Source organism: Electrona antarctica, assembly GCF_951216825.1.
Source record: "Electrona antarctica genome assembly, chromosome: 20".
In the NCBI taxonomy this organism is placed as follows: Eukaryota; Metazoa; Chordata; class Actinopteri; order Myctophiformes; family Myctophidae; genus Electrona; species Electrona antarctica.
In genome coordinates this window covers 17903977-18048155 of record NC_136801.1, presented here as the reverse complement: position 1 = coordinate 18048155, position 144179 = coordinate 17903977, and the positions used below count along the sequence as shown (strand labels likewise).

At 43.2% G+C, this 144179-nt stretch overlaps 1 long non-coding RNA gene across 1 annotated transcript; it reads right to left on the bottom strand.

The window, feature by feature from the left end:
• Window positions 1–30291: 30291 nt before the first annotated feature.
• On the bottom strand, window positions 30292–120438 carry LOC306913064. Its single transcript, XR_013788475.1, has 3 exons — window positions 120307–120438; window positions 118987–119221; window positions 30292–30370 (listed from the first exon to the last, which is right to left on the bottom strand). It is a non-coding gene; the product is annotated as an uncharacterized lncRNA (long non-coding RNA).
• Between the last annotated feature and the right edge of the window lie 23741 nt (window positions 120439–144179).

The following is a 144179-nucleotide window of genomic DNA, read 5'->3' as shown; positions in this document are numbered from 1 at the left end:
AGACACTGCGCACGCACGCACGCACGCACGCACGCACGCACGCACGCACGCACGCACACAGCATTTCTGCACATTTACTTTGACGCTTTTTTCCCAGATCAACTGAGCGTAACAGTTGAAAAAGCTTCCATCCCTGATGGTCAGCATTAGTAACAACAACATTAGCCTTTATGAAGCTGTCTCTCAGGAGTGGAAGTGCTCATTCCGTCCCTGAACCCGCCTCTCTCTCTGACACTTAATACCATCCTGTACACTGAAGCATGTTGTTGTGACAGGCTCCATTTTTCATAATTCTCCAGTTTGATTACATCCGAGCCATGATTGATGAAGCCCAGTGCTTGACTGTGACGCGTCAGGCAATGCAGGCATGCAGGGTGTGTAGATGGCACGGCAGGAAGTGGAAGTCCCAGGACTTTATTTCTACAGTCGCGCCAGCCGCCCTGTCTTACAGTAAACCCATCGAAACGGGGAAATCATCTGTGTCACGGTGAGTCAAAGGGTAGGACCCAAATGCAGGACAAGAGTTTTGATTGATTGAAGAATTTATTAACAGTTTGCAGAATTACAGTACATTTCAAGCACAAACTCAATACAAAGGCTGTTAACTGTGAGTGGACGACCCAATTAAGCATTACACTTGTTTCCAATAGGGTCCACCATGTTCAAATCATGGTGAGGCACCAAAGCAGAGCAGTCGATCCAAGTGCAGGAGGTTTGTTACCAAAATCCAAGAACAAGCACAAGGAACACGAGGAGAACAAGAACTAGAAATACAATGGGAGGTCTAGAGTCCACTAGGAGCAAAAACACTAATACACAAGGACGGACACAGGTGAGCTCAACTGATAATCAACACAAGGATTGGCTAAAAGGCTAACAAGACAAGGTGGAAACACTAGGCTAATCAGAGTACTGGTGAGACAACAGCATGCCATATTTCTCAGAGATATAGCCAAAGATTATTAATTTATGAAGATGGGCGAACTTCATTGGAGCCACTAGAGGCGAAATGGTACACAAAGCCTACAAATGGTCTCCTAAATAAAGTAGGCGTGGTTTGCTTCTCCCCCGACCTTTCATTTAATATGTCCATTCATTACACGTTATAATATTCACATATTCTCATCTTAAATGTGGGGCCATAGCCCCTACTGCAGGGGTATTGAACTAGATTTGGCCCGGGGGCCTGCACAACTGTAGAATCATTCTGCGTGGGGGGCCGCACAGCGTGCGCGCGGAGCGCGGAAATTTGTGCATTTTGTGTTCAAACACAATATGTAATACATTTGTGCACAGGGTGATATATGTCTATACAAGTATATGTTACCTTTAAATAGATGTAGACCTATTTGACAGTGCATAAACATAATTGCCTTGACATTAACTGACGAGCGTCAACGAGCACACACACACACACACACACACACACACACACACACACACACACACACACACACACACACACACACACACACACACACACACACACACACACACACATCTCTCCAAAAGCCCTTGAATATGATAGAATATACTGAAGGATTAGTGTCATTATGATAATCTCATACTTCATATCACACACACCATACCTGCAACTTTCATTAGCTTTATCTCTTTTCAAAATTGTTCTAAGGGCCCTAGGGGGCGCTCCACGGGCCGCCAGTTGAATACCCCTGTCCTACTGTATGTGTCGTCCGTCAAATTGCACATGGACATGGACCTGGAGTTTGTTGCTGGGATAAAGACAGGTCGATAACAAAGTAGATTTTCTCCTGATTTGTCTCGCTAAAAGAAGCCATTTTAGTATGAATATATTGGAAATATTGTGTGCCTTGTGATGATTGGGTCCAGTATTTAGTTCAGTGACCATGGAGTTAATATGGATCATAAGCTGTGTTCACATTCACTCTCCCATTGGAAGTGAATAGACTCCAACATTCTTCCCGTCTCCTAATAAAGTTGGACCCTCTTGCTATTTTCCTCTTGGATATAGCTATAGTATATATAGGCGCTGTGCCAGCGGTGGGAGTGCACAGACGATGGAGACCCACCAAGAGTTCCGTCGAGCCAGCGAATATAACACTTCCGGTTTACTTCCGGGTTGTGAGCTGGCGAATATAAGGGCATACATTTATTAAAAAAATGCATTTATTATATGTCTTTATAAATGGCGTATACTAGAGTACTTATATGTACCCTAAAAGGCTGTTACCGATTTAAAATGGTTATTGATTCCCATTAAATTGGGCACTTTGTACATGTTCCTACCATACGTGTGGCGAACTAAAGCAAAAGATGCCTCTCGGGCCTAATAGAGGTCCTCGATGCCTCCTCTCTGGTGGAGCTGTTGCCCCCGCGACCCGACTACGGATAAGCGGTTGAAGATGGATGGATGGAGCTTTGCATCTTTTTAAAACAGTGGTTCTCAAAATTGTAGATATGCAAGCTCACATCATGCCACGCAGAGAGCTTGTGCATCTGCATTTTTTCTTTTTACATTTTAAAAGAAATCTTGAAAGCGTTTGAGAAATGTTAATACTTTAAGTTTCTGTTTATTGGTGTTTTTACTTTGATTTTCAATATTAATTAAACTCCTAGCACTTTGTATTTGAGCTAGAGCCCACATATCAGGCCCATAAGTGGTAGCCTGGAAACCAAAGACTATACAAAAAACAACTACACAAGTGGGTCAAGGCCCACTGGTTGGGAATTGCTGCCCTACAGTACATACCATATGGAGTCACAATATGCTATTTTCCATTAAGTGGAAAAATCTGCTAGATATTGACATTATAGTTATACAGTGACAGATGAACAGCAGCAAAGATTTCAGTCCAAGTCAATTGACCTTGTATTCAGTCTCCATGAATGTAGAGAATGTAGAGTTAAGCACACACCCCATTTCTGTACGTCAACACTGCTGCACTGTAACACATGCCAATATTTTCAAATCAATTCACCTTACACAATGTGTGCGAAAACAATTTATCAGTCAAAACTCATGATGGTATTTTGAAATCGAATAGAACAAAGCAAGACAATATCTTAAAATAAAGCCTGCCTGTGGAAAATGGTCAACACCTGCAGAGATCCACCCACAAAGTAAAGTTTCAATCTGTGACCAGCTGCAGTGAACTGTCCTGTCCACGTACTGTCCTTGACTTGCCTTTTCCAGTGAAGCAGGCAGTGAGACAAATGAGAGGACGCAATCATCCAGACGTCTTCTGGTGGGGATTTATTCTAGGCTGGCAAAGGCACATATGTCACGACCTGTCTCTGTCTCTCCAGCCAAATCTGTCTCTGTCTCCTCTCTCTAGCCACATATCTCTCTGTCTCTCCTCCTCACATATCTCTCTCTGTCTCTCCTCCCCACCCTCATATCTCTCTCTGTCTCTCCTCCCCACCCACATATCTCTCTCTGTCTCTCCTCCCCACCCACATATCTCTCTGTCTCTCCTCCCCACCCTCATATCTCTCTGTCTCTCCTCCCCAGCCACCTCTCTCTCTGTCTCTCCTCCCCACCCACATATCTCTCTGTCTCTCCTCCCCACCCTCATATCTCTCTGTCTCTCCTCCTCACCCACATATCTCTCTGTCTCTCCTCCCCAGCCACCTCTCTCTCTGTCTCTCCTCCTCACCCACATATCTCTCTCTGTCTCTCCTCCTCACCCACATATCTCTCTCTGTCTCTCCTCCCCACCCTCATATCTCTCTGTCTCTCCTCCCCACCCACATATCTCTCTCTGTCTCTCCTCCCCAGCCACCTCTCTCTCTGTCTCTCCTCCCCAGCTACATATCTCTCTCTGTCTCTCCTCCCCAGCCACATCTCTCTCTGTCTCTCCTCCCCAGCCACATATCTCTCTCTGTCTCTCCTCCCCAGCCACATCTCTCTCTGTCTCTCCTCCCCACCCACACATCTATCTCTGTCTCTCCTCCTCACCCACATATCTCTCTGTCTCTCCTCCCCACCCACATATCTCTCTGTCTCTCCTCCCCAGCCACCTCTCTCTCTGTCTCTCCTCCCCAGCCACATATCTCTCTCTGTCTCTCCTCCCCAGCCACATCTCTCTCTGTCTCTCCTCCCCAGCCACATATCTCTCTCTGTCTCTCCTCCCCAGCCACATCTCTCTCTGTCTCTCCTCCCCACCCACACATCTATCTCTGTCTCTCCTCCTCACCCACATATCTATCTCTGTCTCTCCTCCCCACCCACATATCTCTCTGTCTCTCCTCCCCAGCCACCTCTCTCTCTGTCTCTCCTCCCCAGCCACATATCTCTCTCTGTCTCTCCTCCCCAGCCACATCTCTCTCTGTCTCTCCTCCCCACCCACATATCTCTCTCTGTCTCTCCTCCCCACCCACATATCTCTCTCTGTCTCTCCTCCTCACCCACATATATCTCTGTCTCTCCTCCCCACCCACATCTCTATCTCTGTCTCTCCTCCCCACCCACATATCTCTCTCTGTCTCTCCTCCTCACCCACATATCTCTCTGTCTCTCCTCCCCACCCACACATCTCTCTCTGTCTCTCTTCCCCAGCCACCTCTCTCTCCGTCTCTCCTCCCCACCCACATCTGTCTCTCTGTCTCTCCTCCCCAGCCACCTCTCTCTCTGTCTCTCCTCCCCAGCCACCTCTCTCTCTGTCTCTCCTCCTCACCCACGTATCTCTCTGTCTCTCCTCCTCACCCACATATCTCTCTGTCTCTCCTCCTCACCCACATATCTCTCTGTCTCTCCTCCTCACCCACATATCTCTCTGTCTCTCCTCCCCACCCACATATCTCTCTCTGTCTCTCCTCCCCACCCAAATATCTCTCTCTGTCTCTCCTCCTCACCCACATATCTCTCTGTCTCTCCTCCCCACCCAAATATCTCTCTCTGTCTCTCCTCCTCACCCACATATCTCTCTCTGGCTCTCCTCCCCACCCACATATCTCTCTCTGTCTCTCCTCCCCACCCACACATCTATCTCTGTCTCTCCTCCTCACCCACATATCTCTCTGTCTCTCCTCCCCACCCACATATCTCTCTCTGTCTCTCCTCCCCACCCACATATCTCTCTCTGTCTCTCCTCCCCAGCCACATCTCTCTCTGTCTCTCCTCCCCAGCCACATATCTCTCTCTGTCTCTCCTCCCCAGCCACATATCTCTCTCTGTCTCTCCTCCCCAGCCACATCTCTCTCTGTCTCTCCTCCCCACCCACATATCTCTCTGTCTCTCCTCCTCACCCACATATCTCTCTCTGTCTCTCCTCCCCAGCCACATCTCTCTCTGTCTCTCCTCCCCACCCACATATCTCTCTGTCTCTCCTCCTCACCCACATATCTCTCTCTGTCTCTCCTCCCCACCCAAATATCTCTCTCTGTCTCTCCTCCTCACCCACATATCTCTCTCTGTCTCTCCTCCCCACCCAAATATCTCTCTCTGTCTCTCCTCCCCACCCACATATCTCTCTCTGTCTCTCCTCCTCACCCACATATCTCTCTCTGTCTCTCCTCCCCACCCACATATCTCTCTCTGTCTCTCCTCCCCACCCACATATCTCTCTCTGTCCCTCCTCCCCAGCCACATCTCTCTCTGTCTCTCCTCCCCAGCCACATCTCTCTCTGTCTCTCCTCCCCAGCCACATCTCTCTCTGTCTCTCCTCCCCACCCACATATCTCTCTCTGTCTCTCCTCCCCACCCACATATCTCTCTCTGTCTCTCCTCCCCAGCCACATCTCTCTCTGTCTCTCCTCCCCAGCCACATCTGTCTCTTCTCTCCAGCCACACAATAGCCTGAAATGATTTTGAAACAAGAAATTATTACATAGTGATATTTGTCATGTGAAAGAAGCGCTGTCTCCATTGTGTTCTCCCCCCCCCCCGCCCCGCCCCCTCCCATATTAGTCTGATTATTATTTTAGTAACGTGTATGTTTGTGTGTCACAACCTCGCGCCTCGCGGCCGTTGTTTGCGTTCGTTTCCGACATTCTGCGTGGTTCAATGACTGTGTTTTGTTGCATTGGCTGGTTTCATCCGCGTTTGGTGTCAAAAAACTGTATAGTATGCCCCGTGTCGGGTTGAGCTCTTCCTTCACCGTCACCCCGTGAGTGTGACTGTGATCATGCTTCTCTGCTGTGTTGCTCTGCACTGTCTGTCTGCAGCTTGCGTGGCTGCCAGGGATATTTGCCCCTCCCCTTCCCATTGGCCAGAGGTAGCTTTGCCGTCGTCTAACTTTCATGAGTAGTCTACTAGTCACTAGTCAGGTTTCACCCGACAATAATATCGAATTCCAAAATGTTCTTGCTCCCGTTCCATTGACCGTTTAGCCTAGTGTCAATCGAATGTTTTGGCACTCGGGTCAGAGTCCACCGCCACCAGCGCAAGTCCCGCCCCCACCCACCCCCCAATCGCCCCCGCCCCGCAGGCCAATAGCATATGAGAGCATTGGCGATCTCATAAAGTGATTGATAGGATTTCCTCACTGTGGACAATTGGACAACATCGCTCGATTCTACCGTGTACCTCCTGCTTAGTGAACATGAATGTTGAATTTAAGCTGCTCAGCCTCAGCCGTCTGCATTGGGGTCTTTCCCCTGTATTCCTGCTATACCCCTGTGACAGCACAGGGTTTCACAGACAGGGGCCTTAACCACCAGCACTATCGACTGGACACAAACTAGGCTTGGTAGAACAGAGATAATGTGTGGCGTTCTGTGTAGTAGTGTACCTTATCCCCACAACAAGCCAGCATCATGTGAGAGGACAGTCGTGTGGAAAGAGGCGATGGAATTGAAAGAAGTAAATGACTATACTCCAAGCCTGGCCCTGTTGATACCACAACTATCAATCACTGACATTTTTAACTGACCCCCACCACACACACACACACACACACACACACACACACACACACACACACACACACACACACACACACACACACACACACACACACACACACACACACAATCATGCCTCCCTTTCATTCTGATGAGCTCAGCTTTTCCGTGTGAGCTGAAAGACCCCCCCCCCCCCTCCCCCACACTCCTCGCCCCAATGAAATTAGCAAGGCGTGATCGTATAGGCATAATGATTTTTCTAACCCACAAGACGGACATACAGGGACTGGCCAATTAAGTTCCACAACCTTCTTGTGATTAATTAGTTTAAACATTGAAGGTGATGGTAGCTTGTCTTAAGAGGCCGCTTATCCATCTTAATAATATTTTGTAATGCACTGGTGTTGCTGCACTGTAATAGAGAAGAAAACTGTGTATGCATGCACATTTGACAGAAAACAAAACAATTCAAATACCAGACCAACGTTGAAGACCCCTGGTCTACCTGTCTCTCCTAGCCCTGCAGGCAATCACTGACGTGGGAAGTGAAATTGGTGTCATTACATTGTAATCATGTTCAAATACTGGTAGGAGCGAGAACATAATTATTTCACCAACTTACTTTACAAGGGTTTCTTTTTATATATTTTTCCCTTACTTTTTAAAAACGTGTGAACAACATGTGGTAAATATTCTGCTACTCTCATGGTGTGTGTCTTTATGGGTTCGTCTTATTCTATTATGTCCATTCTCATTCTGCTCACACTATTATTATAATGAGCCTATACGATTCATATTCTATTCATGGTCTTGGTACAAACAGGTTTTATTTTATTTTTCATGTCGTACTCGTATATAATGTCTTTTTACCTACTGTAATTATCTAGACACTTGTTCAATATAGCATGGTAATGAGGTAGTTATATACGCCTTGTTTACTCCCCACTAATATTTAATCACCCTGCAGAAGGCTGTGTGTGTGTGCTGCAACATGTACAGGTGTGTTTTGTTGTTTCACTTTATTGCAATAGCTATAAAATGAATGCTTTTTATTCTCCACATGAGTTCCTTGGTCGCTAGTGTTGTTGTTTGACATCATCACCCTTATACCAAAGAGAACATTGTTTGAACTTTCAGAATTCTGCAACAATACACTCCTGTGTTTCCATGAATTAACAACGCACCTTTATTTTAGAGGCAAGGAGGCAACCAGGTGCTCAGGAGGTGTGTAGGTATAACAAAATGTAAAAATGGTAAAAAGGTGCTCCTGGGATCAATCGGGATAACACAAAGATATAGAGCAAAGAGGAGATCCGGGCACACTTAATGTTAAAAGGAGGAAATATTTTATTGAACAGACATGTTTTGACCTATACGGTCTTCATCAGGGCTAACAACACACAGAGCAACAAACTCATTAAATAGGGCTGGAACCAGGTGGGGACCAGTCCAGCAATTACAATTAACCACTTAGAAATAGATCACGTGGTTCAACTCATTACATCATTATTACATAGGAACAATCAGGCAATCATTAAGTAGAAAAGAGGAAAAAAAGGAAAAAAGAAACAAGTGAAAAAAGGACCAAACACATGAAAAAGTACACTTAAAGCTATATAAATACATTGGAAGGCTACACCATTAAAAACAGATATAAATGCTAAATAATCTATAGGATATAACATGTAAACCGGAGGACACAGACAATAGTAAAAGAAGCAAAGGTTAATATAGAGCCCAAATTAACCTATAAAAAACACATGAAGTCTATGTCCTCATTCAGGCCAGGCGGGGTAATTGCATCCAGGGTGTGAATCCAGAATGTTTCTCTCTGGTTCAGTCTCCTGATGCGATCACCCCCCCTGGTGAGAGGTTTGATGATGTATTCAATTCCCGTGATTTTCAACAAAGTATCATTATTGTCATGACAGTGACTAAAATGTCTGGCTATAGGGTAATTATCATTATTAATACGAATGGCATATTTATGCTCAGCCAGGCGGTCTCTTAGGCGACGCTTGGTTCTGCCTATATAAAACACATCAGGGCAAGGACATGTGAGACGATAGACCACATGTGTGGTACTACAATTAATGAAATCATTGATTTTATATATCTTCTGTGTTTTGAGGTCTGAAAAGGTTTTTGCCTGAAGTACATTTGAACAATGAGGACAATTCATACATTTATAAGTCCCTATGGGTTTGTGAAGCCAAGATGTCTTTTTGTCAGGAGGAAGGTAACTGTGAACCAATTTGTCCCTTATTGTGGGAGCTCTCCTAAAAGAAAAGATGGGAGGTTCAGGAAACACACTGCGGAGGGATGGGTCACTCTCTATAATAGACCAGTTAGATATGATGATATTTTGTATACGTGAGGCCACAGTGCTGTATTGGGAGACAAAAAAGGGGCGGGGTTGACTATGGTTAGTACGCTTCCTTTTTACCAGAAGCTCAGGACGGTTTATTTCAAGTGCCTTATTACGTGCACACGAAATATTAGTGGGTTTGTAGCCCCTCTCCCTAAAACGGTTGCCCATATCTGCTGCCTTAGTATCAAAATCACTGTCACAAATACGGCGCAATCTTTGAAATTGGCTATATTGGCGATATTTTTAATTAGGTGTGGCGGGTGGAATGAATCCGCTCTTAACAGTGTGTTCCTTGAAATCTCCTTCCTATAAATCGTTGTGTGAAGGTTCCCCAAGTCATCTTTGTAAATGGTCAAATCAAGGAAATTAATGGTCTGCTGCGAGTATTCTATAGTAAGTCTGATGTTTTCATTCAAAGAATTTAAATAAGTATGGAATTGTAAGAGTTGTGTCTCAGACCCATTAAACACCAGCAGCAAATCATCAATGTAACGACCGTACCAAGTAATATATTGAAACCAAGGATTCATAGGATTTAGCACAAACATCTCCTCCCAATGGCCCAGGTAAAGACAAGCATAATTAGGAGAGAAGCAGGAACCCATCGGTACACCGATAATTTGTTTGTACACTTCATCAGTAAACAAGAAAACATTATTATGAATAATCCATTCTGTTAACATAAGGATAAACTCAGTAGGAGGTGAAGTCTCTCTGTCGGAGAGAAAATGTTTCAAAGCATGTAAACCTTCCTTGTGATCGATGTTAGTGTACAATGACTCCACATCCATGGTGACTAGAAATTGTGACTTACAATTACCCAGGCTAGCAATTTTATTCAACACATCGGTTGTGTCCTCAATAAATGAAGGAAGCTTCTTAACAAAAGGCTTAATATAAAAGTCAATAAATTTAGAAGCAGGTTCACTCAAAGTACCGTTGCCTGATATAATCGGGCGGCCAGGAGGATTATCAAACGGTTGTTTGTGAATTTTAGGAAGTAAATAAAAAGAAGCGGTCATAGGACACTCAACCGAGAGGTATTTAAATTCTTGTTCAGAGATCCAAATTGACTCCCTGGCGTTAGTTAAGAGAGCCCGGAATTCTGACATCATGTTGCCTAGGGGGTTGTTAGGAAGTTTATTTTACTTATGAGGGTGGATTCTGCCAGAGCATTGAAATGGGAATGGAGCAGTTTGTTGCCATTCGCGGATTTCTGCAAAGAAACGCTCCAGTCCCAGTTGAAATGCAGAATCTGCTCTCATGGGTAGAATAAAAGTATGGTGTGACTGTGCCCTAATTATTTCTATTCTTCTTGTGATTTCTTTTGAAAGTGTTTGTGTCAGAGTAAACACACAGATGGAAAGATTAGATTAATCACAATGGCTATGCAGGAAATTGGCTTGGTAATTGGTGCAAAACATATCAGCACCACACATAGTGATATAATACATTGCACAGAGACAACAGCGCTAACAGAGATGTATTCCGGACCAGTTTGACCACATGCTGACATCATTTCTAGTCCAATAACTGCATCTCCAGTCCATTGCTATTTCACAAAATAAAACAAAACAAAGTTGTATCATATCATATCATATTCAAATGACTTTATTACTTCCCTCCACCCCAACCCATCTGCTCACAGAAAAGAGTAAGAAAACTATACAGATGATGCATATCGCATGGCGACCAATGTCAGGGCACCCACAGGGGCCACAGGAGCACTGTTGCTCCAATCCACACCAAACTTGGCGCAAACACTGTTCAAGGGTCTGCCATGAGAATAGTCACACCAGGGAACACAAATGGCCCCCAAGGACCATCGAGTCAAGTAAAGTCACAAATCATATGTAGGTATTAATGACCAAATCGAGTCTAAAGTCATCAAACATGTGACTTGAGTCCAAGCCTCTGCTTCTCAGCAGTCATCCACTCCATCCACTTCACTAGAAGAAAATACATTTTTCTCTTATCACCTGAGAGACATGGCTGTGATCCGACACACGAGTCATTTGTTCAATAAACATCTCCGCGGTGAATGATAACGTTCCAGATTTACATCTGCCGCAGAGGGGGTGTCGAAGTGAGTTGTGTCTCTGCGTGAACTTACACAACACCCAGAGGCGTGCATCTCAACATGGTGGTGAGGGAGCAGCATTTGAGCGGGGAAGGAAACGATTAAAGAGTCCTCCTCCTACTCTGTTGCATTCACCTGGACTTACATTGACCTGATTCTGAACTGCTGTCCGTCATTTTATGTTTCTGCGGTTTAGAGTCTCGGCTTGCCATTTTTGAGTGGTGCAACCACTCCCTTATACGGAGCTATGTGTGGGTGGCTGGGTGGGTGCCTGGGTGGGTCTGAGCACGAAAACAGCATGGTTGTTTTTTCACCACCTGTGCGCAACCTAACACATGCACCTATTAACTGTATATATATGATGATTTTGGGTGTGCCAGTACAGTACCATGACAGTACAGTACAGTACAGTACAGTACAGTACAGTACAGTACAGTACAGTACAGTACAGTACAGTACAGTACAGGGACCCCCACACGGTAACTGTGTCATTTATCAACCGTTTCGGACGCGGGGTGGCTCGCCGGAACTGGCCTGGCCCCATGGGCGCGTTCCTGGGGGTCTGGATGTTCCAGGTGTGATTTTCTTTCCGTTGTTACCCTACTGTATGTACTGATTTTTTGTATTGTGCGAGTAAATTAAACAAAAACCCACTTTTCATCTACATGATCAGAGTGAGTTCACAATGAAAAAAAGTCAGGTTATGTGTATTTTATATTTGTTCAATTTGGGATACCAATACATGAACCACAGCACTAACATGTCCTTCATTTTCTTGGCTGGTGCGGTTACCGCCACACTTTGGCTCGGCTCGGCTTGGGGCGACAGGGCTAACACTTGCCCATTAATGCTAATGCCTTGTGTCATCTTGCGTTTATACTGTTGTTTCCTGGCATTTGCATGCTGTCACATTGCATCTCTGTCAACCTGCCCTATGCGGTCTCCATGTCGATTAGCTGATTAACTTCAACTGGGAGCCCTCGGTTAGGCGGCAGGCATCTGGGCACCGACTCCGGACAGAGGGGGTGTCAGGCCTGCTCGGCTGTGAGGCAAGGTGGCGGGCTGGGCACGTACACACGCTCACTCTCACTCAGTGAAACAATTCAATGTACATAGACACATATTCACACTTGCTTTCACACAGCGACACAGGCCCGTGCACATACAGAAAGACTCACTCACACACACACACACACACACACACACACACACACACACACACACACACACACACACACACACACACACACACACACACACACACACACACACACACACAGGGTTCTAAGAGACTGGGAGTGAGGCCAGAGAGGCTTGGAGTGTTAGCGGACCAGCTGGTGTTTGGATGTGGGCACATAGTGAGAGCATGTGATTTCACCTGGCCACTTAGTAGGGGCGTTAAATCGGCCATGGCTCTCGGCTTAGTGGACCCTGCCTGCACCATGGCTTACAGACTGCTAGTCAAGTCCATTTTATTTATATAGCACATTTAAAAACAACAGCAGTTGTGCTTTCCAGAGAGCAGGTAGACCGTAGTCTATCCACAGTGCAATGGTAGAACATGTAATACAATCATAAAACAGGCCAAGCAAACAAAATAACAACAAAAACAATAACTTCACACTGTATTAAAAGCCAGACTAAAAAGGTGTGTTTTCAAGTTGGATTTAAAAATATCCAGGGTGGGGCTAGCCTTGATGTGGAGTGGGAGATCGTTCCAAAGTGTAGGTGCAGCTACAGAGAAAGCCCGGTCAACTTTTGTTTTCAGATTTGAAGGGGGGACTGCAACGAGTTTGAGAGTGGAAGATCTGAGTGTTCTGGTGGTAGGGGGAGCTGTTATTAGTTCAGAAATATAGGAAGGGGCAATGCCGTTTAGGGATTTAAATACAAAGAGGAGTGATTTGAATTGAATGCAGAATTTAACAGGTAACCAAAGTAGTTTTGCCAATGCAGGGGTGATATGATCTTGTTTTTTTGTTCCGGTTATCAGTCTAGCAGCAGCATTTTGGACCCTCTGTAGGCGGGAGATGGGTTTTAGTTTGGCTATGGTTCTGAGCTGGTAGAAACTGCCTTTTACAACATTACTGATTTGTTTATTAAAATTGTGTGCCGTGTCAAAAAAGACACGTCCTCATCATCCAAAATGCCACATTTGCATGGAAGCCACAGAAACACGACGGGTGGTACTTGCGGGAGACAACATTACAGTTAGAAGTAGGTATGAGTGACTGGCTTTAAGAGAGACTTTAGCCTGTAACTCAAAAGTCACGGGTCCGGATCCCTGCGCTCCAGGGCTATCAGCTTACATGTATGCGTATAAGATCATTTATTACAATATTACAAACAAAAAAAAAGTACATTGCTTTTGGCCATAATTGTGTAGTATAAAGTCCTTCTTATAGCTGCTTTCATACACAGAATACAGCTCAAAGCTACTTTCGCGAGCAGCACATGATCAGATGTAAAATATAAAGTGTATAAAATGTATGTGAATGCACCATTTGCATCCTACAATCAATACAAGACCCTCATAGAACATTGTAGACCACCAGAGACTAGTGATGATAATCGACCAAATCCTGGCCGCTATCAGAGTTAGTGTCTGCGTGCGTGTCTGCGTGTGTGCGTGTGTGTGTGTGTGTGTGTGTGTGTGTGTGTGTATGTGTGTGTGTGAGAGTGTGTGTGTGTGTGTGTGTGTGTGTGCGCATACATTAGGCCTCAGCATCCAGATCGTCTGGCACGGCTCAGTGTAGTTCAGTATGACACAGGGGAACACCAGCTGTGCCCCCCCATCTGCCGCTGAGATGGGGCGATGTTTAGAAAGAAAATAAACAGCACAAAAACAACAGCAGGCCAAGTAGCCTGTGTGTGTGTGTGTGTGTGTGTATGTGTATGTGTATGTGTATGTGTATGTGTATGTGTATGTGTATGTGTATGTGTGAGTGTGAGTGTGAGTGTGAGTGTGAGTGTGTGTGTGTGTGTGTGTGTGTGTGTGTGTGTGCGTGCGTGCGTGCGTGCGTGCGTGCGTGCGTGCGTGCGTGCGTGCGTGCGTGTGCCTGTGCGTGTGCCTGTGAGTATGTTTGTGCATGCGTGCGTGCGTGCGCCTGTGCGTGTATGTTTGTGCATGCGTGCGTGCGTGTATGTTTGTGCATGCATGCGTGCGTGCGTGTATGTTTGTGCGTGCGTGCGTGCGTGCGCAGTACCTCCAAAGATAAGAAGCTATGTACAGTATGTGTACAGTATATTTGCTTTCCTCCAGCTGACTTTGATCTCCATGGTGTTTTAATGAACAGCATAAGCATACAGAAGCACCGCAGGGCTAATGTAACTACCATACCGAATGGTGTATGCTCAGTGTGCTAACAGCACTGTGGTTCAATCAAAAATGAAAACAGATATGATCATAAAGTGTACTGTATTTGTTTGTGTCTGTCTATCTGCCTCTCTGCCTGCCTGTCCGTCTGTCCATGGCATATAGCATCGTATTTATTGTGTGGGTTGGCTGTACTCAAAACTCCCAAAATATAAATGATTTGGCAATGGCTGGCTGAAATTAAAGGAGAAAAATGTGTTATTATGCTACTGTATATGCAATGTAATGGTAACGTTTCAACACAACCAGGCTCAAAATGTTACCATTAAATAATTGCATATGGGCATTGGGAGCATAAGTTAACACTGGTTTACTCTTTTGAACTGTTCCAAGTTTTTGATCCCAGCCTAGCAGGTCTGTGTGTGTGTGTGTGTGTGTGTGTGTGTGTGTGTGTGTGTGTGTGTGTGTGTGTGTGTGTGTGTGTGTGTGTGTGTGTGTGTGTGTGTGTGTGTGTGTGTGTCGTTCATGTTTCTCGGCTTTTCCTCATTTTGCACAATCTAGCTCCATCATGTACAGTATTTCTGATAATCTCCCTGTCCCCCCTCGCCATCTACAAGACCAGAGAATTGAATTAAAACAAGCATCACCATAGGCTATACAAGGAACACCATGGCAATTGCACAATCAGCTGTGGAATAGACCATGAAGAGGCCTTCAGCTAATCCAATTAATTTGAACAAACAGGAAATGGATGGTATGCGTAGAACATCAACACAAAGACTACAAATAATGAATGCCACATGCCACGATAAAATGGAGCTGTCTAGTACAAGGACGCTGAAAATGCAAAAGACAGCTGACAACCTATAGAACAAAGTGGAGATCCGGGCACACTCAATGTTAAAAAGGAGGAAAACTTTATTCAACCATCATGTTTCGACCTATACGGTCTTCATCAGGGCTGATGAAACATGGAAACATGGTGGAAACTTTTTTTGGTTTAATTTAGTTTATATTTATTTGCAGCACTACTACATTCTACATACACAGAGGACTACACACAACACAACTGGTTGAATGACACACTGTTTATTGCAATTGTGTTGATGAAATTACAGACTGGAATACACATCCATTGTTATATTTTGTCAAATGCCAAGTTGTTTTATCAGAGTTTAAATGGCTGGTCACGGAAAGAAGGGCCAGCTGCTTCAGATTGGCTTATAAGGAGCTGCAATTGGACTGCACCATGTCCCCTTTGCATTGGGGTTGGGCAGGGATTTATGTTTGAATTTATAATGATTTTGAAGAAATGCATTTTGATATTTCAGTTTAATTATGTTTCTTTTGTTTATGATTTAGTGACGTGTTGTAGTGGATTATGTTGTAGTGATTTGTAGTACAGGTATGTTTAAATGTTATTATTTGTCTTCCCCTGTGTGTCAATAGTGGTTTGATCACACATATGTTCCCCTCATGCCTCATTTTAGTTAGCTCAGTCTTGATGTCTTGAAGTTCAGTTCTGTTTGTCTTTATTTTGGGCCTAGTAGAATTAATGTTTGTCATTCTGTCATGTTTTCATGTGGAAAATAAAAGACAAAAGACATTTTTAAGAAAACCACGCAAGAATCCTGGTGTCTCTCATTGCCGACCAACTCTGGTCCCTGACAGACACCAAATTGGCTGTTGATTTGCAAACAACACACCCGCTGCTGTAGCTCCCACACCGGTACATGGCATTTAAGTCCCAAAAATACCAAACACACACAGATGGTTAAAAACAACACTTAGCCTCCGGAAATTGTCAATTTGCATGTCTGCTGCAAGCCTCATGCCCATCCTCCTGCCCCAAAATAGAGTCCTCCACTTCTGTTTTTCCTAATAGTGTGAATTGTGAAATAAAAAGAGAAATGTGTTGCCCTAATTGAACTATTTGCACACATTCAAATGTAATATCAATGTTATTTTCCTGAAATAAATTTCAGGAAAATGTTCAGCATTAGAAATTATTATACAAAAAAGAGGAGCCACGGTCATTATAGCAGGTACTGCTAATGCTCTCTTTTGAGTCACTTGTAATGTGGCATGGCTCATTCAGGAAAATGTTCATTTGCTTTGCTTTGTCTGCTTTCTACTTTGTCCTCACTGAGGGCGCTAATTGCAAAAACGTGTCCCACTGTAAGAAGAAAATACAGACGTCACCCTGCTCAAGGCCCAGTGGCAAACAGCCAAAGTTATCCTTGAGCTTGTAGCTGGAGGAAGTTGTGAATGAGGACACGTGCAACGTGACAGCTCTCGCAAACTTCATCACATTGGTTGTGGCATGAATAATTAATTTAACACTACTTATTTGTAGAGATTATGTTTTCAGCCCCGTCTGTGTCTGTGTGTGCAGCTAATCCTGGAAACCGCTCGACCGATCAGTGTCAAGGGTTAGAATCCCTGTGTGACTTTTTATAACTAGAGCGGTGCCCGTTGGGCACTGGCCTACTTGAAATGCATGCCCACCCAGTGATTATGTCTGTATCGCTTTTTTGCCCATATATGGAGTTCTTTGTCAGGCATGCCCCAATATGTAGTCTATGCAGATGTCAGAGCAACCATTGTGATGTCAGAACAGGCCAGCTCCATATATGGAGTTATAGGGGTGACTGTAAAAGACAGGGGTACTTCAGATGTTCCTCCACGATTCCTTCGGTTTCGAGAAGAACCTAGGCGTGCCTCAAATCACAAATGGTGTCTGTGACCGTGGCGATTGTTCACGTGTGTCCTGAAAGAACCCCTTGGTGACACAGTTCCCAGCAGCTCTCAAACAAGTGTGTGAGTGAGCAGTCACTAAGCATTATTATACAACAGGTCGTTTCGAGGAAGCAATGTGATTGGTTGAACTTGAAACAGCCTTCTAGCCGTGCTTCAAACCAGCATCATGGAACACCTAATTAAAACAAATAATTCAGCCGTGTTGTTTTCCCAGAAGGCAAAGCTCTCTGTCTACCGAGCAATCTTCGTTCTCTCAGCTATGGTCATCAAGTGTGGGTCATGACCGAAAGAATAAGGTCGCGAATACAAGCGGCCAAAATGAGTTTTCTTCGACGGGTGGCTGGCATCCCTTAGAGATAGGGTGAGAACACTGAGAAGTTCAGTCACACGAGAGAGACTCGGAGTAGAACCGCTGCTCCTTCGCCTGGAAAGGAGCCAGCTTAGGTGGTTCGGGCATCTGGTTAGGATGCCTCTCGGGCGTCTCCCTAGGGAGGTCCTCTACGCACGTCCCACTGGGAGGAGACCCCGGGGCAGACCAGGGCGCAGTTGGAGGAAACACATCGACTCACTGGCCTTGGAATGTCTCGGAATCCCCCAGGAGGAAGTCACTAATGTTGCTCTGGAGAGGGAAGTCTGGAGCACTCTGGTGAAGCTGTTGCCCCCGCGACCCGACTACGGATAAGCGGTTGAAGATGGATGGATGGATGGATGGATGTTCTCTCAGAGCGCAGCAGACTCGGTGGCTAGGCTAGCTAGTTTATTGGGACATTTGTGGCTTCATCTGTCATTAAAAAATGATGATTTCTTTGGCGACTATCTTAGTTTTAAGAGTAACTGTTGTATAATCAATATTACACGAGAGGGTGTAGGTCCCGCTCTGTGTTTGAAACTGTTATGCATTTATGACATCCCTACTACATCGACTACTGTAATGCCCTGTATATTGGACTCAACCAGGTCTCCATCTCTCGCTTACAGTTAGTCCAGAACGCCGCCGCACGGTTGCTTGCAGGTACACGTAAGCGAGACCATATTAGTCCTGTACTAGCCTCCCTACACTGGCTTCCTGTGCGATACAGGATTGATTTCAAAGTCTTGCTCTTTGTTTTTAAGTGTTTAAATGGTTTGGCACCCATTTATCTCTCTGAATTGCTGAAACCTTATGTTCCCACAAGGACCCTTAGGTCCTCTGACCAGCTTCTCCTGGTGGTGCCTAAAACCAGGCTGTAGCTCAGAGGGAACGAGGCTTTTGCCGTGGCAGCTCCCAAGCTTTTGAATGAGCTGCCTCTGCACATAAGACTAGCCCCCACCCTTCAGGTGTTTAAATCACGCCTCAAGACGTAACTTTATTCTTTGGCATTTCCAACTCCAAGCATAGTATGAGTTGTTTTTTATGTTGAAAGTGACACTGTGTATGTTGTTTGTTTTTAAATGTAAAGCATGTTTTTTTTTTGTAAAGCACTTTGGTACAACTTTGTTGTTATTTAAATGTGCTATATAAATAAAGATGGTATGGTATGGTATGGTATGGTATGGTATGGTATGGTATGGTATGGTATGGTATGGTACTGTATGCGTTACTGTCATTAATGGCACTTCTGCGCTGCTTACATAACTTGCCTTTGGCTTGTTCTTCCAGCAACCCAGGCGTGTCATTAATGACAGTAACGCACACCCTCTCGTGTAATATTGCTTAAATCCAATGATGGGGAAGAACGTACTTGGGCCTTATAAGAAAAGCCCCAGTGCATATAGAGAATAGGGATGGGTACTAAACTGCTTTGATGTACCGGTCAGTACTGAAAAATACAGTGCCATTCAATACCACCTTTTAGATACTGCCTAATTTAATTATACCCTAATATGTCAGAGTTGTGCGTGCCAAAAAGACTGATCGACAAGCTAACAACACACCGCATCGCTAGGAATTGTTTTCTGGCAGGTGCCGTCCGAGCCCGTAGGAATACATGCAGTGACAATTTTCACTATCCTGTCCCGGGTTCCCTTTCCCGAAAACTGACCAATTGTGTTCATGTAGTAGACGGTCAACAAAGCTGGATACCCCACGGCCACGGGTGGATTTGAACCAAGGGGGCAGTGAGGCTATTCAACGTTGAAGCTCTGGGTCCTAGTGGTAGGAGGAGGGACTACAGGCGGACCCGTGGATTCATGACCGGGAAACCCCGTGCAGCTGGGCTTTAACGTTGAGCGCTCGGTTGCCCTACGTCACTCAGGACCTCAAAGTTGAGGTCCGGGGAGGGACTTCCGGCAGTCTTCCGGGTGCTTCAAAACGCCACTGAGCAACTTCCACTGACATGAATAGCTGGGGGGGCGGAGCTTCGCGCCAGTTCAGTCTCTATTATATATATACTCTATGATTTGAACCCACAACGTCCACGGTGGTGGACAGGTACGTGTGTTGTTGTATTGAGAGGCTCGGCTGTGGCTTCATTTTTTCAGGCTTGATGTCAACAGTACATGATGCAATCGCATTTCCTCCGTTACTTGCAGTTGAGACACATACACATATCCCACAACAACCCAGTCATCCTGTTTTAGATAGTTTCTTCAACATTGAGCCCTTTGAAAAAGGTGCAGTCTCTCAATTCCATGACACCTTGTGAGCCGTGAATAGCCCATCTTCACACATGTTTAAAGACAATAATGGGAAAGAGATTTGGGCATAGAAAGTATGGGAGGATATCAACAATATTCACCATAGCTCTATCTCAATGTTAGGCACTCTCTGATTCAATTTAAGATTGTTCATAGCAGGTTGCCCTATTCCCCAACTAAATTAAACAACATTTTTAAAGAATCTTTATTTCTTCTTCTTTTTATTTCCTGGCTAAAGCATATAAAAGAGACTTCCCTCCGGCACCTCTAACTGCACTCTTCGGCGTGGTGGAACCAGATCAGGTTCAAAATAAATATGAAGTCCAGGCCATTTCACCCTCTACACTGCTAGCTAGGAAGTTATTTCTACAGGCCAGGAAGGTGGAAAAACCTCCGACAGTTGATATGTGGCTAGGTGGAGTGCTGCACTTGGAGAGAATTACCCTATCAAAAAGGAAACACCTATTTAAAAAAATCTGGTCACCCATTATTGAAATGCTTGTTGGACTGAAGTGATCGTATTCAATATTGTGATGCCCCCTAATTTAATTTATGTATTTTTTGGTATATGTATATGTATGTGTATGTAGGTGTTTGTATACATATGTGCTTGGTTTTCCATATCAGAAATGTTAGTTATAAATCATAGTGATGTTGTTACTGTTGTCCTGAGAGTGCAGTACAGTCATCAGCCTTATGTTTTTGTCTTTTTATTTCATGTTATGATTTGTCTCTTTTTACTTTTTCTGGTTTGTCTGTTTGTTTGTATGTTTTTGCTATATTTTTCAAAAATCCTAATAAACAGATGTTTGTTTGTTTTTTAAGTACATGATGCAACACCATTGCTACCAAGAAGTTCCAAGAAGGGATTCTTGGAACTGAAAAAGAGATGTCACATCTTTACAGTGTTTAACCATTGAAGACCTACAGTAAGCGATATCTGCAATTTTTGTTGAAGGTGTGCCTATTATGACATCCCTTGGAATCAGAGAGACTCTATGGTTCATGTGGTTAAACTAATATGGGACCTTTATTTCTTTAGTCAATAATAATCTCTCCGTTTCATCCATGTCAATGTTTGTTTATGGAGTGCAGAAATGGATTGCCAAACTCTGACCCTACAATATATTATGACAAATATTGACAAATAAATAGTCATGATGCCATGGGGTGGCATATGCCTAGTATTTATTGTTTTCAGTAAAGCTTGGCCTTATGACACAAGCTCTCTATCCTTATTTTTGTATATAGCCAGGCTTTGATCCCTGCTTCTCCAGAGATCTACTTGACCACCGACCAGAGTGTTTAATGTACCTCTGTATGAGCTCATGTAATAAAATCTATCTCAATGTGTCTCAGACTTGTTTGCCGTAACAAACCCTGATCGATCCAGAGTTCCTGGACACCGGGGCCGCAGTGCTAAATCCCTCGTAGTCACGGTACAGTAGGTACAGACACAAGCAAGGAGAAAATTATGAGTAACTACTGAATAACTTTGTTCTGTGTCCTTAAGGGGCCATGCAGGCACCCACATGGGAACTGGCAAAACACGTCGATTAAGTATTACAATTAAATCAGAGGTACGTTATATTGAGAATTCTAGAAGACAACATTCACTTAACAAAATAATGTCTTAATTAATCAGTTAATGGTTCCTGGAGCATTTCCTACCTCAGTTACACAACCTTATGGGAGATTAAATTACAACTGAATGCTGTGGAGAGCCCACAATGTTTACAGTACCTACATACTGTATTATAAGAACTTAGGCTGAGAACAGATAGACAGCTGTTTAAATCAGCAACTGCATTCCAGTATGAAGATAATAACTTTGCACTTTGTTACAAGACGAGAGCAACATCATATAAATAAAGGTACTGGTCACACACAGTGGCAAGAATGAGTTTTATTTATTTATTTATTTATTCTACATTAAAATGACAAACCAAAATGAGAGCACGCACTGAGAAATGCACTTTCTTAGCTTGCAATCAATGAATGAGCATGACGGTGCCCACAGTATTCGGAAAGCATCACGCATTTACTGCCATACACAGTAGTTCTGAAGGGTCTTCATCCAAAATGATATGATATGATATGATATGATATGATATGATATGATATGATATGATATAGTACTTTATTGTCAGTTCACACTGAAATTTGTCTTGCGACCCAGCAGCCAAGTATGCAGAACACATTTTCTTTTACATAACACAAAGAACAAGACAATTTACATACATAAAGACATGAAGACAAGAGCAATATCCATTCGCCTAGATTACCCCGTGGCTACTACAACTCCTGATTAAGCCTCAAAGTCGACTGGTGGACAAAGGACTTCTGGGTAAAAATGGTCAAAACAAAACCTTGGGTAGAGGTCCCTCAACTGGAATTTGGAATATCAAAAGTTATCACATTGCATTAATCACATGACTCCAGACAATTTTTTATGACAAATCTTGTCTTTTCTCCAAACATTAGGCTGCTATGACAAGCCGAGAATAGGTATGCTAGGGTTCATGCGATTATCATTCTACTCCACTCGCCTATGCAGCAAGGATGGCTGCACAACAAACACTCTCAACTGATGGGATTGACATGATAAATTGCCTCAAATTGAGCAATCACTACACGTGTCATGCTGAGGAATTCTGCACTACAGCTTGAGGAAAACTGCTACAACTGATGAAATGTGCTGCTGAGCAAAATGAATTGTGGGTCCATATTAATGGGTAATGCTTGTGTATATACTGTATAGATCTTTCCAAGGTTTTCCAATTCTACTGTTTTGTTCTAAAGGGCTTTAAAAAGAGACTGTCATGACTAAACCATACCTTATTACACGGCCTGATCGAATGCTCAATTCTGAGCATTCTCCTCTTTCATTTTTTACCCCAACACATTTTTTCACTCGTATAAATACATTGTTTCAATCAATAAAATAGTTTTGTGTCATATTATTGATTATACTTTATTAAGTAGCAGTGTGACAATCGAGATAATGATTTGAACAGCGAGCTGTTCATTATTGAGAAATAAAGCCCTTCGCTTGACGTCGGGGTCTAATCATCCTGTCAAGAGTTTATTTCTCAATGACCAGTAAACGCCAATTATAGATAGCTCTGCATACCAGACGCACCAACGTGGATTCAAACCCCTAAATACTCAGTGGTGAGGGACAGGTACTTGCTCCTGTGCCACCCAAGCACTCACACAGTGGTTGCATTTAATTAGGGTTCATATCTAAAACTGTATGGCATATTAATTGCATGCTGTAAAGAAAATGCACTGAATCACTAATGCAGTGAAGTGGTCCTGATGAGCTCTGAAGAAAGTCCCACTCATATGAAACAATAAATGAACAATTATTTAAACCCCTCCATTCATATCCGTTTAAAAATGAACAGGCAATTAAAATAATACGCGAGTCATTAAAACTCTTCACAGCACCAATGCAGAGATTGTTTCCACCACAGCTGAAAAGAGACACCTAACAGTACCCAAGCACTTGTGTCCTCCTCCCCGTGGCTGAAAACAAATAAATTCAAAATGATAATGAGGCAAAGGCAGTTTACTTTCAGTAAATAAAGGATGTGTGGGATGGCTGAATGATGAATCTGGATCCTTACAATTAAGTAGGACAAATTATCCTATGTAAAATGTAAAAGGCTTACTCTCACCAGAGTACTGATATTATAATTCCTAGTATTATATATTCCCGCCTCCCTCTGGTTCAGATGCAACCACCGTGCCTGCGGTGAGTTGTAACACACCCCGGTGAGTTTCAACTCGTAACTCAACGTAATGTTCTAGTTTTCTAACTTTAGAAAGCTACACTGCGGTGAGTTGCTTATCACCTAAAACGGGAGTATGAATGGGCCTTTAGTCGAAGCATACTGTTACATGGAACTTAAATATGAGCACTATTGCAGCACATTGGTGATTATTGAACTTACATACAGTAAGCCAACGAGAAGTTTGTGCCTGTATCACATAACACAGTTCTTTGATCTATAGCGTCAGTCCAGTAGTCTCGTCCACATCCAGTTGGATGGAATGATAGTGACGACTTTTAACCACAATGCCCTCCCCCCCCCCAAACCATGTGACTCCCATTGGAAAAGCATTGTGGTGGCAAAAAAAAAAAAAAAAAACTACCAAACATTTGCTTGATTGGTGTTTGATATGTGTGAATGAGGCCTTAGATAATGATCTCAGGAGGCATGTGAACATTGTCTGAAACTGGCTTCCAAAATTTGTGGGGTGGCATATATTTTACAAAAAAGAAAAAAAATCAGATACTGCATTTCTTTTTTTGTGTAGTATCTATAATGTTGATTACGTGTCTTCACTTCTGACCATAGGGGACACCACAAATGTGAAGAGTTGAACTGTCCGTTGTAGAAATGCTGTTTCCCTCCACAGCTGCAAACCCACACAAAGCTGATCAGGGGCCAGACAGTGGAGTTCCGCCTGCGCTACTCTGAATCCCCTCTTCATTCATCCAGGTCCTGATGCTCTTCAATGGCATCGGGATGAGCAACAAACTGATCCCACTGGGGACGTGCAGAGAATGTTAGAGAGGCAGGGGCTGAAATTGTCTAAAAGGGCACATTTGCCCCCCCCAAAAGGCAGAAATCGCGGATCTATACAAGCTCACAACGTGTGGCCCTGCAACGCATTTAGAGCTTGTAGATCAGCTATTTTCGGGGCGTATACACTACACACTGCGGCGCACTACATGGATTTCTACACACGGGACAAATTATCCATCCATCCATCCATCCATCTTCAACCGCTTATCCATAGTCGGGTCGTGGGGGCAACAGGTCCACTAGAGAGCCCCAGACTTTCCTCTCCAGATTAGTAACTTCATTCTGGAGGATCCCGAGGTGTTCCCCAGCAGATATTGGAGATATAAACCCTCCAACTCTTCCTTGGTCAGCTCTCTTTTCGTCTCTCTTTCGTCACAACAGTCCGGTACAGCGACTGCAATACTGCCCCTGACGCTCCGAGAACAAGACCTGGGGTAATGTCTCATTCCCTACAAATTATTTCAACATAAAATGCTAAGTAGAGTTTGGAAAAAGGCAATTCTGCTAAATGCTGCCTTCGGGTATGGCATGGGGGGCATTTGCATTTCTTTCACCATAGTAAATGCTGCATTCATGGTCTGGACTAAGGCAGGATTTTTACAGACGGGTAAAGGGGCAGGGCTGAGCCCCCTATTATGTCTATGTGTGCACAATACATACCAGGGCTTTTCCTGATAAACCCCTTTCCCACTGGTCGCCTCTGCTCCTCCTACTTGCCGCAGGGCAAAAAACGAAGCCTTGATGGTGGCAAAAAATAATTGCTCTCTAGCATAATAGGAATCAAACAGTTATGGGTCTGTAACTCTGAGAGTGAACTCTGAGCTAAATTAACATTGATTTTACAATATAGATTGGGGGTCCCAGAGATATAAATGCCATTAAATGGGGGCTCCATAGACTAATGCATGACAAACTGGGGGTCCTTAAAATTAAACGGGTTCAGAATCTCTGCTAGAGCCGTACAAGTCTACTCTCATGGGGGTCCCTGGCATATTATCTTTTCAAATGGGATTCCACGGGCTAAATTGTGTCAATTTGGGGGTCCTTGACATGAAAAGGTTTGGGAACCTCTGTTCTCGGCAGCGTATTTCTGAGCTGCAGCAATGTGAGGTGCATTACTAAGAAGGTGTGTGAGATGAAGAAAATAAAAATAAAGAAAACTATAAATGTAATTCGCACATCACAGGCAAACATTCATGCCTTTCATTTCATTAGATGTACTTGTCTTTGTGTCATTCTTTCTTTTGCTGTAAAATGTGATCTAAGGAAGTGTAAAACAAGTTTTTCATCATCCGGCAAATCTTTGTGTTGTTGTTTTGTCTTAGCACGAAATAGCGAGATACATTTTCAAATATTTTTTTTCCTTTGATGTGACTTTTAATACGTTTTGTGTCAGAGATATCTAATACAGTTTATTTGGAAGATTATTGTGATTCTTTAACAGTTCAGCTTCCGTTTTTTTTTTTTACCTGACAGACCGAAATGTAACTTTAGTAGCCTAATAAACTACTAATATAAGTGAAGACAGCGTGCAGAACTTCAATTTTTCTGTTTTTTACAGATTTTTCGAGAGAACCAGGAAGGTACTAACTTCTTGCTTCAGACTATTAAATATGTCAACCCTGGGCCACCCAGTTGTCTATTCTACCTATGCAAAAACCAAGGCACTATATGAGCCATTACGTTTTCCATTATGCTCTTTTTCTCAAGAACAAAAGGAATATGAATTTAAGAAAGGTGTTGTGAATATGGGACCCTGCACTGTTTTGTGGCTGATGGAAGAAGCACTCCAATTCCACACAAACATCAAATAAAGGGGGATAGCAATCGCACCACGCATCCGTGATTGGTGTTTCAAGAGAAAGGAAGAGACAACAAATACACAGGTGGGCAACAATAGCAACAATAAGGCTATGTTGTACAATTTTCTGCTTTTGGCAGCCTGTGGTGCAGTGATATAAATAGGTTTTCAATGTAATGGGTCCCGGGACCCAGGGGTGGTCTTTTAGATGGGTCCCACCATGGACATTTTATGAGTCCCGCTTCAACAACGTTAGGAGTCATATTTTGTCACTTTTTTACAAATTGCAGCATTTAACTCCCAATTCATCTTATATGGTTATAATATGGTTATATTAGAAATCTGAAAGAAATAAACACAATTCTAAATCTGCAAATAGTTATGCAAACAACAGTGCAAACAAAGTAAATTAAATAGCACCAAATGACAGTACAGTGCTGAGTACAGTAGTGCGTCCATGGGACCCCCAGAAAGGTCCACGGATGGGCCCATTATCAATAATCTGCGTTTTGGGATGCAAAATGCACCCTATTAGCATCACTGGAAGTGTACATGCAGCGAGTTAAGCTACATCATCAATAATTGACACAGAAAGAAAAAAATCTCTCTGATCACATTAAACTCAACATGTGCAATTTAAATTCATCAATTTAGGGAGGGAGCGCTATACACACACGGTGGCAAAGTGCCTGCCCGTTACCCCGGAGGTTGTGGGTTCCAATCCACAGTGATGCATCAGGCTTCATCGAACATCTACGTACACAACTAGCCTGTGTTCAGGAGAAGGAAGTTGGGCGGGGAGGGTGATAGTTGTCGCTTCATGTATTTCTACGGGTTGGGGTGGCACCTGTCAGCAGGGAGAGTAGGATGGAAGCTCTACGTTATCCAGATGGGGCCTTCCGCACTGGCAGGTGAGTCAGTAGGATACAACAGCAGTGACAGCACACAAATGTGTTGGGAGAGGAACTAATTTGGCATAACTAAATTGGGGGAAATTGTCTGAAATGGGGGGGGGGGGAGGGGGACGACGACATTGAATGTAATAATAAACAAAGGATGACATGTCTATATCATGTGTCATATCAGCCGTTTGTGTGAACTTCTCATGTGCATTTAACACAGTGCAACCTCAACTTATGGGATAGAAATTCCTGCGGATGAATGTTAACCCCCACCTCATACTGCTCATTCTCTCTTTCCTCACAGATAGACACAGTTAGATTCAACGGCAACTACAGCTCCAACAGGACTGTGTCCACCGGGGCACCACAATGATCTGTCATCTCACCAGAACTGTTCACCCATGTACACAGATGACTGCAGCAGCCCAGACCCTGACATGCTATTCATCAAATACTCAGATGACACGGTTATTGTCGATACCACAAACTCCAAAAGCCACATCATTGGGTTAATGGACGGATTTGCTGAGTGGTGCAATAAACAACTTCCTGGACCTAAACTCCAGCAAAACTAAGGAGCTGCGGTTGGACTTTAGGCAGGACCCCCCCACTCCACCTCCGGCCCTAGAGATGAATTGCCAGGAAATAGAATGTGTCGATGAGTATATAAATAGCTCGGCACCACCATCGACCATAAGCTCACGTTCAAGACCAACGTGGAGAATATTCACTCCAAGTGTCAACAAAGACTGTTCTTCCTCAGTGTTGAGGATTCATACCGGGCACTGCACTCCCTGCGGGGGAGTGGAACACGTGTGTCGAATTTGAAGTCGGTGGGTTCTCGAGTTACGTACATTACAACCGTGCACACACGTACACATGCACACACACACGCACACAGAGACATGGCACATTTATAGTAGGATGTGCTTTTAAGCAGTAGTTTTTAGTCTTTTTTTATAAAATATCTGTGTACAGTATGTATACATGTATTGTGATTTCTTGTTGTCTTTTAACCACTGCACAAAAAAAGTTTCCAGAAGGAAAAATAAAGTTCTTTGAAGTTGTCAGAGTACAACAAGGTGCATCGTCCTCGGACAGCCTCTTGATTGGCGTTGTTTATATGTGTGCTGTGATTAAACAGTTCATGCATTTTGCATGTGTCTCTCCTCCTCTCTCTATGCTGAAATCACAGAGCAACCTAAGAGCATGTCTGTGCATCTCTTGCATCCATTATGATGGACGCACCAGATGGAGGATTTTTCATTCGAGATCTTGAACTCAATTCCAGGGAAAGGGGGCCAGACATGGTCATGTTTGTCATTCATGGCACGTTGTCCCGTCCGGCTCAGGTTTTCTTTTGACTGATGGAACGCCCTGTAGATGAATATCAGAACTGACTGATCTCTTCTCCTCTAAACAGCTCACACTCGCCATTGTTGCAGTGGTCAGCACAAACCCCAAAAAGCAGAATACAGATTCTGGAGATAATGGCTTTCAAAGGTATATTTGTACAGCGGAGGTCCAGGAGATGAGGAGCGATGGTGATTGGCGAGGGCAGGCTGTAACGGCAGGCAGACTGGCAGGCAAGCAGGTTGGTGGGCAAGGAATGATCCTGAGCACAAGGACAGACACTGACAGTACAATCTTGGAAACAAACACAAATAACTAATCACTAAAATGTGGTGGTCTGAAGCGTGTCACTGTTCCACCGGAGCTGGGTGACAAGCCAGGGTTTATATAAAGAAGAGGTGACGAGCTGATGGGTGGCAGGTGTTGGCTGAGGGAAGTGAGAAGCTGATTGAAGGCAGGTGTGCAGGATTCAGGTGGATGAGAGGCAGCATGCGCACACGCACAGGCACAGAAGGTGAGGGAAGATATTGGGGCATGGCTGTGGTTGTGACAGCCATCTTAAAGAAGAACTCCATGATTCTACACATACCACTGTGGAAAGCTCCTGCTAGGATTTCCTAACAGTACTGTTTGAAATCACAGCATGTGCTGCTGACTGGCAGGCTCGCCATTACAAAGCCTGCCTGAAACATCAATAGTTGTTTTTCCACTCTATTTTGGTTCCTTTTCATCCAGCTCCCCTCAGCCGAGAATGATCTATTATTTGAACCAACCATGCATTGTTTGCCGGCTAAGTTTGATCTGAAGCTCTGAAGTAGCCCTCAGAGCATCGAGGAGAGAGGTTGCTCATGATCTGAAGCTCTGAAGTAGCCCTCAGAGCATCGAGGAGAGAGGTTGCTCACGGTGCCAGTTTAGTCTGTCTTGCCACTTGACCTGCACTGATAGGTCACCTGCTGTATAATACCCATTGAAAGGCTTTAGCTCTCTTTGGCTGCTTATATAGAGCAAGTTATGAAACAGTCATAGACTCAAGTTGTAAACGAAGACTTGATTTAGAGTTTGTTTCAATGTGGTTTTTACATATTCCATAAAAGAAAACAAAGGGAGCAGAAAGAAGATACATCTTATTGATACCTGCCCCTATCTATCATTCAAAATCAACTAATTGATGCTCTGCTACCAACTAACCCTTAATTTTACTTCACCATGATTACATCAAATAAAAAGGAGAGAAAACAAACAACAAACAAAAAAACATATATAAGAGCACAGCAAGAGAACAAAACAAAGTGAATAATGAAATCTAACCTTCATTACATTAATAATTTTTCCCATTTTTAACTTTTTCTTAAGCTGAAACACTGTTGCACAACTCTTCAACTCCTGGTTTTGAGAATTCCATAACTTTATACCTGTAACAGAAGTACACATTTGTTTTAGTGTTGTCCGAGCAAACAGATGTTTAAAATCATGTCTTCTTCTATGGTTCTCATCCTCTGAGCTAAACTCAAATACATTTCTTAAAATAGGTTTCTGCCCGACAGTAATGATAAGGAGAATGTGGAAGTAACGCTTCCCATGGCGAAACCAATACTTTCAAATAACTTTGTATAGTTCCAATGCTCTACCCCATTCATATCCAGTATAGCATACTCCACACACAAACCGTACGTACATTTTGAACGAAGGCAGACAACGATGTGTCTTTGGCCACTGACCGTGTTGTTTCCATGTTGTTCCGTGTTTTTTCTCTGTGAATAAGAGAGAAACGGAGAGAGAGAGAGAGAGGTGAATTAGAGCAAGGATGGATAGAGGTAGAGAAAGTACAGGGAGAAGGAGCATCACAGCAGTTCTTGGAAAGCCCCGATGTGATTGGCCAGTAGTCTAAGAGCTACGGATAGTCCGGGAACCGAAGGGTGATTTTTGGCTGAACGTGGTTTCGTCAGATAAAGTTTTTTTGTCAACTGATTCTTGTAGCTTGGGGTCACCTCTTAATAATTCCAGAGGGTGCCCAGTGATATCCCTTGGGCCTTTTTTGTTATTAGCCCCTTAATGCCCGAAACACTAAATAATCCACCCAAAATAGAGTTTTATGGTATTTCATGCAAAATACTTGGTCTAAATGCATCAACTTTGATTTCTACAGTGTTTATGAATGTGGATATGCAATCCACATTGTATAAATGTATACAATTTATGATTAATGCATTATTTATTAATGCATATTATTAACCCCTTCATGCCTGAAAACCACAACATGCCATAAAATATATCTTTTGAGAATGAGATTGTATGCACAATAATCAAGTCAAATGTATCAAATCTGCTTTCTACCATCTATATTAGTGAAACTGTAGCATATTTATTTTCAGGTTGAAGATGGTGGCAACAACAGCCAAATCCAATTCAAATGATACACTCCTAAATGTATGACCTAAATTATATCTATTCAATGGTTCATGTGGAGGACGCCCTTGCCTATGAGCGGTCTTAACTGCCATGTTCACAGAGGATGGAATGCAAATGTATATACCTTTATTGAAAGGATAAGCCCCTTGAGATGCATCATCTCATTTTAGAGGGGGTCCTCAACACAGATGAACAGTAATAATAAACAGCATCATCGAATAAGCAAGGTATAAATATGAACATGCATATTGGAAAAGAGGCAGCACTTTTTTTCTTGTAGAAAGACAAAGTCCAAGAAAGATACAAAAAAAAAAAAAGATTAGAAGCATGAGCACGGTGTTAGAAGATGAGTGAAAATCAATTATTAAAATACATTGAAAAGAAGTGATTGATCTAAGTCTAAGTAATTCAGAAAGCCACGTCCACATTGAAGACGTCACTTCGGGAGGAATGCTGCTGATGCAGATGTCACTGTCATTGATGGATCAGACCTTTGGACCATCCAGCTGATGTCAACCACATACCTGTCCGACAGTGATGTGTACCTAATCTTCGAGATATAGGTCTACTGTGATTACAATATCAGGTCAGTCAGCAGAGATGCCAGGGAGACGGGGGTCAGCTAGAAATACCATGTCCTATCAAGATATATCTCCTCCAATCACTGTAGCTACAAACAGCCGCCTTTTGAGGTCTGATTTCCACACTCCTCATCTTGTACATAAGTCATGTATGTTTAGTTTTGAACCCATCAGCTCTGAGGTGGTGGAGAAACTGTTACTTTCAATACACAGTGAGAAGTCTGCAGGCCTGGATAACCTTGATGGTAAGTTACTGAAGCTCGCTGTACACCTGGTAACTAATCCAATTACTCACATTTTTAACCAAAGCTTGATGTGGGGGGTGTGTCCACAAATATGGAAGGAAGCTAAAGTTATTCCAATACCAAAAGATTCTAAAACAAACATCACAGGGGTTAACAGCCGCCCTATTAGCATTCTGCCAGTTCTTGCTAAATTAATGGAAAAATATGTCGTTAACCAAATTCAATCATATTTTTCTGAGAATGTATTGAATACTGACTTTCAACACGCCTATAGAGATGGGCTTTCTACATGTACAGCACTGACACAGTTAATAGATGACTGTCTAATGAATGTGGATTCCAAGAGACTCATGGGGTCTGTATTGTTAGATTTTAGTGCCGCGTTCGACATTTTTGATCACAATCTATTGCTTGACAAACTTTCATGTTATGGTTTTACCTTATCTGCACTAAGTTGGATAAAAAGCTATTTATCCAGCAGATCACAGAGAGTATACTATAATGGGAGTCTCGCAGACACTAAACATATTCACTGTGGAATTCCACAAGGAAGTTGCTTAGGTCTTTGTTGTTCACTATATTTACAAATGACATGCCACTGGTCTTAGACAGGGCCAATATAGCCATGTATTCTGATGACACTACTTTGTATATGTCTGCCACTAATGTGGAAGATCTGTCTGTAGCTCTACAGAACATATCAGAGTGGGTGGTGAACAATAGGATTGTCCTGAACATCTCAAAGACTAAATCCATTGTATTTGGATCACAGCATATGCTCATGTCAAAACCCAAATTGAATCTAAATCTGAGCGATTTAGCAATTGAGCAGGTAGATGAAACAAAACTACTTGGGCTTACATTAGACAGTCATCTAACATGGTCTACTCATATTCAAAACATAACTAAGAAAATGGGAGGGGATTTGTCCATGATTAGGAGATGTGCTGAGTTTTTAACTCCAACATCTGCTGTCCAGGATATCCAGGCACTAGTGATATCCCACCTTGACTATTGTCCAGTTGTGTGGTCCAATGCAGCTAAAAAGGACCTGCGTAAATTACAAATAGCCCAGAATAAGGCAGCTCGCCTTGCCCTGAACTGCAATACTAGATCTAGTACACTGTTAAATCATCAGAAGCTGTCATGGCTGTTGGTGGAGCAGAGATTAGCTGCTAGTCTGGCTGGATTTTTTAGGAACATTTGTTCAAATAAAAAACCAAAATGCTTATATAAAAATATTCATTATACCAGTGATAGACACAGACATAATACCAGACATGTTGCAATGGGTCGATTTACAGTGCCTAAGCCAAGAACTGATGCAATGAAGAATACAGTCATGTACAGGGCAATGACTTTCTGGAACTCTCTACCAGTAATTAAGGGTAAAAGGTTTTTTTCTTTTCTTTTGTGATATCTGTAATGTTGTAATGTTTTTTTGTGTGTATATTATTCTGGAAGAATAGCTGTTGCCAGGTGCAACAGCTAATGGGGATCCTAAATAAACTAAACTAAACTTGTGCTATAGGCATTCCAGCAAGTGCCATCTGGACCTTCAGGTTCTGTTCCGTTAAGGAAACTATGGAGGAAACTAGACTGCTAGTCTGGGAGAAAAGAATGGGAAAGGTCATGCATGTACTTAAAACCAGCTGCACTACCACCAACAGATTAATTGAGAATGTATAGATCCCCCACTTTTAAACATCTTTGTGGCAAAATGTTGATGGGCATCTTACACCAGCATGAGACCGAGAGTAGTCACTGGGCCACTGAGCCCTATCAATCTACCTAAAGACCTGCAGTAATAAGTGTAACTAGAAAAAGTGCCCTTCTGGGCACAGGTCTCCACCAGGAGGATAGGAGTGTGTGTGATGTTTGGCAAAATGTTTAGGAGTAATATAATCATGTTTTGTGTGTGTGTGTGTGTGTGTGTGTGTGTGTGTGTGTGTGTGTGTGTGTGTGTGTGTGTGTGTGTGTGTGTGTGAGACACAGCTCGGCCTGTTGTAGCGCCACCATGAGGCTGATTTGAAAACTGTCAAGTTTCCTCAGCCTAGTGGGAATCTGCATGCACAGTTTCACCGAAATCGGACGCTGCGTTGAGTAGTTGTGGCGATTTGTACAAAACGGGTACCAAGCGGGCTACTCCTGAAAAGTTTAGAAGCCAATCGTAGGCAATGAAGGTGGATTACATGACTATGGAGAGCATGTGTACCGATTTGCGTGAAATTTGGATAACATCTGAAGGAGTAATATTAGAAAATGTGTTTTACATATGTCGGCCTCCTGGTGGCGCTATAAAGAGCAGATGTGAAAAATTCCAGGCAAAGGTTTTTCCTTGGCCTCTAGGGAGTTGGCATACAAAGTTATCCACAAATCCGTGCAGTTGGAGGTAAAAACACTTTTCGGCCAGTTATAGCGCCACCATGAGGCTGAGTTGAAAATGTTCACGTGGCATTTCTTCCTCGGCCTAGTGGGAATGTGCGTGCGCAATTTCACGGAAATCACACGATGTGTTCATGATTTGCAGCATTTTGTTTGAAACTGAACACTCCTGCAAACTTTGGAAGCCAATCTTAGCCAATCAGGATGGAGTCTGAGAAATCTGAAAGACCCGTTTGGTTGAATGGCTCTAGAGAGACTGTGTACCAATTTGCGTGATGTTTGGACAAAATCTGTAGGTGTACTGTCCAAAAACTTGTTTTGCACAAAGCGGCCTCCTGGTGGCGCTATAACAGGCCGTTCTGGAAATTTTGGGGCAGAGGTTCATCGTTGACATCCAGGGAGTGTGTGTGCAAAATGTGGCATCGACCGGGTTAACAGTGCCGGAGATTAGCTGTTCACAGACGGCCACACGGACGGACGGACGGAGTGCAAAACATACTCTCTCCCCATGCCTTCGGCCTGGTGGAGACAATAAAGTAATAAGTGATCGAGTTAATGCATAGGAAAGGAGGTGTGGTGGACATGACCACTTCCAAATAAGCATTTATTTTGGAATGCAAATTTGTTGCTTTTGCATTAATTATTGTAGGCCTATTTTATGGGCTTTTGCTGTGTTAAGCTAACCTGACTCCCATGACGGGGTTAATATCTAAAAATGCCCTATTCTGAAATCAAATATATTGTACATATCCACATTCATGCGGATAAACACTCTAGAAAACTAATTTGATGCATTTAAACAATATATTTTATGGGATTTGGGGGTTTGAGGCATGAAGGGGTTAATATGCATTAATTAATAATGCATTCATCATAAATCTACTACATTGTGCCTATCCACATCCACAAACGCATGTAGAAAGCAAATTTGATGCATTTAGACCAAGTAATTCGCATTAAATACCATAAAACTTTATTTTCAGGGATTTGTTTTTAAGGCATTAAGGGGTTAATAACTAAATTTGCCCAAGGGATATCACTGGGCACCCTCTTGAATTCGTGAGAGGTGACCCCAAGCTACAAGAATCAGTTGAGAAATAAACTTTATCTGACAAAACCACGTTCAGCCCCACGGCTCCCGGACTAGAAGCTATAGGTTGACAACGCAGAGCACAGGCGTGAACGGCACTTCCGCATACTCCACATACTCTATGGATTGGCCTCCTGAACCGGCGAACGCTCATGGGCACAAATTAATTTGCATTGTGGCCGTGGCATTCTCTCAATTGTAATACTAGATTGTGCACATCTTGTTTGTTTGTTTTACAGTACACAGTGCAATGGCCAGGCAAGTGTGTTGGAATTAAAGCTTAGAACTGAAACTCTACACAATATATAACACCGTTTAAGAGGGTCCCTGTAGGTAAGTAGTCTAACATGGTGTAATGTTAATATACTGTGTTAATGTACAGTTGGTTTATAGCAGCCATGCAGTGAGTAGAGTACATAGTAAAGTATGATTATCACAACATAATACACACGGTCCTCCGGTCTCAGTCATGTCAAAACATATACTACTTCAGTGTTCAGTCACATCAACGGGCATCATTGAAACAAACAACAACACTTCGCCATGTAATTAATATGTAATATTATGCACAGTGCTTCCTCAGAGGCGCTTTAAAAGAATCAAGTGTCACAGTGCAATCTGAAACCCCTTGTCATGGTCAATTGGATGCCGTGAACAGTGCCGCATATATACAGCAGCTATAAGAACATCCACAAACTTAATTAATGTTCAACTTCCTCCACCACCTGTCTTCCTCTCATTCTCTGCCTGAAACTACTGATGCCAACCAGGGAGCCGGGAGGGGGGAAAAAAGTATGGCAATTTGGAAAATGGATAGACAGAAGGTAACACACATGCGCACACACGCACGCACACCATTTCCTTGTCTCTCCTGTGGTGCTGGGAATCAATCCCCCCGAACGGCCAATTTTATTGGAACAAAGTTCATTGGCGTCGGCACAAGATCACCTCTGCATTGATTGATTTAGGTTTGACAACAACAACACTCCAATGGAGACCATCATTAGTATAGCTGCTATCTGTAGCTGCCATCTGTTTTTGTGTTGAGCTGCCACTGCAGTGAGGCCCGGTGGTGGTGGAAAAACCGCTCTCCTTTTTTGAGCGGTGATCAATGACTGGCCGTGTGTGTCTCTACGTAATATGTCTGTAGCTGCAATACCGCTGGGTGACACTAAAGTGGCACTGTTGAGCAGCCTACAGGGCCATTCACACTGAGCACTATAACTATAATAATAAAATAATAACTAACAATGAAACTACTGTACAGTACAGTACAGTGCAGAGTACAGTGCAGTACAGAGCACTGTACAGAGCACTGCACAGAGTACAGTACAGAGTACAGTGCAGTACACAAAGTACCATAAAGTAGCAATGTACAGTACAGCACAGTATGAGTAGTACAGTACAGAGTACAGTACAGCATAGTACAGTACAGTGTGGGGCTAATTGAGGTCATAAAATCTAAAAGAAAAAAGAAAAAGAAAAATAAATGAAAATCAATGTCATGAAACCTTTAATATCAGCTGTTATAAATAGTAAGTAGGCTATATGCAGCAACTGGCCAGACCAGTAATTCATTAATTTGGTTAGGGAACATTAGTTTGGCGGGTCAAAATGTCAGTATTATGCACGAAAGTTTCACGACAAATACAAAGTGGCTGCTATTCTGGCTTCCTCTATGAAGAAGATCCACTGCAGATTAGCTGTCCAGTTGGCATGTTGGGCATACAGGCTAAAAGTAATAATGTCTCTGCCACAGCAGCGTACACTGACTGCAGTGAAATAATCCAACAACCAATGTGCTGTACTAAGGATGAAACAGATTCCACTAATCCAGCCCCTTTTGTGTCACTGTGCGTGCCTGCGTGTGTGCGTGTGCATGTGTGTATTTCTGTGTAGGCTTTTTACAGAAACCCATGATGCATGTTTTTATCTACACATGTGGTTTGTTCACACCACTGCAAATGAAGTGCGTGTGAAGTGTGTGTACTGTGTGTACACGCACAGTACACACACACACACACACACATAAAAATTTTTTTCTTTTTTTGAGTGTGCATGTGTGTACAGTGTGCATAAACATGTATGGAAGGTGAGTGTTTGCACATTCCTTGAGTATTAGGGACACTGCAAATATATCATTATGAGAAAATACCAAACAAAAACAACAACAACAAAACACTCTTTATCTCTCAAAATGGCCTCAAATGATTCTCCGGTAATACTTTTTAAAGATGGAATATAGGCGTCTGCTCAAGCCCATGCATGGCCACTCCATTTCACCACTCTACATTTGATATGTAAATCAGACTGGGTAATGTGAGGTAGCTGACTTCATTAAATGCGTGATTTGAATGAGAAGTCCCATTCAGAATGAGGCGCTTTTATGTGCACCTGTCAATCCAACCTTTCAGAAGTCCCCCATGGGGCGGTCTTCTGGCAGTCAGTAGACGTTGTATTATATAGAGGCCTGTGACGTAGATGTCAGCCTGCATGGAATAAAATTATGCCCTAATGCAGTGTTTCCCCAAACACTGGGCCGGGACTCATTTGTGGGTCGCGGACATATTTTTATTTTAAAATAATAAAACATTTTCAAAAAAAGCTAAACTTTTCATGTATTAAAAACAAAATTCAAAGATTTTTGTTTCTCAGTAATTTCATGAAGAAATAAAAGAAAAATCTAAAGCAATTTCATAAATACGTTTTTTACTTCTCCCTACTCCTAAAAAAAAAAGAAAAAAGAAAGAATTACAATGAGGCTTGTTTTGTTTGTTGTTTTTTTGTTTTGGGAATATTCTTTTATTTGTGCTATATTATTTATAGCACAAATATTTTAATTATTTGACTTTTTTGTATAATTGTATCATGTTCGTAATAAAGTTTGTCATTCATTCATTCATTCATAAATTAGAACAAAATATTTGCAGCTAACACTTTTGATTGATTGATTGATTGATTGATTGAATAGTTTAGACAGAAATGTATGAACAGCAACAGAGTACAGTCAAACAGTCGGTCAAAAAGGGATTGCACCCTTAGAGTATATGTATTAATAGAGACGGCACCCGGAGGAAACCCTGAGGTGAAATGGACATACGTAGTGGCCGAATTTGTCATTGCAGCTCGAGCCAGCGCTGGTCCGTTGACTATCATTGCGCACGTTCATGTTATTGGGGCAATGACACGTGAACGCTGTTTCACGTGAACGCGTGCAATGATAGTCAACGGCCAGCGTGAAATGGAAAAGGAAAGGGTTTTTTTTGTATTAGCCCCCATCATTTTGTGGGTGAAATAAAAATCAATTCCGCGTAGAAACATTAGCGCATGACATAAATTCCTAGACGCCGCCATGAATAACAAAATGGAGATAGGAAGGCTAATGTAAAAGTGGGTTAGAGGGCCAGCCGTTGGAGTGCTATTTGGACTCTTAAGTGGCGAGCCCGCTACTGTACTACACATGTCATTGCGGAGAACAAACATCATTAAGCATATTATTCATTGCTTGCGGCTTCCCAGAAGTCTCCCGTGATGGCACATTAACTTATCTACAGAGAGATGTGAGACAGGCCCTAAAGAAGGGGAAAAAGAAGAGAAGAACCCCCATTTACTCTCACTCTCTACACCCCCTGCCCCCTCCTCTCTCCCCAGACTCACAAAGCCCATTAAGGATAATCATTATTTTCCTTTTGTTCATTATGATCCTCCCGATCCCACAGTAATGATGACTACTAATATCCCCTAATAATACATGTGTGCTTGTGTGTATGCATGTGTGTGTGTGTGTGTGTGTGTGTGTGTGTGTGTGTGTGTGTGTGTGTGTGTGTGTGTGTGTGTGTGTGTGTGTGTGTGTGTGTTTGCAATGAGTGTGCAGATGGCCAATCTGCCAACCCACAGACCTCAAAATAGCTTCGTCACTCGTTGACGCTGTGCCTGTCCTCTCTAAATCATTTTCACTTCCTCTCTCTATCCCAATCAATCACAGTACAGCCCAGAAACATAGGGGGAGGCACAATTGAGAGAAACAGTCATAATGCAACCGTGTTCTATGCTTGTCCCTACCTTGTTCTCTAGCCTCTCTCTCCTCCTGTGTTTTGTACACTTCAGCAGGGGTTTAAACTTTGGAGGCTGAGCCTCAGTCACGACTAAACCAATGCCGGATGTACAGTATGAGTCCAATGCGGATCCCTGATTTTGGAAAGACCACTATTGATGTGTCTATAATAGTGTAACATAGTTGATTATATTTAAAAACTTAAGCCCTGTTGGAAATGTTTCAAAAATAGCAGATCTACAAACTTACAATGTATCACACTGTCATGCATTGAGCCATCAGATGCCTTTTCACCTATTACTGTATGTCATGACCAAAATCGGCTGCATAAGATACTGAAGTCGTCAGAGTCAAATTAGTACCACAGACGTCCAAATTTCATTCTGACCCCTCCACGAAAAGGCCTAGTTGTCCTGACCCCTTATCTACAGTATCATTTATACATTATGGATAAATAGTGTGGACTGTTTTTCATCTGTGGCATTCGTATCGGCCAAACCCTAAGTTTGTTTTTCATTTTGATCTCCCAGTCCATGTTTAGTTTGTGCCTAACTCTCAGAAGACTTTCATCCAAACCAACATATGTTCAGCTAGTGTAGCCCCTACAAGTATGCTCCACTGGCCCGTGCCAAGTCTTTGCCAGGCAGCCTCAGATGAGGATCCAAATGAATGAGTATAGTCAGCCATCTCCTTCCAGTTGAGGCATGAAAGTGAAAGCAGCAGTGCCTGTCAGTCCCAGAGTCCCGACAAAGACTGATCTTTTAAAATAAAGATCCCCCTACCACCAATCTCTTCTTCTTCTTGTTGCCACTATAATAGGGCCAACATGAAAATGAACGTTCTGCATCAGGGTGAACTGACCAGCAAAGGGCAATTTGTCAGAGACACATCTGCACATTCACCACCACATAGACTGCCATCTCCTTTGTAGCAGTAGTTACACTCCAAGGCAGGGTGGAGGCAGCAGCGTACATTTGGATTTTTATCGACGTTTGATGTAAAAATACACAAAGATGGAAATGTTCCCATTGTTTTGGCATAGACTGTTAGGTATGCCCATATAATGACCACAGCTCTAAAAGTAAGAAAAACCTATTTGTCATTGTCTTTAATATTTCCCCCAAAAGCTGTCTTCTTATATAGGCTACTAAAAATAATTAACTCCAGACGGTTGTAAAATAAAATAAAAATCACACTGATGTGAAGTGAGTGGCGCTCATATCGGCCACATGACATCTTACGTCGTCATTTAGTGCCCTAAACAAACATTAAAGTCCATAGACTTGGCCGGCAAACACACGTTTTACGAAATGTTTATGCATGTACTATGTTAACACTGAATTTCCATTTTACAGCCATTCAGTTGCAAAATAAATAAATAGAAAATATTTTGGGGACCCCCCAAAATAATTTGGCGCCCCCCTGAGGGGTAACCAAAGAAATCCCATATTGAGGCACCCCTCAAAAATGTACGTTTAACTTCACATACATTACGTGCGCAATGGCGGTAAGAAAACCATAATGCTTCCAAACTTAGACTTATATGACTGACACTCTGTCACACAGATAACAGCAGCTGTTTCTAATCATCAACATACACCTGTTTTGAATCAATATTAATTATGAAAAGTTAGTACTTGGATAATTTTTATCTTATACAATTTTGCTCTTAAACATTTTGTTTTATAACATTTTAATATAAAATGAATCCAATACTCATTATGAATTATGATATATCAATATAAATGTTATCTCTGTGGCTTCTATGTGTATACTCCCACTGTTTAAACAGTAACTCACACATCAACAATATGGCTATATAACACCCTGCCTTTAGTCTTTTGAATACATTTAAATTTAGTTTGTCATATTTTAGTCATTTGAAATAGTTTTACTCTAGTTTTAGTTGACCAAATATTATATATAATTTATATATATATATTGGTTGACTTTTATCTACAGTTGATTCAAATGGTATCATAATGCATGATTAAAACATATGTGTGTGCTGATTGAAGAAAAATAGCTCACAACGCGTCTCAGATTTTGTAGATCGGCTTTTTTCATAGCGTGACATCCGCACGCAGCCAAGCATAAAATGACTCTTCTCCACGAATCCCTCCCTGTATGTTTGTCTAGATTTATTTGATTATGAAATTCTCAATATATTTAGTCATAGTGTTAGTCATCATACTGTAGCTTACTTTGTATTTAGCTTGTATTTAATTTTCTTCAGTGAAAAAAGGTTGAAACTTTTTTTTTATACTTTTAGTTGACAAAATGAACACTGCTGCCTAGCAAGCTGCCTAGCTATCTGCCCAGTATGAGACACCACCAGTGGAACTGTCGTGTACGTGTAGCAGCAGGTTACAACTAGCCAGATGGTCAGGGTCAGCGTCGCACCACTTTCAGATGGCTCACCAATGCATTCATGCATGCACACTGGGAATATATTCATCAGCACACGTCTGTAAATTGACTGCGTCGTGGCTCTTGGAACTAGCGTGACACACACGTGCTCAACCTCTTCTTCCTGACAGCATCAGCGATGAGCTGCATTATTTATTACTGCTGCCTGCTCGAGAAACAAGTAGTTGTTGAGAACCACATTAGTGAGCTGTTGAGAAGTCATATTGCTGTTCTGGTGGCATGCACGCTTGTGGGGTTATTTGTCAGACAGCAGTTTAATGAGAGGATGTGATATTGAGCTTTGTGCTTCAATTACCCATCTTGCCACCTGCTTCACCGTGCAGAGTTATGCTTTGGTACGCGTAGTGCATACATACTAGCCACAAGGACCTTTTTTGTGCAACTACAAAATAAAATCTATGTCCGTGTCAGGCTTCAATTAAGTTACAGAATGTATACTTTTCCTTAATTCAAGGAAAGACTGTGGGCATAAGTTAACAAATTAAACTTTTTTTCTTCATTACAAAACAACTTTTAGAGAATGTTATCGTGATGTCTAAGTTGAGTTGATCTTTCTAAAGCCAGATTGATTGATTGATTCTTAGTCTATGCTTGCGCAATGAAGTATAATTCAGTGGTTATAGAATTGAACAAGACAGGGTCTACTAAAGGCATTGCTTAGACGTCGTTAGTAAATGGAACATTTCAGCACCTTTATCCGAAGCACTTCACAATGTACACTTTACATTCACACAAGAATGGCCAAGGTAACCATGCAAGGAACCAATGTGCTCATCAGGAGCAGTTTCTGTTCAGCGTCTTGCTCAAGGACACTTTGTAACCTCTATATTTGGGCAATGTATACCGATGTACTACATTCCTGAATTACAAAAACGTGTTATCTTTTTATCTCATTGCCTCAAGACTTTATGATTTCCTCCCCAAGAAAAAAAACATAGAAATGCCGATCACCCTTTTTTTCACTGAATTTTCAGGCGTTTATTCAGGTGTTTATTCAACTTTTAGTGTTCCCGGTCAAAAATGACTGACACATGATTCCTTGTTTGACCCAGCAAAAACTCGGATGTGTGTCTCAAAGAATATGATTATTGGCAGAATCGCAGAAAGTTTAGAATATTTGTGGGTCCAGTTGTAATTTTTCTCAAGATCGTTGTTGTTGCATATTTAATGGCTTTAAGTGATTGATTGATTGATTGATTGAATAGTTTATTAGAAGTTATGTTTAAACCGCAACAGAGTACAGTGAACAGTCAAACACTCAGTCCAAACTGGATAGCACCAAAAAAAGGTTAAAGCTGATTAAAGCTTCGGGGCGGCTGTGGCTCAGGAGGTAGAGCAGGTCGTCCAATGATCCCTGGGTCAGCGGTTCGAATCCCGGCTCCTCCTGTCCACATGTCGAAGTGCCCTTGGGCAAGACACTGAACCCTACACTGCCTCCAATGAGTCGGTCGGTGTAAGCTTGCCACCATTGGTGTGTGAATGTGTGAATTGAGGACGGTGGCGTCGACTGTTCGCCGCTTCATCTCCTAATGTATGAATGAATGAACCATTGTAAAGCGCTTTGAGCACTTGGAAAAGCGCTATAAAAATGCGATTCATTATATAAAGCTGTGTCATGCTGTGAACCCACCCAAACGTGCTTGATTGTGCGTGGAGGTTTGTGTGCGTTACGACTGTTCTCGCAAAACCTGGCCACAGCGGGATGTCTGGTGACTCTGGTAAATGCATTTCAATGGGAATGCGCACAGAGCGGGGGAAAAAAATGTGTGCAAGCCGAGGGGAGTGTGCATGCGTGGGCAGTGAAATTGGCTGCATTCATTAACATGGAGATCTGCGTCCTTGCACTTATGCTTGGACCCCCGGTGGGTTTCAAGCGTCAGAGTGCACAAACATCAGAGCATGCATGCCAGTCTGATGACAAGCTGTTGGCGACCCCATCTCTGACCTCCCCATAAAGATATGAGACTGACAAAATGGTAAATGTCTTATCCTTGTATGTAGTCTTGGCATCCTACTGTACATGTCTGTATTTACGCTCTGGTAGAGTTAATCATCCGGTTGAAAGAACGTCCCCCCCCCTTTTTCAGCCTGTGTCAAATGTAACATGGAGGTACAGGAGGAATGTGCCTTTATGTTAAATTCAGGCCTGAAGAAATGAAATAAAACGCTGGTCGCCCCTCAGCCGGATATTTTCTTCATGTGACCAAGTCTCACTTCATTATATAGCCACATTTAATAATATCTCATTGAGAACTGCTTTTGGACTGGAAAGGCAAATTGATGAAGAGAATAGAGAAAGAGAAAGTTTTTCTCCTTATACCAACAGTCTGCATCAAACTCTACAGGGAAATGTCAAATACTCATCGAATGTGTGAAAACTTAAGACTAATATGGCAAAAAGACCTTGAGATAACAGATGGCAGAATGTGATTTCAAATGTGGGCTGGGCCACAAGAGATGTGAGAAGTAAGTTTATCCACTGTAAATTTGTACATTACTTTACACCCATAGAACTGTTTGAACATGCCAATAAATGTTCAAAGTGCAAATGACAAATGGGTAAATGTTTACATGCATTATGGCAGTGATTCCCAAAGTGGGGCCCGGGGACCCCCAGTGGTCCTTGAGGGAGTTCCAGGGGGTCCCAAGCTAAATGATAGTTTGGAACCAAATGGACCCTTATGGGTCTTTAACTCTGAGAGTGTACATGGTTCCATACTCAGAGTTAAATTAACATTGATTTTAAAATGTAAATTGGGGGTCCCAGAGATAAAAATGCCATTAAATGGTAGACTAATGCGTGTCAAACTGGGGGTCCTTGAAATTAAACAGGTTGAGAAACACTGCTAGAACCGTAAAAATCTTCTCTTATGAGGGGTCCCTTGCATATTTTTTCAAATAGGGGGCCGCGGGCTAATGTGTGTCAATTTGGGAGTCCTTGACATGAAAAAGTTTGGGAACCACTGCATTATGGGACTGCTCGGTTACTGCCGTTCTGGAAGTCTGTATTGAAATACTGTGAAAGGTGGATTAAACAACGTTTATACCACTGTCTCGCATGTCTTTTAGGGGACAAATCCCATATGCCACCAGGTCTTGAGATGGGATTAACAGGTTTTATTGCAGCATCCAGGCTTATTCTGTAAGCAGTTGTTATGTAACTGGAAGAGCTCGCATATAACAGAACTTACAGGGTGGCTGAAACTGCTGCATTTGAGGGTATAGGATTGCAAGGCTTTGGCTGGTTTTGGAGATGGGACATAGATGAGCTGGGGTCCCTGCTGAGTTCATCTCCTGAAGAAGTGCCTCTATATATATATATGACAGGCCCAAACAGGGCCTGTCAATTAATTGTTTTTAGTGCTATTGTTGTGTTTTGTCCTGCGTACCATGCTGTTTTATTTTTTTGTCAGGGCTTTTGTTTTGTGGATGCTGCAAATGTTAATTAAAACTGTATTGTACACTGCTGTATATGTATGTGGAAAAATCTATAAAAAACCTTAATGATAGATATATACACACACACACACACACACACACACACACACACACACACACACACACACACACACACACACACACACACACACACACACACACACACACACACACACACACACACACACACACACACACACACACACACACACGCACACACACACACACACACACAATTATATACATCTCATTGGTCATGCTGAAAAAAACCCCACAAAACCAAACTTCCCTCCTCCACACACAGGCACACACGCACAAATAAAAAAATTCCATCACAGAATGGCGTATAAATCAATTTCCACGTGTGACAAAAACAACAACAACCTTGTTGCGTAATAGGATGCTGCACCACCACGATATGCAGGCGGAATTGATAGGGACTGTCATAAGCTGAAGCTGCAGAGAACAACATGACATACATCAACGGCTCTGGAAGACGTTGACTTACCGCGCATCCCTGCTCACTGTCAAACAACCCACCCCTACCAAAAAAAAGACAGAAAACAAAAAAAAAACGAATCCTCCTTCCAGGAAAAAAAAAGTGCCGTCAAGGCCAGATCATAATGAAAAGAGGCGGCGGGAGGGAACTGTTATGAGTCTGTCTATCGAGGGGAGAAATGTGTTTATTGAGAGAGGAGAGAACACCCCTATAGCCTTCTCCAACACCCAGCCTCCCAACATCCCAGCCAGGCCCCTTGGGCGACTGTGACTCAAAATGCAACAATCACTCTTGCACCGGGTTCCGCCTCAGATGATATGGAAGAAAAACAGCTGTGGCTGGCGCTGAGAGAATCGCCCCATACAAGAACTCGCACGCACGCGCACACGCGCACGCACACGCACACGCACACACACACTATCACACACACACTACCTCTAGAGACAAAGGTGTGGACAGTGTGTCCCTGATGAAAAGTAAAGTACAGTAAGGTGTCAGTGTTAGAACTATAGGCAGAGAAAGACTGTATTTCTCTGCTATGAAGTGGTAATGAGGATGCAACATATCCTGACTGACGACTCCCCTCAAGGATGAAATTGGGAGAATCTGAAGTCCCCATTGCCAATAAAAGAGATAGAAAGGTCCACAAAGGTGGAAAGGAAGCGGCAGTACAAAGTAAAAGTTACATGAGTCAAAATTGGAAAATGGAAATTTGACTCATGTCTTGCAACTTTTATTTTGGAGAGACGCTTCCTTTCCACCTTGGTGGACTTTTTTCATTTGAGATTATTTTGTAGCGTATCACCCACGGCCAAGGAAGGTGTCTTGTTCTATTACAAGACATGCACCTGCTTCTGTTTTAAAAGGTTGAGGTTGTTGTGTGTCGGAAAAAATCAAATTGAGTCAAAGAGGCTTCGCAAAAAACATGAACACATGTGACCGACATGACCAAAGAACTTGGTGTAATGGATTCTAAACTGAACTTAAAGCCAATAGAAGTGACATCAAAGTTCCTGTTACAGCATAATGGCTCTTGCATCTCAGAGAGTTGTGCATTAGTGGAAGCGTGATTGGGTTGTGCAACAAAGGAGCGCGAATGTAGGGGTGTGGGTCAACATCAACAACCTGTCAGGGCTCTGCATTATACCTCCTCCGCTGTCTGAAAAAGGAGGCTCTTAAGTAGCAACCAAGACACCGGCCCACCAACATGCACTTGGACGGTTTGTTAAAGCACTGCTGCTCTGCATTTGCAATTCTAAATGTCATTTCCATCTTTGAATACCACATGCACCCCACTCTCTCTTGCTTGCTGCCAGCTCTCTCTCTCTATCTCTCTCTCTCTATCTCTCTCTCTCTCTGAAGTTGTCTGCAAAGCCTCCGTGTCTCGTCTCATTTGCTCCCCCCTCAGGTTTTCTGACATACAGCAACCACAGAAGTGCGTGCGCGTGTGACCGTGCAAGCTTGCGTGTGTCTGTGTGTTGAGGGAGGGCAATAGAAGCCACAGCTGTCTATCTATCGCCTCTCCTAGCAGTCATAATCATTATCCCTGACTAGTTTTGTGGGGAAGACACCTAGGGCAGTATTATGCATGTCTTAAGTACCATGTCTTATTACTTAACTTAAGACCTGGAGGCGTGATCAATGACATTTGGCTATTCTGAGTGGCCAAACAGCATTGACCACGCCTCCAGGTCTTAAGTTAAGTAATAAGACCTGGTACTTAAGACACGCATAATACTGCCCCTAATGTTCAGCAAGTGCTCCGTTTGGTCAAAAAGTTGCAGATTGCTCAGAATAAAGCGCAAGCGGCTCCTCTGGCTGTTCAAACCGGACAAGTATTAGTTATATGCACGAACATCTGGCATGGCTAATGGTTGAAAAGAAATTAGCAGTGAGTCTTCTAATGCTACTGCAGAACATTATTTCCACCGGTAAGCCGTATAGCTTGGCTCACCAGTTAAAAATGACTTCTGAACATGGTTACAACACCAGAGGAGCAGCTTCTGGCAACATAAGAATAAAACACCAAAATCAAATTGTCTTAAACACACTGGTATATATATAGGTCAATAACGCTCTGGAATGCTCTGCCCTAAAACATCTTATCTACAATACATAACAAAATTACTTTCAAAAAGAATATCAAGAGATACCTTGCCAATTTGCCAAGTACATAACTGTGATTTGTGAATTTGTTCTGATTTTATAATGTGAATTTGTTCTTTGTATTTCTTTTTATTGTGTTCTGTTTTTTATTTTAAATTGTATTTTTAGTTGTACATCTGTATTGTATTTGTTTTATTCAGGACCCAAGGAAGACTAGAGGCTCAGTCCTGTGTCTCTAATGTGGATCCTTCAATAAACATAATCATAACATACTTTTCACCCTTTGTACTGACAGCTGTCGTACTGAGGAATGTCTGATTGTCGCACCGACACACCAGATCAATGCATTCTAAAGTACTCAGATGATACAACTTTAATTTCTCTTCTAGATAGTTCCAGTGATCCTGGACTGCACAGAGTAAATAAGGTGGTTGAATGGAGTGATAACAACGCTCTCATCATTAACACAAAAAAGACAGAAAAGAGATTATATTTGGTGCACCACTAGAGACACACAGATTCCCCATCACTATTCATAGTGAACAGATTATCCAGGTACAGTATGTTCATACAAATACCTAGGAGTAGTAATAGATCATCTCCTGTCATGGAACAATCAGATTGAATCATTGTGTAAGAAAACAAAGCAAATAATCTATTTTCTTCGCCGTTTAAGATCCTTTGGTGCTAGTAGACGGATTCTTCTTTTGTTTTTTCTTCTGTTATTAGGTTCAAGGTTCAAGGTTCAAGGTGTTTATTGTCACACAGATGTACAGGTACAGCATTGTGAAAAACTTACGTTGGGTGATGCTCCACAATACACATAAGAAAAAAAGTAAATAATTAAATAACGATACTAAGTATAAAAGTTTTAAAGCGCAAATAACATGCATTTTAAAACTGCTTTAAATATTTAATATCATATTGTCTATGTCCCTCAAAGTTATTTCTAATGGTTTGAGCCTCAATCACCACTCTGATATAACCAGTCCTTGTCATTTCTTTCTGGACTTTGAAAGCAGTTTTAGCTGCAGTACCACAATGTCCTGAGGTGGTGGGGGTGCTGATATGCAGATTATTTAATATTTGAGTCATTATAATACTGATGCTAGATAAAACCAGGCTTGTTTCAATTCCATGCCAGCTTGGAAAATCAACAATGGTGGACATTGTAAACAAAGCGGAAATGCAAATTTGGAACTGAAGACTGAAGAAGAGGAGGAATTATACAAAGTAGGGTGACATTGATGACATCACGATGAGGCCAAAATCTGTTGAGCTGTTCCTGAGAGCAATTTCCATTAAAACACCCATATGATATGAAAGTCTGATTGTTCAAAATTGGTTATTTGTGGGGATAGAAAACACACATGGGAGCCACAAAAACACAAAAGAAATTGAAAAAGATGAATTTTATGTTATAGGTCCTTTAAAAAGTTTAAGGAACTCAGATCAGTATACAAGGCCGTAATACTATGGCATGTTCAATGTTCATTCATTTGGGCTTGTTAAGCAGCCTTACAGCCTAGGGGAGGAAACTGTTCTTTAGTCTGCTTGAGTGTTCTTCAGTACTGTAGTACTGTAGCCTCAAAGTCACAAATGCCGCAACAACTAAACATTTGTTCAAAGATTGTTGGACAACCACTTCAGAGACTCTATACATCCACGTATGATAACAGCATCCTAATGTTAGCAAGGAATATCACCTCTAATACTAGCCATGTTTTGTATGGAGAGTATAGGTTGCTGCCTTCAGGAAGGAGATAGGCATGGGTAGGTGTTCCAGCATACAATAAGGTCAGACTGAAGAGGTCTTTTGTCAAGTCAACTTTGAGGCTTAATCAGGATTTTGGCCAGGACTAGACTAGAGCTGTGGACAGTGCTCTTTGCCCTTATGATTCTATGTATGTAATTCTATTTTCTTTTTCGTCCTGCGTTATGTCAAATGTGTGTATATGTGTTGCATACAAGGCCGCTGGGTCGCAAGACAAATTTCAGTGCAAACTGACAATAAAGTACTATATCATGTATTTCATATATCATATCAGGTATGTCTGGCGTCATAAATTGTCCCACATGATTTGTTCTCACAAGCAGTAGGCCATGTACAATGTACAGGCAATGTACAGTGTACATTGCACACATTATCAAACCCAGGGAGGGACATCTACACAGAATATTCCCAGAGTTAATATAACTATGAAAGACACCCTGCATTCATATATGTGCTATTGCCCACAGCGATTCTCCATTAATGACTTTGGAAAGCTCAAGGAAATCATGCAATATTCAAATGACTTTTGAGGCACGACTGGTGCCGTCCTTGAATGCTAATGATGGCGTCGTCAGATCCGCACGGGGAAGGGCTGGGCTGAGAAATACTGCAAGTCACTCTCTCCCTGCAAGGATGTGTCCTCGGGGCACAATATGTCTTAGTCCTGTCAGCATGTGACCTTTGTATATCCCTGGATGATTTCTGAGTTTGTAGAGCCGCAGTATATGTCATGCTCCAGTGAAAAAGGGCAATTGTCTCCATACTAAGGAGACAGAAACAAGACAGCGAGATTCTCAGAGGGGGTCTGGTGGAATATCTTTTATGGGGGTAATAAAAGGGGGTGGGGGGGCTCGAGGTTGTCTCTGTATGATCACAATTGTGCACAGGAAACGTAGTACATTATGTTCTACTAATCTTTGCATTTTATTTCTAAAAGTACCCCATGGCAATTCTGCTACAGTCACATCTCACATCTTTTGTGGCTTTGGAAAAACTAATCAAAGAATTCGAGTTGGGTCATTTGTTTTGCCAAAGTGAATATGACAGTCTGTTCATAAGGCAATGGGAGAGAATAAAATAAAAGGAAATAGGGGCCAAACACTTTGCAGTGAGGTGTGCTAACCTTTGCCTTTTACCTATACGTCAGACAAGATGACGGCTCCGATGCAACCACTTTATTAAAGTACATTAATCTCTCCCTGGCACATTCACAATAGGAGGTTAAAAAAGAATCACGTACGTGACCTTGGTTGACCCGATTTCATCAATCACCCAATGTGACGAGACAAGAATGCCCAGCTCCCACAGTCAATCTACATATCAATCACGAGAACTCCCGTGCTCTACTGGAGATGTCGGCTGGAGGGTGGGGATGCAACATGTCAGTAGATCACGATAGCTGACGAACGTTTATTATAAGATGGACATTATTGATCCCTGTGGGGAAGTTGAGTTACACCATCACTAGCCTCAGAAACCGTTTTATTTGTGTGTGTATGTGTGTGCGTGTGCGTGCGTGGCGTGCGTGAGTGCGTGGCGTGGCGTGCGTGAGTGCGTGTGTGCGTGCGTGCGTGCGTGCGTGCGTGCGTGCGTGCGTGCATGCGTGGTAAATATCACAGCATGAGATTCAGCAAAACGCCAAAAATAAACGCCAACAAAGTAGCCGACTCGTGGAGGAAAACAGCTTCGCTGGGGTACTGTTGCAGGAACAAGATGTCACGTCTGTGGGAAACTGCTGAGTTTGGCGCGCTTCTTTGGTGAGATTTTTATTTTGCAAGCTAGCGCAGATTTCTTTTTCAGGAAATAAAGACAACAGAAGGCTACAAATTCAGCCCAGAGGCATCCCCACCCAACTGCACTCCCTCCAATAACAAAGATTGTGCGCAACAGAGTTGTCAGGAGCTGTTTTGTTTTGTTTGTATTTCCTCCCAGAAGTAGATTAGTCTGTTTGAAATCAATATAGTTTCACGGTCATTGGAGTGTAAACTTCCTTTCTTCTCTTTTGTGGGATTAAAACAACTATTGCATGAAACGCTGCACTCTAGGATGTTTCCATCTGACATTTAGAGGTGTTTATATTCTTTCTTTCCCATCTAGCTTAATTTCATCAACCCAGCCTGGGGCGTCACTAGGTGCGGTTCCATTAAGCCTTTGCAAAAAAAGGAAGCGTATGTTCATTAAGTCGAAAAAAGAAAAGCGAATTGTCGGTGTTTCCATTAAAGAACGTACAAAGAACGATTTGTTGTGTAAACTAATGCTTGTCTTAATATATTCAGGAACATGTAGCCTATATGTCGCGGGACTCGATTGGAACTTTCAATAAATCATTCAATAACAAGACATGTTCTAATAACACCGTGACTTCTTGTGGATCTCGGACTTCATGGGGCCAGTGTCAGTCTCTATGATGTAAGACTCCATGTTTGGAGTCCCCCTGAACAACCTGTCCTCCTCACTTCTGAAATGATGGCTACGCACCTGCTATTGTCTATTAGCAGTGCCGTGTAAGATAGGCTACAACAGTGGAAGGCGCACGACGAGTGCATTTGTTATGAATTGTGCTGTGTGGGGGAGAAAAAAAGTTTGGCAATAGGTAAAAGTACCCCAAGAAATCCCAGAATGCTCTTAAAAACCATGATTGAGAAGCAGTAATTGCCCATACATCCTTACTTTCAGAGTCGCATGAGATTGGAGGGCTGGCCATGTGGGACTGTCACTCACTCACTCACTCACTCACTCACTCACTCACTCACACGCACAAACGCACACACAAACCCACACCTGCTGTTAGGATATCTTGTACCCGCAGCTGGAGAGAAACCGACTTCTGCGGTGGACAGGTAACCTACATCATTAAAAAAGGTCCAACTGTTACCTAACTATCCCCATACACTAAAATAGCAAAGGCTGCGTCGGTGACCCGTCTACAATTGAAAAATGGAACATAGACTGGCTTCGTGTTGAAGAGGTGAATAAGACAGTGCTCCTCTTTTGCAAAGCATGCATAGCCTTGGACAGCTAAAAGCTAATAACAATATTGTTAAAAGAAGCAAACAGGTTACCGCTACCATACAACCAAGCAGCATTGATTTACTTATGCTAAGTAAGTAACTTTAATGCTAACTAAAGAGACAAAAAATATATAAAATGTTATACAGTGTCTGCAAGTATAGGCCTATCCATAACTCCATCGATAAAGAATTCATATTACACTCATTTTCTCTTTTGAGTAGTACTACAAATACTAATCTGTAATTTGGTTAAACACCTGCTGCATCAGACCCTCACAGATTAAAGCAACACAATTTGATCTGAATATGACACCCCCCCCCCCCCCCCCCCAACCAGAAGACCATAAATTAGTTAATTTGAAGGACTGTGATGAGGTTTTAAATTTTGCAATATACATCAATTATATTAAGAGCTATTAATGAAAGGATATACAGGTATAGTATTTAGCTATTAAAGACAAATACAACCCTAAACAGAACTGTCTGCTGCTTTATCTCACAGATATTACCATACACATATAGGCCTACAGATTAGATTGACACACTTCTCTTCGGAATAGCATGCTTTGTATTTACTTGGCAGAAGGTGGTGATTATGTTATGAATTTTAATCCGGGCTAAAAACAACTTTTTTGCATGAATTTATTTAAGTGCCCCCAGCATGTTGTAAATGCCCTAATTGTTTAGACAGCGGAGGCCCCAAGTAGTGTTTAAATATAACACTGACCAATCTTGCCTTCAATGCAGTTGCTGCTACAATATTATGCACAATTCCCAATCCGTACCCCGAGCATGTACTTGTACACCTACTGTATGTGCATGCACACACACACACACACACACACACACACACACACACACACACACACACACACACACACACACACACACACACACACACACACACACACACACACACACACACACACACACACACACACACACACACACACACACACACATCAATACGTGCAGATTCATAATCACACCTCAAAGACATCAGTGCCTGTTGCTCAAACTAGGGCATTAAGCAACTAGTCGACTATTAAATCCACTAGTCGACCTTGTTGGTACTAGTTGACTAGTTGATAAGAAAAAAAAAGTATTTTTGTCTCCACCAGGCCGAAGGCATGGGGGGAGAGTATGTTTTGCACTCCGTCCGTCCGTCCGTCCGTGTGTCCTTCCTTCCGTCCGTCCGTCCTTCCGTCCGTCCGTTATCAGCTAATCTCCGGTACCGTTGGCCCGATCCATGCCAAACTGTGCACACACACTCCATGGATGCCAACGATGAACCTCTGCCCCACAGATTCCTCAACGGCCTGTTATAGCGCCACCATGAGGCCGATTTAGGCAAAACACATTTCTGTAGATTACCCATACACATTTTATCCATACATCACACAATTCGGTATACACTATCTACATAGTCATGTGATCAACACGGATTTGCACCATTTCCCATCTTTCATCCTGATTGGCTAATATTGGCTTCCAAAGCTCACATGAATGGTCCGTTTCGAACAAAATGCCACAAATCACAAAAACAGTGTGCAATTTCCGTGAAATTATACACGCACATTTCCACTAAGCCGAGGACGACATGCCACTCATTATTTTCCAAATCAGCCTCATGGTGGCGCTATAACAGGCCAATTCCTGTTTTTAGCTATAACTGCATCAATCTGTATACTTATGTATGCGCACTCCCTAGAGGCCATGGAAAAACATTTTCCCTGCATCCCTCCACATCTGCCAGTTATAGCGCCACCATGAGGCCGATTTCTGCTAAACACATTGCTTATGTTAGTCGCACAGATTTCATCCAAATATCACGCAAATCGGTACACACGATCTCTGTAGTCATGTGATCAAGACGAGTCTGTTGGATTTCTCAGATTCTACACTGATTGGCTAACATTGCCTTCCAAAGTTTTCAGGAGTGGCCTGTTTCCTTCAAAATGCTGCACATGTCCTGCTCATCCAGAATTCTATCCTCAGAGATGCTATGAGTGATCTGGCTCTGCATTTCCTCAACAAAATGAAGACAATTGTTGCAAAAAACAAACAAACAAAAAAACATGTTTATATTACTCCTAAACATTTTGCCAAACATCACACACAGTCCTATCCTCCTGGTGGAGACCTGTGCCCAGAAGGGCACTTTTTCTAGTTTTTCCTGATTTTGTAGGCCTCAAGATCAGGTAGATTATAGTTAAAGTCACCAATGTACACAGTTTTTAAATGTACACATATTTTTCAAAAAAAATAGCTCAAACGTACTGTACGTGTATGTGTGCTTTGTATGCCTATCAACCCACATCAAATCCATGCTGATGCTTTGTAAAGCTTAAGAGATCTGTTTCACTCTACACATCACATCCTAAGCGTGGCAGCATGCCCTTGAGGGTGTGGGATGAGTGTGATTCAAAGAAATGTATATATTTGCACGGATAGTAATCTTTATATTGCCTATTCCATTTTATGAAGCTGTAAAGCCCCATTGAGTGTGGACACTGTGGAGGGGACGATAAGCTTCTTTACTCGCATGTCAATAGTTTTTCATAGTCCTTTTAAGTCAGTCAGACTTTTGTTTCCAGTCCCGCTACAGAACAATGGACACGACTGGCAGACGGACAATAATCTATGTGTGTGAAAAGCTGCCCTTGCCCACGGGGACAGAGTAACAGCTTCAACTAAAGATTTACAGTACCTGCCCAGATAAGACGGGGCACAAGAGCCGGTGCGATCGAGAGGGAAAGGGGAAAATGTAAACCCTCTGTATTGATGTGGAATGTGAGATCGCATGACGGCCGACACTATGGACAAATATCAGTCCCTGGTGAAAGTATAGTGGGTGTCCAATGTGTTCTGCTGAATGGCCGTGGCTGAATGGGAATATACCAGACTGTTTATTTGAACCAGGCGGCTTCAACAGGGCTCAACAGAGAGGAAAAAAGAAAGGCGGAGGGCTTGTCTGTTAACTCCAGATGGTGTAACCCATGGACACTTGGACAGAACTGTAACAATTCAACAGCGGTCTGAGGAAGTTGAGGAGGAACTGAGCGGCGCTACAGGCCTCATTTGAAGAGGAGCCACAGTGAAGAAATCGATGGCCTCTCCCATTGTATTACACAAGAAAAAGCTTTCGAGCCATGTACTCCTGTCCTACCTGGCCATCACCATCCCCCCCCCCCTCTCCTATATCCCCATAACAGCACTGCCCCCACCACCCATCCTGACATAAGTCTTTGTCTATATAGAAGTGTCTATTTGTACGTCTCTAATTGTTTTGATGAATTGAACATGGTGGACCCTCTTGTAAACAAGTGTAATGCTTAATTGGGTCGTCCACTCACAGTTAACAGCCTTTGTATTGAGTTTGTGCTTGAAATGTACTGTAATTCTGCAAACTGTTAATAAATATTTCAATCAATCAATCAATCAATCAGTCCAGCATCCCCACACTTGGCCCACAAACCCCTACCCCTTTCCGCCTGAACCTGGGCCCCTATGAGGTGTCTGTGTTAAGCATCCTGTCTGTCTCTGAGCCATTCTTTATGTGTCTCTCTATGTCCCTCTGTCCTGTCCCTTTCTCTAACTGTCTGTCTGACCTGTCCACCTCTCCTTACATCAATCTGGCTCTATGACTGTTCCTCTCCTCTCCCAGGAGCATTGACACCAAGCATGATAACAATGGCAATAACTAAAAATAAATATGCAGTTTGAAAAGTCGCCCAAATAGAAATGTAAACTGAACAATTAGAAGTAGGTGTGAAGCATAAACCCATGTGCGATTTTTGTGGAAATTGTGCTGGCAATTGGACATGAAATGTGCGAGGAGGTACACCAACGTTTTTCATACATACTGTAGGTACAAGCTCAACCCCCTTTGCCGCTAATTGTAGCATAAGTAGCATAACTTAACAGTGCGTGTGTGTGTTTGTGGGGGGGTGAGGCTGGGGGGAGGGAGAGAGAGAGAGAGAGAGAGAGAGAGAGAGAGAGAGAGAGCTTTCGAAGCAGAGGATTTGAAATTGCCTGATTTGTGGTGATAATGAGTGAACTGCATGTGTGAACTGCATGTGTGTGTGTGTGTGTGTGTGTGTGTGTGTGTGTGTGTGTGTGTGTGTGTGTGTGTGTGTGTGTGTGTGTGCGCGCGTGTCTGTGTGTGTGTGTGTGTGTGTGTGTGTGTGTGTGTGTGTGTGCGTGTGTGTGTGCGTGTGCGTGGCTGCGTGCGTGCTTGTGTGTACTTACGCTCTCTGTCATAATGGACATCAAAAGGCTGAGTTACCAAGTGATTTCTTTCAGCACTACAATGCCACAAAAATGCTCTGCTCTTCACTGCTCTTTATTCATTATCTACTGACACTGACAGTTTTGTTTCCCCTCGTTTTCCTCACTGTCATGGGGAATACAGATAGAAATGTGGCATTGAACTTGAACTGCACTTAATCTTAACCTCTCCCCTCAGATACTCATTTGAGAATATCCTGTTAAATTGCAAAGCCGCTTCTTTTTTTTCTTCCTCTTCTTCTTAACTCGATTGAATTATAATGTGATGGATCCCCAGGCGTTTGAGCAAACACTGGTGGCGGTAGACGTTGACCTTGTCCAACAGGGTCAGGCGAGAGCTGAGCGAGTCTCATCGGGTGCTACGCGTGTGGTATTGATTATCCATTTGAAAATTCCAAACGCCTATGCATTATTGATACAGTCAATGGTAAGGTGGACAAACGTGACACCCGGGCTCACAAGTCTGCCTCACTGAAAATGTACACAGGGACTGTTAGGTCCTTTACCTCACATTTAACATGCCTCCTGAGGGTGGACTTGTAAACAGTTGGAACTAAAAGCCACAGGGATTGACGGTTTTCATTTCACATAATTGCACTGTGTGCTGCGTGCAGAAAACACTGGGTGATATATACAGTAGGTGGATAACACCTGGCACCAGCACACATTGAACAGCAGCAGTTAGCTGGCCAGCTTGTAAACGGGCAGTATTGTGGCATTTAGCTCTGACTGTGTGATGTTCTCATCCAGCGCTACTTGAGCCTAAATTATACTTTATGAGCCAAGTTGTGGCTCATGGCTCATAGTTTGATCTGTACTAGATACTAGTGTAGATATTACAATTACAATGTACAGTATTTGACAATAAAGGTGGTTCTGATTCTGATTGATTCTGATTTCTCGGACCACAATGGAAACAAGTCCCCAGGCTTTGTGTGTTATCCTTTTAGCTCAAATGTCTGACTGTATCCTGTCATGTGTTGTTAAAATGTCTGTCTAATAAAGTATTCAATCAATCAATCAATCAATCAATCAATCAATCAATCAATCGTCGCATTGACCTTTACTCCTGATTGTGTTGGGTTGCCCCTAGTTGCAACACATCAACTACAGATATAACATGTGTCGGCAGATGTGCAAGTTTATTTTCGCAAAGATTGAATATATTTTATTGCAAATGTGTGAACTAATTTTACAGCCTTGTGTCACACTCTGTGCCTGAGTGTGCCACACTCTGTTGTCTCCCCTCCCCCGTGCTGTACTGAGAGACTTGATTCCACCTGAGAGCGGGCAGTGGGTATAGTTGGGCTAATTACTGACCATGATATTTATGTGACTTGTCTGCTTGACACTGCTGTATGTTCTGCCTGGGATTTGTTACCGACATCTTTAAGTTGAGTTATATGCCCTGTGAGGCAAAACCTGTGACCGAATCACACCGCGCAGCGCAGGGGGCCCCTAACATTTTGTCTAACCCGGGGGCCCTTGGGAGGGTTAATCCGGCCCTGAACCCTGGGGTTGGGCCAGAGAAGCCGTGCTCGTTAGTCGATAGTCCCTGCTGTACAATGCAAATCGATCAAAGACAAAGTAATGCTCCCTCCTGAATCTATTGGGTCACAGGTTTAATAACTTGCAAGCAGTTATTTCCACCAAATGTTATGCGTTCCTTCCTAACTCAAAGAATCAGAAACACCTGTATTTCCATAATGCATGTACTAGGAATTTGACATAATGTACAATGTACACAGATAAATATACATAACCATGACACACTGAATGGGGGGGGGGGAACTACCATAAGCTCGACAGCCCCCATTATTAGCCGAGTGGTCTGTACTACCGCAGAAGCAAAAGGGTACCACCACCAACCCACCAACCATTCCACGGGGAGTCGGTGGACATTTGTGGACACCTATACAAATTCCTAGGCGTACAAATGAACAAGTCACTGAACTGGTCTGACAACACAGAGCATCATTCTACCATCATCTTTATATGTTGTTGCTACCCATAGAACTTCTTTCTTTCTTCCTGTATGTGCCCTGTGTTCTAATGTTGCTGCCTCTAGACTAAACTGAACTGGTCTGACAACACAGAGCATCATTCTACCATCATCTTTATATCTTCAACCAAAGATATACCTTTATTGATCCCACGGGATCAATAAAGGTATATCTATCTATATCTATTAACAATGTGTTTTCGTTGGTTTGGGTAGCTAGTGAGAATGTGTTGCATTATGTTGCAGGCCACAAGATTGTTGCCTTTGCTGCCTCATAGATGTGACAGGTAAATAGTGAACCTTATTGCAACAGAGGTGTTGTTGTTGTCGTTTAGTGGCTGAATGTTGTCTAGTTCCCCTTTAATAAGTTATTCATGTTGGTTAAAGGCAGCCATGGGGGTGGTAACATAGCCAAGGCGAGAAGTGATTGTCCAGGAGACGTGAGAGAAAGGGTGGGAAGAGTAAGTCATGGACAGTACATTCTTTCAAAGAAGATTTAACACGTTAACACGTTCTGTAGCCAGGTCAGCACATAATACTGTATCTAATTTGACTGTGAAAAGAGCTCATCTATTATTAAAGCAGGAGAGAGAGATGTCAGATCATTGAGGAAGTGTGTGTGTGTGTGTGTGTGTGTGTGTGTGTGTGTGTGTGTGTGTGTGTGTGTGTGTTTGTGTGTGCGCGTGCGTGCGTGCGTGCGTGTGTGTGTGTCGCATATTTTTGTGGGCTTGCAGCGCACTTAGACCGCTTCAGTCACCATGTATGTACACACTGTGCTTATACCATTGAACTTGATTCCCCTATAATTATACTTGATTTATGTAGATACACTTACGGCCGGGCTCCACCGGGCGCGTCAGCGTCGCGTCTCCGTCACCGTCAGGGAATGTCCCATTTTTAATCAATGAAGGGTGGCTCCACTGCCCGCGTTGACGGAGACGCAACGCGTGCATTAAAATTGAACCGGTGCGTTTTTTGACGCGACGCAGACGCAACGCAACGTCCGGTGGAGCCCTGGCGTTACATATCTCCGTCTTTCAACAATGCCAGATATGGCAAAGAGAGCAGGCTCAGTGCTATAAACGTATGGAGGACTTTGATTGAAACACATGACATGTACTGTAGCTGTAGTGTATGTTACATGAGTTGAGTGTACAACATAAAGAGCAGAAGTGCTTGCAGTCCCATAGCCTGGACGGACAGATGCAGTCCCATAGTCTGGAGTCTACTCTGGACCAGAGTAATAATTATAGTAAGAGAGTGGCGACACCTGCGTTGACTCCCATTGTAACAATGGAATGTGGAAGTGCTCATTCTATCTCAATGGGATAGTTCCAGCCATGTTTGGAACTATAGCCCATAGGCACCCGCTTTGCGGAGAGATCAAAGCGTGTCGCTACTCTCCTACTCTACACTCTGGTCTGGACGAACAGATGCAGTCCCATAGCCTGGACGGACAGGTGCAGTCCCATAGTCTGGAGTCTCTGGACGAACAGATGCAGTCCCATAGCCTGGACGGACGGATGCAGTCCCATGGCCTGGACGAACGGATGCAGTCCCACAGCCTGGAGGGACGAATGCAGTCCCATAGTCTGGACGAGTGGATGTAGTCCCACTGCCTGGAAGGACAAATGCTCACCCTGCTTCGGAGCTACAGTCTCCACAACCAGTGTTGCCAGATTTTGATGTGACGCGTTGTGAACCTCCGATATTGATGTTGAATATCCGTGAAGTTAATATAACTCCCCTCTTATCGAGTACGCGACACATGTCAGTGTCCTTCACAACTCACATGATATGACTCAGCATGGGTCAGCCAAGACCGATAGATGAAATGTCAATCAACCAAATATCATGATCAGAGGGAGCTGTCTCTGCAGAGATATTCACTTCTGAGGCGAACGTCATCCTTGATCTGCGCTACCTCCTTCCACCCGCACGCTGTGATCTATGGGCTTCTTTAATCTGCGTAATGCGCAGCGAAATCCGGAGTGTTAATTTAACTCAGTCAGTGGATACTAAGGATTGCACTGTGCAGAGCACATGGGAGCTACTGTTTCATCAGATGTGAACAAGCAATCGATCCTCCTCTCAAACTTGCCCCAAACGTGTGAGCAACCGAGCCCCGCAGCCCTGTTGTTGAAGCATTGCATCAGCCTACAAGCAATGGGAGAGTTTGCTTTGGGAAAGCTGTGTATGCTCTCTGGCGTCTCTCTCTGCGGGGCCTCTATTTGACCTCTATTTGGCCGGGTTCAAGTAAGCGTCAAGTAAGACCACTTCTGCAAACCTCACAGAACTTTTTTTTTGTTTTTATTCCATGGGCCAAGGTGTGAGAATGAGTTGTTTTTTTAGGTCCTTGTAGGTCACGGGAAGTAATTTGAAGCTGATCCTTTGTTTGAACGAAAACCAGTGAAGGTTTTGGAGGACTGCAGTGATGTATAGTCTCGAAAGCGGGTATACTGGTGTGAGCAAGCGAGTTATGAAAACTTTGGAGTTTATTGAAGACTTTAGAGGTGATGCCATGAAGCATTCGTTTGTAGTAGTTCAAGACGGGCTGTAATGAATGTATGAATGATGTGTTTCAGCAAGAGGGCAATAATCATCCGCACCATTTGTGATGTACGTGGTTTACACAGGGGAGGATTAATGACAGAAAGGGTGGGGTCAACAATGATTCAGAGGTTGTGGGTGTAGATGTACTGTATTTGGGTTGAGAGTAGAGCCATCAATGTTGTCTTTCCATTAACAGAACCCATTTTGACCTGAGATCAGATTCTAAAAATGTCTTCTACATCCTGCCAGTTTTCGGAAAAAGCTATGTTTCTATGTCAGTCGTTCTTCGATTTTTCTAAAATAGCAGACCTACAAGCTCGTAGCATGCCACTTGTGGCGTGCTATGAGCTTGTAGATCTGCTATTTTTCAATAGCTAAAGCATGACATAATGCTAACACCAAAAGGGGTTCCCGCCCAAAATGGGTTAATCATTCAGGTTCTCAATGTTGAAGAGAAAGAACCATATGTCGGTAGAAACCTTGCATCTCCACATTTACTCTTTTTTTAGGTTTTGTTTTTTTCATAAATTCCATGTTTTGTAAATTTTGTCAGATGACAGTGTTGCACAAAAGTAGCAAAAGTAGTGTTCAAGCTTATACAGTAGATTTGTTTATGTAGGAAACACGTTCACATTGCCTGTCCAAAATAACTATGCCATGCAGGTTCAAACTGTCTGTGAGTTGTATATTAAATATACAACTAACAGTGTATCTTTGGTTACATTTTAACCAATGACAAGTATTAAGAGCTTGTGACTAAATAATAACTACATTGGATCCATTGGAACAAAGCCTACGTATACAGCACAAGGTTTCAGCCCAGTGACAATATATTTAGCATCATTTTAAAACAAAAGGGTGTACCGTTTTTACCAAGCTATGATTATATCATCTTTGAATATTTGCTTAACCCATTTCGACCTGAGATCAGATTCTAACTAGAAAAAGTGCCCTTCTGGGCACAGGTCTCCACCAGGAGGATAGGAGTGTGTGTGTGATGTTTGGCAAAATGTTTAGGAGCAATATAAACGTGTGTGTGTGTGTGTGTGTGTGTGTGTGTGTGTGTGTGTGTGTGTGTGTGTGTGTGTGTGTGTGTGTGTGTGTGTGACGCGGCTTGGCCTGTTGTAGCGCCACCATGAGGCTGATTTGAAAACTGTCAAGTGGCATTTCTTCCAAAGCCTAGTGGGAATATGCATGCACAGTTTCACCACAATCGGACGCTGCGTTGAGTAGTTGTGGCGATTTGTACAAAACGGGTACAAATCGGGCTACTCCTGAAAAGTTTAGAAGCCAATCGTAGCCAATGAGGGTGGATTATGAGAAATCAAACAAACCCGTCTTGATCACATGACTATGAAGAGCATGTGTACCGATTTGCGTGACATTTGGATAAAATGTGAAGGAGTAATATTAGAAAATATGTCGGCCCTGGTGGCGCTATAAAGAGCAGATGTGAAAAATTCCAGGCAAAGGTTTTTCCTTGGCCTCTAGGGAGTTGGCATACAATGTTATCCACAGATCCGTGCAGTTAGAGGTAAAAACACTTTTCGGCCAGTTATAGCGCCACCATGAGGCCGAGTTGAAAATGTTCATGTGGCATTTCCTCCTCGGCCTAGTGGGAATGTGCGTGCACAATTTCACGGAAATCACACGATGTGTTCTTGATTTACAGCATTTTGTTTGAAACTGAGCACTCCTGCGAACTTTGGAAGCCAATCTTAGCCAATCAGGATGGAGTCTGAGAAATCTGAAAGACCTGTTTTGTTGAATGGCTCTAGAGAGACTGTGTACCAATTTGCGTGATGTTTGGACAAAATCTGTAGGTGTACTGTCCAAAAACTTGTTTTGCACAAAGCGGCCTCCTGGTGGCGCTATAACAGGCCGTTCTGGAAATTTTGGGGCAGAGGTTCATCGTTGGCATCCAGGGAGTGTGTGTGCAAAATGTGGCATCGACCAGGTTAATGGTGCGGGAGATTAGCTGTTCACAGACGGAAGGACGGACGGACACACACACACACACACGGAAACACGGGCGGACGGAGTGCAAAACATACTCTCTCCCCATGCCTTCGGCCTGGTGGAGACAAAAATGTCTTCTACATCCTGACAGTTTTCTGAAAAAGCTATGTTTCTATGTCAGTCGTTCTTCGATTTTTCAAAAATAGCTAAAGCATAACATAATGCCAACACCAAAAGGGGGTTCCCGCCCAGAATGGATTAAATTGGAGGAAGCAGTCAGTCAGAGGAGAGACCACTATATTTCCATTACATTTGGCTGTACGATTTATTTTCCACTGCATAGCAGCAGGCAATTGGTCCAAATTAGTGGTTACTATTGAGCAAATAGAGGAAAATAAATCATGGTGAGGGCATTTAGCATGTCTACCACTGTAATAATGGAAAAGTGGTGGAAGAAGTACCCACATTTTTTACTTAAGTAAAAGTATCAATACCCTATTGAAGAAGTATAGCCTGACAAGTTCAGAATGAAAACAAAAAAATCAAAATGTTTTCAAATGTATAAAATGTTGCATGAGCTTGTAGATCGGCTATTTTCAAATTGTAAGTCCAAAGTATATATAGGCCTGCAGTGGTTTTGTAATAATAATCCAAATCTACAAAGTAACTAAAGTTTTCAAATAATTATAGTGGAGCAAAAGCACAATATTTGAGATGTAGTGGAGTGGAAGTAAAATGATTGAAAATGGGAAATACTCCAGTAAAGTAAAAAAAAAAAGCAATACCCCAAAACTGTACTTAAGTACAGTAGGCTACTTGAGTAAATGTAATACATACAAATACATACTGGCTACCACTGTAATATTAATGCAGCATGCAGTACGTGCAGCAACGCTCTTATACAAATAACTTACTTTGAGTCAGCAGGTATTGACTGAAACCATAGTACTAATGCAGTATTGATGCAGGGGAGTTGTGCGGTAATGCAAAAGCATAGCTCCAACTGGAAGAGTAAGGGTCAACTTTATTGACCCAGAGGGGAAAACATGACAAGCGTTTGACACTATGCTACGGCAGTTGGCTCACCTAAAACATCTAAAAGTTGCACCATGTAACTTTACTCTCGTACCCCGGAATTGAACCTGGTTTCCTGCGAAAGTGCTGACATTGTTTTTTTACCGTTGAGCTAATAGACCTGCTTGCTCAGCAGATAAATTGAATCTTGACCATCAGGTCAAAGTTCGTGCCTGTCTAGGTGAGACATGACATTTGACACCATCTACATTTTTCAATAGAAGAGCAGGGAGACAAAATACAACCACCCCAATTGTATAAATTGCAGTAGATTGGATTAACATACATTTTAACCCTAAGAGACTATATATTTGACTATATTTAATTCAACTAAGGAATCAGGATTCATGTACAAAAGTTGCACTAATTCCAATTAACTTTCATTAGCTTGGTGGAGGCTCACCGCACCGTGTTTTGTCAGGAAACCTATCTGGAAACGATGTATGCGGATGACAAGCGGCACGAACAGATAGCTATTCCATCTGACATTCCACCAATTGAGGAACCTGAACATCAAATGGACATTAATCCTCCCAAGTGGAGGGAGGTGGAGCACGCAGTGAAGCGGGCGAGAGCTTCATCAGCCCCAGGGCCAAATGGAGTTCCGTACCGAGTCTACAAGAATGCTCCAGATGTTCTTCGTTTCTTGTGGAAACTAATGAGAGTAGCCTGGGAGAAGGGAATTATACCTAAAGCATGGCGCAGGGCAGTAGGAGTCCTGATTCCAAAAGAGAAGGAATCCACGGATATCAGCCAATTCCGACCCATCAGTCTGCTTAATGTAGAGGGTAAGATTTTCTTCAGTGTCATAGCTCAGAGGATGTCCAGCTATCTGGAGAGAAACAACCTTGTGGATACATCAGTCCAAAAAGCAGGCATCCCAGGGTTCTCTGGATGCCTTGAACACACCAGCATGATCTGGCACCAAATTCAGTCTGCTAAGAAGGAGAAGAGGGATCTCCATGTTGTTTTTCTTGACCTCGCTAATGCGTTCGGATCAGTCCCCCACAGTTTCATCTGGGCATCCTTTGACTTCTTTAGGATACCCGAGACCATCAAGCACCTGGTCAAGTCCTATTTTCAAGATCTTCAGCTCTGTTTTACCACGCCAGACTTTACCACCACATGGCATCGCATGGAGATTGGCATAATGGCAGGATGTACCATTTCACCATTGGCATTCACCATGGCGATGGAAGTCATCATAAGAGCCTCCAAGTGGGTGGTGGGCGGTGAGCGGTTAACCTCTGGAATCCGGCTACCACCCATCAGGGCCTATATGGATGACATGACAACCATGACAAACACAGTACCTTGTACCAGGCGCCTCCTAGGAAAGCTCCAACAGAACATCACCGGGGCCAGAATGAAATTCAAGCCATCCAAATCAAGGAGCATCTCCATAGTTAAAGGCAAACTGATGGAACAAAGGTTCTTCATAGATGAAGAACCTATCCCAACGGTCACTGAAAAGCCAATCAAAAGTCTCGGAAGATGGTACGACTCAAAGCTTAAAGACTCTGATCAGGCACACGAACTCAGGCAAGAACTCATCAAAGGCCTGGAGACCATTGACAAATCCATGCTGCCTGGCAAGCTGAAAATCTGGTGCCTGCAGTTCGGCCTACTACCCCGCCTTATGTGGCCACTAACCATGTATGACATCACACTCACAAGAGTTGAGAAGATGGAGAGGATGATTAGCTCTCATCTGAGAAAGTGGTTAGGGGCCCCTCGATGCCTAAGTAGTGTGGCCCTGTATGGCCAGGGGCTACTCCAGCTGCCCCTCTCTAGCCTCACTGAGGAGTTCAAATGCACGAAAGTGAGATTAGAGATGACCCTGACAGAATCAAAGGACACCGTAATCCGAGCTACTGCCCCAACCCTGGCAACAGGAAGGAAGTGGACTGTTAAGAATGCGGTAGAGCAGGCAAAATCTGCTCTCCACCACAGTGACATCGTGGGCCAAGTTCAACATGGAAGAAGTGGCTTGGGGTTGGGTGAAAAGCGACCCTGCTGGAGCAAAGCAGCCTCCCGGGAGCGGCGTAAAATGGTTGTGGCCGAAGTCCGCCGACAGGAGGAAGCAAGCAGGTGTACCAAGGCTGTGTCGCAAGTAAAACAGGGCCAGTGGATGAGATGGGAGAGTGTGGAAAAGCGAAACATCAGCTGGAAGGACATGTGGGAGATGGAGACAAGCAGGATAAGTTTCCTTATTCGATCCACCTATGATGTCCTCCCTACCCCTACAAATCTCAACCAATGGCTGGGCGAAGATCCATCCTGCCCCCTGTGTTCAACACGAGCTACACTAAGACACATCCTCGTTGGGTGCAAAGTGAGCCTCTCCCAAGGACGATACACCTGGAGGCACAACCAAGTACTCAAAGGCTTGGCAGCAACTCTGGAAAGCAGGAGAACCACCATCAATGCCTTGCCGCCCAGAGTAACCAACTCAGCCAACCCAATCGCGTTTGTTCGAGAAGGGCAACAAGGACAGCGGAAGTTCCCACCAAGGCCCAGGTTAGGTGAACTGGAGGCAGCCAGAGACTGGCAGATGCTGGTGGACGTGGGCCAACGACTCACAGTTCCACCAGAGATCGTCATCACCAACCTGAGGCCTGACCTAGTCCTGTGGTCCAACTCACAGCGCAGAGTGTACTTTGTGGAGCTTACAGTCCCTTGGGAGGATGCAGTTCAGGAAGCCTTTGAAAGAAAGAAACTGCGATATTCAGATCTTGCAGCAGAGGCAGAACAGCGGGGCTGGAGAGCAAAGGTCTGTCCAGCAGAAGTTGGATGTCGGGGTTTTGTGGCAACATCAACTGTGAGGCTGATGAAGGACCTTGGCATCAGTGGACAAGTCCTACGTCGGGCCATCAAGGAGCTATCCAGACTGGCAGAGTGGAGTAGCCAGTGGCTCTGGCTGAAAAGGAAAGACCCTAGCTGGTCTCCCAAATAAGCAGGCTGGGCAGATGCAGAGGGGGGTGCTTCTGGGACGCCAGAATGCACTGCTGAGCCTACTGGAGACGTCGTGGGGTTAAATCAGCGAAACGTTGGTGAAAGTAGGACCCCACTTGACAACCCCTGTGAAGTGTCTGTCCAGCTGTCTCGACATCACAGTGCTCAAGTCTTCGATCCTTAGGTATGCGGTCAAGTGCAAGCCTGGCTCAGGGAGTAGGACGCCCCTGCCTTGCAGAGTCCCTAGGCACTTATGGACTTAACATCATGTCCTGTGTTTTCGAAATCACTAAGGAATCAGGATTCATGTACAAAAGTTGCACTAATTCCAATTAACTTTCATTAGCTTGGTGGAGGCTCACCGCACCGTGTTTTGTCAGCGCTGACTCACAGCGTATTTAAATACACTTTATTGTGAGATATTGCATTATTAATTTATAATTTGTTAAATTGGAAAAAGAGCTTCGTTAAGACCTCCATATTATTATGGTCAATGCCTGTGTGAAAATAATCACTGGTGTAGACAAATGATAGCTGCCTTCAAGTGGTTTGATTTGCACACAATCTTTGTCTCGAGATTCCAGAGAAGATATGAGAAGTTGTGTGTGGGTACCCCTGGTATATGTGGGGTACATTATGATGACAGACAGACAGACAGACAGACAGACAGACAGACATCAATAGACATTAAATTCCTACTGCAGTCTATTGCACAGACAGACAGACAGACAGACAGACAGACAGACAGACAGACAGACAGACAGACAGACAGACAGACAGACAGACAGACAGACAGACAGACAGACAGACAGACAGACAGACAGACAGACAGACATTTCCTACTGCAGTCTATTGCACAGACAGTTTGTGTTTTACAGGAAAAGAAGGTTGTCCAAGTGGACATCTGTAGTCGTTGTTGGCTGCCATCAACAGTCATGATAAACCACAGAGACATGCAGTCTCAATTCATGCCATGCCTATATTACCATGTTGACGTGTAATTTGTCTAACCTAAGATGGATGTCTGGATGTCCCAGGCATTGGCATCAAAACTTTCTCCCAAGAGGCCACCAATGTCTGTCTCTCTCACTCTCTTTCCAAAAAAGAGACAAAAAAAAAGTGTTTTAAGTACAGTAATCCGTTAAAAAACAATGCCTTAACATAGCATCTGTCTAGGACGTGGTGTTGGCAGGTTGCAGTGAGGTGGTAAGTGATGACTGTAATGAAGATGCATTATAGGACGCACAGATTTATCCCATCGTATGGCCAGGCAGATGCTACGGCTGCGTATAGCACCCCTCCTCCTTAATACACCAGCATCACCCACACATCATCATGCAGCAAAATGCACATATTATGCACCCACCCTCGCTGCCCCGCACTCCAACGCACACACACACACGCAAACTTCTGCCACCTCCAGCACCATGCCGCCCCACGTGCATTCAGCACACCGTCCCCTTCATCCACAACCCATGCATGTGCACACATTTTAACACTGAGCTTCATCCACCTCATCCCTCCGGATACCTTTCAGCAGGTGCTTGCAGGCGTGTGGGCGTGCGCATTCACATGCACTTTTGTGCATGCGTGCGTGTGTGCGTGCGTGCGTGCGTGCGTGTGCGCGTGCGTTTTAGGCTTGCTGAGCAGATGGTTTTGTTTATTAGGGTTTGTTTATTTCCTCAAAAGACAATTTTGGAACGATTCAGACACCAGGTACACGCTGCACAATGATGTTTCTCAGCGTATTCCCACAAATATAAACACAGTGCATGTGTGTGCGGTATTTCTTCTTTCTACGGCAAGATGTGCTGTGCGAAACACTACCTACTATAGGGCCGGGCGATATGACTTCAAATCAATATCACAAATTAGTTCAAACCTTTGTCTCCCCTGGGGGTCCCCGCATACCTCCGTTTGAAAAGTGCTGTTCTAACAGAAGGTTCAGCTTCTGAAGGCAGCCGGGAGGGAGGTACACCAAATCTGGACTGTTAACTCACAGAGGGTGTACAGATTGCACAGATTGAATAGATTTTTTCTGAGTGAAATGTACACTCCTGATTCTACAGTGCAGCACTCTTGGAGTAGATACTGTACACGGTTGCCTCTGCAGCGTGCCCAAGGACATTTCTACAAGGATGATTCTCGGGGGTAAACTATTTTGACCTTTTCACTTTGAGGGCATTCTTCTTTAAGTGTTAGAGGCCATCTTGCTTCCTCGCATGTCCACTGAGAAATCCTTAATGAACATTTAACTCGTACAAAGGGTGCACAACTGGAACCAACCAAGTCAGCAGTCTCTATTGATCCCTCAGCTTTAGTTTGGAGGGTATTGTGTTTTAGAGAGAGAGAGAGAGAAAGAGAGAGATATATTCTCTCTGGATTGTACTGGTAGTGGGTTTGTCTGTTGTTTTTTGACAGTCCATTCATTACCTAGAGCAGTGGATCTCAAACTTTCTTTAATTTACCTTTAGCTGCGTACCTCCTTCAACTGCTCAAAGCAGTCTTAGTGTTTGTTGTTTGTTTTTGTCCCCGTTATCATTTGCATGTCTGTTTCAACCACTTTGATTTTCTTTTGTTTGGTTTCCTAATTGAAATATCCTCCTGGCCAAGTTAGAAATGGATGCAGAACTAGCTGGCAACTGTTGTTGTTATTATTATAGTTTCTACATCAGTGCTATTTATGACTTTTTTTCTTTTTTTGCCTGCCATTTTTTGCCACTTAAAACTAGCAATAGCACAACCTTTTGAGAAACACTGAACCGGAGAATCCAATGTTAGATAAACAATTGTTTAAACGCATTCATCCTCCCAAACACATTCATCCTCCATAGGTGGTGGAAGCCACTGCTTAGCACTAATAAACTAACTAAAATCCTGACTGTTAATTTAACTCTGAGTGTACAAATGGAACAACAAGGGGTCCATTTGACTTCTACAGTGCAGGCGTGTGAGCCCGTCTTCCATTTATTTAGCCTGTTTAGACTGAGCATACTAAATACACCGGTGTGGACGGCCTCAGGGCATCATTAGGATTGCTCATCACCAAACTTAATTTTCTTTATCCCCCAACTAATGGGCCAATGCATGAATCATGTCAGTCTCCTGATTGATAGCATTGAGAGCACACCGTTTCATCTTGCGGATAAGTTCACTGAATTCAAAATGTAATCCTTCCGACGTGTTCATTTGGTCTCCATACACCTCCAAAACATCAACTAAACCAATTAAAATAACTCAACCGAGAAAGGAGAAGCTGTCTGGCTTATACTTCAGGCATATTCATCTGTGAAGTTATGAACCCCAGTGTCTGGGCCAAACGTTACAACAAAAACAGCAGATCATGTTGCAAAGCCATGTGTTGTGAGCTTATATATATCTTGTATATCAGCTATTTTCATCAAGGGGCTGTAGAGGGGGAAAAGGAGTGGACGTACCATGTAAGTGGTTAAGGAATCAGATGATTGAGTTGTTTTGTTTACAGGGACAGTGAGACAACTCATGATCCAATCAGTGTGGGTTGATTGGCATTTTGGCCTGGCTGGCGATGTTATCAAGAACCCTGAAAATACACTGTCACTATGGAGATGCGTGCACTAGCTGTGCACTCCAACTCCAAAAACAGACAGTGTTTGGAGTTGCAAAGTGCACAGCACTCACACTCTGTGTGTGTGTGCGTGTGTGCGAAAACAGCCCACCTTGTGACCTAGTAGACCGAACAGCCTATGTATAAAATAGGGCTGTAGTAAGTAGTAGTAGTAATAATACGTTATTTTGTAATTGTAATAATAATCTTAATCTACAAAGTATACTAGTAACACATTTTTTCCCATAACTGTGGAGTAAAAAGTACAATATTTGCCTCTGCTCTCAGATGAAGTGGAGTAGAAGTAAAAGTACTGACAACTGAAAATACTCCAACAATACCTCAAAATTGTACTTAGGTACAGTACTTGAGCACCTAGTTACTTTACACCAATACCCAACTAAACTACACATTGCTCTGAACTCACTTGTATACGATTACATTTGTCCTCAGGAGGCCACCCCGTAAGAAAAAGCCATGTAAGGTTGAAAGCGGCTGGTTCCGACTGGTGTGAGTGTCCCTCAGGGTGGAGCTAAGGTGTGGCTGGCTAGCCATGCCCGTAGAAAAAACACACGGATCGATACTGCTTGGTATTCTCCTTATATGGCTTTTTACTGTAACATTATGCACTAAATCAATAAATGCATTTTAATATCCACGCACATTTTGATATGCTTGGCTCGATGTGAGTGTGCCTGGAGTAAGACCAGGGGTTCTCCTTCCTAAGTAGTCCACAGATTTGACTTTGCGAGCACCTTGCCTCCACATGGACTCATCATAACCGTGAGCATCAGATACCTTTTGTTTTGAACTCTAAACCGAGCTCCTACAATCCCAACAGTGCGCAGACAGACAGACAGACAGACAGACAGACAGACAGACAGACAGACAGACAGACAGACAGACAGACAGACAGACAGACAGACAGACAGACAGACAGACAGACAGACAGACAGACAGACAGACAGACAGACAGACAGACAGACAGACAGACAGACAGACAGACAGACAGACAGACAGACAGACAGACAGACAGACAGACAGACAGACAGACAGACAGACCTAATATCGAAATAACATAAATGTCTCAATATTGTATTGATATTATCAATATAGGTATTCAGGACTAAATGTATACTAGTAGACTCCTGATTGATTGATTGATTGATTGATTGATTGATTGATTGACTGAAGAATGTATTAACAGTTTGGAGAATTACAGTACATTTCAAGCACAACTCAATACAAAGACTGTGGACGACACCAGAAAGCATTACACTTGTTTACAATAGGGTCCACCCTTTTCAATTCATCAGAACATTTAGAGACGTACAAATATACACTTCTATATGATCATCATAAAAGGAACTGGGAAGAAACAAACAGTGAGGGGAAAAGGGTGGGGGGGATTCAGATTTTACTGGGGCCAGTTTCGAATTGCAGCCGTCCATAGGTGCTCCCGTATAGGAACTCCCTCTGGTGTTGTGGGTGTGGACTTCTTTGACATTAAGGAAGTATTTAGACAGGTACATGGGTATCTTGGTGGTGTAGCGAATCTTGTGGACCAGACCCATTGCAAGATGCTGTACTCTGTCATATGTCATCTTTTAAAAAGCCCTCAAAGTGTTAAAACGGTAGAATTTCTGCCTTAATTAAATCAGGCAATAAAATTATTCATGTACAGACACACTGATGACCCCTGGCTAACAAAGTCTCAAGCAAGCAGAGTGCATCTCATCAATCACATACACCATAGCAATCTCAAATTTTAAAGATTGTAACCATCTCTGTATCGTGGACTTGGTATCATGATATGGTCACATTGTGATTTGTTGGTATCATTATTAGGGGTGTAACGATACATTTTAACAGCAATACGATACGCATCACGATACATGGTTGACGATACGATACATGGACGATATTGGATCATTATGGCCAGTGGCGGCCTTATATATGATTTATTTTTATTTATTTATTTTGTTGGTAAAAGAAAAGAGTAGGAGTAGTAGTAGTAATATTGCATTGCATCGCAGCCTTCCAATCAGCCTTGTCAATATTATTCGGCCTCATCCTGTACGTCCACTTACCACTAGTTGGTAGCAGCTAATAATCACTGTCATGTCATGTTGACCTGTGTTGTTTGATTGTAATTGTTCCCACTTCCCAGTGTGTGCAGTCACTGCACTAGCAGCGCTGAGAGTTGCGATTGCATCATTGTATAGCATATGCTGCCTCCCAATTATACCTTACAGTAATTTGAAGACAAAGTAAAATTGTTTAATCAAGCTGCTTTTGTGTATTTTTCTACTTGGCTGTACTGTATGCTGACAAAAAAAAAATATATATATATATAATTCATTATTAAAATTATGACGTCATGAACGGGGCCTCCCAATCCTTAAGGCCGCCCCTGATTACGGCGATACGGTACAGTAACTATTTAGCAAAGAAATTAAATCTGTGTGAAACATGTGAATAGTACTGTTTTTAAGGGAATATGTATGCATTTGGATATAAATAAGTAAGCACAGTGATTCTCTGGAAAATACATAGACTAGATAGATTATATTAAACTAAATAATTAAACCCCCTCTTTTTCTTTTTTCTTTAAAATTGCAAAATTGATACAAACGATTATTTACATTGCAAAACGATACGATACGATACAAAGTCAATGTTGCTGTTTTCATTGCTATATACTTCGATTCTTGAAATTAAAATAGATTTTTGATGCAGTTACTATATCGTTACACCCCTAATCGTTATACATCCCTAGTACCTTACGGAAGGAGTCCAGTGCTCATAGCATCTTTCCGTGTACTGACCCGCTGTTTAGGCCCTGCTCGTTCCTCTCATTCCACAGCAAATCAGCATTATCGTACCGTCACCACGCCAACCATCCCCGGGAGCCGTAGAGCCTGATTTTATTCCCCATGGTGTATTTGTGTGCTAATTCAAGCCTCACACACACACACACACACGCCTGATAACATTTGGCGGTAAATTCAGGTAGGTGAGCGAACGCACAACCTCAAAGGGATCCTTCAGTTCAGCTCCTTACTTCCATATATGACTCGGCTTTGAGCCAATTTACATTTAATGTCCTGTTTAACCCCCTGGTCGTTATCTGCTGTTCGCAGCCGTGAAGGACAGAGGATGAAACGTAAATGTTTATTGAGCCGTAAATATTGTAAATGGAATTGTGATGCTGCTCCCGAATACGAGCAACATTACACCACGCACACACACGTGCACATTTGCACAGGCATGCATGCGTGCATAGAGCATACGGTACATATACACGGATTGCACACCCACGCGCTCACTCATGGAGACACACTCGCACGTGACCTCGCTCAACAATTTCCAATTATGGGAGGGTAATAAGGCTCCTTTGTCAGGTCAGTCTCACCACTTCTCGCTCCCCCGTTGTGTGATTGCTCGAGACGTGAAGCTCGCGATGGGAGGGAGGAAGGGAAGAAAGAGAATCCCCAGAGAAGTATACAGAGAGGAATTGTATGGATCAAATCTGCCTGACTTCTTAAAGTGTGCTGATGAAGCTCTTTTTTTCTTTTCGTTTTGTTCTGCGGAGGAAAAAAATGCCCTTGTTGGAAATTAAAACGGATCATTATGTGTTTATTGGAATCATCCTCGCAACGTCCTTGTTTGTCTTGGCGGTCATTAAGGTTTAATTTGGGCCCAGTGGTGTAATGGTTTTCTGTTCCGTTAAATGAGGGGTAGATATTTACAATGGCTCATTGTTGTGACCGTTTCCCTGCAGACAGTCGGGCGTTGCATGGGGGCGAGCGCAGCTCTGTGTGTTTCGGGCAGAATGCCAATGTAAACACAAGCATGTGGGATAATAGCACACATTTGATCATCTGACCGAGAAGGCTAGACACTGAGAGCAGCAGACAATGAAACAAGATCATTCTTTTTAAGAGGGGAGCGAGAACAGCCCCCAGCACGCACGCGCGCGCACGCACGCACGCACACACGCACGCACGCACGCACGCACGCACGCACGCACGCACGCACGCACGCACGCACGCACACCACACACACACACACACACACACACCTTTATGCATTTTGTGTCATATACTGAGACAGAGAGGGAGAGCCATGGCCAGAGAAGCCTCTGCCAGGATTCGATCCCAGTCCATTAGTCTGTGTCTGTGTCTCTGTGTCTCTGTGTCTCTGTGTGTGTCTGTGTGTGTGTGTGTGTGTGTGTGTGTGTGTGTGTGTGTGTGTGTGTGTGTGTCTGTGTGTGTGTGTGTGTGTCTGTGTGTGTGTGTGTGTGTGTGTGTGTGTGCGCGTGTGCGTGCACGTGCGTGCGTGCGTGTAAGTGTTTGTTTGGAGGCGATTGTCTTCCTCTCTGCACCATCGATTGGCTCAGAGACCAAACTGTTGTTTTTGCCCAAAATGAGAACCAATTCAGTGGACGTGGTCTGCAACTCTTGTGAGCATCGACTGCATTTCTGAGGCACTGAAAAAGAACTAGAACACACCAACGACTGTGTGTGTGTGTGTGTGTGTGTGTGTGTGTGTGTGTGTGTGTGTGTGTGTGTGTGTGTGTGTGTGTGTGTGTGTGTGTGTGTGTGTGTGGAGTGTGCATGATTTATGAACAGTCGGTTTATGCATGTGTACGTGCTGAGAAACTTCTCTTGGTCAATGTGGGAGGCTGTTTTATGCTACAATAAGTTATAAAGTGTGTACGTGCGTGCGTGCATGCGTGCGTGCGTGCACAGATTTAGGCATTTGTGCAGTGCTACTGCCTGCAAAGCAATTGTTTGTACAAATGTGACAGAGACTGCAGAGAGTCTGCAGAGATTGCATGTACTTGTACAGTATTTGGGTGTGTCTCAGTCAGTCAGGTTGTCTGTAGATCGTGCGTGCGTGCGTGCGTGCGTGCGTGCGTGCGTGCGTGCGTGCGTGCGTGCGTGCGTGCGTGCGTGCGTGCGTGCCTGCCTGCCTGCCTGCCTGCCTGCCTGCCTGCCTGCGTGCAGACAGACACCCCATCAGCAGACAGCTGGTGGGGTGCATCTACAGCACCTATAGTGGCGTGTTGGTTCACTTCTCTAAATTCTCAAGGCTTCTAACTGCTGACACTGCATAGAACGAACACACATACACACAGGCATGCACATATACACGCACACACAGTGTGGAAAAACATGTATTATGCAACTATGGTGTGATTACTTCCTTGTACTCTAGGCAGAACTACCTTACCACAACTTAGACCCCAGGAAGAGTAGTCTTCACTGTGGTGACGACTAATGGGGATTCGTAATAAAGAATAAACAATACAATACACAATAAACCAGGGGTTCTCAACCTGTGGGTCGCGACCCCTCGGGGGGTCGCCAAATTATTTGGGGGGGGTCAAAATGTCTTCTTTTTTTTTAATTTTTTTTTGCAACTGAATGGCTGGAAAATGAAATTTACATAGTACATATAGTACGTGGGTCATGCATAAACTTTCCTTAACTCAACCCCGGCCAGCCGCAGGGGGCGATAGTTCAGCGACCGCCACTGTTCACCACCATTCTATTTGGTTGTAGAAGAAGCGCCTCCTCGTTTCCCCAAAACAGCAATGGCGAAGGAGGTCGCGCTGATCGGACAAATCACTGCATGGCTTAAGGTGGTTGCACACTGGACGCGTTTTTCGGAAAACCGTCGGAAAAACGCAGCTAAAAATCCGAAAACGCGTCCGGTGTGCAGGGACCTTAAGAGTCTTTATTCATATTTGATATGCGTGGTCACGGGGAGTTGGTATTGAGCCACTAAACCCAGTTGCTTTATTTATCCAGCGCGATTTGAAATGGAATACTAAAAAGGACTAGAAAGGCCTCATTCACCACCTTCATCTTTTTTCAATGCATTGAGGCTGAAGGGAAATAAATCAAACATGGACCTGCCGATCGACGAGAGCTTTGATATGCGGTAAGCCAACTTTATAGGTTTATCATTAAATAAAGCGCTAACACGTTCGATAACACGTTAATGGCGTCGTTGGCGGTTATATCTGGTTTCAGTATTCATTTATGATATATTTTCTCTATTATTAAGGTTATTTTTGCAGTCAGTTTGTATTGAGGGTGGGGAGGGGAGGGGGGCGGGGCAGGGGTCGCGAGACATGGCCAAAGCATTCCCGGGGGTCCCCAGCCAAAAACGTTGAGAACCCCTGCAATAAACCACAGGACTACTGTGTGTCCAATGTACTTCATCCCATGTTTGTATTAAAGCTCCACACCACCATCTGCCTCTGTCTGACTCCATTTGTTTTGTTTTCAATACTGAACCTGAATTCCACGACTATGGGACAATGCATCTCAACCATTTGCTGTGCCGTGGACAGCTTCCGACAGCATAAGCGTTGGGTAATGAGCTATGAATTTACATTTTCGTTACTGAGCTGACATTTGTATCCAGGGTGATTGACGGCTGGAGCAGCTAGGCCCCTCAATATCTTGTGCCGATGACATTTTGACAGGGCTCACTGCTGGACCGGTAAAGCCTCCAGTCACGGTAAGGTTTGGCCCACAGGTTCTCAACCTGTGGGTCGCGACCCCTCGGGGGGTCGCCAAATTATTTGGGGGGGGTCAAAATGTCTTCTTTTTTTTTAATTATTTTTTGCAACTGAATGGCTGGAAAATGAAATTTACATAGTACATATAGTACGTGGGTCATGCATAAACTTTCCTTAACTCAACCCCGGCCAGCCGCAGGGGGCGATAGTTCAGCGACCGCCACTGTTCACCACCATTCTATTTGGTTGTAGAAGAAGCGCCTCCTCGTTTCCCCAAAACAGCAATGGCGAAGGAGGTCGCGCTGATCGGACAAATCACTGCATGGCTTAAGGTGGTTGCACACTGGACGCGTTTTTCGGAAAACCGTCGGAAAAACGCAGCTAAAAATCCGAAAACGCGTCCGGTGTGCAGGGACCTTAAGAGTCTTTATTCATATTTGATATGCGTGGTCACGGGGAGTTGGTATTGAGCCACTAAACCCAGTTGCTTTATTTATCCAGCGCGATTTGAAATGGAATACTAAAAAGGACTAGAAAGGCCTCATTCACCACCTTCATCTTTTTTCAATGCATTGAGGCTGAAGGGAAATAAATCAAACATGGACCTGCCGATCGACGAGAGCTTTGATATGCGGTAAGCCAACTTTATAGGTTTATCATTAAATAAAGCGCTAACACGTTCGATAACACGTTAATGGCGTCGTTGGCGGTTATATCTGGTTTCAGTATTCATTTATGATATATTTTCTCTATTATTAAGGTTATTTTTGCAGTCAGTTTGTATTGAGGGTGGGGAGGGGAGGGGGGCGGGGCAGGGGTCGCGAGACATGGCCAAAGCATTCCCGGGGGTCCCCAGCCAAAAACGTTGAGAACCCCTGCAATAAACCACAGGACTACTGTGTGTCCAATGTACTTCATCCCATGTTTGTATTAAAGCTCCACACCACCATCTGCCTCTGTCTGACTCCATTTGTTTTGTTTTCAATACTGAACCTGAATTCCACGACTATGGGACAATGCATCTCAACCATTTGCTGTGCCGTGGACAGCTTCCGACAGCATAAGCGTTGGGTAATGAGCTATGAATTTACATTTTCGTTACTGAGCTGACATTTGTATCCAGGGTGATTGACGGCTGGAGCAGCTAGGCCCCTCAATATCTTGTGCCGATGACATTTTGACAGGGCTCACTGCTGGACCGGTAAAGCCTCCAGTCACGGTAAGGTTTGGCCCACAGGTTCTCAACCTGTGGGACGGGACCCCCCAGGGGGTCACCACATGAGTTTTGAGAAATTGTCAAAGAGAATTATTCCAGTAAATATACAAAACTATGTATAATGATGCATTGGTGCTTGCACACCGAGAGCAGCATCATTCTGTGGAGTAGCTGTGATTATGGAACAGGATCTGAACAGGTTTTGTCATGTAAGGGTTGACAGTGAAACATGGCAGTTCTTTCACTGTCCTAATAACCGTTGATTTATAGCTTGAGTTTAGGATTGGGGGTTAGACTTTGCTCATTTGGGTGGTTCAGTCTTTAGTTTAGAGAGACCAAACTGAATATAGTGTGATTATTTGGTGCAAGGGGAAAAAACTGTTATGATTTTAATTGTACCTGAGGGGGGAAATGAGCCAACCCCAGCAGCCAATATAAAAATGTTAAATACCAATTCAAAAATCTCAAACAACTAATTATTCTAATCACTCAGCTGTGTCAAACTGTATCTCTCTGGTGGCCAATGTAAAAGCTATTATCAGCACTAATATGGATGATTTGATTGTCACAAGTTGTGAGTCATTATGAACGATTGTTGACTTTTTTTCTGAGAGAATTCATCAAATTTGGATTGAAAACTTGAAATGGGACATTCTGCATAATGAGTATACTTTCAACTTTTTAGTATTAATAAGTACATTTTGATACCAATACTATTGTATGTTGACTCATCTATATTGCAGTATTGATACTTTTGCATAAGTAAAAAATGAGAGTATTTGGCCTTGGGGGCTATAGACTCCCATCAGATGCCTGACCTTTTTCCAGACCCATTATCCATTGTGTTTTGGGGCCGGGGGTTTTGAAAATAGAACTGACAGCTACACAGCTGTCAGTCAGTTAGTGTGTAAAATCGATAAGGTAAGGTAAGGTATAAGGGTACCTGCATTTGTACCACTGCATTTGTACCACTGGTGCGTGCGTGCGTGCGTGCGTGCGTGCGTGCGTGCGTGCGTGCGTGCGTGCGTGCGTGCGTGCGTGCGTGCGTGCGTGCGTGCGTGCGTGCGTGCGTGCGTGCGTGCGTGCGTGCGTGCGTGCGTGCGTGCGTGCGTGGAAATGTAAATTATGCGGCTACCAAATGTGTCAGGGGAAGAAAATAAGATGATGATCCATGGCTCGGAGCACAACCTAACACTTGCCTGCTGTGTGGCGACTTCATATTTCTTTATTGTTATTATATAAGCAAATTAAATTATCTGCCACGATGTCAAGCTAACTGGAATTACAGTTCCTGTCACGTCGTGGTATAGGTAAAGAAACCTGTGTGTGTGTGTGTGTGTGTGTGTGTGTGTGTGTGTGTGTGTGTGTGTGTGTGTGTGTGTGTGTGTGTGTGTGTGTGTGTGTGCGTGCATGTTGGGTGGGGGGGCAGGGTATAGGCAGCATGGCACAATGACAAAACTATTGCTCATTTCACCTCTCAATATTTATGGTGGTACAATGTCCCCATCCACCACCACTCGGAATACCGCCCCCAAACTGCCGCTACTGCCGACTTGCTCACTCGCTTACTGTCTCTCTCAAGGGTGTGATTAATGGCACACAAACACAAGCGCGCACGCGCGCATGCACACACACACACACACACGCACACACACACACACACACACACGCACACACACACACACACACACACACACACACACACACACACAGCACTCATCACAAAACAAAGATGTGGCATTCATCACAGGAAGTGTGTGTGTGTGTGTGTGTGGGGGGGGGGGGGGATATGAGAGAGGGTGAGGAGAGAGAGAGCCAAATGAGAGTGACTGAGTTGCAAACGATGTGCAGAGAGAGAGAGAGAGAGAGAGAGAGAGAGAGAGAGAGAGAGAGAGACGGCGTAGGGAAAAGTGTGAAGACAGAGAGAGAGTGAGATAGAGAGAGAAGGAATAAGAGGGAGGGAGAGAAAGAGGGATGAAGACAGGGGAGAGGGATGAGAAGCAACCAGAGAGGGAGAGATAGAGAGTATAGTGTAGGATAGTGAGGTTTGCAGGGTGTGTGTGTGTGTGTGTGTGTGTGTGTGTGTGTGTGTGTGTGTGTGTGTGTGCACACGCGCGCGTGTGTGTGTGTGTGCGTGAGTGTGTGCGCATAACACAGCAGGCAGCTGCAGAGCGAGTTCAAAGAAAATAGGGAGACGGAAGAAAGCGAGGAAGACGAAACACGCCGTCCTCCTCCGCCTATCTATACATCAAAGAGGGCGACTCTGCCTTGCAAATGTGCTAAAGCTCATTTGTAATGTTTTCCGCCTGTCACTGGCCTTAATGCGCGCCGCTCATGGGAGTCGCCGTGCTGCCATTTGATCAATGGGAGGGGAGGAGAGTTACATGTCACCATTAAACGCTTCTGACTCACAATATGCAAAGCGTGGGCCACTTTGAGCGATGCGCTCGTGATCGCGCTCGCACCGCCGACTACGGGCGAAGTTGTCACGCGGATTATAAATTGTACTTGTGGCGCACAGGCGGATGGCACGCTCCCCTGCATATGAAAGCGAGCCGGTCTTTGTTGAGTGCTCTCTCTCAATGTCAAAGCAACTCCCTGGCCTGTGGCGGAGCAACGTGCTTACCCAGAACAGCCACAGAGTAGCCCCCGTCGCCCCGATGACACTTACTGGGCTTACTAATTGAAGTGAATTAAAGCGACCTGAACCGCGTGCTGTTATAGGCGGTATTTATTTCACATTACGGTTTTTGCCATTTAGTTCACACTCAGCCCCAGGGTTGAAATTACAACTAGTTTCTAATCCCTCTGTTCTTCCCGTGGCGAGAGGATCAAGCCTTGATTTATTATGCACCATCCGCACAACGTTGAAAATATCATATGTGAGCTAGTGGGTCGGCTATTTTCGCCGTTGTCGTGTGCGAGTCGGACTTGCTTCCGCCACTGGGGGAGCCAGGAGGAAGAACAGTAGAGGTGGTGGTTGTCAGGACAACCAGGTCATGTCGGGAGAGGAAAAGGAGAGGCAAGTAAGCAGAGCAGGAGTCCAGAACAACCATCTTAGCGTTGAGGATTAGGAAAGTAGTAATTATTTCCATTCATCAGGCCCCCCGGCCCGCTGATACCACGGTACAGTATGCGAGACAACAGCACAGATGCACATAAGGGGAATTTGAAGCCACTTGCTTTAGGTCTCCTAAAGGGCTGAAATTCTCATATTTTCTTCACATGGGAGTAAGAGCGTGCTTGGCTTTTTATCAGATGATCGCCCCTGCGCCTGCCTCTATGCCCCCCCACCCGCACCCGGTTTTCACTTTCCACACTTTCCTGTTGATGCATCTCCGCAAGTTCATTTGACGTGACCTTTATGCTGTGGGTTATTTCCGTGCACTCGTGGCCAACTTAATTATTTTTATTTTTTACCTTCCCCTGCTTGAAATGAATGCATTTGAACAGGAATGTAGTGGTGGTGGCTGTGACAGACACTTTTAAGGTGTTGGCACATGCAGTGCATGGTCCTGTGGCTGCAGTGTTAAAGGAAGATCAGAGCTCTGTAACTCTCCACTTCAAACAGGAAAGCGTTGTCATTTTAGATTTTAGAGGGGAAAAAATGAAAATCTTTGAATATTAAATATTTCTAAAGCGAACATGTTTAACTAAAAGCTTTGGTGGGCCTGGAACACAATATTTTGATGTCCTAGGCCAGTTTCTCCAGCTGTCCCCATGTATGTCCAGATCTCTTCACATCTGCATCCAGGTCACGGCTCCAGGTGTTTCGTGGTCTGCACTGCCCCTCTTCCTTCTCCCTTGTGGGTTCCAGAACAGGGCATATCTTGTGATATTTGAAGAGTGTGGCCAGTCCATCGCCAGTGTCTTTGGAGGATTCCTTCCTCCACAGGGTGTTGTCTTGTTCGCTGCCACAGTTCCAGGTTACCGATTGTGTTTGGCCAGCGAATTCGGAGGATTCTTCTAAGGCAGATGTTCATGAATGTCTGGATTCAGTTGTTTTCCAGGTTTCCGCTCCATACGGCAGCACCGGCTTCACCATGGAATTAAAGATCCTGATCTTGGTGTTCATGGGAAGATCTGAAGATCCCCATCCATTCTAAAGCTGATGGAAAGCTGCACTTGCCTTGCGAATCCGAACTTTGACATCGACGGGGTCTCTTCCGGCTAGTTTGTCGAGGATCAAGCCTTGATTTATTATGCACAATCCGCACGACGTTGAAAATATCATACCGGTATGTGACCTAGTGGGTCGGCTATTTTCGCCGTCGCCGTGTCGGACTTGCTTCCGCCACTGGGGGAGCCAGGAGGAAGAACAGTAGAGGTGGTGGTTGTCAGGACAACCAGGTCATGTCGGGAGAGGAAAAGGAGAGGCACTTAAACAGAGCAGGAGTCCAGAACAACCATCTTAGCGTTGAGGATTATGAAAGTAGTAATTATTTCCATTCATCAGGCCCCCCGGCCCGCTGATACCACGGTACAGTATGTGAGACAGATGCATATATGGGGAATTTGAAGCCACTTGCTTTAGGTCTCCTAAAGGGCTGAAATTATCATATTTTCTTCACATGGGAGTAAGAGCGTGCTTGGCTTTTTATCAGATGATCGCCCCTGCGCCTTCCTCTATGCCCCCCCACCCGCACCCGGTTTTCACTTTCCTTTTGATGCATCTCCGCAAGTTCATTTGACGTGACCTTTATGCTGTGGGTTATTTCCGTGCACACGTGGCCAACTTCATTCTTTTTATTTTTTACCTTCCCCTGCTTGAAATGAATGCATTTGAATTTGAACTGGAATGTAGTGGTGGTGGCTGTGACGGACACTTTTAACCCCCTTAGGATTCCTTCCTCCACAGGGTGTTGTCTTGTTCGCTGCCACAGTTCCAGGTTACTGATTGTGTTTGGCCAGCGAATTCTTTTAATGATGTTTAGGACACAAGACACACTTTCCTGGTTTTTATGTGTGTAATACTGTATGTTTCTAGTTATTCATGTTCATGACCAAAACATGTCATGAAAATGTGGTCTCACTTCCTTATATGTTGTCTCAGTAAGACAGCCCACATGGGGTGTCTCCCAACCACATGGTCCACTTCCTTCCTGGACTATATGTTGTCTCAGTAAGACAGTAAGACAGTAAGACAATAAGACAGCCCACATGGGGTGTCTCCCAACCACAGGTGCACCAAAGCATTATGGTTAAGGGTGCACGATTATGAAATTATGACCGATATCCGATCTCTGATTATTTGCAGGGTCATATTTGCCGATACTGATTCTGACCAATTCCGATATTATACAGAGGACCACAATGGAATCAAGCTTAGGTCCTATGGGGCTTGGCCCAAAGCCTATTAATAAAGTACTCAATCAATCAATAAATAGCATATACTCTTTTCCAAGTGTCTTTTTTCACAACTGCATGACTACTGAATGACATGAGTATACAAATTAAATGCTCGTCGACTGCCTTTTTTCACTGACAAAAACGAATGGAAACTAAATGAAAACTAAGCTATGATGACTAAAACTAAAACTAAATATACTGACAAGCTTGTAGATCGGCTATTTTCAAAAACACTCATTGCGACGGCATCAAGGCCCGCCAAAATACATTTTAGTCGACTAAATCAAGTGTTGATTTAGTCGACTAAAATCTTATGACATTTAGTCTAAAACTAGACTAACACTAAGACATTCCAGGTGACTAAAATATGATAAAAACTAAATGCAGTTTCAGTCCAAAGACTATAAACTAAAATAGAAATCTGCTGCCAAAAACAACACTGTTTCAAATTGTGCTATACTGTTATCTACTACAAATTCTATCAACATCGAGTGATTGTAGTTTCTTCCAGCGGTGAAGTGGCCCTTTAAGTAAAACATTAGTACTTTTTTTCCACCACTGAGCACTCGCCACACTTGTCATTGTCGTCGCTCGCATGCGCTCACAGCGGGGTCCAATGTGCCTCTACCCTACTGTAGGGGTGACTCCTGAAATCAAGTCAAACAGATATAACACACCATTCATCATGATTATCATCGTCTGCTTATTGGATCCTTGAGAGCCTGCAGTCCCTCGGAACGGACTCCACGCCGGGGCATCTTTATTAAAAACTACTCAATCCACGAGGTAATTAGAGTCCATCAAATGGTAATCATCAATCACGGAAACGGCATAATCTATTTTCGGCGCCCGCTAAACACTCCATGCGTATAGACAAATGAGAGGAGAGAATGACACGCCGCATGCGTGACCTTTTAGGTGTATTTGGCAGGCCGGCGAATCTTTAATCTGCATGGTGTCTGTCTGTGAATCGTTAAGATTTAACCTGATCATGGGCTCTGGGGCTGTCAAGGTGGTGGAGAATGGACAGCGGTTGAGATCTCGTTAAAGGCGAGTTTAGAAAGTGCAGTGTTGTTGTTTGTTTTTTTTCCGCCACGACAGAAATGTAGTCCTCTGAAGCCTCTAAGGCAAGTTTAGTTCTCTCACAAAATAAATAAATAATTAAATCTACACTATCTAGTCAATCCACTACAAATACGTAAACAATATAACATTTGCACCACATAAGACACTGACAGACAAATATTATCAAAGGATGTAGAAATACTCTGTTACAAGTAGAAGTCCAATATTCAAAATGTACTTGCGTTGTAACACGTTATGCGCTTGTAGACCAGCTATTTTCAAATAGCCAAAGTAATAATGTAATGTAATGTAATAATAATAACAATTAAACTAGTAAATGTAGTGGAGTAAAAGTACAATATTTGGATCTGAGATGTAGTACGAGAATTGAAAATTGGAAGTACACCAGTAAAGTAAAACTACTTCAAAATTGTACTTAAGTACAGGACTTGAGAAAATGTACTCTATCCTACTTTACACCACTGCTGTTCCACCGTCAGTCACGTTGGGGGACCCATGCACTCACCGGTCTGGTCCAGGCTCTTATTCATGTATCCCAATGCATTTTTTGCTGTGAAAGCAGAACTAGGTTTTGAAAGGCGCCATTTGTCACACAAGCAGAACATCCTAAATACTTTAACAGGCAGCGGCATTCCAAGGTAAATATATGTATCCATTGTTTGTTGTCGTAACAGTATCCCCTCGGCGGCAACAACTCCAAACTACAATATTGGCACCACAGAGGGAAATCGTGTCTTGGTCCCTCCCATAGCCGATATTTAACCAAGTATCCATTCAATAGACCATATGCACACGGCAGCCATCTTGCCATTAAGTGAATCGCAGGGTGGCAACTAGCTGCAATTTGCAATTGACAGCCCATACATCCAAACAGAAAAAGTCCTATCTGATTGTATTAAACAGCGTCAAACATTGCAGCGGCACGAAAAGCTTGAATTATCCTGTGTTCGTTTCATAAAAATCCACCGTGTGATGAGCTACAAAGCAAAGTCCTGCTTTATTGACAGAAAGTAGCTCATAACATGTCTACGGTGCATGCATTTTTATGAAACGAAAACTTTGCAGATAGAAATAGGATAATTCAAGCTTTTTGCACAGCTGCAATGTTGCTGAGTTCGAAGTCGTTTAATACAATCAGATAGGACTTTTCAGTTTGGATCTATGGGCTGTCAATTCCAAATTGCGGCTAGTTGCCACCCTGCCATTGACAAGATGGCCACCGTGTGCAACTGTGCATCTGGTCTATGCCCCGTCAACCCAGCAAACGTGTGTCTTGCCACATGCATCAGAGCAATGTCTCACCCCTCTCTGCAGAACCTGAGAGACAATAATGCGATAAACGACCACCCAAATAACACAGTCAAACCGGGAAAGCATATATGTCATTGTATATTTTTGTGGTGGCTATTCAAAAATAGCAGATACACAAGCTCACAGCACAAGCTTGTACATCTGCTATTTTTGAACATTTTCGTAAAATCTTGATTTGTGGAATCTGCCTCAGTTCTTCATTATAAATGGAGATCACTTGACTGTATCAGGAAATGTTGGCCTTTTCAGAATGGCCTTTTCGCACGGTGACCTGTGCGAGAGACAGATTCTCCCAGGAGTGCGTGGTGAAATAGTTGGCTAGGTGGTATATTGATTCTGGAGAGGAATTCCCAGACCAGGCTAATCTCTACCCCTCCCCATGAAGACAAGGCTTTTAGAGGGAGGGCGAGCTTCAAAAGTGGTCTTTGGCATGCCACAAAAAGTGGTACTTAAAAGTGATTTTAAAAGTGGTATACCACTTTGAAAATGTGGTATGCCACTTTTAAAAGTGGTATGCCACTTTTAAAAGTTAGCGGTTAGCGGAGATGGAGTACTTGTAGAGAGGCTGGGGAATTGGGAATTGGCTTTACTAAATTGGGACTTGAAGGGGAGAAAATGTTTTTCTTTTGTCTTGAAGGGGCATGTTTTGCACAACAACATACGTCTTTTCATTATGTCTGCCCATGATCTCTGTGATTTATACGTTTGTTTACCTCTAATCACTGATACTAGAATCTGATGTTTTATTTTTTATTTTTTTCTATGAACCTGTGACTTGACATCCATACTGTTATAAAACCAAAAGAAAAGGATTTTGAAAAGAAAAAGTAGCATGCCATATTGAAAAGTGGTTTTAAAAGTGGCATGCCATATTGAAAAGTGGTTTTAAAAGTGGCATGCCATATTGAAAAGTGGTTTTAAAAGTGGCATGCCATATTGAAAAGTGGTTTTAAAAGTGGTATGCCACTATTAAAAGTGGTATGCCACTTTTAAAAGTGGTATGCCACTTTGAAGAAGTGGTATGCCACTATTAAAAGTGGTATACAGTACCACTTTTGACAATGTGGTATGCCACTTTTAGAAGTCGTATATCACTTTTTCAAAACGGTATACCACTTATGCTATCACAATAAGTTTGATTGATTGATTGAAAATTGTATTAACAGTTTGCAGAATTACAGTACATTTCAAGCACAAACTCAATACAAAGTAATTGTATTGTATTGTATTGTAAAGTAAAGTAATACTGTAATGAGTGTAATACGTGTAATACTGTAATTAGTGTAATAAGTGTAATAGTGTAACAGTGTAATAGTGTAATACGTGTAATAGTGTAATAGTGTAATAAGTGTATTAGTGTATTTAGTGTAATAGTGTGATAGTGTAATAGTGTAATAGTGTAATAAGTGTAATAACTGTAATAGATTAAGTCTGAAAAGGGAAAAAAGTTTCATGAGAAATGAATTTATATAATCATAGACCCAGGGACACAACAGGGTCCCCGCCAGAGACACATCAGGGGCCCCGCAAAGGACCCTTGGGTGCCAGAGGAACACAGTTACTCCGATCCTTACAAATCTTGGCGATAACACTGTTCAGAGGTCTACTGTCACAATAGCCACATCAGGGGCCCCATTTGGCAGCCAGGGGCCCTGTCAGGCACAACTACACATGCACACAAAGGCTTGTGTGTAAGTGTGTGCACACATTTTCACAGGCAAGCGCTTGCATGTGTAAACATATTATATTATTCACAGACATTGGGAAAAAAAGACACATGACTACATACATTATAGGCCTACACTCAAAACAGCAATTTAGACAGCCACAGAAACATCCACCCACACACAGGTTTGTGGGCCTGCAGGCAGGCAGATAAACATGCTCTAAGTGCTCACTGCACATGCTACTCCGCCTATGCTGCACAGATGTGCACACAGACACACACAGCCCTTAGGCTGACAGACAAGTAGAAGGGCCGACCCCGTCGCTGTAGTTATCGCACACCGGGTGCGCATATACATAGACGTTGGAGCAGTCAAGTGTGGTAACTTTCAGTCTCGCTCAGCGTCACATCGGGGTACAAAGTGCAAAGCGATGTCAGGAGAGAGCTATGCGGGTAACCTGCACAGGCACATTTTCAAACTCGCAGAAAATGTGCTGTGTAGATGTGAATAATGCATCAAAATGTCAGCGATATCATCCCCTTATGGTTTTTGAAGATGCACTGTGCAAAGCGGGTGCGTTATCAATCAGCGACATGGGGATTTGTAATTCTGCGTTTGCTTAAAGCGTGAGCGCACACTGTAGCTTTCAAGTGCAATAGGTGCTGCCGCTTCTGTGTGCTCCCCATTGTGTGACACCAGCGTGATTGCTGGCATGCGATCAATCCGAGACTCTGTTGTCTAATGAGACATGCATATGTACGTACGTGTGTGCAGACACATTCGCTCTTCAGACACATATTACTGGCAGAGCAGTCAAAGAAAAACATAGCCTGCCCTAAAGTATACTGTATGTACGGCTACTGCTCAGACAAATCCACATTAAGTTCAGAGCATGCACATGCCATATGCACACATGAAACAAATGCATGCAAAACAAGGATGCATACACACCATAAATATTGTATACACAAGGCTTGACCCATCCCAGTATATGTTCATAATATTCATATACTGTAGATAATGTGTTTGCTTATTAACATTTCTTCATATCACGTATCTGTATGGCCATCAGTGTATCTGTCTGTGTCTGCCTTGATTTTATTTTATTTTATTTAGCACAGTATAAAAAAAAGAGTACAATAAAACACAAAAGGGGGGGGGGGGGGGGGAGTCCTAGGAGGAGGCAAGAATCCCAAGGGGCTTATACGAGGCCTCTACCTATGTACTGTAATACACAATAAAAAACATGTAGAACATGATTGTAAACAAGACGTATATAGAATTTCCGAGAGACATGATTGCAGTATATAAAACATAAAAGATCTACAACATGATTAAAATATTTGATTATCTAAGACATGATTAGAGAAGAGATAATACAGAAACATAACGTCCAGTCACGTAATGTGGCTTTTGCAGATGCATGTTGTATAATAAACTTCAGAACATGTTGTGTGTGACACTACCTTGTTGTACCATCTTGTTCTCCGAGTTGGTCACTTGCTTACAGAAGGGTAATTCAACGACAGTCACCACCTCACTTGACTCTGTGGACCTCAGTCCAGAAGAGGGATTCTTCTGGACTGAGTCCAAGAGGGATTCTAGACTGAGGTAAGACACTTGCCGGCTATTTCAAGAGGTGATTACCTCTCTCTGGTAATCACAAATGTTGAGGTTATGAGGCAGGGTTAACCTTGACTGTCAATTTGTTCCCATGCCTTTAACTTGAAATTTACATACGCACAATTTATAGGCTGTTTGAATAGTCCCCAAAGATGTGTAAAAGGTTGTGCCCGGCATGGTGTTTCTCCATAGAGTGACAGCGTGTTTCCTCTCTAATATTATGGTGGCAGTGTTTAATGGATGTTATGGTGACAGTTTGTTTCCTGACAGTTTTGGAGTGTTTCTTGACTGGCAAATTGTTGATGCTGGTCAAATCCTAAATGCAGCTTCAATTGAAAAATGTGTGTGTGTGTGTGTGTGTGGTTAGAGTTGTTGTGTTGTTTAACTTCATTGCTTTAGTCCCACACACACACACACACACACACACACACACACACACACACACACACACACACACACACACACACACACACACACACACACACACACACACACACACACACACACAAATTACTAGTAGTTATTTATTTATTTTTCAGTTTGTATAGATTCAACTAATCGCAGTGGGCAACGAGTATGCATGCAGCACTTTTCCATCCAAAGGATCACGCTTGCCTCTCGTTTTCCAGGCCCGGAGGCCCATGTGTACTTTTAGTAGTACCGTCTGCTCAGAGCGGAGCACACTGCGCCCAAGAACTTCTGCCAGGCTGCTTGCATTTCAGGGGTGAAAGTTTGCATGCCCAGCTTGCAGGCAATGACTATGGAGAGAACATCACAAAACAGCTGTGGGGCATTCGAAAACACCGTTACTGTAGGTGGATATGTATATGAGCCATTGTGTCTTCAAGATCCTAGATGACTCTGTTCCTAAGTACCTGCTGGGCTACCTGCCCAGAGTGAGGGATGCTCACAGGTACTCAACCAGAGGAAGTTCATATGATCTAGTGAACTCATGGCATGGTGGAGAAATTAGTGTGGCTTTGTATGCACATGAAGTCATGAACGCATATACTGCATGCATCCCCCATTTTCACCACCTCTAAGTACATATTCATCATGTAGCCAAAATGTCAGAGACAACGGCTGAGAAAACAGTGAAAAAGAAGCATATGTTATAAATAATACTGTAAAAAATAGATAATAGAAGTCCGGGAAATTGGCTTGTGCCCTAAATATTTACGCCACAGCGTTTGTTCAGAGCAATATACACATGTGTATATGCATTTCATTGTTGAGTTTGAAGACAGGTGCAAATAACGTTATTATATTTGCACCTGTTCTGCGTCTCGGAGTGCAGAATACTCAACTCCTTATAAGTATGCTTGAGGTTGTCTAAGTTCTGCAGAGCTCTGTCCAGACCGTGCACAATCTTGAGGCGGGCACACAAGTTGGTGAACCAATAGGGAGCCGGTGCTGGATTCAAAGTTTTAAACTGCCCCTGTAGTGCTTGGAAAGGGCTCGTTCCTCCATCCTAGGTAACTAGTAACTAAAGTTAGTAAAATAGTAGTGAAGTAAAAAGAACGATATTTTCCTCTGAGATGTAGTGTGCATGTGTGTGTGTGTGTGTGTGTGTGTGTGTGTGTGTGTGTGTGTGTGTGTGTGTGTGTGTGTGTGTGTGTGTGTGTGTGTGTGTGTGTGTGTCTGTCATGACCCAGGTGTTTCACTGCACTGCTCTTATACTGTAGATATACGGTAGGCTGTAGAGACAGTAACATGTAGGACACTAGAGGTTCGGGCCGCTACGTGGCCCTCACATCTAGCAACCTAGGCCTGCACATCCACACTATGCACACTATGAGAACCACCAGGGGCAAAACCCGCTCGGAACCATGGATGAATTCGGACATACTGGCTGCAATGAAAGCCAGAGACAAAAAATGCTCTGAATTTCTAAAATGCAAGTCAAAGCTAGCCAAGCACTTCAACAGTAATCGCCAAGCTCAGTTGGACAACCTAAATACCCAACGAACCAAGCTAAGAAACAGTGTAACTGCCATGACCAAATCAGCTAAAAGTAACTTCATCAATGATAAAGCACAGGAAAACAAAAACAATCCTCGTGAACTCTGGAAGCTACTAAACAATCAACTAGGCTGCGGTCAGAAACTAAAAACCAGGTTTTCAAACATAAACATCAAATCGGACGACACTCTCATCACTGACAAGCTTGAGGTGGCCAACTGCTTGAATATCTTCTTTACAAACATAGCAACAACTCTGGTTAACAAACTGCCCTCCCACTCTGGGCTCTTTGGTGTAGAGCACATTACAACCTTCTACAGAAACCTAGGTGTTTGTAAAGACGATTTTAAACTAGTTATGGTAACAACTGATGAGGTAATTAAGAAACTGAGTGCCCTCCAACCCCACAAGGCCACAGGCCATGACAATATTCCCTCCAAATTTCTCAGAGACTCAGCCATCTCTATAGCTCCAATCATCACCCACATAGTAAACCTCTCCATCAAACAGGGACAGGTCCCCCAAGATTTAAAACTGGCCCAAGTAACCCCCTTGCACAAGAAAGGGAGTAAATTAGACCCCGGCAACTACCGCCCTATTTCTATTCTAAGCTCCATCTCGAAAGTGATGGAAAAAATAGTCTATGAACAGGTTGAAAAGTATCTTGCCACTAATAAATTAATGTACGAGTTCCAATCTGGCTTCAGAACGTCCCACTCCACTGACACATGCCTTCTCTATTTGAGCGACCACATCAAACATGAGGTGGATGCTGGCAAATACTGCGGCATGGTCATGCTGGACCTCCAAAAGGCTTTTGACACCGTGAACCACTCCATACTGGTTAACAAGCTAAAAGCAATTGGTTTCGATAGCATCAGTGAGCTGGATGCAATCCTACCTGGAGGGGAGAGAACAGATGGTGGAGGTGAATGGAACACTGTCCCCCCCCCCTCCCAGTGAGCTGTGGCGTTCCACAAGGGAGCATACTAGGGCCTTTACTGTTCCTAATATATGTTAACGACATGACTTCAGCTTGTGACTGCAACTTGTTCCTGTTCGCAGATGACTCGGCACTGCTAGTCTCGGACAGGAACAAACTGCAGGTTGAAAAGGCCCTCAGCTCCGAACTCGGTAGAATCTGCACCTGGCTCGCTGATAACAAACTATCTTTACACCTGGGAAAAACTGAATCCATTCTCTTTGGCTCTAATAGTAATCTCAGCAAGGCAAATGGCTTCTTGGTTAGAGTGGGTGACAATGTTATCACACGTAAAGATGAAATTACCTATACCTAGGTTCCATCCTGGAGGCTAATCTTTCCGGTGATAAAATGGCCACCAACGTAATCAAAAAGGTCAACCATAGAACAAGATTCCTTTACAGGATCTCCTCACTGGTCGACAAAAACACCTTGAAGACCTTAACAGGAGCCCTTGTACAGGGTTTCTTTGACTATGCATGCACCTCCTGGTACCACAGCACCTCAAAGGCCCTTAAAACCAGGCTCCAGACTTCCCAAAACAAACTGGTCAGGCTCCTACTTGACCTCGCCCCCCGAACCCACCTCACCCCTGCCCACTTCGACAGGCTGGAATGGCTTAGGGTCGACGACAGAGTACAGCATCTTGCAATGGGTCTGGTCCACAAGATTCGATACACCACCAAGATACCCATGTACCTGTCTAGATACTTCCTTAATGTTAACGAAGTCCACACCCACAACACCAGAGGGAGTGCAACGAACCATGTACAACCCAGATTCGGCACAAACAAGGGACTAAATAATTTTCGCTCCTATGCCACCAAAATGTAGAACGCCCTACCAACAGTCATTAAGACATGCGAATCCCTTGACTCCTTCAAAACCGCTCTCAAAGGGCACCTACGGACGGCTGCAATTCGAAACTGGCCCCTGTAAAATCGGAATCCCTCAAGCACGGACGCAAGGACAACAAGAGAGACGGTCGCGGCCACACAGCCAACTCAAGGTATGGCCACTGAGCCGACTTGGGGACCCAACGTAGGGACAACACAAGAGACGGTCACGGCCACACAGCCAACTCAGTGATGTAAATAGGGTGCGTTTTGCGTCCCAAAACGCACTTTATAGTTTTGGGCCGCACTTCAAAAACATGCGTGCGTCCACGGGATGCACTACTGTACTCAGTGTACAGTAATAATAATCCACGTGAGAAATAAAAATCGCGGAAAAAAATGCGGTAAAACAAATAATCTACGGACACGATCATTTTGCATGGCCGCATGCGACCTCATCCTACGTTATAAACGATAAAATCCACGTAGGACTCGTTGTAGAACCACTAGTTTGTAAGTTAACAACAACACAGTCTGACGGGCGCCGCCATCTTGCTCAGAGTCGAGCGCTGAGCGGAGCGCAGCCTGGAGACCAGAGCCGTTTAGAGAGAGAGAGTGACGACAACATACCGTTCAGTGACTCATGAAGCTCCGTGAATAAACAGTGAACGCGGTTGTCGCAACTCTCTCATCTACACGGCGCTGCCTCCGACAGAAAGACAGGCGAACATTTTTGAGCATGACAAACAGAGTAGACCCGATTGAATGGGAAACACACATTGTGTACTGTAACAAACGCCGACACTGTTGTATGTTGTGCGTTGTGGACCGGTGCCACCACACATTAACATGCCCCCACCCACCCCCCAAAAAAAGAAGTGCCAAAGCCAACTGCAGGGCAACAAAAAATATTAGCAACCCTATTTTCTAAATCTAACATCATCATCTGCTAATGATGATGATGTGTGCTGCTGTGCACAGCCTACCTCCTCCATGACTGCTTCTACTTAATCTCCAGGTTAGTTTTGTAGCATTCATTTTTATTTTGTATGTATTGTGTAATGTGTCATGAAAACATAAAGATTTATTAACAGTTAAAACTGGCAGAATTATTATAGATTTCATATAGCCAAAATCATATGAAATATGTATGTAGTATGAATGTAGAGGTTTTTTTTATTATAATTTATTTTGCTAGCTTTAGTTATAATAATAATTTCTTCTTCGTTTTCTACATGAATATAACCACATTATAACCATATAAGATGAAATGGGAGTTAAATGCTGCAATTTGTAAAAATGGCAAAATATGACTCTTAAACGTCGCTGAAGTGGGACTCATCAAATGTCCCTGGGACTCATCTAAAAGACCACCCCTGCATCCCGGGACTCATTACATTGAAAACCTATTTACATCACTGCCAACTCAAGGTACGGCCACTGAGCCGACTTGGGGACCCAGCACGGGGACAACACAAGAGATGGTCACGGCCACACAGCCAACTCAGGGTACGGCCGCGGAGCCGACTTGGGGACCCAACGCAGCTCCTCCAAGAAAAACAAACAAATGAACGGAGCTGAACGTGAATCCCCCCCACCGCCCACCCCTTTTTTTCCCTCACTGTATATGTTTCTTTTCCCTTTTTACCTCCTTTATGATGAATTCCTGTTCTGTCCTTTGTCTATATAGAAGTGTCTATTTGTACGTCTCTAAATGTTTTTTATGAATTGAACATTGTGGACCCTATTGGAAACAAGTGTAATGCTTAATTGGGTCGTCCACTCACAGTTAACAGCCTTTGTATTGAGTTTGTGCTTGAAATGTAGTGTAATTCTGCAAACTGTTAATACATTTTTCAATCAATCAATCAATCAATGCAGCCCTCACATCTCTCTGTCCCCTTTCTCTCTCTTTCTCTCACCACCCTACCTCTCTCACCCCCTTCTCTCTATCCCACTATACTTCCACTTACAGTATATTGGCTCATGTGGCGCAAACGTTTTGCAAAGATGTCACGCACATACCCTCTATAGAACTTATGTTAAGGCACTTCAGGTCATGAAAGAGCAGGTGTAGAGAGTACTGCATAATTAATTAAAAGGCCCCAAAGTCCCTCATTAGTATTATCGGTGGGAAGGGAAAACTCATGTTTAACAGAAAAACTATATAGACATAATTTATTATGAGCTGTTTCCATAATAATTGGCAATATTATTGCCAATTCTTTTTTAGCAAACTGCAAAAGAATGGCTTTTACCAATAACTTTCTTCACAAATGTGTTCATAAACGTGTCTACAAACACCTCTCAATTAGTTTCAATCCAACTGCTCTGGGAAACCTTGTGGGAGTCGATCCAAAGTTGAGAAAGTCTGTTCTGGAAAGATATAAAATGGCCAATATGAGCTTGCGGGATGTCTAATCAGGGCTTTGTGGAGGTGCTGAATCCATTCCAACCATTAGTCTCAGTAACAATGCCAACTTTGCAGGGGGCCTGTCCATCAATATTGTGGTGGCCATCATTTTCACTTATGTTTTGTTGAGTGGCTTGCTTAAGTATTTATTTAGTTTAGATTAGTTTAGACACCTGTATATTTTGGATGTTGAAAATGACCATCATTATTACTGTGTGTGCTATTTTGGCTTCTAGACAACCTAGTAATTTAAGATTACATAAAATTAGCCTATGTTATTCTGGGTAAATGAATCAAATAAAGACATTATGCTCAGCATCTTGCAGTAGTGCCCCCAATGATTCTGGCATTCTCCATTGCTCTGAAGATTCAGTTTTGCAGATCTCCACACACTTTGAAAGAAACTACATTTTAACATAGTGCACCTGACTATGAGTTCTCATATCTTCCTACCACGTGATGTGGCTTGTGAAAATGTACAGAATATCACTGTGCATGCTTAATAAAGTATAAAGTATATAAGCTTAATTCAACTGAATGACCAGGCAGCCACCAGAGGACATCTTTTCACAACCGAGCATTACTGTTACTGTATTACAACACACACACGCATGCACGCGCAAGCACGCTAACAGACACCCTCCATGCTGCGTGTCAGATGGTCTGCTCCGTTCAGACCAGTCTCTGGAGTGGCCATGGTATTTCAGCCCAACCGCTACACCGCATGAATAATCATTAGGTTCATTTCTTCATAAGGAGGCTACTGTTGTCTTACCTGATTAAGTGCCCATTAATTAATTGATGGTAATCTGTAAAGACAATTAGCCTGTGACTCCTTCTGCCATCATTAATTAGCTAAACGCAGGCACAGTGGGGAACTGGCCAAAAGCAGGGTTTGTTTGAGCATAAACAACAAGACAAGATTGCTTTGTGTGTGTGTGTGTGTGTGTGTGTGTGTGTGTGTGTGTGTGTGTGTGTGGTGTGTGTGTGGTGTGGTGTGTGTGTGTGTGTGTGTGTGTGTGTGTGTGTGTGTGTGTGTGTGTGTGTGTGTGTGTGTGTGTGTGTGTGTGTGTGTACGCACATAACACAACAGCATTATGCTTGTTCATACAGTATTGTCACACACACTTTACACACCACATCTTTTCACCTGCACCCATCCTCCACAGACAGGTAAGCACTATAGGAACACACTTCAAAATAAAAGGAACACAAGAGTAAAGTCAAACCTGAGTATAGCCTACCACTGAAAACAGGAGACACTAAAATATCTCCACAAAAATAAAACACATAGGAGACAGATCCTGACATTGACCTTGTTATTTCTATGGTACACGTAGAATATAACAATACTTAAAAATAAAAATAAAAGACAAATATTGTGGAGCATTGAAGTAGATATACAGCACCTCCAGCACTTGTACAATCAGTCACATTGTTGCCCCCCTGTCACTTTGCACCAGTTTCCTCAATAATGGATATTTTCCATCTCAAGAACTTTGCCAAACTCTGTCTCACCCTCACTCTACCCAACGCCGAAAATCTAGTCCACGCCTTTGTCTCCTCCAGGTTGGACTACTGCAACGCACTTCTCATCAGGATCCAATACATCCAAAACAGCGCTGCTAGGATCCTGATGAGAGTGCGCGAATACGAGCATATCACACCCATCCTCCGCTCACTCCACTGGCTCCCTGTATCATTTCGCAACGAATACAAGATCTCCCTGCTCACCCACCAGTGCATCCACAGCAACGCTCCCTCCTACCTCAAGGAACTTGTCACCCCCCAACCCTCCACTCGCTCCCTCCGCTCCTCAAACACAAACCGCCTCAAACCCGTCAAAAACAACCTGTGCACCATGGGCGACCAGGCCTTCTGCTCGGCCGCCCCCGAACTGTGGAACGCCCTCCCCGCACACCTTAGAGCACCACAGTCGGTTGACTCATTTAAGAGAGGACTTAAGACTTTCCTTTTTAACAAAGTGTTTTTATAGCATGCCATTTTGTTTTAATTTGTGTTCCCTTTTCTTAGATGGTTTTAATGATGTAATGCATCTGTTTTTATTTTTATTCTTTTGCATTTGCTCACTGTAGCACTTTGAGATTCAAACGAATGTAAAGTGCGTTATAAATAAAATCCATTATTATTATTATTATTATTATATACAGTATGCGAGAACTTGCTGACCAGTCCACACATGATACATTTTGCGGGGCATTCTTATGACCTATAGCCATCTACTCTCTGCTGTGCAGCAGCATGCATGCCCACGGCCTCCAAGTCTCTCCTCTCCCTGACACAAGATGGCTCCTCTGCCTTCCTCTCCCTCTTAAATTAGTGTCATCACGCTCTATCGGGCCATACTTGTCATTCTGGTAAACTAATCAAGAATAATGAATTCATTTAACTGATGATAATAATGTTATTAAAATGCAAATTGTTAATTTCTGCTAATTGCTCCACATCACATGTAATCAATCACAACACATTTTACAGTAGACACAATTTCTTTGTAGAGTTTGTAATCTCTCTCTCTCTCTCCCTCCCTCCCTCTCTCTCCCTCCTTCGTCATATCTTCCAGTTCACCACGTGTTCACCATGTTCCTCACAAGGTTCCTACCGTGCCTATATTTCGTTCAGTCATGGTCTGGTTAGAGATGTGATCATATGTCTCACGGGATGGGATTTTCTTTTCCTTAATCCCAGTTTGTTTCCGCTCCGGTGATTGAATGAGCTGCTAACAGTAGGTTAGAAAGTATGTAGTATAATTAGAAAGTGCATGATTGATTGGCTGCATGGGCATGAAGCAAATGGAGAGGATCGCCACGCAGCACGGTGTGAGTGTTTCTCCTCCTCCCGGAGCCACACAGTCAACATGTCATACTCGTTGGTAACTGTAGCATACTCATGTCACAGTGCGAGGCAGGAGAGTTAGGACCCAAACGCAGACAGTCAAGTCGAGACAGAGGAGCTCAAATGCAACCAGTTTATTACCAAAACTCAGGAACATACAGAACACTGCTGACTACAATAATGATCTGACAAAGAACTGAAAAAAGAGGGGAGTATAAATACACAGGGAAAACAGGGCACAGGTGAACATAACAAATAATCAACACTGGGATAGGCTGGGGAACTAACAGGATAAGGTGGAAACACTAGGCTAATCATGGTGAGACAACACAGGCAACAAAAGCAACAGAGGAAACCAAGAGACAAAACATACTACAAAACTAGAAAAAGTGCCCTTCCGGGCACAGGTCTCCACCAGTGTGTGTGATGTTTGGCAAAATGTGTAGGAGTAATATATAAACGTGTGTGTGTGTGTGTGTGTGTGTGTGTGTGTGTGTGTGTGTGTGTGTGTGTGTGTGTGTGTGTGTGTGAGACGCGGCTTGGCCTGTTGTAGCGCCACCATGAGGCTGATTCGAAAACTGTCAAGTGGCATTTCTTCCTCAGCCTAGTGGGAATATGCATGCACAGTTTCACCGCAATCGGACGCTGCGTTGAGTAGTTGTGGCGATTTGTACAAAACGGGTACAAAGCAGGCTACTCCTGAAAAGTTTAGAAGCCAATCGTAGCCAATGAGGGTGGATTATGATAAATCAAACAAACCCGTCTTGATCACATGACTATGGAGAACATGTGTACTGATTTGCGTGAAATTTGGATAAAATCTGAAGGAGTAATATTAGAAAATGTGTTTTACATATGTCGGCCTCCTGGTGGCGCTATAAAGAGCAGATGTGAAAAATTCCAGGCAAATGTTTTTCCTTGGCCTCTAGGGAGTTGGCATACAAAGTTATCCACAGATCCATGCAGTTAGAGGTAAAAACACTTTTCGGCCAGTTATAGCGCCACCATGAGGCTGAGTTGAAAATGTTCATGTGGCATTTCTTCCTCGGCCTAGTGGGAATGTGCGTGCACAATTTCACGGAAATCACATGATGTGTTCATGATTTGCAGCATTTTGTTTGAAACTGAGCACTCCTGCGAACTTTGGAAGCCAATCTTAGCCAATCACGATGGAGTCTGAGAAATCTGAAAGACCTGTTTCGTTGAATGGCTCTAGAGAGACTGTGTACCAATTTGTGTGAAGTTTGGACAAAATCTGTAGGTGTACTGTCCAAAAACTTGTTTTGCACAAAGCGGCCTCCTGGTGGCGCTATAACAGGCCGTTCTGGAAAATGTGGGGCAGAGGTTCATCGTTGGCATCCAGGGAGTGTGTGTGCAAAGTTTGGCATCGACCGGGTTAACGGTGCCGGAGATTAGCTGGTAACAGACGGACGGAAGGACACACACACGGACACACGGACACACACACACACGGACGGAGTGCAAAACATACTCTCTCCCCATGCCTTCGGCCTGGTGGAGACAATAACAGTACACAAGTGCAAAGGAAACTCCAACTGGAACTAAGACGCATAACAAAAACATAGGAAAACAGTAAGGAAAAGCACTAACTAATTACAGAACGTGTCACGGACCGTGACAACTCAAAAGTGGAATTTGTAATGCATATGGCAACTTTGAGGTCTGACTAGGGTCGGACTAGGGCAGCGCCACTGGAATCATGCCAATAGTCCACCCTGATGTGCAAATAGCATCAGGCTTGTGAACCACATATAGATTTAAGGTGCATTTCATTTGAACAAGAAAAGAAAAAACTTCTAGGGTAATTGTAACATCTACAACAGTGTTTAAGTTGCTTGATTCAACATTTGATATTAATGTGATCGGACACGTCCTTTATAAACCTCCTTTATAAAACCCATTGAACTTCAAAGTCCACGTTTGAGTCATTGAAAACCCAATGTTCCTGGTTACTTGTGACTAATGTTGTCCTTGTGAGGGGAGTCAGGAGACTGGCTTTTTACAATTGCTTGTGGTCTTTTTAAATGAAAATAATTTAATTGAAAAAAGTTAGATTTAAAGTGAAATACCCCCTTAAGTAGTAGAATTGTGGTTAAGTGTAGATGCAAATTATTTGGTTCTATTTCATAAAGTGACTGCGGAGTCCCCTATCCTATGTACTTTGTTGAGATGTAGGTGGACAGTGCATGGACGGGAATTGTTTTGGTAAGGTATAATACTTTCATACTACTCTTCGTAATATATTTTCTAAAACGGTGTTACAGACGTGTAAGGAATTAGTTTTAGGTCAGGACAGAAGGGTTTTCACATTTGTCAGTAGTGACCAGGGAGTGAGTCGAATCAATACCTCTTGACACCTCATCAGCTTCTGTTTTGACCTTTCCACGAAATGGCTCAGGAATCATCACTTTAACGCAAGGGTGATGACCAGTCAGTGATGTAACATTTGGTTGTCCGGAGCAATGGCATCTTGCAGTAAAACTCAGTGGATGTCAGGCAGAGACGAAGAGTTCTTACAATTGTCACGCCCCCCAATGAGGCAGGCAATAGAAGAACATAAACTGAAGATAATACAGGTAGCTTGCAGCCTAAAACATTACAGCCTTTTTGCTGTTGTTTTCTTCCCCCCAGTGTTTACATTATTTGTTCACCGCTGAGGCAAAAAAAATGTATAGATCCTGTATTTTTCCCCATGTGATGAGTTTGATGACTCTGGTGTGGTGTTGTCATGGTGAAAGGTCACCATAGATCCTCTGACACACCAGACCTCAGATCAAATGAATGGTGCCAAGGCTTTGGAAAGGTCGCAGCCTCCACTGGCATTGAATGATAGCTGTTTGCTTTGAGGGTCGACGTGCGTAGCACAGTGGGTGGGCTGTGTGTGTGCGTGTGTGCGTGTGTGTGTGTGCGCGTGTGTGTGTGTGTGTGTGTGTGTGTGTGTGTGTGTGTGTGTGTGTGTGTGTGTGAGAGAGAGAGAGAGAGAGAGAGAGAGACAGAGAGAGAGAGAGAGATACTTTGAGAAACAGAGATACAGAGAGAAACAGGGAGAGGGATGAGAGACAGACAGAGAGGTGTTTAATGGGCATGCAGTGGCGTATACCTATAGGGTTGCTTGGTTATGTAAACCCATATGCAGGATTTCACCACAAGACATATCCAGAAAAATGGCAAATTAAATGAATGTGTGTAGGCATGTCTGCCCACATACAGTAAGTAGATATGGTAATATAGGATGTGTGTGTGTGTGCTGCGTCTGCACGTGCGTGCATGCATGTGTGCATGTGTGTGGGTTGGCTGCCCGTGTGTTTGTATATATTAGCGTGCATGCGTGCATGAGTACAGTATAGTCTACACCTGCAATGTGACAATACGCGCTTTGCACACGCAAGGCTTTGTGTTCACAGGCTATAGTCAAATTGCCATACATTGTCCAGCCAGTTACTCCATTCATCTGGCCGTCAATCATCTGTCATCTGTGATAACCATCTCTAACGCAGACACATAGACGAGTGCTAATGGCTCTATTAATTCGAGAAGCTTCCAATCAGTGACAGGCTGTGTCAGTCAAATGAATTACAGTGGGCTGAATTTGCTTCTAAAGAGATTGAAATGTCATGGTTTATGACTATCTGGGTCACAGAGAGAGGGGAATGTAGAAAAAGGACACATCGGGCTCCATTTTCGTCACCGCTAAACCCCTTATCTCTAAACTTCTTTGCCTTTTTTTACTATTTTGAAAAACATTTTTGAATAGTTCAACTAGTCAATCTACATTGACACGTTGTGAGCTTGTAGACTGGCCATTTTAACTATTCAAAAATGTTTTGCAAAATAGTAAAGAAAGGCAAAGAAGTTTAGGGATAAGGGGTTTAGCGGTGACGAAAATGGAGCCCACAGGGGTTAGGGGGTTGGGCGGCTATATGGTGAGGTGAGAGGAGGGAAAACATTAAATGAACTTCAAGGAACACCTTTGTCCAACCTTATCTCCAATTCTCCATATATCCTCTCTAAGATTTACCTGTCGATTACTGTGCTGAGGATTTAAAGCTAATGGCTTTCTACAGGAGGAAAAGAAAGACTCCAGCCTTTTCCTGGAAAGTTAGCATGTGAAAATATTAGACACGGTAAAACCAATTTGATTTTACGTGAAGTGATTGAACCGGTATTATGTCAGTATGAGATGTGCCTGCAAGTTAGCAACCTGTCACGTTTACTTATCGACGGCAATGGCACAATGAATCCATCTTTTTTTATAATCTATCTATTTATAATATAATTTGTAACGTTAATATTGACACAATATTATGTTATGTGCCACTAGTGTATGTCACATAGCACTGTGCAGAGAGAGATATAGTGTAAGCAACTAGCTAGGCCAGTGTGGTTGTACAGTACGTGTTGTGTGTGTATACAACACATGCAAAAAAATTAAACACTGTGAAAAGAATGAAAAAAAATAGAAGGGACTGACTATTGCCTGAGCAACTAGCAAAATAAAATAAAAAATCCAGGTGGTTGAGGCCTGGGTGTGCCCGTTTAGTTTCATCCTGTTTTGATAAGAGGTAATATGTTAATGATATACTTTTTCTGAGTTCACACTAGCAGCTACATAGTGTCAAGCTACCATTCCTCATGGAAGCCATGCAGTGGCATGAAGATACAACAAACTGACGCCCGAGTCCCGACACTTTGAACAAATTATACCATCATATTGTAAGCATTAAAGCGGCAATCTGTAACTTTCATGTCCTTAAACATGGGTCCACTATAACAGGAAGCCCAGTTGAGCGGATTATAAATATTGCAACGTGACCTTCATGATAGCTGTTGTCAACCAGTCATATGATCTTTGTTCCCCGTCCTACCCTCCCTGTATGTACTGAAGGGAAGCCGCATTTAAAGCATTAAGGCCTAATGCTGACACCCTCCACTTACCATATGATATGGCGACATTACCTCACAGAATATGTACAAGGAAAGTGTGCAAATGTAACCAATTGGACCATTCCATTTGGTTACATTTGTACACTCCATGAGTTAAATGAACACTGAGGATTTCACTGTGTACCAGAGGTGTATCTACAATAAGGCGAGGGCAGGCGTCCGCCTGTCCAAATCCATTTCTGGCCTGGCCAAAATCCATACAATGAGAAAAAAAGAGGACAAAAACAAGACGTGAGAACTATTAATGGACAGCTGATTGGCTGTCGCGGTAGACCCTCAATCACCCATTGGAATGTAAATGCATGCCTTTCAGCCTTTGTATCCCACTCGCCTGGCAGGTATATCTCTTTGAAAACCTTTAGTGCTACGATTGTGCGCAGGGAGACGACAATTAACACATCTTGCCTGACCAAAACGTAATTCCTGGATACGCCACTGCTGTGTACGCTTGCACTAAAGCCCACTGTCGTTCACACACACACACACACACACACACACACACACACACACACACACACACACACACACACACACACACACACACACACACACACACACACACACACACACACACACACACACACACACACACACACACACACACACACACACACACACAATTTTGTAATGCCAATATTCCACCCTGATGTGCAAATAGCATCAGGCTTGTGTGAGCACCAGGGAGTGCACGACAATATCATCATCATAATTCAATTTGGGACACGACCATACGCCATATTGACAGCACGGTCTCATTTGAGTGGGTTGCAGTGATTCCACCGATAACACGTCGCCCCGCTGCAATATTCCATTCATTTCTCTGGGGATATGGTTTCCATGGCAGAGCTGCCTGGCAATGATAAGGCTTAGCATGGAGAGATATCTGCTTGCTACATGTTACACAAGTGCGTGCGTGCGTGCGTGCGTGCGTGCGTGCGTGCGTGCGTGCGTGCGTGCGTGCGTGCGTGCGTGACAAGGTCAGATAATAGATAACGATTCCAACCCCTTCGGTGTGTAAATTGGACGCTGCTGAATCGGAAGACGTGGAACGTCTTGGCTCTGGCCACTCATGTTTTTCCTTGAGTCTAAGTGTGTCCGTCCACCTTCAGTCCCCAAGCCTCTAGCCTGCCTTTAGCCATACTGATAACTTAACGTGGATTCACTTCACTCTCGCTTCCTGCCCGATATCATAGCGACAACATTGCAATGTTCGAACGTCTCTAACCAACTCTGGGTCTTGTGCCGCGTGTGTGTGTGCGTGCGTGTGTGTGTGTGTGTGTGTGTGTGTGTGTGTCTCAGCCACACAGAGATGTATTTATGTGAGTCCCAGCAATACACATGCAGACCCCCCCAGGGGTGTCACCGGGTATCTGATTAAGGTGGGGGGATGAGCGTGGGGAGAGGACGATGCCCGCGCGCCGAATTCTGCGTTTTATTTATTTGTGTGTTCTATTTTTAGCCTATTCCCAGCCAAAATTCCCAGGTAGGCATGCTTTGCCTAGACAAAAAGGGCACAGTTGCCGTTCAATCAATCTTAAATGGGCCAATAGGCTTTCATATACAGTAGGGGAAACAGACGGTCAGGTGGTCAAAGTGGGGGGGGGGTGAAATCACCTATCTGTGAGAGTGGGGGTGTTGCGACGTACACAGTGAATGGTGGCGACGTGCCTGCCCCCCCTCCCAGGGAATGTTCCGCACGCAGACCACTGCCTAATAATATTAGGCCTATACCTTTGTGCCCTTCCCAAGCTCATGGTAAATGGTAAATGGTGCATTTATATAGTGCCTTTATCCAAGGCGCTTTACAGAGATTGTGCATTACATTCACCCATTCACACACACATTCATACACCGATGGCAGCGGAAACCATGCAAGGCACCAACTAGCACATCGGGAGCAATTAGGGGTTCAGTGTCTTGCTCAAGGACACTTCGACAGTAACTCTGGGGGAGCCCGGGTTTGAACTGGCAACCTTGCGGTTACCATCCAGCCACTCTACCCCTGAACCACCGCTCATCCGTTAACAATTCCCTCACAATCAGTAACTAGGGGTGTAACGATACATTTTAACAGCGATATGATACGTATCACGATACATGGTTGACGATACGATTCATGGACAATATTGGTTCACGATCCGATCCGATACGATTCAATGATTTGAAATCGATACAGTAACTATTTAAAATACATTGACATTATTTTAAATTAAGTCTTTTTCATTTTTCTTGTACAAATTGCGAAATACGACGCACACAAATGTACTATTGATACAATCGATTAATTGCATTCATTATTATTATTATTATTATTATTATTATTAAAACGATTCGATAACGATTATTTCCATTGCAAAACGATACGATGCATTCATTTCGATATACTTCGATTCTTGAAATTAAAATTGATTTTTCTATGCATTTACTATATCGTTACACCCCTATCAGTAACATTAATTTTGTGCCCAACCCAACTTCCCAAGATCATCCGTTGACAATTCCCTCCCAATCAATGTGATCTATTATATCACATTACCCACACTGTACATCATTTCCTTTTCATATATTAGAAAAGGTAAGGCCATAGTAGAATGTAGTATAATGACCAGCTGAGTGGCATTGTGGTTAGAGTGTCCGCCCTGGGACTGGGAGGTTGGGGTTCGATCCCCGGCCGGGTCATACCAAAGACTATGAAGTGCCTCCCTGCTTGGCACTCACCATCAAGGGTTGGATTGGGGGTAAGTCCCTGCGACATACTAGTGTCGTGTCCAGGGGGTGTACTTGTACATCAAGCTGCCTCACGCTACAGAAACAGGAGTCACAGAAAACCTTGTAATCCTTCGACTCTGCTACTACCCAGAGCGTATTGGCAGGGAGTGTCACTGTCTGGTATGCTACAGTATTGCTTTCATATTGCGTATGCCTCTTTCATACACATACGCCTTTACTTGTGGCCCTTACTCATGACTCATTTTCAAGCGTATAGTGTTTTAATCACACCAAACCTTGGACCTTGCTATAGGCAAAAACTGAATTGTGTCGGTTACGTTTGTCTTAAATCTCCACCAGATCACCGTCACTTACAGTAGCCTACATTACATTTACAACACCAATGTTCAACGATTTGGCTAATTTCTCTTGTTTCTTCTTATGAAAAAGGAGTGCTCGCAATATAATCGCAGTCCCTTGTGCAGTTTGTGGGCCTTTCGAGAGGCATCTCTGTGTGATAACGACAATAGAAATGATCCAGTCCCCACTCATTTTCAAATAAAATTCCCAGTCCATGTGGCGAGTGTGTCAGAAGGAAAGAATGTGGAGAAAATGTCCTTGGGCTTGAATGGGTTTTTCTGAAGGCGTGATGGATGCCATACAGGTATTACATTTCCATCTATCCCAATAGCCCTGGCACCAGCTGAGTGAATAATTGAACAGCTCTACTCCCAAACGCAAAAAGTATCATTCTGTAAAGGTATCGTCATAGCTATGTTCGCAACTGTCTTCATACATAAATACACACACACACACACACACACACACACACACACACACACACACACACACACACACACACACACACACACACACACACACACACACACACACACACACACACACACACACACACACACACACACACACACACACACACACACACACACACACACACCTAAATAAGATGCTAGAGGGCATTCAGAGCAGCATCTGAAATGGACGCCTGGGGCACTTGATCAAGCAGCCGTATTTGATATTCCTTTGAGCAGTGGGGAAAGTTCCTTCTTGGGGGGCCGGCCTTATCTTTTTAAAGGTCAGTTTGGGCGGTGAGCGATCATGGTCTCTGCATTGCAGAGGGGCATATCAAGTTATCCACCTGTAAGCCCTCCAAGGGTGGTAGGTTAGGGGATACATTTGAAATGCCACACAGTTGTGCTGTCAAACACCTGTGTGTGTGCGTGTGTGCGTGCGTGCGTGCGTGCATGCGTGCGTGCGTGCGTGCGATTATAGAGGAAAACAGCACTACCACATAGTGTGTGTAAACTAACTTCAGTATAGGCTATCAAGTACGGAAAACTATTGACCTATCGTCTCTTTTTGTATAACTCGTTGTTTCGCCTCGGAAAAACATCACGTTATGGATATGATATGATATGATATATGATATAGTACTTTGTCAGTTCGCACTGAAATTTTCTTGCGGCCCAGCGGCCTTATATGCAACACATATACACACACATATAACACAAAAACATGTAATACATACATAGAGACATAAGGGCACAGAGCAATGTCCACAGCTCAGTCTAGTCCTGGCCCAAAACCTGATTAAGCCTCAAAGTCCACTGGTGGACAAAAGACTGACCTTATTGTATGCTGGAACACCATATCTCCTTCCTGAAGGCAGCAACCTATACTTTCCATACAAAACATGGCTAGTATTAGAGGTGATATTCCTTGCTAACCTTAGGATGCCGTTATCATACATGGATGTACTGTATAGAGTCTCTGAAGTGGTTGTCCAACAATCTTTGAACAAATGTTTAGTTGTTGCGGCATTTGTGACTTCTACTAGCCAAATGATCTTAAACGGCGAAGGAAATAGATTCTTTGCTTTGTTTTCTTACACACTGATTCAATCTGATCTTTCCATGGCAGGAGATGATCTATTACTACTAGGGACAATACACACCCGTTACACAGCCAATACCATCTTTTACCATCAGGGCGACGGTACATGGTACCTTCTCTGCAGGCTAGGGCCTCAAGATCGTTTGTTCCTATAAGTATAGGACTTATGAACAAGCAGGCCCCATCTCAGTTCCGTGCATAAAGTGTGATTTGATGCCTCTTGGAACTATGCCTGGTGGCCTTCTGTTGGCATTGTTTCTTTATTGTCAGTGTACATGTGTGATCTGTTTGTATATGTTTTCTGTATCCTGATGATTGCTGTGCACAAGACAAATTTCCGAAAGGACAAATTAGTTTGGAGTTATCACTCCATTCAACCACCGTATTCACTCTGTGTTGGTGCAGTCCAGGATCACTGGATCTATCTAGAAGAGAAATTAAAGTTATATCATGTGAGTAGTTTAGTATGTATTGATCTGGTGTGTCGGTGCGACATTCAGACAGACATTCCTCAGTACGACAGCTGTCAGTATAAAGGGGGAAAAGTACAGCTGAGCTTACACAACCCTGGGGGACACCAACATGCCCATAACCGATACATAACCGTTAGGGATTCCCACTTGGGAATTTTCCATTTTTGCAAATTCACCCTTTTTTTCTCCTTCCATTTTCCCATATAGGCCTTCGTGGCTGCAGCCGCCCACTTTAAAACCCTGTCTCCTGCATTTCACCAGAGACATCTGAGTTTAAGGATGCCTGCAGTGGTGCACACACACCGGGGACAGTTGTGTGGTTCGGTGTCTTGCGCGTGGTTGCATGCATACCTTGTGGACAGCGTGGGTGGACATATACAGTATACATGTCACCCTCTGGTCAACAGCTGACAACAGGAACAAGAACAAACCAACAACCTAGTTAGCAGTGGAGTGACTGGCTTCCATCTCTACCTCCAGGTCAGCTGGCTGTGTGTTTTCCATGTACTATACCTACACTGGTTCCCAAACACTGGGTCGGGAACCATTTTTATGGGTCGCTTTATTTTTTGAGGGGCGCTAGACCCTCCTATATTCAGCTATTGGTGTAGATTTTCGTCTTACACAAACATTAAACTCCCATTGACAAGGAATGGAGAATTTTACGTCAAAGTGTGAGCAAATTGGCTATTTTCGTCCTCAAACATTACATTCCTATTGGCAATGAATGGAGCATTTTACGTCATATTGTCTGAGCAAATCGGCTTCGTGTCTAATTTCATAGTGTTCATAGCAAATAGATGTTACGTCATGGTGACAGATTTCCTGACAAACAAAACAATTTTTTTTCTTCAGTAATTTCATGAAGAAATCGAAGAACAGTCAAAATAAATTCCATAGATTAGATAAGATAAACAAATAAATGAATTTGTTGTAAAAAGTTGAAAATAGCCAATCTACCAGTTCTCAACGTGGTGCAAAACAACGCTTTGTGCGCTTGTAGATCTGCTATTTTCACTAGTTTGGTTCCCGGATAAACGTCTAATCTCTCTTTTGGGTCTCGAGCTGAGAGGTTTGGGAACCACTGCTACACTGAACCACTCCTAATCATTCACAGCTAAATTCCATTTTAGCCTGATTTACCCCTCGAGTTGTCATAAAAGCAACACTGAAGCAGGTAAATCAGTACGAATTTATCTTGATGTCAATGGTGCCACTGCCTTTCTCAGTCGCTTACTGTAGCTGATGTTCTCATACAGAGGCGGCAAGCATAAGCGTGACGGAATGATGAGACACCGGGTGTCAGATGAGTCACACGGGCTGCGATTCTCCTGCTAATTGCCTCTTAGAATACTTCACTTCACAAAACAAAAAGTTACTCGCGAAACACCAGACGCTTCTTGGTTTATTTTAACTCATATTATACAGTATATCATCTGCCTTTCGACTGATGAAGAGTAATTAGCGAGAGCTCTTCGTTAATTACACCTCACAAATGCAGGGCCAGACGACAGACCGCGGCCGCTGCCGCCTTGGCAGGTGACCGAACCTGTCACCCGAATCCAATTTCGCGCAACATCCGGCACTTTGTTCAATCTAGACGTCACAGATCATTTGTCTGCATGCGTTGCTCCCGGTCCCCTCCAACCCAACCGTTCCTCCCTTCCCTTCCTCCTTTACCAACAGTACTCATTCCCTGCAGACAACACAACACAACACAACACAACACAGCCGAGCCCTTCGTGGATGGATGAAGAAAATTAGAGTATCCGTCAGCTATCCCTAAGGGTTGGCTGAGAGAAGCAGAATCCCCTAAACCCCCCCTGGGCCCCCCCCCCCCCCAAATCTCTCTTCCCCTATACTGTAACTCACCGCACCTCCAACGCTGACAGACTATAGGCGCTTCCCTCACTTGTCACTGTAATTAGTTTATCTCTCTCTCTTGCCATCTCTCTTTCTCTCTGTGCCGTTGTAATTGGCCCTCGGCCCTGCTTTATTGGATGCAGCGAATGTGTGTGTGTGTGTGTGTGTGTGTGTGTGTGTGTGTGTGTGTGTGTGTGTGTGTGTGTGTGTGTGTGTGTGTATGTGTGTGTGTGTGTGTGTGTGTGGGGGGGGGATTAGGGGTTACAGTTTTTTATTAAAGCTGAGGGAGGGGGTCTGGGTCAGAGTGGACCAATCACCCACCATCCCCCCCAAAGCAACAGAGTAACGAAGAGCAAAAGCAAAACCCACACAAGGAAAGGGAAACTGCATTGGACACCGAGCACCGCTCTACCGCCTCTCAACAGCTTGTAATAAGCAAGCCGGTTTCCCCCATTTCCAGGACAGGACCACTCCCTGCTCCACACCTCTGCCTCTCACCCGCAACTCGAAAGCACCTCGCCGGCCAAAACACCAATTACGAGCCACACTGTTTCATTGATGAATCTCCAGGCACGTGTAATTAATCACCACGACTGTGATAGCTGCTTGGCTCCGGGCGTTGATGGGGAAGATTATGAGTCATTCCGTTCGACCGTGGATGCGAGGACCAATCTCGGAGGATTGATCCACACCATCAGTGGCCTGTTTCGTCAGCTCCTCGTCGTCCGGAAATGTTTCTTATCTATTGTGGCATGAACAGAAAGCCGAGTCAGGAAACAAGGCCATTCCTCTGTTTCCTTCACCCATCTCTCTCTCTCTCTCTTACCTGTGTGTGTGTGTGTGTGTGTGTGTGTGTGTGTGTGTGTGTGTGTGTGTGTGCGACTGTGACTGCGTGTGCGTGTGTCTACCATCCAAAAGTGTACAAGGTGTATATTGGACACACTTATTCTGACAATTGCAAGCTTATGTAAGTATGTAACTGTAACTGTGGGACCCTGAGAGAGATACAAAAGCAGAATGTTGAATCACACATCGCCTCTTGTGCACCCCAAGAATTTTCTCTAGCACCATTTGTTTATGCCAAACATTCAATTATTTTCAGTGTTATACATCATTTTTGTAGCTTTTTAATTGAGGCACATGGGATAATTTGCCAGATGGGGAAAAACATTTTTAAGCGTGTTGCTGTTGTTTACAATGTGTTAATAACGTATAGTTAAATGTGTTAACTAGCTGAATCTACTGCATGAAGTGTCTGTCTTTTAATCACACACCCACACAAGTTTTCCTTTACGCTGTGTTATGATCCAGGGAAGGAAATGGGCAACATTTTGGAAAGTTTCACACTTACTTACTTTTTAAAACTCTCAATGACTCTCAAAGTCAATGACGAGGTGGGCTTGGGCTGAAACTCAAGCCCAAATATCGAGATGCCTCGCATAACTATATTGTCATACATGAGTATTCACGTCATAGTTCGGATGAGAGATTAATAGTACTTAGTTTGTGCCCTCGACAGTGATATATACTTCTCCAGTAGCGATGCAGAACCGAGAGTGCTATACTTCTCCAGTAAGCGGTGCAGAACCGAGAGAGTGACACATTCTTTTGGATGTAAACTGCGCAGCTTTTAGCTTTTTTGATCGGATTTGCGGATCGTGAATTTTGCACGGCCGATCGATGATATTGTGGTAATTCAACATTACAGTATCATTAGAAGTACAAGGCATGACAATGAAATTAAATAGGAGAAAAAAGGGGGTAAAAGTGTGTGGTTACTCAACAAAAATAAAAAGTACTCGTATCGGTACTCGGTATCGGCGAGTACTTAAAAGAAAGTACTCGGTCTGAAAAAAATGGAATCGGGGCATCTCTAGTTTGTGCCAATTCCACCTGTGTGTTGCAGTGCCAGCAACCCAGTTAATCCAGTAAGGCTTAACATGGCTTTTCGACTCTTATTTGAGTTGGGTTGAGTTTAGGGTTGGTCATAAGGGGAAGGTGGTGTAGTGCACTGCACTATAGTCACACACAGCAGTTTGTCAGTGTCGCTGTGTCCTTCTTTTAACTGTTCCTATGTTTAACAAGCGATGCAATAAAAAGCTGTCCTAATATTGTATCATTTGTCTGCCTTGATTCTTTAATCAGGGGTCGACAATAACGATTGCACAGGGCAGGCAATAAACTGTCCAAGGACAGTAGCTTGGCCAGTTCCTCCCAAATTGCTTTATTTCGATCATCATGGATTATTGCCCTTAAGTTGGAGGTCAATGTTGCTAACAGGACACTCAAGGCAGAGAGGAGGAAAGACAGGCATTATGACTCCAGCCAAAACCAAACCAGAGACAGCACAACCATATTAGGTATTTCCTCTTTAGGGTGCTTCTTAAAAAAACACACACACACTTGAGTGAAGTGAGGGGTGCACTTACATCATCACATGTACCGTGCTCAGCCAAAAAAAGCATCACAAATGTGGTACACACAGACACACAACGCTGGGCATAGGAGGGGCTAGCGCATAGCGCCCCTCAAAAATAAAATAAAATAAAGTTTAACAAACAATGCTATTCAAAGTGTTCTAGATTCTTTAATCAAGGTTCAACAATAACGATAACTAATAACTAAAGTGTTCAGGGACAGATGCTTGGCCAGCCATTTCCTTCTTGTCCCCCGGATTGCTTTCATTGATCACCATGAATTCCCTTTTCATTTAGGTAGGAAAGTGTAGAGAGACAGAAGATATGCAACACATGGATCCAGCCAAAAGCGAATCAGAGGCGCCACAACCACATGTTGGCGCACATTCCGCACAATCCATTCACCTGCCACACCCGCCACAGTGCCTGATGAATTACTTCTCTAAACTTCATGAATGAACATTGCACACAATACTCCCTGCAAAAGCACTACTTCAATTTAAACAGTTTTATCTCGACCACTGTCAAACAACCATGAAGTCATCTACAATGTGTACCTGAATCACAGGCTGATGGAAAACATAATGAAGGCGACAAGTGTCAGGAAATGTGTGTATTTTTGGGGAAAATAAGCCATTTGTAGAACACAAAAGTGCTCTTAACAGTAATGTTTTGTTCAGTTCCTAGATTTAGCACATTTTTATGGTTTATGATTGAACACCAAGGAGATAACTTCATTTATAAGCTTTATGGGTTTCCGTTCTCACCTGCACTTTTTTCAGTGTCAATAATGTTACCCGTTATTGTTTTTATTGTGCGAATACATAAAACAAAAAACAAAAGTTACACTCACTGATCACCAAAGTTTGTATTAAAATTGAGATGAACGATGCAGAAGTATAGGTGTGTCAGTACAGCACCAAGGCCACAGTTTAACAATCATTAGGATACTTTTCTTAAATACATATTTTAGCTATGAATGACGTTTTACATGTTATTGACCTATTGAATTCCGCCATTCATTGATCATGCAGTTGATGGTAGGCAAGTTACATGCTAAAATGGTGGTATATTATGGCCGGATTGTATACAATGAACGACCTCTGACACCAACCAAAAAGTTTAACACCTTGACGGCTTTAGATTAAAAGGTGACAAAGGTGGTTTAATTAACTTTGGAGCACATGCGCGCGCACGCACGCACGCACACGCACACACGCACACACACGCGCACACACACACACACACAGATCAGTGTGGAGAGTGGGGATTTGGAAATGTTTTATGGAAGAAATGAAAATGAAATGAATGTAATTTTAAACAAGGATTACCATACATCTCTGAGAGCTCCTGGGCTTTGTATTGGAGGCAAAACTCTAGAAAAAGATGATCGTCAACTATCCTCAGTCAATGACCCGTCAATGACCCGACGCACTGGGGCTGTCCAGCGACTTAACACTACACTACACTACACTACACTACACTACACTACACTACACTACACACTACATTTACGGCTTGCCAAAAGCAAGGCATGTCACTATGACTCAAACATAACCACAAATCCAATACGTCCATATTTAGGCATGTCACTATGACTCAGACATAACCATAAAGGAATCTGATACGGGTATATATAGAAATGTCTTTATGACTCTGCAGACATAACCATAAAGGAATCTGATACGGGTATATATAGAAATGTCTTTATGACTCTGCAGACATAACCATAAAGGAATCTGATACGGGTATATATAGAAATGTCTTTATGACTCTGCAGACATAACCATAAAGGAATCTGATACGGGTATATATAGAAATGTCTTTATGTGGCCTGGGCCGTGGCTCAGCGGTCCAGGCACCCTGGCTGGTAGCCCAGTCTGGCAGTGTGCCGCGGGTTCGACTCCCGATCCCGACGGCCTTTACTGCATGTCATCCCCCCATCTCTCTCCCCATTTCCTGTCAGCCTACTGTCTGCCCCTCCATAAAAACTATAAAATAAAGGCGAAAGCCACAAAAAAACATAAAAAAATAAATAAAAAAATAAAATGTCTTTATGACTCAGACATAACTATAAACAAACCTGATAGGCCCAAAGGCATTATGGAGATCTGGCTGTCTTGAGCCATAGATCCGACATGCCCATTTGTGGTCACGACGGGTTACTGAAGGAAGATTATAGTAATTTACTGCACACCTTAATATAGTTAAATATATGGTGTTATAATAAAACATGACATTGTAAAAGCTATGTAGTGTATAGGCTACAAGTACACATAAGTATGCAAGACAATAATAATAGCCTATGTTAAAACATTACTCTTATTGCATCTAAATAGGACACAGTGGGATTTCTATAGTATATTGGGGCACAGCTGGAGCCTAGAGACACCACAGGGCGGCCAGAAATTGATGCCTGGGGCACTAGGTCCTTATTTGATGAGTTGGGATGATAATGTGTGGACTGTGTCAGCTATGTGGTGTCTTTTGGTAACTCAGAGGGGGAATATGCGATTCATGCTGGTTGTTGTAGTAATGTAGTAATGTATTGCACGCCCAAATAGAGGACCAAAGCCTATATCCACATGAAGATTTCCTTTCATAGCACCAATTTCAAACGATTAAAACTCGTTCCAAGTCCAACTACAAACAGTTCAAACTTTGAGTGAACGCAGCTTATTCCAGGCGTGAAATGGTCCTTTTACTTTAGTTAAGTTACAAAAACATAAAACCTGCTCGTAACTTCAAAGTCATCTTAGCGGTAACATTATATCCTCCTCACTATAGCAACTATAGCAGGTTGGTTCATGTACTGTAGCTATTTCTATTTGTTCAGGGCCTTGGTGTGGCTGTATAAATATATGCTCATAAAATCACACTGTGTGGCTATCACTTTTGCTGCTTCCTAGGCTATTTCCCTGTCTGTCAGGAGAGCAGGCCCTGCGAGGAACACCAGTGAGCATCTAAACACACAACATCATCCAGCGAGCATGTCCAAGTTGGGTAGAATTAGTTTTGGTCCTCTGTGTACAACTAATCATCATGTGAATCTAGGGTGGTTAGAGAGCTTTCAACTTAAGTAATTACGTAATTCACCAGTAAGTTATACATTTGTACGAATCCATCCATGCAAATCTGCTGAACCTCGCACGTAGTACACGTACGTACTACAAATATACCCTGCCTCACCCCCTCCCACCATCTCCTCTTCCACCCACCAACACCACGACGATGACACCACCGCTAACCGAACACAAGTGCAAGTGGCAGCTGCTCCCTCCGGCCTCCGAGGTCCCCCCTCCCCTCCCACTTCCCCCGCTTCCTTTAATCTCATTCATAACACCCCACCCTCCCTGTAATGGCTTTTCCACTCCCAGGGCGACCCGGCGTTACCCGTAGCGCACACATGTTGCAGGTTCATTTATAACGCGGGACAGCCTTTTAGTAATCAGATAGCGGCTCGATAAGCGCTGAACTGCTGACTCCCTGGAGGAAGGCTTCTGAAGGGCGATTTACCACCTCAATGCTGATGTGATGTGTGTGTGTGTGTGTGTGTGTGTGTGTGTGTGTGTGTGTGTGTGTGTGTGTGTGTGTGTGTGTGTTCTGCTGGGTTCCCTCCGTGTCTGTGTGTGCTGGCGTGTCAGTCAGTGTGTGCCGTGTGTGTATTGTGCCAGTGTGCATATGTTGTTAGGGTGATAAGCGTGTATACGTAGGGTGGCAAAGGCATTCATTCTGACAAAAAAGAAATCATCAAATGATCCACATCATTCTCTTTGCCTTTCTGTTGCGTGTATGCATGCAAATGCAATGTATTCAAAAGTGGCTAATGTAATACTATAACATTTGTCTGAATACAAACATGTGTTTTCTGATCATGAATAACTATCGGTTTCTTATTTTGTGGTGAATTCAATGTTGAAGGTGGTTGTTCAAAATATCTTCCCTAGACACTACAGTTAGGATACAATTGGAATAATGAGAACCAATCTGTCTGGCACCCATCTCTGAGGGATATATGCAAATGATCAACTCCTTTGCTTTTTGGGTGAATTATAAAACATAACAAAAACAGACAAGACCTGGCCACAACAACTCAAGGCATACCCTTAGCCCTAGTCTGCCCCACACTCAGGGGACTCCATACATCAACACATATGAAATAAATGAAGCCAGCTACACAAGTGTTGCAAATCATTCAGGGGGGCAACAGAAACTAGGCCAATCAAAGATAAATCACAATTATACATAAAAGCAGTTGATATTCACTGTTGTAGAGAGAGAGAGAGAGAGAGAGAGAGAGAGAGAGAGATGCATGCAGAATTAGGACGATATGCACCAGACAAGCTCCACAAAGAGGCCCTCACACACAGTGAATCCCTGGAAAGATGTCCCCTCAGCCAGTTAGTTCTGGGACTAATAAGCACGACTACCAGACAGAAAACAAACGGCACTATACCAAATCATGAAACAAAGAAAGCTATCTTACACACTGGAAAACACTCGATACAGACTCAATGAACACAGTCTTGCGATTGAGAAAGGCCACCATAGGCAGACCTGGCTCCCAAGAGAAGACAGACTACTATGCACCCATTGCACACAAAACGAGATAGAAGGTTTCTAGAAACTGAGCTACACTTTCTAACCGTCTGCCCACTGTACCAAGACATCAGAGAGACATACTTCCCAAGGATTACAATCACCCAAGGAGAGTTTGAAAACATGACAAATGACAAAAAACTCCTATATCTGTTGGGTGAAGTACAACAATGTGCAAACACAGCAGCAAGATTTGTGAGCTGCTGTGACAGGAGAAGGATGACAACTGGAGTACAACCACCTTAAGGAATACAAATCATTGTGTGTACCCCCTGCACTGTTTACAGCAAATGACTTGGTACATAGAAATGTACTCACTTTAATTAAATTACATTTGAATAAATTGCGGCTACTTATACTGCTGTCAACTTTCAAAAGTATATACAAGCTAACCTCTCCTATATGGATGTATAACTATATCTGACAGAAATTGCACAAGCTTTTTATAGTTTCACAAGATAGTATTACTCAAACTAACACAGCTCTGTTTACACCTTTATTTTATTCACATTTATATTCAATATTTATTTGAACATACATTGTTTTATCTTGATAGTTTTGTTTGTTCCACTTTTGATTTGGCATGTTCTCATGCCAATAAAGCTCCTTTGATTGAAAAGAGAGGAGAGAGAGAGAGAGAGAGAGAGAGAGAGAGAGAGAGAGAGAGAGAGAGAGAGAAAGAGAATAGGCCTACAACCTACATAGACATTCTTTGCCACCATGCCAGACTGCCAGTCATGAACCAATACAGCCACCCTGTCACAATAACTCACAAAGAACCTCAGCAACCCCAACACAACACAACACAACACACATAACCTACTACTGTTTTGAATAGAAAATTGACATTTGGTATTGATGGCTGTTATGTCAAAGCCCAAAACCTCTAGATAGAACCAAAAGGAAATAGCAAATACACCCATAGCATTATTGAAGTGATCGAGAACCACATACATATACTGTTCCCTGTACCTTCAACGGCAGATACAACACAACATACAAACTGTAGATTCACATCAGCATTCAATTCCAGAGCCAGAAACAGTTACTGATATGACAGCAATAGTACAACAGCTTGAATCACACTATACACAGCATACAACACAAGCAGCAGCAGCAGCAAAGAAGCAACAAACAAAGTTCGTACCTGGAGCCGTCTTCTAGTTGACTTGATCAGTTGTGTAAGTGATGCCAAGGTCAAACTTTGGAAAGTCAGGCTCCCTCTCTAGTTCATTCATCCAGCCGTGTCTCCAGTCATCTCCATCCTCCATACATCTGGCTAGCTGGCCAGTACTTTCCTCCCAGTATCAATGGCACCGACCAGCCTCATTCTCTGGGCTGCCATCTTCTCACTCAGCCTTGGATGTTTAGTACTGTGCCAGCTTGGGCAAAGGGATACATCCAATAAGTCAAGACACAAGAGATAAATGCAGTGGAAACATTTACTAAAAAAAGATTTTGGTCAACTGGAACCCAGCTGGTCAGGTGCCTAAATACAAGTTACGAGGACGACATACCATTGTTACCATGACAATGCCCAATGACATTCCTGGAGCTATCCTTTGTCCACGCAGGTGTACGTATACGTAATGTTTGTTTTATATTGGATAAATAATACATTTTAGGTGTGGGGACTTTGGACATGCCTGGACTAGGGTATGCCTTGAAATAAATTGAGAGATACAAATCTAGATGTGCAATTCAGGTTGTAACACTTCAATATCACTTTAATTTAAACCAAATTGGTAAACAGTTAAAAAATCACTCCTGTGTGAAGTGAGTGGTGCAAGTCCGTGTGGGGGTCCCTGGGGGGTCCCCGGAACTTCAAGACCCACAGGACCACGGCGCCAGCCTGGTTCCGGCGAGCCGCCCCACGTCCGAAATGGTAGAGAAATGAGAGATTTACCATGTGGGGGTCTCCGGGAGTCCCCGGAACATCCAGACCCCCAGGAACGCGCCCAGGGGGCTGGGCCGATTCTGGCAAGCCGCCCCACGTCCGAAACGGTTGAGAAATGACAGAGTTAACGTGTGGGGGTCCCTCTACTGTACCCTCTACTGTACTGTACTGTCACTGTACTGTACACCCAAAATAATACAGTTAATATGTGCGTGTGTGTGTGTGTTTGTGTGTGTGTTCGGTTGCGCACAGGTGGTGAAAAACAACCATGCTATTTTCGTGCTCATACCTAGCCAGCCAGGTACCCAGGCACCCAGCCACACACATAGCTCCGTAAGGGAGTGGTTGCACCACTCAAAAATAAATTTTCATAGGATTTGGTGCTGTGACAGTGACACCCCAAACAAAACATTGTGTCTGTATATTTTATAAATGTATAGAACCCATGCACACTTTCAAGCACCTTCTGTTTGTACACCCTCCCTCTCACTCACTCTCTCTCTCACACGCACGCACGCACGCGCAACACACACACGTTAATGCTCAGCTTAGCATAGGTAGCTAACTCACCTGCAGAAGAAAAAAAAGAAAAAATCGACCAAGCATTTGTTATGAAGTTGAATTAACTTCTCTTTCAAACTGTCACACACTTAAGTTGTGACTGAGCAGTTTTTCACTTCCTAACAACCCAGACTACTTTCATGAGGCGTAAAGAAGTTACATTATAAGTTTTTTATCTCAGTCTTTTTACTGAACCTAAGCCGCTCTCTGTTTTGTTTGCAGCAGCTGTGTACTGGACTGTGGATGGGGGGGGGGGGGGGGGGGGGCGTGGCTACCGGAGGATTTTTAAAGAGCGCGCTTGAAGCTCAGTAGCATGAGGCTCACCGGGAGTGGGGGCGCGTTCGGAAATAACGCACTGAGCGCACTGTGCAATGCAAACTAATAGGCGAGTGCGCTCCCGGTGCGCATTTCCGAACGCACCCGTAGGTCAGAGCCATAAAGACAGAGTTACGACATTGAGGGGGAAGAAAACGCAGCCTGGAGAGTGACAAGCTGGAGTTTGAAATACATTGTTTTCAACGAGGGCGGCGCAAATATCAGCAAGTTTAGGCATAATGTGAAACTGCAACTTGCAACATGTAACTGTTTTAAAGTATTGTAGCGCAGCTACAGGGACAAGTGACAACATAGTCTGACTCTGTAATGTTTATGCTGTAGGCCTACTAATATTATTATTAGTAAAAAAAAACGATCTAAAATAAAGGGATTTAAAATCATTAAAAGCTATTTTTGTACCAATTGTAGGCTATAACAATTTATAACCTGTTCTTAATAAAAAACGTATTTGAAAAAAAAAAGATCATTAAAGCTAGGCTGTTGCCTGAGTCGGTATCCGGAGAACTCGCCAGTTTACCAACTCGCCGCGAAATAGAGAGGATAATTGAGAGTTAACACTAGAGAAAGTAGGAATGCTAAAAGTTTAAACACCAAAGTACCAAAACAATGTAATGAATTAGTAAACATATCCTGAAATGGTAGGCCTATACTTATCATTGGTATTCACATATAGGCCTACTCACCTTTTGTATCATATAGCTGACCATTTAATTGCACAAAATAATTTGATCACTTTGGAAATAACATCTGTGGGTTTGACATACTACACTATCATGAAGACAGCATGTTAGCATAACGATGAAGACATTGATGAAGAATTTTCGCCAAGGCGACTTGATAAACTGCCGAGTTCTCCGGTATTCCCTGAGTCCAGTGATTCTGCCAACTTCCGGTCCAGGACATCTACGCAATGCATTCGCCAATAGAAGTCTATAGAAGAGCCGCATTGGACTGGCCCCATGCATGTGTACGGGTCGTAACTCTGTCTTGCTCTATGGCTCTGCAATTCACTGGCGTCTGCTTTCTAGAGCAGTGGTTTTCAACCCTTTTCATATTGTCAAGGGCCATTATTTATTCTGCATTTAAGCCGCGGACCTGGCTACTGTGATTTTCCATACATTTAATTTATTCCATGCACAGCCATAGATCGGTACCCTCCGCTCGCGCTTAGCTGCGGGAGATGTGCGGCATAAATCTGCTCTGCATGCCATGTATACTCATGCACCCAATGAATAATTCCTAAGATTTGCAGTCAGATATTGTCCTGTAGTTTCATATCCATTTGAAAGTTCTTGCAGAAAAGGTGTGTTTAGTAAAATGTCTCAACCTTTTCACGAGCCGAACACGGAAGTACATTCTGTCAGGGCGAGGGGCCCTGAATGATCACAGGACTGAACATATAATCAAAACTTCACAGACGTCATCTCAAATAAGAGGGAAGCACAAACGTATGGTGCACATAATTGGCAGGTGGTTTGATTCATTACCCCGCACCAATCGAAACGCACCTGTCAATTGAGTGCCCCATACATGTGTGCTTCCCTGGTCAATTTGTGAAGACGTTTGTGGTGATCAGAGGAGTGGGACGTTTAGGTAAAGTCAGTTCGTCAGCCATTCCAGGCTCCTCGCCCGGAGTGAATGTCGTCTGTGTGCAGCTTGTGGAAAAGTAGAGATATTTTACTAAACACACGTTTTCTGCCAGAACTGCCCCTGAATTGTGTAGGAAAAGTGTAGGAAATTATCCATTCTAAGATGCATAGCGATCCAGTCGTGCACGATTCGGCATCAGTGATTTGATGTGACAAGTAGCCTATTAATATTTTTTGTTGATTGTCCAATAAACTTCAAAAGGCAACGATGAATTCAATTGTCTGTGAGACCACTGCATTAGCTACATCATGCTACCACTAGCTAGTAGGGACTGAAGGAGGCTGAGATCAACAAGTCCATACGCTTAGGTCAGACTGTCTCAGACACTATTTTAAAGCAGGCGTTCTGGAAATGTGATGCCTTGGTCTGTTATATGGAAAGCCATATTTCACTTCATGTCTCCCGGCAGCTGAGGCTTTTATTGTAGTGCCCCTGTCATACAGCTCAACAAGTCCATAAGCTTAGGTCAGACTGTCTCAGACACTATTTTAAAGCAGACGTTCTGGACACATTTCTCAGTCAAATCATCTGTGATGTTAACACCGATGTACAATGCTGTTCTACATGCTCACTTTATTTTTCTTGTCTTTCTCATGATGTGACGCAGTGATACACTTATGACGCACTGATTGACTATAGACACCTTATTTGTTTATCCTTGTTTGCTCTGTGTTGTTGTTGTTGTTGTTTGTTGATGCATCTTGTCTTTCCTTTTGCCTTGTTGCTACTGTATACTACAGTACTTTTTCATTTTCTTATACGTACATGTAAGTTGTATAACCAACCATAACTGCTGTGGCGCCTCTGGGATAATAAAGCTATCTATCTATCTATCTATCTATCTATCTATCTATCTATCTATCTATCTATCTATCTATCTATCTATCTATCTATCTATCTATCTATCTATCCATCCATCTATCCATCTATCTATCTATCTATCTATCTACAACAGGTCGAAATGTGATGCCTTGGTCTGTTATATGGAAAGCCATATTTCACCTCATGTCTCCTGGCAGCTGAGGCTTTTATTATGTACTGTATAGTGCCCCTGTCATACAGCTGTGTAAACCTTATATTTTTACATTATAGCAGCACTGTTGCAGAACGATTTATGTTTTGATTTTGAGGACTGAACATTCTACTACCCTCTACTACGTACTCTCCTGATTGGATGAAATTGGCAACCTGCCCCTGACAATGATTGTGTTTATTAGGGAGCTAGAGACAGGAGACCCCTGTTATTGAACAAAGCCCCCAGAATAACGGTAGAACAGTGAAGCTGCCGTTGCCTGGGGGTCAAATCTGGGATTGCAAGGCTTTCACATTTAAAAGGCCACTGCATGTGTGTCTGCCATTGCCCTAGTGCGCCTGCTGCTCGGTGCTCAAGTCTTCCGCTCTCAACACTGTAGCAATAATTACTTGCACGATATGCCAGAACGGCCTGATGTATTAATAAAGTTGCCTTGCCTTGCCTTGCCTTGCCTTGCCTTGCCTTGCCTTAATGAATTGCATTTAATGAATTGCATTTTTATAGGGCTTTTCCAAGTGCTCAAAGCACTTTACAATGGTTCATTCATTCATACATTGGAAGGTGAAGTGGCGAACAGTCGACGCCAGCGTCCTCACTTCCAACATTCACACACCAATGGTGGCGAGCTCACACCGACCGACTCATTGGAGGCAACGTAGGGTTCAGAGTCTTGCCCAAGGACACTTCGACATGTGGACAGGAGAAGCCGGGATTCAAACCGCCGACCCAGGGATCATTGGACGACCTGCTCTACCTCCTGAGCCACAGCCGCCCTAAAAAATGCCTTGGCGGAGAACACATTGTGTATTCTTCAAAGCAGGAAGGAGAGTGGTCCTTGTACCTTTGTAATTAATTTGCTTTTACTGAGATGGGAGGAAAGCTGTGAAGGAAGGCACAATTGGAGGAATAGGCCTTGCTGATCAAAGCATTTTGATCAGCAAGCTCCTTGTTATGTACATTATAATTTGCTGTTATTGTGATGGTAGGAGAGCTTATAGAGGGAAGGGATGAAATGAAATGAAATCTATATTTACCCAGGGTATCTGGGCTAAGCTCAAGAACTTGTTTCCAGCCAGGCCCTGCTCATAGAACACATTTCATCGTAGTGGTTGATGCCTTGTTCAAGGGCATTTCAGCGGTGGTAATTTTAACGTGTCGGACGGCTGGTTCGAACTGGGAACCTTCCGGTATCTAGACCGCGCCGCTATCCGTTCGGCCACCGCTGCCACAATAGGAGGACCAATTTGTAACCATATTTCAAAAGTTCTTTAAAATCAAAGTTTATTTTAGTAGCCTATTATTACATTTCTTCTTTCTAAACTCTATAGAAAGAAGAAATGAAAGAAAATAAATGTGTTTTCATTGGATCTCCCCTATGTCTGAAATAAAGAGTGAATTGAATTGAATATAATTGTCATTGTAAATTACTTTTGTGTCCTTTGTTCCTAATATTTCCCCTTCTTTCAAAACAACTTATTTTCCATTCCCCTCATATTTTCCATTAAAGCTATAGGCCTACTTAGGATTTTTCATTCTGACTGATTACATAATGCATGATGTGTTTTCACTGCATATTTTCGAAGTAGATTTGTTTATATATTATAAAAAGACAAAAGGAATGCTCACACCAACATAATAAAAGGGAATATCCAGGTTTTAGCCCAAAATAAAGCTTAAATATTGTTCTTGATACTGAGGGTGTGTTTCTTTTTAACTAAAACATGTGTCTGTTCCCACCTTTACCCCTTTTTGGTATAGCACCTAGTCCCCATGGATCATCATTAAAAGAACAACCATCCTTTTGTTATGTTCGTGTGAGCATTCTGTTGTTGGGCTTATGCAACTGGCTGGAAAATATTATTTGGACAATTCAACAAGAGCGCAAACCTTTCTCTCATTTTTGTTACAATGCATTATAAACATAGTCATAACAAACATTATAATCTGCTTATAACGCTGTATAGCACTGTCAAGGATCCGAGGGAGTGTCGTGCCAGTGTAGTCAGTCGGATAGGCGGTTGTCCAGGCGCTACACCGTTTTCTGCCCCACAAAGTGAGGGACTTTCGCCCTATAGTTTTAGACCGTGACGGAGGGGCACTGTCTCAAGCCAACATGAGCCACGAAAGACACCAGAAATCGAGCGAGTTGCCATGTCGAACGTTGCAAAGTTCGCTTGAGCCGACTCAGCCCATTTGAGTTCCGACCCGATGGGCAGAGAATACTAAATCCTTGTCCCCCCTTCAATGAACACAGCAGAGCGCTCCTTGCCCCACTGACGGCCTGTCTCACCCAATCACAAGCCATGGCGCTCCTTCCAGCCCCTCCCTTCGTGGGGAAGACCCTCCCTTCATGAGGCAGAAAATGGGGCCATGTACAGACACACTGATCCGACTGATATGCGCGTCTATGGGTATGCCCTTATTTTGGACACTCCGTTTATGGGAATAAAAGAGACACAGACAGACAGATGCAGAAGTTTCCATATGTGCATAAAAGAGACAAAGACAGACAGATGTTACAACGGGTATTGCATAACCGGGTGTGGCTTGCATTTACAACTTGCATCATTCCTAACTTGCATTCTTTATAGTTATAAATCATAAATACTCATAATTCTATATAATGCATAGTATGTGTAAGTGTCGGTGACACTTGGTTCTTCAATCATTTCTTTAGTTTGAAGTTTGTTATTTTCTTTATTTTGTTCGTCTTATTTTGTTACTTCCTGTCACCTGAATTTGAAACTTCCTGTTAGAGTGCACATGGCTGAAGCCTGTTAGCTTCACTCAGTCACAAACACATGAGCAGACCAAGAGTGAGAGAGGTGGAAGCACAGCATGGGTTTGAAGTAGCCCCTCTCGGGACCCCCCGGTTGAGCTCTTTTGAACGCACCCGTAGTGTCCCTTCCCATCGGTGTCATGCTAAATGTAAATTATAGAATACAGACAGACTTACCGTCGCAAACCCCTTTGCTGCGCTGTGTGTGTGATAGTGACATGTTCCAAAAGAAGCATATATCTGCTATAGGAGACAACGGAAACATCAATGAAACTTTCCTTTGGCGCAGAAGCCGTTAAGTATTTGTGTGACCGTTTTGGCAGCTCTGAAATTCTCTCTTCCTTCCTTCCTTGACTTCCTTATTGACATCCCATTGTACCGCCTCCAGCGCCGGAACTGGCTATCTGCGACAGAGCAGATCAGAGGCAGGAACGTAGGGACTGACGCGCAGATAGCCAGTTCCGACGGTAAGTCTGTCTGTATTCTATAATTTACATTTAGCATGACACCGATGGGAAGGGACCCTACGGGTGCGTTCAAAAGAGCTCAACCGGGGGGTCCCGAGAGGGGCTAGGGTTTGAAGGCAACATGGCAAGGTATGAATTGTTCAAATGTGTTAGTTTGTATATGCAACATTTCACACCCTAGTAGTTGAGTGAGAGAGGTGGAAGCACAGCATGGGTTTGAAGGCAACATGGCAAGGTATGAATTGTTCAAATGTGTTAGTTTGTATGCAACATTTCACACCCTAGTAGTTGAAGTAATATTGAAGCAGTTTGAAATGTTGATGCAGCTTTATTGAAATGGTTCATATTGTCCACAGTGCCTGCCTGTTGCTGTGCTATGATTGTTTGAATCCCAGAGTTCCAAGGTATCCTTCTGCACCGACCTAGCGCCCCTGGATAGCGGAGTGACGTACATGATTGTTGGTTTTTTGTTTAATTTTATTTAGAGTTAATTGTAATAGTTTGGTACTTCATTTTTGGGTTATGGTGTATTCTGCTTTGTTTTCTTTGTTGCTATCTAAATGAATCGGCTTATTTAAAACCCAATGGAATTTTATTGTTGAATTGAATAAGTTGAATTGAGATTAAGGTATCGATTTATGGAATCACTGCATTATAATTGAATTCTTATTGTTGAATTATTGAAAGGTCGTTGATTGGAATGCACTGATTTTATTGTTGTGAAATTGTGACACAATGATTTGTAATTCTTATTGTCATATTTATTATATTCTTATAGTTTTCACGGTGTTGACGAGCTTCATCTGTGTGAGAAGTTTTTAAATAAATACACCTGTTGAGACCATCCAACTTTGTCATCTTTTCATAACCGAGGGCAGCTACAATATGTTTATTATAATGTGTTTTAACGTGGTTCATGTATGGCGCATATTCAACAATCCCTTTGATAATTCAATGTTTGGAACTATTGGTCCCCCAGTGACGAGCATACTTATCTATTTTTCTTGTTATCTCTGAGCATGCGTACAAAAATAAATCATTTGTTGGTTTTGGCAATAAATGACTGAATATCTGACTCTCGCTTTTAAATGTTCTGGGTGAGTTCACATTCACCATATTGTCCAACTTGAATTTCCAGTGACAAAGAAGTATTTTTAAACGAGGCTGCAAACTTCTTCAACACGTCTCACTTTATGCACGAGATCTCATCCATATTTAACACAAATGGATTTAACAAACCGCATGAATTCAGCACCTGACATCTGTCTGTATGAGAGGTGTGAGAGAAGTGAGAAGAGTCAGAAATAAAATGCAACTGGGCTGTGGTGTGAAGGTATACTGTTATGGAAAAAAGAATGAAAAGAAAGAATATGCATGTAAAGACACTCTAAACATCGAATCAGAGACAGTTTGTCAGGAGGGCACAACATGGGTTCAACAAGGGATTTTCCAGCACTTCTGTTATTGCCAGTGCTCTCAGCTTCAAAACATTGTGTCTGACAGTACTTAGTGAGCTAGTGCACGGCACTGCACGCTTGCAGAAGTATTCACATTTTTCACTTAAGTAAGTATTCAAAATGTACATATTGTAAGTATTGGCATCAAAATATATAAAAATCTTTTAAAACTATAAACGGATCTAAAAGCTCACAATGCATGCATTGCATTGTGATGCCTTGTGAGCTTGTAGATCGGCTGTTTTCAAATAGCCCAAAATGCAGAAAATATACATGGTGAGCACACATATAATTATGTCAATGAGGTGTTTACATTGGCCATCACTAACATATGTAACATGTGTTAACCTGCTGCAGATGTACTGTAGACATGTTTGCATTATTAATGTATGTGTTTTACACAGAACCACAGCTGTTTTTCAGAGAATGATGGGATAGAGCATTCGCTAACTTAAGAATTGATTTTCTCATGTTGTCACATGAAACCGTCCGCACGCACTCACCACTCACAGACGAATTAACAAGCAATGCTCAAGGACTCTCAGAAACCAAGTCGGTTATCGTCTGATAATTATTTAGCCTTTTGGGGCAAGGACAAAGTTACAATCTTACACTCTCATTATAGCAACCTGGTTCTTTGGGTACATTGAGTCAAGAGTGTATTTTTGAGAAATGCTTTATGACTCTTTTGCTCTTGGACTGTATACCTGGATGCCAACCTTGCATCACTAAAGCCTGTTCAATTGTGTTTTTCAATTAGTTTTTACATAACATAATGTTCTTATTTTGATCATAAGACCCCCTGAATGTACAGGTTTTCTCCAGAATATTGTATGACACTGATTTACTATGTATGACACACTATGGCACATCACACACCCTCAGAGTTACAGACCAATAATGGTCCATTTGGACCACCTTCAAGGACCCCAAAGGTCCCGTATACATTTAGGGCTAGCTAGCTGTTTATTTGTTTAGGGTAATATTATTGCCTGCTCATTTTTATGTCCATGGTAAAAAAGAATAACCTGCCTGCAGCAGCACAGCAGAATACCTGCTCAAGCTCTTCTTAACAGTTCTGCTGCATAACGGCATAACATTTCCACGCTATTTAATCTGTTTCTGCCCTGCGTAATACGCTAAATCCGCTATTTGTTTTATGTGTTTAATTTGCTGTTTTTTAATAATTAAAAATAAATAGCGGATTTGTCGCAGACCTGGTGACGAGGCCGTCGCGTTATGATGACGAAACCGGAAATCGACCCGTGCTCTGGGCTGCAAGGGCTTCTGGGAAAATGAGTTCAATGCAAGTGAACGGTAGTTTCAACTGGACTCCAGCAGCTCTCACTGCCTGTTGTTGTTCCGGATCGCGATGGTGGCATATTTTTCGGAACCATGGAACTATTTTCAGGGGGATTTTCATGGATCAAAGGCGCAAATACTTCAGCGTATGCTCCAAAGGTAATTAAACAATACCGGCAGCCTCGTCACCTTTTTTAATCTAAAGCCGTCAAGGTGTTAAGGACCCCTCATCGAATTCATAGAGATGCAATTATTCTTTTGACATGCATTAATGAGTAATGACATGGTTGTACGTTTTATGCAAACTAATTTCCCATTATCTCAAAGTCTAAAAGTCACGAAATACATTTGGTATTATTCAGCCAATTTAAAAAACAAATGTATTGTTTAGCATTTTAATGTAAGTCTTTGAAGACAGAATATAAACGATTGTGTGTCTGAGACTGACATCATTACTATAGTGTAGTGTCTCGGCCCACATAAATAGACCGTTTTCCTGTCAGTGTTCAGCAACAAACTTAATTCACAGTGGGAGAAAATTATCCTTTTCTTTGTGACAAACTAGCACAAGTATATCGTCTCTGTCGGGGGGGAAACCTCAAATGATGTACAAAACTGTGACTTTTCAGGATTCAAATTCTAAAATAGCAAAAGTAGCAGATCGACAAGCTCAAAGCGGCTTTCGAGCTTGCATGTATACAGTTCTGCTACTTTTGATGCTTTGGTATGATCAAGTAGGGTGTTAAAAGGCCGATTCTAAAAACGCGTCCTAAAGCCTAACCTAAGGTTTTCTGAAAACCTTAAAGGAGCATTCAGTGATTTGGAAAAGAACCCGGTCCGCCCCGGTAACAAGATGTGCACATGCACACGCTCTACAGTGGGGGAAGTACAACAGACCAACAGCACATGCACCAAGGCCCGCCCCACTCGATCATGATTGGAGGAAGGCCCCTCTCATCCTGATTGGATGAAGGCTTTGCCACCCAAAGCCCAAACCGAAACTAGGGTTTTTTGACCCCAGGGGCTCACTGGGGACAGGGAGGAACTCCTTATATGGTCAGCACACTTTATAGTAGGGAGGATTATCCAAAAAACAAGTGATATTTGAATTAAGTGAAATCACTGAACATACCTTTAAAAGTCTTACAAAAAAAGGTAAAATTAAAGGTAAAACAACATATAGGTAAAACAACATACCGTAACAAGGTACAACATAAGCACCAGGTCTAAATGGGTTAACGGCTAACACAAATACACTGTCACAGCACACTGTCACAGCACACAGGCAACCTGACCTGCCATTCGGTGAAAGGCACACAATAGAGATGTCACTGCCGCTGTCAACCACACTATACTTATTTATTTTACATTCTATCAGTACGCGCATTCAGGCGAATGGTGCACAGTATGGTTGCAGCTGGTGTGCTGGTGAGGGTGGGTGTACTGGAGAGCTTCGATTACTATTAGCTTGGATTTCCCAATCCCCAACGATGATGTAACTGGTACACATGTTTCGGAACTGTCCACAGCCGACCAAGTAGATAAAATGATATGCGAACAAGAAGGCACTGGAGCAGCTCAGACGATTTAGGCCCTTAGTTTATTATAACAGGGTGCAAGTAAAAAGTGACAACGTTTCGATGTGTAAGTTACATCTTCGTCAGAGCTCCTGAGATGCTCCTGAGATGCACCAGACTGGCCTGCTATAGGCTAGAGGCGCGGCTGGAACTCCCTTCTAGATAAAATGATAATTTGATGTGCCGAGCAATGTAGCTGCATCTTTGTCTTTGGTGATATACATAGATATACTCTATATACAGAGAGATAAACACACAGGCATGTGTTCATTTGAGGGCATACTGTGTCCAAGGTTGGATAACGACTGCAATGACAAATGTCGGGTGATCATTTGTTAATCACAAACCCATAGCCTTATTTAAAATGTATTTAAAAGTATAATTCATTTGATCATCACTTTCATTGAATAAATAGGTTATCAAGGATCTGTCCCAGCGAACATATCACTGCTAGCCCATGCTGAGATTCCCCAACAGTGTGGGGAGGAAGTTGGTTGAAAACATGGCAGGTGCTGCTGCCTTTTGTTTTCTTCATTTATTTACTATGGACTCGAAAAATACCACCTTTACTGCCTGTAAAGGGGCTGTCCTCTCTCCATGGTAACTGATTGGTCCTCGCCTCTCTGAGTTCCTCTATATAACCGTTACCTGTTGATGAAGGTTGTGACTTGTGAGACCGAAACGAAACCTTCAGTAGCCTAATCAACTAAAGTAATTTAAGTGAAGACAGTGTGTGGGACCTCCTTTTTCTCATAATTCAGGTGTGCAAAAGGACTATTTTTTTACAAAGGTGCTGCTGGCTGTCATTACACAGCCATTCGCTCTCTAGGTCATCCTCAGACACTACACTGTTCTGTGAGAATAGACAATGCAGCTTTAGTCTGACCATGTACACAAGCACATACTGTACATTGTACAGTATGTGCTGCCGTATAACCCCTTGGGAAGATGTCAGCTGACCAATCATTGTAATTCATTAGATGGAGGGGGGAGGGGTTTTGCAAAACAGTAAATGTTGTCGACCAGGATGGCAGAATTCTTTCTTTGCTTTCCCCGGTGAACCGCCAGTGTTGTGGATTCCCTGGAAGTAGTCTTTTGAGATGTATTTAATGGCTCTCAAATTCACTGGGATTTCAAACTTCTGGCCGTGTTCAAGTAGGCTGCAGCAGCAAAAAGAACGAAAACAAACTGCCAGCATGAGCCGCCGGGCATTACAAGGCTGGTTTCATTTTAAACAGTTGAAACATCAGCCAAATCCACAGTTGCCGCCGTCTGTTAAGTGAAACATGTCAGAGTAATTGAAGCGAGCCGTCAAGCTGGCAGACAAAAAAAATATAAACTAATAAAGCCAATCCCGCCACTCTCCCAAAGAAAACAGAGGGCCGAACAGTTGTGCGAAACACAAAGCAACAATTTGAAGGCAACCGGCTGTCTTTGATCCCCCGCCCCAAGTCTTCAGAGCAGCATAATGCACAAATGGATACGTATGTGTTTGTTCTGGTGTCTCTGCTCCAAGCTTGGTTTATCTCTTTGAGAACACTTACAGTGAAGAGGGGGAGGCTGTTTGCATGTTATTTATTCCCTGTTCCTTCCTAGAGCTTGCTCCGTCTAGCTTGGTGGTGAGTTCAGGCTTGTTCTTTCACGCTGATTACACCCAAGGCTTATTCACTGAGGTTTTAAGCCTGCCACAATCCAAAGGCATGCAGGCAGCCAGTCTGACATTTTAGTTTGGCATTCGAGAGGCTACATACTGTACGCACAGGCCTCAAGACTATTATCCCACTGTTTACTGCTACACTGACCACCATGTGAACAATGGTGCAAGAATCCCTCATGGAGTTCTATGTAAACGGCTTATTTCAGTTTCTATTTATTTTGTTGTTATTTTTCACGGGTGGGCCCTCCTGTGTGATAGGCCACAGTGGCCGAGGGAATTCCTTGGAAACAAACTGATCAGCCCATGTCTCTCTCTCTCGTCCACACTCAGAATACAACACTGCCCTGCAAAATATTTCACCTTTTACTAGCTTGTGCTGCAACCAATCACCCCTTCTATGTTTTGGTTCACCTAGTGCTATCCTAGTGAAATGAAGCATGAATGGAGAACACAGTGTTCCATCCACGTCCAGCAGCTGGTATGAAGTCACGATCGACTCACGCTCCAACTAGATCTGTATTTAAAAACAACACAAGCCTGCTAAATGCCCAAAGTGTGAGACCTAAATTTGCATACATCTATTGCTGAGTCGAGCCATGCATATATGGGAAAACGTGGTTCTATCCATAATAATTTGATATTCAAAAAAGGAAGCCCGTTATGCATGGCTGAATAGCAAGCGAGTGCTCTGGCGTTGATGGATTAGCTGTCAATCATATCAGCATGTTGACAAGAGGGTGGGTGACAGTGGTACACTGTCAGGTATAAGTATCCACCCACATGGTGCATTGGTAGGGTGCTGTGGAAGACAATGACAGATGTGTTTCCTTCGATAATAGAGTCCACAGATACTTCCTCAGAATAACTTTATTGGCGCCAGCACAGTAAATGTACTGAAGTTTGTGTCACTGACATGCAGGGAATTGTCAGTGACTAAACATGCAAAGCGGGTACAAGATGATTTGACGTGCAGTAAGAAAACAGATGTTGCGCATGGAAAATAACAGATCTATACGCTTACAATATGTAGCAGGCTTAACGGGGTCGACAATGTACAGTACACGCCTTCACAAACTTCACAAACTAATGGCCACTCCAAATGCATTTCATTTGGAGTGGATCCCCTCGAATCGATGCGCAGTGAGGCAAAAGTGCACACTCATCCCCAGTTCCCCACGAAAACCCCAGATTGTGTTTTCGTATATCTATTGAATATGGCGTGAGGAAGGGGAAATGGAGGTGGGAGGCACACACACACACACACACACACACACACACACACATACACATACACATACACATACACATGCGCACGCACGCATGCATGCACACGCGTGGGTGCGCGCGCACACACACACACACACACACACACACACACACACACACGGGTGCGCACACACACACACACGAGTACAGACACTGGGCTCGGCAGTTACAGTACTGTAGGTCTGGAGAGAGTGTTAGGGGAGGACAGAGCATGAGAGTGATGGTATGGTGTCATACTGGGGTCAAATGGTGAGATGTGTGTGTGTGTCACGCATGTATACATGCAAAAATACACTGGTACGCCTACAGCCCTGTAGTGCAGATTCACAGTCCTGTGTCTCTACGCCACTGTTCTGGTCAGATGGCTGATGGACGGTTGAGTGTGTGTGTGTGTGTGGGGGGGGGGGTTCAGCAGCTATCCTTGGGGGCTTTTCATGCACTGCTGTCACTCAACCTGTCCACAACAACACAGAGCACAACAATGTTTCACTACACAAATAAATCTCATCTGTTTGTGATGGATGTTTGTGCCCTTAACTGTGTCCCAGCCCCAAACAACTCTATAACCACAGTGGTGTGTGTGTGTGTGTGTGTGTGTGTGTGTGTGTGTGTGTGTGTGTGTGTGTGTGTGTGTGTGTGTGTGTGTGTGTGTGTGTGTGTGTGTGTGTGTGTGTGTGTGTGTGTGTGTGTGTGTGTGTCAGCTTGAGCCCCTCTGTGTCTGTCTATGGTTTGTGTACCTACAGCCTACTGTCTACCTCTATGCCAGCATTAACGTGTCTTTGCCTCTGTGTCCTTGTGTGCCCGTGAACAGCATCCTTCACTCACTCACCTGTGCGTGCGTGCGTGCGTGCGTGCGTGCGTGCGTGCGTGCGTGCGTGCGTGCGTGCGTGCGTGCGTGCGTGCCATGCAAGTCTGCGGTAAATAAACCATAGATCCTCGCGTTAGCTTTTTGCTAGACAGCGACAGAATCTCCTGTACATCCTAGAACTGTCTGACACTTGTGAGGCACACTTTAGTGACCCAACCCAAATGTCTCAGCTAATGGGAGAGAAGTGAGCGCACACTGCCCCCTAGTGAGCCTAAGGTGAATGATTCACTGTGAGCCAAGAGTCCACACCAGTATATTGTACATGACAGTCCAATCTCTGCTGACTTGGGTCTATTGATGTTTTGATTATCTTATCTTTGGCTGCAACTTTCACCTGCATTAAGAGCAGATCGCCCGTTTCATTCAGGACTCGCAACAAGAGATAGGAATGAGCTTGGGCAATGCAGTTTAGGTGTGCACAGCGCAAACCCATTCACAGAGTCATTATTAATATGGCCTATGTTGCATGCCGGTTTTTGAATCAGCTTGAAGTTGTATATTGTTGCCTTGCTATACTGGAATAGAAGGAAATTCTCTTTTAGAGGTGTAAGTGCTGACATGTGCAGCGGTATAGTTCGGTTAGGGCAAGTACAAATGTAAAATTAGTAAATGACTCAATATACAGAATGTCCCATTTCACAAATGTATAAAAAAACATTAGAAAATAGCAGATCTACAAGCTCACAATGTGTTGCATTGCGACGCATTGTGAACTTGAAGATCAGCTATTTTCAAATGGCTGAATGGTAATATGTTTTGTAATAATAATCAAAATCTTACAAAGTAACTAGTTAATACATTTTTTAAATAATTGTAGTGGAGTAAAAGTATAAAAGTTTCAAGTCTAATCTAAGCCTAGACCGCTAAAAATAAAATGCTAAAAGACCATGTCCAAGTCCATGGTGCAGGAAGTAAAAACTATTTGGCATTAATTAAGTGTTCAAGATGCCGGAAAAGGGGACAAGGAAAAGCATAATGCTTATAGAGCCTATACCCGGCCTGGCCACCCAAATGAAGTTGCCACTATGTTTACAGCACTGACCAGTGACCACCATGTGAACAAGGGTGCAACAATCCCTCCTGGAGTTCTAGATGTGAAAGGCTTATTTCGGTTTCTTTTTGTTTTGGTAATTTTTCACACCAGCCATGGCTTAATTGCGTGACTTATAGTTCTGATAAGCGCTACTATATTTTCAGATGATGTGGCAAGCATCTAGTTTGTCATAATTGTGTTGTGTGGACGGTAGTAACATTAACCTAAACCTACTTTTAATGTTGGTTTTAAAAGCATAATTGAGTACTACAGATGAAAAACAGCTTAAGTCCATACTAATAGGCCTATCTCACAGCCCGCTTTTCACGCCCACTTCCGGTAAATTTTGGTGTCTTTAACATGAGCATTTACACGTTTCTTTCTCTGGAGAATCTAAGTACATTTTCTAATGTCAAAATGTGACAGACCAATATTATTATGAAGCAAACAAGATGGTAAATCAGGTCGAACAGATAGAACAAACCTTACCTTGAGAAAACAAAAGTTGTAAATTACCTCTGTTAACATGTAGCGTCTATGGAGTGACGTCACGCTATCACCACTAACCCCGAAAGGGGGCGTATTTAGGGGGGGCGGGGAAATTCTGTGAGATAGGCTTATTATCCATACTGTATAAATGATGGATAAGGGGTCAGGACAACGAGGCTTTTTTGTCTGTAGTAATTTTTTAAATACAGTAACTAACAGTAATATGATGAGTTTTATAAGTCTAAATGGTGGGGGTGGGCAAATCTGATTATTGTGCCCTGGGTGCCACATTGCCTCACACCAGCCCTGGATGGGCCGGCGCCTACAGTATGTAACATAACACATGTATACTCACACCAGCCCTGGATGGGCCGGCGCCTACAGTATGTAACATAACACATGTATACTCACACCAGCCCTGGATGGGCCGGCGCCTACAGTATGTAACATAACACATGTATACTCACACCAGCCCTGGATGGGCCGGCGCCTACAGTATGTAACATAACACATGTATACTCACACCAGCCCTGGATGGGCCGACGCCTACAGTATGTAACATAACACATGTATACTCACACCAGCCCTGGATGGGCCGGCGCCTACAGTATGTAACATAACACATGTATACTCACACCAGCCCTGGATGGGCCGGCGCCTACAGTATGTAACATAACACATGTATACTCACACCAGCCCTGGATGGGCCGGCGCCTACAGTATGTAACATAACACATGTATACTTGTATGTATACCAATGTACAGATTATGCAATGTTCAAGCTAACACAGATCAATAATTAATAAGAGGAGTTTAATGATTTGCAAGGTTTTCAAAGGAGAGAAGGAAATAGTATAGTAATTCTAGTTTCTGGAAATAGTATGAAGAAAGAATGTTTCCATTTGAGTCGCATCATACTCCACTGCAAAAGACAAACCATTATCCTTCCCTCCTACTGTGTTGGCTGAAAATGAATAATGTTTTGAATATTTTTTGTTTCCAACCAATATGTATGTTAATATGCTCAAAGCATGGCAAGCAAGACAAGGACTGTTTGAATAGTTTGAACAAGACTTTGGATGATTACTGATGACTCAAACTAGCATGCCTTCTAGGCCTACTTCCAGGAACGTGTTGTTCTTTTTCTTTTTTATTAATTGGTTCACTTAAAGATAAGACAACTTTGTTAGAGGTTTGGGTTGTATAGTTACCTTGCCATGATGTAACTCCAAATGTGGATAAGAAATAAAAAATAATTGCTCCAGTGATTACAAATTGATAATTCAAAATATGCTCCTCATTGACTTACATTGTACGCTGAAACAGCTCTCAAAGTCACTCTTTTAGTTCGTAAACAAACACAAACAAACACAAAGTTGATTCAGACAATATAGAGTTTTACCATTTTTATTAGGAAGAAAACCCGGACTGGATCCATGGATCCGCAATTCCGCATCCAGATGACCAGATCTTCAAATAGTAAAATCCACAGAAAGTTAACATTTGTATAGAAAATTAAACAGTATGAGTTTTGGTGATGTTCTATATTGTCTGTTTGTTTACGTATACTAAAGGTAGTGTACGTTCAGACTTGAATGGTTAGAGCGGCGTGATTACATACAAAGTCAATGCAAAGACGAGAAGTTGCGTGAGCACCGCGAACGGGCACGGCGTGACCTGGCGCAGCACAAACGGGACGAACTGAGGCGAATATTTAAATTCAAGTCTGAACGCATCTTAAAAGAGTGACTTTGAGAGCTGTTTCAGCGTAATTAGTGTGGACTTAGACTGTTATTCGTATATAGTACTCATTTGCTCGGACACATATAACGTAAATTATCCATTCATTGTCAATGGCTTAATGTTTGTGTTAGGACAAAATAGCCGATTTGCTCGTCCACATATGATTGAAATTCTCCATTGTCAATGGCATTTGTGTTTGTGTTAGGACAAAAATCTAGGGGCTCTTATCATCGTACATCATCATACGTCATCTCATTCCGGCTAATCACAATTTGCGTCCTAGAACCTTCGTCATCAATGTTTGTGTTTACACAAACACTCAAAATTGTCAATTCATTGTCAATGGCATTTTAATGTTTGTGTAGGACCTAGTTTGTGCACACACACCAAAACCTGGACATAGGAGGGGCTAGCGCCCCTCAAAAACAGCGCCCTCTTTTCCTTGAATTTGATGGAGTCAACAGTCTGATCGAGAGACTACTAGGGCTCTATTTTCGTCCATGCTAAACCCCTTCCCTAAACTACTTTCCCTTTTTTTTACTATTTTGAAAATATTTTTTTAATAGTTCAAATAACCGATCTACATCGACACGTTGTGAGTTTGTAGTTTGGCTAATTGAACTATTCAAAAATGTTTTGAATATGAAAATGGGTTGCAAAATCAAAAAAGGCAAAGTAGTTTAGGGATAAAGGGTTTAGCATGGACGAAAATAGAGCCCCGGGGTCTTCAAGGTGTTTTTGTTGACCAGTGAGGAGATACTGTAGCCATTTGCATTTCTGTCTATTTTAAAAATGTTTTTCAAAATAGTAAAAAATGGCAAATACGGTGGCAGGAAGGGGTACAGGGGGAGTGAGTGAGGTGCTGGGAGTCTGAAAAGATGAGTCTTACAGATGAGATTACATCTGATTACATGGGGATTTTATTCCAGTTTGGGAGCCAGGCCCAGGACGGATAAGAGTCTGGGATATTTGGAGCGTTATCACGGCTGATATATTACGGCTACTCTAGGGTGGTAAGGTCTTGAAGTCTGATGAAGGCCAACAATGGCTGAAATGTCGTGTAGTCTACCCTGCAATGACGACAGTGTTTTACAATAAACACTGAGGAGCAAAGCTGTGTGCAGACTTTTCATAGGGTCTTGAAATCAGCCATGCCCTATATAGAATCCATGATTTTCTATTTTATTTTTGAGTGGTGTAAACCACTCCTACAACTGGCTTTGTTAGTCTGTGCAGAAAAAATGAGCATGGTTGCTATGTTCACCCTGTTCACCCGGGTGTGATTTCATTACGTCAGACATGATTTCATTACGTCAGACAGGCTTAGAGACCTTACACCACTCAGTTCACACGGGTGTGATTTTTTTATGTTGCTTGTTTTCTGAATGGGGACTAGGGATAAATAGCATTAGCACTAAATGTGGTGACTTTACACAGCATTGTAGGTTAATATGCACTGTCCCTTCAAAATAAACATATGACTAACTAGAACTGCACTCTGTCGAGTGCCTACTTGCTTGTTGCACACAAGTAGGCCATAAATGGCCTACTAGTGCGCAAGCAGAGTGCGCAAGTACTGTCGACCGCTACAAACTGTCAAATCTCAGCTTCTCTGTGAAAGAACGTTTGAAATATTGAATTATTAGGTTTAGCTATTTGCTACGTACCTAGTTTTTGTAGGTAAAAAAGTAGTATTGTTAAGTATGGTAAGAGACGGCTTTCGATGGTGACGTATATGTCGATCAGTCTCGGGTGGATTAAAGGAAATGCCTCTATGTAATTTGTAAGTTGATTAGCGGTATACTGTGGTTACTTTGCGTATGCGTATGTATCGTAGCAGCATATGACCTGTCAGGTATAACTGGTATAACTAGCTCTCAATGATGACGTAATAAAGATGTGGATTAATCGGCTTTCGATGGTGGCGTATATGTCGATCAGTGTCGGGTGGATTAAAGGAAAGGTGAAAGGTGGAAAGGAAATGCCTCTATGTATATGTATATGTAATTTGTAAGTTCATTAGCGGTATACTGTGGTTTACTTTGCGTATGCCCCGTTTGATGCGTATGTGTCGTAGCAACATATGACGTCAGGGTATAACCGGTACAGTATAACTAGCTCTCAATGATGACGTAATAAAGATGTGGATTAAAGGACCCAATGCCAGGGTGTAATTGGTTTCCGATGGTGACGTAATGACGATATGTTTTTAGACACCACTGCCATATCAAGCACAAGTAGTCATTACGACTCGCTTTATAGAACTGTGAGATCTGATCTCAATCAAATTCTCTGTTTTCCAGAGAAAACAAAGGTGTCACAGTGTCACCCTGCCCGCCACTCAGGTGTGAAATGAGAGAAAAAGTGTTCAGCGAGTAGCAGAACTGCGTTCTTTTGTTGTGTTTTTGTAATGCTGCTCGAGTGGCTCCGTAACTCATTGTTCTGGTAGTAGTGGGGGCTCCTCTCCAAGACAGCACAACAGTGCTGCCAGAATGAGAGAGTCCTGCCGTTCTGCATTCCACACGACAGGCAAAAGTCTTGTGTCGATTGTTAATGTCATGGTTGATTAATTGTTATTACTGGGTGAGAGACAAGACAATGTGGGAGAGAGAAATACATTACAGGATTAAAATGTAGAACGAGACCTCCCTAAAGAGAAAAGTCTTCTTGGGCTTTGAGTTGCAAATGAAAGAATTTCACAAAAACCCATGCATGTGGCGTGGGTTTTCTGACTATGACCGTGTACTTGCTCTTTCTGTCTCTGGTCAGCATCGTATCCAGTAGAGAGAGAAAGGCCATGCAAGTGAAGTACAATGAACTTCATTAAAGTAATCATAGACTCGCCGCAGGCCTGAATAACACTAATGATTACTGATTTTCTCTGACTCGCCAAATCTCATGAAATAGACAGTGTTTAACTGTTGACCTTTGTTTTTCTTCTTCATGATGTCTCACGGCCTCTTCTCTGCATGTCTGGTATGTACAGTATGTCTATGAATACAGTCGGCAGATCACTGCTATGACGTGCGTGTGCGCGTGTGCGCGTGTGTGCGTGCCCGTCCGTCCGTCCGTTACCAGCTAATCTCCGGCACCATTGGGCCGATCCATGCCAAACTGCACACACAATCCCTGGATGCCAACGACGAACCTCTGCCCCAAATATTCCACAACGGCCTGTTATAGCGCCACCATGAGGCCGATTTTGGCAAAACACATTTCTGTAGATTACTCGTACGCATTTTATCCATAGGACTACATGATACATCACACAATTCGGTATACACTATCTCCATAGTCATGTGATCAACACGGAAGATTGGCTTCCAAAGCTCACATGATTGGTCCGTTTCGAACAAAATGCCACAAATCACAAACACAGTGTGCAATTTCCGTGAAATTATACACGCACATTTCCACTATAGGCAGAGGACGAAATGCCACACATTTTTTCCAAATCAGCCTCACGTTGGCGCTATAACAGGGCAATTCCTGTTTTTACCTATAACTGCATCGATCTGTGTACAACTTTGAATGCGCACTCCCTAGATGCCATGGAAAAACATTTTCGCTGCATCCCTCCACATCTGCCGGTTATAGCGCCACCATGAGGCCGATTTCTGCAAAACACATTGATTATATTTGTCGCACAGATTTCATCCAAATCTCACGCAAATCGTTACACATGATCTCTGTAGTCATGTGATCAAGACGAGTCTGTTGGATTTCTCAGATTCTACACTGATTGGCTAAGATTACCTTCCAAAGTTTTCAGGAGTGGCCCGTTTCATACAAAATGCTGCAAATGTCCTGCTCATCCAGAATTCTATCCTCAGAGATACTATGAGTGATCGGCTCTGCATATTTCCTCAACAAAATGAAGACAATTGTTGCAACAAAAAAACACGTTTCCTAAACATTTTGCCAAACATCACTCACACTCCTCCTGGTGGAAAAAGTGCCCAGTAGGGCACTTTTTCTAGTGTAATATTGGTTGTATTTTACTTAAACTGAAGGGGTAACACTAAGGTCAGTATTTGCCTGGGGGGAGGCCAACGCCATGTACGTTGTCTCTGTGACAAAGAGCCAGAGGGATTATGAATTATTGAAGAGATTATAGTCTCCCCAATGAACTAGATGGCAAGGCGCCGTGTGATTTCACAGAGCTAAGCTTCCGAATGCCACTTTGAGTCACGTTATGGGAAAATGCTGTTTGGGAAATGCTGTTTGAGAGGGAACAAGATCCTGTACACAACTGCAACCCAGACTCCATACTCTGCCAAGGCTGCTTCCCTCTGTCTGATTAGTGATATTATACTCCTCGTTCTGGGGGAGCTGACTGCATGCCAGATCGTCTGGGGGTGTGTGTGTACTGTGTGTGGGCATAATACATCAGATCTGTTGACTTGTTAGCAGTGGCGGAAATTAACTAAGTATGTACTCGGTAATGTACTGTAACATTTTAGGTATTTTTGTGCATGGCTTTTGAAGATTATGTCATATGGCCAAATATGGAATTTTTGTCTAGACTAGAGCACTTATTATGTAAATCGTTTGCCAGCCAAGTCTATGGACTATGGACAAACTAATGTTTGTTGAGAGCACTTAATCGACGTAAATCGTTTGCCAGTTTAATGTTTGTCTAGGTCACTAAATGGCGACGTCATGTGGCCGATGGCAAGGTTGACAAACTAGAAATACCGTAGGTTAGGTAATATTCTGGACACTTTTTATATATACTTTTTATACATATTGTGTAAATATCCATAGACATATTCTACTGCGAGAGCTTTCTAAATGGGTGCAGCCCTGAGGACTATCTAAAATGCATGGCATGCAGCAGACACAGCACATCTGTACGCCCACGGGTATTTAGCGCAGCAGCATTCTATATTTGTATTTAGTAAGTTTCATGTGTGTGGAAAGATTGCCAAGTACAGAGAAACTCGCATACCGCAACCTATGTGACAAATAGTGCGACATTCACCTTAACTGCTGTTGACGGAGTCCTAGTGGGAATGTGTTTGTAACGTTTCACGACAATCGCACACTGCGTTCATGATTAGAGGCATTTTGTAAAAGAATTTACCAATTCTGCACACTTTGGAAGCCGAGGATCTGCTCTGGCATCCAGGGAGAGTGTGTGTGTGTGTGTGTGTGTGTGTGTGCGTGTGCGTGTGCGTGTGCGTGTGCGTGTGCATGTGCATGTGCGCGTGTGCACGTGTGTGTGTGTGCGTGCTTCCTCGTGCTCAGTCAAAACAAGCAATGGGCTCCACTCCTAAATCAGCAACTCTGCTGCTAATACTCAGCGGCCGGCCTCTGTTCCAGTCCAGGCTGACGGGTGCCCTACGCTGCATCACTGAGGAGGACCCATGGAGCTGAGACAGCAGCAGAATAAAAACGAGGGCATTAAAAAGTCTGTTTTTAATACAAAACCTTGCCTTTGCCAACGAACAGAACATTCTTCCACCCAGTTCTTCTGGCCTCTGCACTGAATAGATTAGATGTATCGGTAGGCGGAGATCTCAGATCGTCTGACTACACAAGACCACCCCCGTGCTTGTTTATTCTGGAATCCAAAATGCCAGGACCCTGAACAGTTGCTCCAAATGGTTGAATTTTAACAGTAGAGATAGTACAGTGAAAGGTTTATGGGGCATGACCCTCCCTACCTCCATCTGTCTCGGGCATTGGATGGCAATTCAATGTTTTTGGCGTGCGCATCCGTGGGTGGGGGGATAAGGAACTGTCATTACACCATTGCGGTGCAAACATAACGACAAACTATTATGGAGACAAATCTTTGGACATTGAACAGATGAAGCAGACTTGTGGCATGTTATCACTAGGATGAGCATGACCTTCAATGTTATCTAGCCCAAATGTCAATTCATAGTCCAGACAAAACACTGACCGGGCTACACTGAGGTCCACGTGCACTGAACGTATGCAAAAAAGGATCTCGCCATACTTACATCCTCCTGGGCATGTCTGAGCAAAACTCATTATGAACATATGTGTACCTATAGAGTTCACATACCGGTATTGCAGTGAAAGGCTGTTCTGCTTTGTATGCTTCTTAATTGCCGCTCATGCAGCTCCAATGTCAGTGGATCCCACATATTATGGACAGATTGCTGTTATTAATCTTTGTGTAATCTGCAAAGTCTGACTGTTCATTATTGTTGTCAAGTGTGTTTGTATCAGTCATTGAAAAATATTTTATTT